The sequence below is a fragment of the Leopardus geoffroyi genome, chromosome D4, assembly GCF_018350155.1.
Source record: "Leopardus geoffroyi isolate Oge1 chromosome D4, O.geoffroyi_Oge1_pat1.0, whole genome shotgun sequence".
Lineage (NCBI taxonomy): Eukaryota > Metazoa > Chordata > Mammalia > Carnivora > Felidae > Leopardus > Leopardus geoffroyi.
The window spans coordinates 23,434,003-23,578,181 of NC_059342.1; positions in this window are offsets into that span (position 1 = coordinate 23,434,003).

Here is a 144,179-nt window from a genome sequence, read left to right on the forward strand (position 1 = left end):
CAGGAAATTGAGTATTTTGGGAACCAGTTCATCTCAAAGGAGTGTCAGAGGAGAAACACGTATGCCAGCTTAGTGGCTTCTACACTGGGGGATGTGGATTTTGAGGGTGAGGAGCTATGGATAAAATCCAAGGTTTGTACACTTCCTAAGTATTGGATAAGTAATATGTTTCTACATGGATGTTTCATTCTTTGTTTTTGAATGCATATATGTGGTTATTCTGAAGAATATACAAATTTGCTTAAGACTATTGCTGAATTCTTAATTTCTTTTTGCTAGTTTATGTTTTCCCAATCAATGGTTGCTAAAAGTATACCTATTACATGCAATTTTTAAGTAAAATTAGGACCCTCTTGTTTGAAATGTTGGGGAGCTCCTATTTTAGAGTGTAAAAAGTGGAGATAATTATGTTTAGAAAAGCCATCAGTAAATCAGGAGAAAAGATGAAGATTAATGAAATGAAACAGGAGAATTAGAGAATGAGGTTAGTGAAATAGGAATAACCAAAATAGGCTGATAAATTGATTACTTATGAGTTTTAGTTATCTACTACTATGTATCAAATTACCCTGATACTTGGTGGCTTTAAGCAACACCATCTCCTCTCATTCTATGGTTTGATTGGGCTGAGCCTGGCCCTTCAGCTTTGTACGATGTTGCCTGGGGCTATACTGAGCACTTAACTGAGCTGAATGTCTAAGATTCTCACATGTCTGACACTTTGGCAGGGATAGCTAAACTACTGGTCCTGTTTTGTTCTTTGTGTTTTTTTTTTTTTTTTTTCTCAGATTTTCTCCCTCTATATGTGGTCTCTCCAGCAGGCTAACTAGATTTCTTACTTGGTGGCTCAGGGCTCCCTAAATTTAGAAGTGGAAGCTTCCAGATAATCCCCAGCTTTAGGTCTAGAACTGGCACAGCATTACTTCCTCTACATTCTGTTGGTTAAAGCAAGTCATGGATTAAAACAGATTCATTGTGGGAGGAGATGGTATAAGGGGGGCAAGGTAAAATCTGGAGGCTAAGTTAATTGGGAGCCATTTTGGACACTATAGATACCACACTCTGTTATGGTTATAGCAAAAGAACAGTATGGTTAGGATGTTTTTTGCTAGCCCTGCAGCCACTAGATTATCACATGTTTAGTACTGACTAGATTCTTAACCTTAATTTGATGGTATAAGTACTCTGCCACTGCTAGTAATGTCTTTTAACAACCAGTACATTTTTTCATCATTTCTTCAAGGAGCATCTGATTGAGCCACTAGACAGGCCTGTGCATTAGCTGTCCAGGAGAAGGGAGAGGGATTTTGGATCCCTCTTCATGGTTTCTGTCGTAGAAGTCAGAGATTGCCTTTTATAAGACTTGAGTAACTGTATGTCCTGGCTTGCCTTGAACAATCTGGTTTCTGTTGATTGTTACAGTATGATTATACCAGTGCCCTGTTAACTCTTAATAGCTTTTCAATGTGGATGATAAATTATCTGGTCACCTGAATGCCCACATCCATAGAATAAGGGATTCTCTAAAATTAGGAAGGGGATTCAGATTATAGGTGACCAAAAAATGAAAAATTCCCACTCCTATCCTCTGTTGGCTGTTCAATATGTAAATAAATTTTTCTTCCTGTACTTATGCTCTAAAAAGACAAATGCATCCATCTAACAATCATATAACTCTTTGTAGAACTGATAATGTAGCCTATCCTCAAATATGTGGCCCAGAATCTTAGTTGCCTAATTTTGCTCCAAACTTAGACTATCTAGGGGTTGTCCATGCTTCTTCCAGTTCTGTTGTGATCCTCCTTCCATTTTCCACAATCTAAGGCATAAGTTGTAAAATTAACTATTTCCAACACAGTCCATATCCAAAAGTTAGGGAAAAGTGAGAAGAAAGGAAAAGGAAACGAGTTGCAATGTATTAAGTATAAATGTGACATAACAAAGAGGGAGGAAGATATATTAGAGGCTACACTTCCCATATCTGCATCCAGTACCTTACCCTGGATATTCATTCATGAGTTATGAATACTTTCTCACCTTTCATATTCACCTCTTTCCCTTGAGATTCAAAGTATGAGGCAAGATTTGTGGAGCCCATACAATGAGCAAATGCCCAAACTGCCACAGAGAGTGGAATATATGCCTGTCTTTCTCTGCAATTTTAGGGGATATAGCATAGAATCAGTATATACCTCTCCTTCAGTTTGATAAATGTCTATCTGATCCAGGCTCAGGGCAAAGTAGGAGAATTGGCAGGAGCCAAAAATAAAAAGGAGGGGAGTGCCCTGGGTGGCTCCATCGATTAAGCATCCAGCTCTCTCTTTTTTTTTTTTTTGAGAGCACAAGAGGGGCAGAGAAAGGGAGAGAGAGAATCCCAAGCAGGCTCCATGCTGTCAACTCATATAGAACCTGACATGGGGCTTGATCCCAAGAACCATAAGATCATGACCTTAGCCAAGATCAGGAGTTGGATGCTTAACTGACTGAGCCATCCAGGTGTCCCAAGCATCTGACTCTTGATCTCAGCTCAGGTCTTCATCTAAGGGTTGTGAGTTCAAGCACTGTGTTGGGCTTCCATGCTGGGTATGAAGCCTATTTTAAAGACAGAGAGAGAGACAGAGAGAGAGAGAGAGAGAGAGAAAGGAGGAAACATGGGTCAAACTCTCTTAATGAGTTAAAAAATGATCTCAACACTTAGTAGAAGTCACTTGTGTTGAATCATGAAATCTGAGTCCTAGTCTAAGCCTGCCTCGGGTTGGATACATTACCATAGATAATGTATATTTCATAATTCATAAACTAAGGGATTTAGATCAGATCAATGAATTCTAACATGGAGTCTCCAAATTCCAAGAAACCCTCAATGAAGAACTGGTAGTGGTGGTGGTATTTAGGTAGATAAATCATCATTATCCATAATATGGATTCATGGGTTAACTAAAAGTTTAATTCCGATAGAAAAACATTAAATTTCAATGTGATGAGGAATGGTAAAGGGGAAGCATAGAGTGCCATGTAAAAATACTGTGGGAGACTCAACCTATTCTAGGGGTCTGGGAAGGTTTCTTAGAGAAAGTGGTACTTAAGTGAAAGGTAAAAACCAAAACTGAGCACGCCCAGGTGTGTCAGGAAAAATTCAATTGTGGAGAATGACAAAGATCAACATACAGAGAATGGATATTTCTCTATAAATGTCCTAACTCTGAGGAAGCAAGGTTGTTCAGAGAGGTTTCTCTGGTGAAGAAATGCTGCACAAACCATGCAGTAACTTGGGTATCTCATGTGACCTGGTAATTTTCTCCAGCTCCTGTCTCCTTTAATGAACCATAGTCTCTACTTATGAATACAGCACTTCAGCCCTGAGGTGCTCCTAGAACTCCATATAGAAATGTACCTTGATTTGGACTTTGAAGTCATTACAAAATAATTGTTGAGATGCTTTAAATAGATCTCATTAAGGCTGGTGTATGACTCTGTGCCTTTCTGTCATGCCTGTGGTAGTGAAAGATGGTTTTAGATGTATAATTAAAGTTATTCCAGAAAGCATGATGAATCAGTCACCAATTTTATTAGAATTTCAACTTGGGCATAGACCTTTCTTCCTTCTTCCTACTGCCACTCCAATGAAATTTATTTTTTCTTGAATATTTTGTTGTTGAAACTTGAAGATTCTACCTACATTTTGTCTGTTTCAGGTACTGTTATAACAAGGTTGCCATGGAAAAATGCCCCCCTGTTTAGAGTAATTATTGTTTGGCTTTTGCCATGGGCTTGGGACAGATGATTCAATAATTATTAATCCTTTTCTCCCATGTGGACATCTTCCGTATAAATTTAGTTATTCCTGAATAAAATCTTGCACAACGAGTCAAAGAAAATACTGTGTTTCTTACAAAAATTAAAAGTCCAAAGTGTCAAAGGAAAATATTTCATGTTTCCAGGAAATGCAGACTACTTTTGGTTTTGTGCCCCTGAATTTTTATAATACTGAACACCCATTATCTTTTCTCTTCTGTTCAAATTTCCTTCCTTGCCTTATCTATGCATTTTGAACACTCCGGATCAGCTGTGACCAGTATTTCCCATTTCGTGTGTCAGGGTGGTAATAAGTGCTTGTATCACACTCCTCCACCCAAACTGTGGACTTTCTGCTCAGAGGGACAAGCAAGCATAATGATATCCATCTGGGAGGGAGCTTAAAATAGTGCCCATGTGTCATTTTGCAGTTAGGAATCTGGATATGGCTAATGGGGTGTTATCAATCAGAAGATAAAATTAAAATCCTACATTAGGAACTGCTCCTGCCAGAAAGAGTAGATTTTGTAACAGCTGTTTTCTATTAGATGCTATTGTGTTCTTTAACAGCAAATTACATAGATCAGAAATGTATGGTTAACAGTTTCCCCAAGTGAGGTTGTAAATGTGCCTGTTGTCCTCTGAACAAAGATATTGCAGAAAGGAGAGGAAGCTCTGAGCAAAGTCTTGGTGGATTTAATGGGGCAGTTTTCTGCTCCCCCTTGTTGGCTAAATAGCTGTTTCAGAAGGGAATAAATATATTTTTGTGATCCTAGTATAGAGAAGTGGCCTTTTGAACTCTGAAAGAGATGATATTAAAGCTTTTACCTGGCTTGCATCTCTTAACGACTTGCATTTGATTGGTTCCAGAATTCATTAAATCTTAAGGGGAAAAATTAGCTGGGGGTGGCGTAGGGGGAGAGAGAGGAAGCACTGTGCCCAGCAAGCACCAAGTGTCTTACCTCCAAATGAAGATAAGTTGTTTGAAATGAACAGCTAAGAGACCGTTGGTACATTCTCCTGCTTATTGTAGCTCAGTAAATTAAACCTAGTATGCTCAAAGGCTGGCTCCATACTGATGTTCTTGCCTTATGGAAAATAATGTGCTTTCACCCCCACCAGCCGCCCCCCCCACTTTTTCCCTCTCTATAACAGATGACAGTAATAATGAGAACTAAAATCACTCAAGTCAGCATATGAAAGGGAACTGTCTATTTAAAAAAATAAAAAGACATTTCTCGGTGCCATCTGCTAAGGTACAATAATGTTTTGTAACAGGTTTTGGAAAGCACATTAAAAGGCTTCATCTGTGCTTGTCCTTTCCAGTTAGTCAAGATATAGTTGTGTCTCTTCTGTCTGATGTGGATTCTTGAATCATGTAATTATTTCTAATTTATCTCTAAAATTAAGCATCTCAAATACAATTTTAATTGGGATTTCATTAGGTACTTATTATACCATGTGTCAAATGATAGTTGATTATTCTGAACATGGATATAGAATCTGAAAAAGATAGTGGGAGAATGATGGGTACCTCTGAAAGCTGATGGTGCTCAATAAATATGTCTTAAAAATAATCAGTTGATATATAATTAACGTAAGTAATTACTGCAATTAAACTCTATTTATGGAACCCTGCTGTGTTGTTTCTCATCCTAAGCTTAAACATGATTGTTGTTCTTTTGCCCAAATAAAATTAATGTGATGAGAGAAAAACAGAATAAATGTAGGCCTAGATAACAGAGAGGGAAATGTTTTCCCATTATTAGAGAAGGATGGCATGAAGGGAAAAATTTACTTTCATAAGGAAAAGGTATATGAGGCTTTAAAAGTATTCTCTTTACCTAAATGAATTAGGCAAATTCAATGTACAGTGAGAAGTAATACGACTAATAGGTGGATGAAAGTTATGTGGATCTGGATGAGGGAAGAACAGAGAGATTGCTACACTGAAAGACTAGATACTGAGAAACCAGGCTACAGTAGACCCCCTTACCATGTAGTTCCTATTTTAGTTTGTTTCTGTATCCTCAGCACTCGGCAGTGGCTGACTGCAGTAAATACTTAAATAAATACAATGTTTTATGATTAAGACTGGGTCAGGCTTGTCGTGAGTTATAGTGAACATGTATGGAAGGGGGAAAAATCAACAGACTCAGTTAAATGTGCTCTTGAGATTAAAATAAGCATTCCTAACGTCTGCCTTTGGGAAAGATGGGACAACAGGTACTGGACTTACTCTCCTGGATTGAAAAACTAAGAGACAAAATGTATGGAATAATGGTTTCAAGACATTGAATGGCAAGCAATAAAGGACAATTTCCTGAGAGATGAGAAGCAGATGAGGATGGCCATATGATTGTCCCAGTTTTCTGTCTGGAGAGAGTTTCCAGGTTATGGCACGTGAAGGAGAACTCGGGTATATCTGGGTAGTCTCCTTGAAATAAGGAGACAGAGCTGGGAATCTGGGGAGACCACAATAGCTAGAGTTTTCAGGACAAGGAACCTGAGAGGAGAGATGTATATGAGAACTTCAGAGATCTGCAAGTCTCCCTTGAAGCTTCAGCTAGATAATTACGAGAATATGCTATTGAGGAAACTTCCCAAGGCCATGGAAAGCACCACCTGAAGAAATTAGACGGAATAATCACCAAGACACACATGGGCAGGAAGTAGTTCCTGTTTTTATCAGCTAGAATGGTTCCTGTTTTACTCACTCTAGAAAAGGTGAAGATATAAGGCCATCAAGTAAAGTATTCAGGAGAGTTTTACTCAGTAATGTGGCAAAATTAGTTTTAGACTGAACACTGCTCTGTTCCTACCTAATAAGGCTTAAAAGAAAGACTCAATCATGTCTTGGTTCAGACTGCTATAACAAAAATACCAATAGACTAGGTGCTTTAGCGACATTTATTTTCACAGTTCTGGAGACTAGGAAGTTTAAGATCAAGGTGCTGGAAGATTTTGTGTTTGGTGAGAGCCATCTTTCTGGCTCATTATGGCCATCTTCTCTCTGTGTCCTCAAATGGCAGAGTGAGAGGCCCCTCTGTGGTCTCTTTTATAAGGGCACTAGTCCCATTCATAGGGCTCCACTGACCTAACCACTTACCAAAGGCTTCACCTCCTAATACTATCATGTTAGGGGTTAGAATTCAAAATAGGAATTTTGAGGAGCACAAACATTCAGTCCATAACATCAAACTGTTTCCAACCAACTTAACTGTGTCCTAACAAAGCTCAAGGGTATGTGAAATTCACAATGTATGGCATCCAATTAAAAATTACTACATATGCAAAGAAGCTGGAAAATATGACCCATAATACACAGAAAAATCCATTGAGAAGCCCTAACTTCCTTTATTGCAGAGTGAGGAGGGAGGCAAGTCCATGCCCTGAAAACAACTGTAAAACTGGACAGTATTGTCGAAGGCAAACATCTCACGGTCCTTGAAATCAACCAAGGCAAAAAACAAATTGAGAAGCATTTATTCATGCAAAACCACTGAACTTTGACTAAAAACACTGAGAATCAGTTGAGTTCTTGCCTAGAACTGCTTCCACATTTCCCGACTTGGTTGGTATGGTAGCCAGGAAAGCCAGCAGCTTTGCTGCCAGCAGGAACTCACCTAATTTTATATGGAAGGTGAAAAACCCACTCCCAACAACATTCTCAGTAAAAGTAGTGATCCTGGAAGCAGGAAAATGAGGAAGGCCAAAAACTGCACATTTGAAATGTAGTTCTATTTGGAAAAGGCAATATACCAATAGACCATTCAGAAATCAAACAGAGAGATCCTAGATGTGAGACAGCCATATAGGGGATTAATAATATCACTATACCTCTTGGCTGAATGCACATGCAAGGCCAAAGGGAGTCCAAGCTATTCAAATATTCATGGCTAATTGAGAGACTACACACTTGTGCAGAGTAGATGCAAGAGAACCTATCAGAAAATAAATGCTGGGATAGGACAGAAAGTCCTTGAACTTTGAATGAACCCATACATGGATCCAATAATAAATAGTAGAAGGCTTATTGGCTTCAAGTAAAATTCAAGTAAAACCTCTGATGAATCATTGGCTGACTATTGAACTATGCAGACACAGGGATGGTCTTAAGAAAGCCAGGCTTAAAAATAAAACAAGAATTAAAAAAAAAATTACTGAGTAGAGACATCAGAGGTTGCACATGGTGGGGAAAGTCAACTCTACAATTTACAGTAGCTAAGTTTGTAAAACAAACACGCAAAACATTGCAACAACTCTCAGGGAAAATACCAGAATCTAGAATAACTATAATATATTATCTCAGATGTCCAGTTTTCAACAAAAAGAATGAAACATTTAAAGAAACAGTAAAGGGTGACCCATACTTGGATAAAAAGCAGTCAACAGGACCTGAGTGGGTCTAGACATTAGATGGGGAAAGGTAGTGGAGAAAGGTTTCAAAGCAACTAGTATAAATATGTTCAAAGAAGTAAAGGAAGCCATGCTTAAAAAAATCAAAGGAATGGGGTCCTTGGGTGGCTCAGTTGGTTGAGCGTCCAACTTTGACTCAGGTCATGATATCACAGTTTGGGGTTGGAGCCCTACATTGGGCTCTGTGCTGACAGCTCAGAGCCTGGAGCCTCCTTCGGATTCTGTGTGTGTGTGTCTCTCTGCCCCTCCCCCATTCATGCTCTGTCTTTCAAAAATAAATAAATGTTTTTTTAAAAAAGTTTAAAAAACTAAAGGACAGTATGATGACAATAACTTAATAATTAGATAATATAAGTAAAGAGCTACACTGTGTTAGAAAGGACTACATGGAAATTTTGGAGTTGAAAATTATAGTTGAAGAAAAAGTTCACTAGAGAGGTTCAGCAGATTTGAGAAGAATCAGCAAGCTACAAGTAGATCAGTAGAAATTATCTCATCTGAAGAACCAAAAGAAGAAAGATTGAAGAAAAATGATCAGAGCTTCAGAGACCTGTGGGTCAATGATAAGTTTTCCAACATTAGTATAATGTGACTTCTAGAAGGAGAAGAAAGAGAGAAGAGAGTAGAAGGCATATTTTTAGCAATAGTGGCAGAAAACTTCAAAAACTGATGACAGACATGACTCCAGAGATGCAAGAAGCACCACAAATCCCAAAGAGTATAACCACAAAGAGATGAATTGATACGTAATCACATCATAATCAAACTGGAGAGACAAAGACAGAGGAACTCTTGAAATCAAGATCAAAAAGTAAAAGTACAAGGGAACCTCAATAAGATTAACAACTGACTTCTCATCAGAAATAATAAAGGCCAGAAGGCAGTGAAATAATATATTCAAAGTGCTGAAAGAAAAAAATAAACCTGCCAACCAAGAATTCTATTATTTATGAAAACGTTCCAAGAATTCTATACCTATGAAACTATTTCAGAAATGAAATTTTAAAAAAAGACATTCTCACATAAATAAAGGCTGAGAGAATGTGCCTTACAAGAAATACTAAAGAAGGCACTTGGAATGAAAGCAATGGTATTAGATAGTAACTGAAATCCACAAGAATAAAGAGCACTAAGAATGGTTAAATATGTGACTGCATACATTTTTTTCTTCTTTAAATTAAAATTTTTTTTTAATATTTATTTATTTTTGAGAGACGGAGACAGAGTATGACCAGGGGAGGGGCAGAGAGAGAGGGAGACACAGAATTCAAAGTAGGCTCCAGGCTCTGAGCTGTCAGCATAGAGCCGGACATGGGGCTCCAACCCACAAACTTTGAGATCGCAACCTGAACCTAAGTTGGATGCTTAACTGACTGAGCCACCCAGGTGCCCCATCTTCTTTACAAATTTTTAAGAGACATCGGAGTTTATGAAACCAAAGTTATAACTGCATTGTTGGGTTTATAACATACATAGATGTAATATATAAAAATGCAGGATGCAGCAAAGTTACTATATTTTACCAGAAATAAATTAGTATTAGTTTGAAGTAGATTCTGATGAGTTAAGATGTGCCCTACAATCCCTAGATCACTAAGAAAAGAACTAAAAATATATAGTAAAAAAATCAACTAAGAGATTAATGCTTCTGCAAAAGATAATGGAGAAACAGGTACCAGATTTACCCTGTCACCTGAAGTAACCAAGAAAAAAAAAAACACCCAGGCAAAATGTGTGAAACACTAGTTTTCAAGACACTGAACATAAGGGAGGAGGAATTACAAAGAAGTTCTATGAGGAAACTTTTGAGGGTAATAGATATGTTTATTATCCTGATTGTGGTGATGGTTTCACTTGCGTGTGCATATTCTAAATCTTATCAAACTGTACACTTTAAATGTATTTAGTATATGGCAATAATATAAATAAAAACTGTTAACAGCATTTCCACAAATCTGGAATCCATAAACTTAAAATACATATATACAAACATGCACAATACACACACAACTTTTTTGGGGGAGGGTTTGTAAAAGTAACTCATGTTAACTTGGAATTTTCCTTACAGATCACTTTTCCATAGTTTGGAAGTAATTTTGAAAGTATTTGGAAAATACTTTCCAAATTTGAAACATGCAGAAAAGTAGATACAGTTTATACTGTGATGTGTTTGGCCTTTAAATCTAGGGATATATTGAGAAAAAAAAAGTCCAAAATATAATTTGAAAACGATACACTATATAATAAAGCCAGTGGAGTTATTATTATACTGGCTTTATGAAAAACACACTCAACTCGCCTAATTTCCTTTTACAACAGATTAATAAGTGGAAGAACAGGGAAGGGCTGGCTTGTTGCAGTATTTTCCAGGGTAAGAGTCAGTACTGGTTTTGGTTATTGAGGTCAGGGACTAGATTAAAGAGGGATTTAAAGAAAAAAAATTTCTGTGGCGTAGTAACTAATTATAGTTCTAGGGGTTAAGGAAAAGGAGGCAAAAGGTTTCTGAGGTCTCCTGTCTTGGATGATTGGGTAGGTGTGTTGTCAGGAGGTGAAAGAGGAATTATCAGAGCAGTGGGAGGTTTGAGGGAAGAAATAGATAATGATTTTGGTCTTAAGCATAACGTAGGGGTTTTATTTTGCATTACATGTTTAAACAATATATAGGTACCAGTTTCTCAGATCTAGCCCCTGAGGATGTTTATTCATTTAAGAAAGACTTTATGCATAAAGGAGTGTTTTGCCAGATCCTGAAAATGGTGGTTTTCTTCTATAGCAATAATGGAGATTGATCTCTGGGATGAACTTTCTGGGGGTTTTAGTAATTAATCAGCAGATATTTATTGAGACCTTCTCCATGCCAGAAAGAGTGGCTGGCTCAGAAAAATGAGCAAGATAGACAATGTTGCTACCTTCCTGAGCCTTTTTTCCTGGGGACTTGGAAATTGTAGAGGCATTATCCTGAAAGTCAAATGGAACATTTCAGCCCTTGTTTTTACAGTCACCATTAGGGATGGAGACAAGTGGTTTGAGGGTAAGATCCAGGAATATAGACTTGAGATGCTTCATGTGGTCAGGGATCTAACTCACTGGGGCATATGACAGTTCTGATATTGCTTCACTCAGCCTCAGGCTTTGCTTCATTAAACTCAGGAAAATGCCTAGAATTTCCTAATTGCAAAAGGCAGAGCAGAGTATGTGGGAATTCTGGGTACATTGAGCCTTTTCTTTAGAATGAAATTATGGCATAAGTGCTACCACAAAACCAGGGTATAGTTACAGCAATTACAGTGACAGTTCTTTGAAAGGCAGAATGAATGTGGCGCTCTCTGGTTCTCTGCAATAAGATATCCCTCCATGTTACTTACTTGATATCTGTGTGATATGAATGGTACCAGTGTTAAACTTGTGCTAGAAAAACAATTTGAATTTGTGAGGTACTCAGTTCTAAAGTGGCTTTTTCCTGAGACCTTCTTGAATTTCATTTGTTAAACGTTCACTCATGCTCCTTATTCTGGGAAAGAAAGGTGGTGTCATTATTTTAAATAATGTAACACCCATTGCTCCCTTGGTAGATTTAATAGCACTGGGGCAATTATGACAGCATTACTTTTGCACATTTTTGACTCAGTAATTTGAAGAGTAAACTATTAAATTGCTTTAAATGGGTTTCATCTAACATTCATATTAGATAGGGCAGGTTTTGTTTATTTATTAAGTGTGAACTAATTATTTCAAACATATTTTGGTTGCTTTAAGGATGGCATATGATTACCAAAAATCAGTCAACCCACACTGAATATTGAAAACAATGTATTAGCTTTGAATTTATTAATGCTTTTCATAGCTATCCTGAATTTAAAGGCATTTAAATAAATGAGATTTTGTGACAAATTTTGAATACTTCAAAAATCCAGTGATATTTGGCAGTTGTGTGAGGGTCACATAGATCTATAACTGAGATTTGATTTAGCATAAGCTTTGAGGTTTAGGTCACAGATTCAGGCCAAGGTCAACTTCATAATAACCAATGTTTATTACCATCAGAGAGCTACTTGGCACTTGAAACGATTGGTTGGTTTTGAGGTAACTATTCTCTTTCTTACCATGTTTTTAGTAAAATGTTCTGTCTGAAGATTTTAAAGAGTGACTTAATTTTTTTCATGGTTTAAAGATCACAACTGTAACTTTGAGAAAGATGGAATAAATAAGAATTGTTTACTTGTTCTTACTTAAGAAAGAATTTTAAATACTGTAAGTATTTAGGCCCAACTTTTAAAGTTTTTGGACTTTATTTTCTTGTCTTTTAGTTAGAGGTTAATTATGTCAATAAAGTCTATTTGAGAGATGAGAAATACACCCAGAATTACTTCAGAAAATGTTATAATTTTATTTCAGTGTCTTTGGAATCTAGAGGTGTGAGGGTGCATGAGTATGGCCTGGAATGCAGCTGCTTGGTCTTTTAAAAGCACTACCCATTATTTAAACCAGAGTTGGCACTTGAGTAGTTTGGAACTTGACTCTTTGTTGACAGGAAAAAAAAATATGTATGCATATCTACTCTAAGCAGGGTGGCCATTTATGGCTGCATAGGTTGTTCATTGAACAACTCCAAATGAGCTATCCACACAGACTGGGAGTGGCACCCCTCAGAGTTGTTCACTGCTATCCAGTGTTTGGCCTCTACAAAGTCTATCCAGTGGCTTCAACAGGGTTTTCGTCTTATATGTTATTTCACTTCTATCTGTTTAGTTTTTTTAATAAATTTTTTTAATGTTTATTTTTATGAGAGAGAGAGTGTGTGAGCATGGCATGGGCAGGGAGGGGGGTGGACAGAGGCTCCACACTGACAGCAGCAAGCCCAATGCGGGGCTCAAACCCATGAACCATGAGATCATGACTTGAGCAGAAATTGAACGCCCAACCAACTGAGCCACCCAGGCACCCCTCTATCTGTTTAGCTTTTTATGCCTTAATTTGTTCAGAGACCCATAATCCTCTTACTTGGTAACATACTAGCTAGTTATTTGTATTCCCACTGCTTCATTAGGTATGAAAGATCTGATTTCAGTTTTTCACATGATGCAGGTAGTAAAAATACCATTTGCCTTCCAACACACACACACACACACACACACACACACACACACACACACACACAAAGTATACCAGAGGCAGTGTTAGTGTGTCTGGAACAAACATTAACATTTAAAGCAGTGCCTCACTGGGGCATCTGGGTGGTTCAGCTGGTTACGCGTCTGACTTCGGCTCAGGTCATGATCTCACTGGTTTGTGAGTTCGAGCCCCACATAAGGCAAGGCTCTGTGCTGACAGCTCAGAACCTGGAGCCTTCTTCTGATTCTGTGTCTCCCTCTCTCTCTGTCCTCCCTCGTGCTCTGTTTCTGTCTCAAAAATGAATAAACACTAAAAAAAAAGCAGTGCTTCATTTTCATGGAATTGTTTTGTTTTCTTCTATTATTTTTCTCTTTCCTGGTGTCTTAGAAGCTTATGCTACACAATAGTTAAATATTGATTTGAAATCACTATGTGTTATTATGTAAATAAAATCATAGGAAACAGAATTTAAGAAATGTTAACCTACTCCTAACCTTTTTTTTTGTCCCCAATGTGCTTACATTCCTAATGTTTAAAGTCACAGCTCCCCAAATTAGCATATACCATTTTATCTTGAGTTTCTCTTAAAACTGATGGTTTCTGAAGATTCTCCCATATTAAAACATCTTTAGGGGCACCTGGGTGGCTCAGTGGGTTGAGCATCTGACTTCGGCTCATGGTTTGTGAGTTCGAGCCCTGCATGGGCTTGCTACTGTCAGTGTAGAGCCTGCTTTGGATCCTCTGCCCCTCTCCCTGGTCGTGCTCTCTCTCTTTCAAAAATAAACCCACATCTTTATAGGTATGTAATTTGTTTGCTTCCAAGTTAGGATATTTTGTCTTCACATTGGTGATTAATTGTTAATATGTGCAGTTGTGAGACATAACAGACTTATAAGAAAAGCACGTGGAACCTTTTGTTGTCAATCTTAGTCAATTCTCACTACTTGAAGCCTAGTCAAAGTATCTATCTTTTTGCACGTTTGCAGTGTCAATTTTCTGTATAATCTCCTTCCTTAAACTATAACTTTAGTTGTTCTCATAATGATTGGTTTAGTTTTAAATGCTGTAATTTCTGTTATTTTTCCCCCCTGTTTGTCTAGGGTTGTAGGTAGTACTTTGCTTCTTGGTTTTCTTGGCTGTAAGTTACAAATTTACCTGTTGAGACTCAGGAGAAATCACACTTGTGTTCTTTTTCAATCTTCTTTAAATACATCCACACTGCTTTGGTGTTTTATGAGTCATTCACCATTGCTTCCAGTTGATATTAATCCAATTCAGCAAAAGCATTCTCTTAGCCTTGCTACATCTTTGGATTGATGTTTTTATCAACTGGGAGAGAAGCTGAGCAAGTCAATTGTGAATGTAGTGCTTGATCTCTATGGAATTTCATCAAGCCATCTAGAGAGTGCAGTTTTTAGAAATTGTGTGTGGGTGTGTGGTTCATTGAGGCAAATCAATAATATCACAACTAAGACATAAAGTGCAGCATGAGATCTGAGAAGACATTATTATTGCAATGCAGGTCAGCTATCATATTTACTATATCATTACTGTGAAACTTACTGGTATGGAATGTATTTGAGAGAAAGTCACAGGCCTGTAGTGTATGTCCCAATAACACAACAAGGGAAGAATTTGAGTAAGTTAAGGGAGGATAATCATATTAGAGCAGAGGTCTGGCTTGCCGTCCTAGCTCCCGTTATACGAGTACTTTCTCTTTAATTCTTTATTCTTCTCTCTTGTGAATATTCCTGTTGGGAGAAAACTGTTGTTGGGGGTAGTTTGGGCTATGGCAACTGGACTAGCTTAAGTGGCAGCAACAGGCTAATTTAGGGGAAGTCGAAGGCTGTACTTTTGAAAACCATGATCTCTCACAAAACTCTTTATCTAATACTAACATTTCTTTCTTACTCCTGTATCTTTAGCTGCTTCCTAGGTTCCTCTGCATAGATAAATGCCATCTCAGATTAGACATATTGAAAATAAGTCACTGTGTTCTTCCCCCAATCAACTTTTCTCTGACTTTCCTGTTTCTATAAACAATATAATTGTTTCCACGCATTGAGGATTAAAACTTGTCACATGTAAGTCCTCTCTCTTTTTCAATTAGTATTTCCAATGTATTGAAAGTCCTACAGATTCATTTAGAACATTCCTTACATTGCATGCTTCGTGTTTCATCTGCCAGCCCTTTATTTCAAGTCCTTAATACTTTTCAATAAATCCTTTCAATAGTTAGATAAGGAGGAACACCTGGGTGGCTCAGTCCCTTGAGTGTCTAACTTCGGCTCAGGTCATGATCTCATGGTTTGTGAATTCGAGCCCCATATAGGGCTCTCTGCTGTCAGTGCAGAGCCCATTTCAGATCTTCTTTCCCCCTCTCTCTCTTTACCTCCCCTGCTCACACACACACACTCTCTCTCAAGTATAAATAAACATTAAAAAAAATATCAACCCTCACTTGCCTATTTCCCTTCCAATTTATAACATACAAACAGGCAGATTAATTTTCTTTAGTAAAACATGGCTATTATTATATCACCTCCTTGTTCAGTAATATTCCATGACTCACAATTGCCTACCAGATCAACCATTAGTTCTCTAGTCTTGCATTTTAACCTCCAAAATAATACTGCAACTTACCATTTTAGTTATAGCTTATCTTTCTTCCCTATATCAGTCCTGTATTTCAGCTAAAACAGACATTTTGGAGTAGTTAGAAGGTTGATTATGTAGGAACAGGAAGGAGATGGATGGTGAGGAAATGGAGACAGTGGCTAAAGTTACAGTATAATGAGGTCATATATATATTAGATGCACACATTTTTATTTATCATCTAAATATAAGACACTATTTGCTAGTAGATACTATGTGATAAGAGAATATAAAGGATATAAGATGGATTCTGTGTGCATGAAAAATGTATGTTTTAATCATATAAGATTGCATGAAATGTTAAATAATAATAAAATACTTATATTGACAACAAAAAGAAGTGTCATAATACAAAACATAATTATTTTCATGATGAATTTTATAATTTCTATACATTTTAAAAGATATAGAGATCAGTTTAGGCTGAATGAGCTTTATGGAACAGATGGGATTTAAATGTTTCAGAAGCAGGATATTTTGATTTGAGTGGAGGGTGAGAGTAAGGGATTGGTAAAATAAAGCAGGAGAGGCAGGTAGGGATTCTCAGAATAACCGAATAGTTACATGGTCATAGGTGGGGTGGGGGGGGGGTGTGTCCAAGGTGGGGACCAGCTCCTGCCCTGTGGAGGAGGACCCAGGTGGGCTCCTGGAGGTGATTTGCTGACTACGTATAATTAGGAGCTTACCTGGGAAAATTTAAAGTAGACAGGTTAGAGGAAAGAACTGAAATCAGCACCTTGACATTTGCCGTTAAATTTTGTTTTTAATGTTTATTTATTTTTGAGAGAGAGTGCGAGCAGGGGAGGGGCAGAGAGAGAGGGAGACAGAATCCAAAGCAGGCTCCAGGCTCTGAGCTGTCAGCACAGAGCCTGATGCGGGGCTGGAACTCATAAACCGTGAGATCATGACCTGAGCTGAACTCAGATGCTTAACTGACTGAGCACCACCCAGGCACCCCCTTGTTATTAAAAAGATTTTTTGACACGTGCCATTAAATACCACAGTGAGTCCTTCACCAAATCCTATCATATTTTTCTTCAAAATATGTCCCCCCCCCCTTTTTTTTTTTTTTTTTTTTACCATCTGGCCCAAGCCAACATCCTTTCCTGTTTCAATAGACCCCATCTGGCCTCTTTCCCTTTATTCTTATGCCCCTCCCCATTCCCATCAAGCCATAGCATGTTAATAACACAGTACACTCAGTTTACTTTCAAAAAATGAGATTATTTTATTCCAGAACCCTCCAGGTAGTTCAGCATCTCACTAAGGATAAGAGTACCAACTTTTACCTTGCTCTATAGAGCACTACCTGATCTGGTCCCCAGCTGCTTTCTTACTTAATTTCCTCATTCATTCTCTGCCTGCCATGCTCACTTCTTTGTTTCTTGATCACACCAATTCTGTTCCTCCTCAGGACTTATGCATGTGACATTCTCTCTGCCTGGTGTACTCTTCTCCAGTAGCTATGTGGCTCTATTTTTCAAAGCTTCAGGTCATCTCCCCAGAAAGATATTCCTTGGTCCCCCACCAGACATTCATGTCAACCATCCCATCACTTTCTGTTCCGTTACCTGCTTTGTTTTTTTTCCTGTGGCATTTAAATTCCCTGTATGGTATATACTTACTTATTTGCTTATCATCCACCCCTTTCCACTGAAATGTCATAACTCCATATGGACAGAGATTCTTTTCCCTTTGCCGTAACCCAAGCACCTAGAACAGTGCCAGATGCATACTAGGTACTCAATAAATATTAAATAAACTGGGGTTAATACCGATGAAACAAAGAAACAGAGGAAATAACAGTCATGATACCTCTCAAAGGGGTAAAAAGTCAAATTCTAGATAGTGGGAATACAATGTCCTGTTCTCATTCTCTTGGAAAAGCACAGACAATAAGCTTAAAAAAATGTGATGAGTTTAGATGGATAAGCCTCATGAAGAAAATCTTAACGACTGCAAAACAATAGAAAGTGATAAAGAGTGGAGTGTGGGGCATTAGATAGGGACACCTCTGAGATGATAGTTGAGCTGAAACCTGAATGATAAAGTTCCAGCCAAGCGACTATTTAGGAGATGACAGTTCTCTCTAGTAAGAGCAAGTGAAGGGTCCTACAGTTCCCTTGTGGTGCTATCTCAGGGCCGTATTACTTGCCATAAATGACCTTGCCCATTCACAAGTATGCTAGGGAGAAGGGGCGAGGGGAGTAGGGACTTCAGGGACTTCATCCTGCCCTGGTGGGAGTAGTGGCTGTGCCTATTCAGATTTATGAATTGTCTTTGACTATGTTTTCTTGGGATTTACTGAAGAGTCTCTTCAGTGAACCTAGAAAAATACCCAACTGCATGGAGGAAAAAGTTAGTGTTACTGGTAATTTGCCAAATCAGTCTAGCACACAATTTAAATTGGGCAGGAGAGGGGCCCACACTGACAAATAAAACATTTCACTTGCTCTTTTATCAACCACCTGTTAGGAGACGTCAGGTATTCTTAGCTCCTCCCAATTATGGGGTCTTCAGGGTCTCAGATGTGCTCAAGAATAAAGCTTATTGTTTGGTATGTCTTCTTTTCTCCATTTGTTCAAGACTCTTAGTGGCATTATAAAGTTTTTTTCACATAGATTGTGCATTTTTGTCTTCATTCTTAGATATTTTATCTTTTTTGTTATTATAAATAGGATCTTTTATTTTTATATATTTTATCTGCTTGTATAAATGTAGACTGATATCTGTATATCAATTCTATTACTAGCCATTTTGCAAATTCACTCTCATTGTATACAATGTCTCATTGTATACAATGTTTTTTCTGTGTTTTCTTTAAAATATTAGTCATCACTTTGGAACACCTGGGTGATTCAGTCAGTTAAGTGTCCCACTCTTGATTTGGGCTCAGGTCATGATCTCATCGTTTGTGAGTTCCAGCCCTGAGTTGGGCTCCATGATGACAGTGGGGAGCCTGCTTGGGATCCTCTCTCTCCCTCTCTCTCTGCCTCTCTCTCTCTCAAAAAATAATAAATAAACTTAAAAAGATAAAATATTAGTCATTTCAATATGGATTCATAGAAGTGTTAATAGACAATTCTTATTTATTCATGCACAAATATTTATTGAATGTCCACTGTATGTCAGAATCTTCAAAGCCCTGGATATCAGGGCCATCATTAGCCTGGAAGGTTATCTTTATGAGAATTAGCTTCCTTGTGAGGTTTTAGTTGAATCTTTCTGGAAATTGTCATAATATCCTGATTTTATTGAGAAAAGGTGCTATACTGCCTTTGCTGCATAAGTTTGGTAGTAAACCTGTAAATCTGTGTCTACAAATTTAATCGAATCCTCTTGGATACAGTGCCATTGGGCAGTGCCTTATCTGCTTGTGCAAATACAGCAGCCATGGAAACAGCAGTAAATAAGATAGTCAAGGATTCTGCTCTCATGGGGCTTATCTTCTGCCTGGGGGAGAGAGTTGTTGCCAGCACAATGAACTTGTAGGGCTCATAGAGTGTATTCTGAAAATCATCTTCATTTTTGTCTCCTGCTGTCTCTTTAAATCTACTTAGTAGAAGTCATTCTTTTCCTGACTTCACTTCTGCATGAACACTTTGACAGTCCTATGACCTTTCCTGTTACTCTAATGTTACTCTAAAATAATAAAATATTTTGGTCATTGAAGCTGAAAGCACTATCTCGATTTGGCTTACATCTTCTCCCCTTCCCTAGGTGAAAGCCTACAGTCTGAGAAAGAGTGTAGCTGGTTTTTTCTGTGTTTTCATCATTGACCTTCCTTTCTACTCACTAGCTGCTGTTCCGACTCCTCTGACTTTTGGATCATTGAGATGGAGGAAAGGAAGTGGGGTCAGAAAATACTTACTTGACTGATGCCGTTGTGAGGCAGCTGATTTTCTTGCCCATTTTTCACACACCTTTTTTGGTGACAAACTCTGGGAGTTTGGGCTGATCCTAACATAGTTATTTCTGCCATCAGAGCAGCCAGGAGCCAGGCCTTTAATCTGTTAGGCTTCGCAGATGAGAGACACTCAGTTCACTCTCCACTCAAAATCTAAGAGTCACATACAAACTCTAAGAGGTCTGCTTGAAGTCTTTTGTAGTAGGCTTGGGTTTGGGAGGCATCATTCCCCTATATATGCATCTCTTCCATGTGGGAGTTCAGGAGAAGGAGGGATCACAGCTCAGCTCTCAGAACCTACCTCACAGAAACCCTCTCTCTCCATTCTTTCATCTCTTTTATTTAGTTGTTACAAATCTGTCTTTGTATCCCTTGCTACTCAAAATATGGTCCGTGGGGGAGCAGTATCAGTATTGCCTAGGAGCTTGTTAGAAATGCAGAATCTTGTGCCCACCACAGATCTGCTGCATCAGAATTTGCATTTTAACAAAATCACTAGGTGATTTATATGCACATTCAAGTTTGAGAAGCACCGATCTAATCTATTCTTAGCTTCTTATTTTAATGTTTCTGCTGGTAATCTTCCTTATACTTTATTGATATCTAATATCTATCATATCTTGGTACCTCAGTGGAAACTTACAGTTTAGCATCTTGTTACGTAAACAGTGAACAAAATTTTTCTTTTCTAAAAATCAGATCGGGATACCTTTTATTAAGAAAATGTAATTGTTATGGATTGAATTGTGCCCATCCCACCCCAATTCATATGTTGAAGTCCTTTCCCCACTACCTCAGAATGTAATCTTATTTGGAAATAGGGTCATTGCGGATGTAATTAGGTAAGTTACAATGAGCTCATACTGGAGTAGGGTGGGCCCCCAATCCAATATGACTGGTGTCCTTATAAAAGGGGGAAGATTTGGACACAGACATGCACATAGCGAGTATGTCATGTGAAGACAAAAGCAGAGATTGAGGTGATTCTTCTACAAGCCAAGGAATGCCAAAGATTGACAATAAACTCCCAGATGCTAGGAGAACAGCATCGAACAGATTTTTTCTCACAGCCCCCAGAAGGAACCAACCCTGCTTACACCTTGGTCTTGGACTTCTAGCCTCCTAAACTGTGAGACAATATATTTCTGTTGTTTAAGCTACCAGGTTTGTGATAGTTTGTTATGGCAGACCTAGTGTATCATGTGACTAGGAACTCAGTAAGTTAGAGCTGGAAGGGAACACAGGAGATTATTACAGTTTGCAGAAGAAGGTCAAGAAATATGGTGGAGTTAAATCAGGGGCCATTCAGAAGAGCAGGAGACCCAAGAGTAGAACCCACTTCTTTTAATCCCTAATTGCATATAGTTTCTGCTGGTCCTGCTGCATTCTCCTCCAGAACCTTTGTGGGCAGTGAATACATATTTGTTGATGTGACAACATCAAAACAGTGTCTTGCTTGGAAAATGTAAAGTGAGGGGAAAAAGGCAGTTTCTGGTAAATGGAAGTAATTCTTGGCAGACTGAATTCTTACCCAGTTAGCGCTAAGGAATTTTGTTCATGTAGTGAGAATGAAAACATATTGAAACAAATAACCCAAGTTTTCCGTTGCAGTTCCAGAAGATGAGGATTTGGCTCATTATTAATATTCTCCGCTTGATTGCTCCTTTCTGTTGCACTGGAGATGAAAGTGCCCTGTGGTCCTACTCAAGCAGCTGTTCATTAATCTGCAGAGAGGGCTGGAGGAACACCTGATGCGGTGCATAGCCTAGTGGGCTGGGGACACATGGGCCATTGGTGGAAAGCCCAGGAACATGCCAGGAAAAGCATGAGGCAGGCAAAGTTCCCTTGCCGTGCCCTCTTTGTTCCCTTTTCTGCAAATACCTCATTCTTTTAAGGAGAAAATTTGTTTTTAATAATTGCCCTGCATATTCACATTGAATTTCCACAACACAACTTGAAGTTAGTATTTTTATCTCTAGTTTTCTAAATAAGCCCTTGTGGCTCAGAGGTTAAGTCACTTACTTATACGACATGATAAATAAACATAGTTTGTTGAAGATGCGGATTATTTGAACCAGGCTGCCTAAGGTTCAAATTCCAGCTTCACCCCTTATAAGCTGTGAGACCTTGGGCAATTAAACTTTTTTGTTATCACAGTTTTCCCATCTGTAAAATGGAGTAAATAGTTCTTATCTCCTAGATTTGTTGAGAGGAATAAATGGGTCACTATATGTAGTATTTGGAACATCACTGGACATTTGAGGATGATGTAGGAGGAGAATGAACGCTGGTCTGTATGACTCCAAGACCAGTAATCTTTCCACTGTGCACAAGCTACTTCTCTTTGTTCCCAGCTGCCTTCGTGACACTTGACAATTCTTAAGACTGTTCTCTTCTTTTTTTCCCACCACAACTTACCTCCTCTGAGCTCCAATTCTTAGGAACTGTCAGGTATTTGGATTACTTAACCTGGTAAATCTCTGTAGGCTTAGATATTAATGAGTGTTCCCAGCTTGATGGTGTGCTTTTTTAGTATGGTGGAAGTTTGAGTGGCCCAGACTTGGAATGGGCTATCTTAGAAAGTAAAGGTTGGATAGTCACTGGTAGAGGAACATGAGCTGGGGAAGGGTCAGCTCCAGTTTTCTATGCGAAGGGAAGACAAATGCGGGAAATGCAGCCATTACTTTGGACTCTGGAAGGTAGACCTTTGTGCATCAGGCCTTTGCTTTCCTTGCAAATTTCACCATTTGTTAGAGATATTTTTTTCCCTTGCACATAGGCCAGCAAGTCACCTGAATAAAAGTCACTGTAGAATCTTTGTAGAAACTGAATTACTGTTTCCATGGTCTCTTGTTGTTTAAACATTTAAGGTTTCTTTCCATTCATGGAATAACATTTTTGGGGGTGGTTTTAACTCAAGCCAAATGGATTGCTTGTTTTAAATTTATTTTAAAATTTATCTTAATCTATTCCTCAAGAGTAGATGCTTGAATTATGTTGCTAAGGAAACAATTCCTTGTTCAAATGGTTGTTTCTGCCTAAAACTTATCAGGCTACAGGAGGTTTGAATGCACACCCAGTCTGGCCTCCTAATAGTGCAAAGAGAGTATGCTGGAAAGAAAAAAAATTTGGCAGGAGTCAGAAGAGAAACAAACTGACTTAGTAACATCTTCTGCTGTTACAAACTGAACTAAAGAGGGGAGCTAGCTAAAGGGCCACTGATCTTTTGAGGAAACAAAGCATGTTTGTGTGTGTGTGTGTGTGTGTGTGTGTGTGTGTGTGTGTGCGCGCGTGTGTGTGCGTGCGCACAAACACAGCCTTTATTTCTGTTGACAGATGGGCCTTAGCTTCCAAACTTGGAAGAAATTTAGGCAGTAAATCAGTTTTCCCATTTCATGACAGACTTTATCATGAAAGATGATTCTAAATGTAAACACAGTGGGTAAAATGCCACTTAGAGGGAATTTAATAAACATACTAATTTAGACCTCAGCAAGAGAGCACCTAAATATCAAACATAATGATATGCCACAAATCAAATATTTCAGGATATCTATTTTAATCTGAGAGGAAACAGAACTCTTTATTCTAATCTTGCTATAAAGCCTTTGGCTTCCTAAAGTATGTGATCTTGTTAAATTAAAGGATTAAAGTGAATGCATCCTTACTTTGGTATGTACTTACAACTAAATAAATAACATGCTTGTTATGACTGCAAACAAAATGAATTAAGTGAAACAAGACAGACAGCATGGACTTGCTGATGTCTTTGTTTTTGACAGCCTCTAATCCTGGAAACAGGAAGATATTGAGATGAATAAACATTCCTTGCCTATGTGAGCTCCCAAGTGGTTAACACTATGCCCAGATTTGTGCTAAGAAGTTCAGAAACTGAAGCATCTGGAGACCTTGCATATGCATAAAGGAAATCTCTCCCTTCCATTGTCTTCTCTGTTTCCTGCTTATTTGAAAACCCATTAATGCTTTAGCATTTGAGGCCTTCAAATAAAGTAAGGGTGGAGGGAGTAGAAAAGAAAAATTCCTCATTAGATAGTCTGGAAAAATTGTCCCCCTTGAACAGCTGTCCGGGTTTAGTTCCCATCAGTTGTCACCGAACCTTCCAAAGAAAAAAAGACCTGGTGCTTTCAATGAAACCATATTCCCAACAACATTTAACCCAGGGGCCACAGATGTGTCCCCTTTCTTCATGGAATGCTGTCCTGAACCAAATATGCTAGCAGTTAAACAGCCCACGAACACACCACAAATATTTGTTTATTGGGAATCAAAATGTGGAGCGGGCTACAGAACTGGGGGCTGGATTATTAAGAACAGATTGAAGAGTGCTGTGGTAGTGCTTGGGTAAATATCACCAGTGGGACAATATTGAAAAGATTGGGAAGTCATCAACCAGCCCTTCAGAACTGAAACACATGATTTAACCACAAGCTGTACTTTATGAAATCTTAAACTGTAACACGAAGAGTGACCTAATTTAATCCATGTGGGCTACATGTTTGATGTCAACAGACTTTTCTTTTTAAACCATTCAGGGAATGCAACAGGGTCTTTTAGTCTTTAATAAAATACGGGCTGTTTCCTGCTAAGTCACTCATCTTGAGGGATTAATTATTTTTACATTATGATTGATATTCCATGGATTCTATGGGTTTTCCTGTACCTTTTTGTGCATATCTTTTTTGCAAGGGACAATTAACCATGAGTCTTAAAACATTAGTCTCCCGCAGGTGTAATGGATGTGGAAGTAGATCCTGAGGCAGACAGTGCTTCTCTTTCCCTGAGGGGCTTGTAAGAGACAGAATGAAGACAATAGTTGCTGTTGTAAGTCATATACTGATACTTGCTTCACACGAGGCTGCTTGTGGACTTAACATGACAGGTGTGCACATATTATAGAAAAGTGCCTCTGAAAAAGCTCTTCTGAAAAGAGTTTGAGACATGATCTGGGGGCTGGAGCTTCTCCGTAGTTTTAGCTCCACAACATGTGTTTTTCACTGGAATGAGATTGTCTCGATGTGATTATAGTTGCTTTTTTCTACCAGAAGGAAAACCAGTTAACCTCACCCCTACCCCTGATTTTTTTTTTTTTTTAATGTTGTGACCATTAAGTGAAAATACCAGATGGGCACATTTTACAAGTGTGTCTTTTTAAAGGCTCAGTGTGACTAAAATTTCTGAGAGGGCAGTCTCAGGCCAGACTGAAATACTTGAAAGTGATCCAGTGTCCACTCTCAGGTAGCCCTGAGGACTGCTAGGTTGATAAAAGCAGGGTTAATATAATTAGATTTTTTTCAATTTTTTTTAATGTATATTTATTTTTGAGACAGGGAGAGACAGCATGAACAGGGGAGGGTCAGAGAGAGAGGGAGACACAGAATCTGAAACAGGCTCCAGGCTCTGAGCGGTCAGCACAGAGCCTGACGTGGGGCTCGAACTCACGGACCGCGTGATCATGACCTGAGCCGAAGTCGGATGCTTAACCGACTGAGCCACCCAGGTGCCCCTAATTAGATTTTTTTAAAGGTAAGCAAGGAAGAACTCAGACGTCTCTCCCATCCCTACCTATGCTCAAGTCTTTATAGCTACCTTATTCAATGTGATGGTCCACAGAACACAGCATCAACATCACTTGAGGTTTTGTTATAAATGCAGACAGACTCAAGGGCCCTTACCCAGACCTACTGAATATGCATTTTAACAAGAACCCTAGGCGATTGATAGGCACATTTAGTTTTGAAACACACTGCTGTAGAGAGCTTTGGGGCAAGGCTATAGGAGGCCTTAATTAGCTGAGCTAATCCTTTAAAAAGTACCCCATAGAAGGAAAATTTCTTTTGTTGGTTATAACCCTGACCAATAAATTAGTGTATAAGTTGTGTATATGTATACACATACAGCCCCCATATATCTATCTATATCTATATATCTATATATATATAGATATATATATCTATATCTATCTATCTACCTATCAATCCATATTTCTAAGTAGTGTAGGATGGTGTCAGGTACCAAACATAAATAAAAAGAGCCATTTATTCATCCTTGTATAAAAGCCTGAGGCCAAATAGAGTAAGAAAGGAAGTAGGCTAGGGGCATTCTTGTCTTGGTTTTATAACAATTTTAAACCTGAACTGTGGTCTTCAACTTTGAATTTGAACATTCAACTACTCCGGACCAAAAGGGTCCTCGTGATTTTAAGGTCTTCTCTAAAAGCAAATCGACAGGCAAGGACCTTTTACTTGATGCCAGGTTTTTGATACCTTAAAAATACTTTGGCTCACAGTATGTAAGAAACACACATTCTACATATTGATGAAATTTAATATTCAATCCATGTTATAAAATACTATTATTTATACTAACTTTGACATTGTTTTGTATAATACATTGTTTTTTACGAAGTAAAAAATTCAACCTGTAGAGGTATAAAGTTAAAAGAAGAAAAATAAAAACAAAAAAGGAAGTCTCCCTACTTCTTTAGACTCTTCTTGTAATAGTGGACAGATAAGTATGGTTAACAGTTTGTTTTCAGTATTCTTTCAGAGAAGTTATTTTATTTTTTATTTATTTCCTTCCTCCATCCCTCCCTCCTTCCTTCTTTCCCCCTTCTTTCTCCTCTGATTTTAATGATTTTTAAATTTATATAATAGAATTATATCTTTTCAATTTTATAGTACTTTGCTTATTTCATATAATTTGTTCTGCACAACTTTTTGTGGCATCACCTAAGATATACCTCATTAGAAACTTTTTATTTGGAAATAATTTCAGATTCACATAAAAGTTGCAAAATAAGAATAGCACAGTCATAGCACAATAAGAATAGTCAACATTCTACCTCATTTGACTTCTAATTTGAGCTCTCTGTCTTCTCTCTGCCTTTGTGTGTGTGTGTGTGTGTGTGTGTGTGTGTGTGTCTGTGTGTGTGAGAGAGAGAGACTATGTATGTATTTTCTGAACCATTTGAGAGTCAGTTGCCTACATCAGGACCCTTTATCCCTAAATATTTCAGTGTATATTTCCTAATAATAGGGAATTTTCTTAAATAACTACCATATTGTTATCAATTTCAGTGAATTCAGTGAAAATATTAATATAATATTTTCATCTAATACCCCATCTGTTTCAATTTTATCAGTTGACCTAGTAATGCCTTTTTTTAGCATTTGTTTTCCTCCATTATGGGATCAAGCATAGGATCAAGTATTACATTTCACTGTCTTGTCTTTTTAGTTTCCTTTAATCTGGAACATTGCCACAGCCTTTCTTTCTTCAGATTGACATTTGATATAATACAGCTACCCCTTCCCCCATACTCCAACTTCTAAATAGAAAATAGAAAATTCCTCCTTATGAATTTGTCTTGTCTGTCCTCCAGATTTGATTTAGACTCTGTACTCCTGGCATGTGTGCTATATAAGCAACACTGCGTCCTTTTCAGGATATTGCGTCTGCAGACACACAATCTTTTCATGTTAATTTTGATCACCAATCAAGGGGTGATCTGATTTCTGTATAGTAGAGTTACTATTATTTCTTTTGCAATTAATAAACAGTTTGTGAGGAGACATTTAAGATCATTCAGTCCTGTTGTTCATCAAAATTTCTCCCTAAGGTTATAGCATTCATTGGGCATTCTTGCTTGAAATAATCTTTACTATGTATTTACCTGCATCAGCTCCTGGCTAAGCCCCTGACTTCTGGTCTTCTCTGGCCTGAGAGTCTGAAGCACATTCATGAGGACATCATGTGTTTATTGTTGAGTTTGATTTGATAACTTTGTTGAGGGATTTTCCATCCATGTTTATTAAAGATATTGATGTGGAGTTTTCTTTTGATAGCTTTATTTTGTTATTAGTGTAATGTTTGCCTCATAAATGAGTTGGGAAGTGTTCCTAACTTTTCTATTTTTTGGAAGAGATTGTGTAGAATTAGTATTATTTATTTATTAAATGTTTGCTATAGTTCACCAGTGAAACCATGTGAGTCTGGAGTTTTCTTTTTTGGAAGATTTAGATTATGAATATAATTTATTTAATAGCTATACAACTATTGAAATCATCTGTATTATTGAGTGAATTTTTTGTTGTGTCTGATTAATGCTCTGTATTTTTTTCTTTAACCTCATTGATTTCTACCCTATCTGTATAATTTTCTCCCCGTATCATGTTTTGGGTTTACTTTGCTCTTCTTTATGTAGTTCTTAAAATGGAATTTTAGATTACTGATTTGAGAAATTTTTTTAATGTAAGAATTTAATGCTATAAAACTTCCTCTAAGTATTGTATTTGCTACATCCCACAAATTTTGACATATTAAATTTTTATTTCATACAGTTTAACATATTCTTTCAAGTTGCTTTGATAGTTCCTTTTTGATCCAAGGGTTATTTATAAATGTGCTATTTAATTTTCAAATAATTGAGGCTTTTCCGCATATCTTTCTGTTAGGTATTTCTAGTTTAATTTTTAGCAATTACCTTAGAGTTTACAATATATATCTATAATTAATCAGAATCTACCTTTAAGGTATTTTTAAAGTATTTCATATATTGTACCTTACAACAGTATATTTTCAATTCCTCCTTCTTATTCTTTGTGGTACTATTGTGCTAAATTTTAATTTTATATATGCTATAAACACAATTCATTACTATTACTTTTTTTCTCTTTTCAGTTATGTTTTAGGCCAATTAAAAGAGGAAAAAATGAATTGTAATTTACCTGCATTTGTTCTGTTTTAAGCACTATTTGTTTCTCTGTATATATACAAGTTTCTATCTTGTGTCATTCCTTCTTCTTTAATATTACTTCCCCCCTCCCCCATCATTATTAAGATCTAATTGATGGATACAATTGTATAAGTACAAATTGTTCAATGTAATGATTTGATACACATATGTATTGCAAACTCATAACCATCATAAGGTTAGTTAAGACATCCATCACCTTACATAAATACAGTTTTTTTCTTTAGTAAGCACATGAAACATTTACCCTTTAAGCAACATTGAAATATATATTGCAGTGTTGCTAACTATAATCACCGTGCTGTATATTAGATCTCCAGAAAAGTTCGTACCCTTTAACCAATATCTCCTCATTAGCTTATATATATGTGTTTATATACACATATACGCATGTATATATATACACATATACATACATAAATATATAAGCTAATGTGTATATATACACACATACACATATATATGGAATACATACATATATGTGGAATATATGTATGTGGAATGTATAGCTATAGATGTCACATAGATATATATGTCACATTTTCTTTATCCATTTATTTGTCAGTGGGCACTTAGTTTGTTTCTATACCCTGGCTATTGTGAATAATGTTGCAATAAACATGGGGGTACAGAGATCTCTTTGAGATTTGTTTTCATTTCCTTTGAATATATTCCCTGAAATAAATTGCTAGATCGTACAGTAGTTCTATTTTTAATTTTTTGAGGGATATCTATACCATTTTCTATAGGCTGTACCAAATTACGTTCCCACCAGTAGTGCACAGGAGTTCCCTTTTCTCGACATCCTTGTTAACACTTATATCTTGTGTTTTGATATACCTCACTGTGATTTTGATTTGCATTTCTCTGATGGCTAGTGGTGTTGAGCATCTTTTTATGTACCTGTTGGCCATTTGCAAGTTTTCTAGTTAGATCCTCTACCCGTTAAAAAAAATCAGATGATTAGTCTTTTTGCTATTGAGTTACATGAGTTCCATATGTATTTTGATACATTACATACATTAACCTCTTATCTGATATATGATTTGCCAGTATTTTCTCCCATTGCCTATGCTGCCTCTTCAGTTTCTTCATTGTTTCTTTTGCTGTGAAAAAGCTTTTTGGTTTGATATAGTTATACTTGCTGATTTTTGTTTTTGTTTCTTGTGCTTTTGATGTCACATCCAAAAACTTCTTGCGAAGACCAATGTCAAAGAGATTTTTCATGAGGCACCTGGGTGGCTCAGTCAGTTAAGCATCTGACTTCAACTCAGGTCATGATCTCGTGATTCATGAGTTCGAGCCCTGCATAGGGCTCTGTACTGACAGCTCAAAGCCTGGAACCTGCTTCTGATTCTGTGTCTCCCTCTCTCTCGGCCCCTCCCCCACCCACACTCTGTCTCCCTCTCTCAAAACTAAATAAACATTAAAAAATATATTAAAAAAAGAATTTCTCTGGTTTATTCTAGGAATTTTATAGTTTCAGTTCATAGATTTAAGTCTTTAATCCACTTCAAGTTAATATTTTGTGAGTGGAATAAGATAAGGGAATAATTTCATTCTTTTGCATATGGATATGCAGTTTTCCCAACACTATTAGAAAAGTCTACACTTTTCCCATTGAGTTTTCATGGCCGTATGTCAAATATTAGTTAACCATATATGCATGGGTTTATTTTTGGGTGTTTGATTCTTTTTCAGTGGTCTGTGTGTCTGTTTTTATTACAGAATCATACTGTTTTGGTTTCTGTAGCTTTGTACTATAGTTTGAAATCAGGAACTATGATACCTCCAGCTCTGTTTTCCTTTCTCAAGATTGCTTTGGCTCTTTGAGGTCTTTTGTGGTTCCATAAAAGTTTTAGGATTGGTTTTTCTTTTTTTTCGAAACATGCCATCAGAATGTGGATAGGGATTGCATTGAGTCCATCATGACTTTAAGTAATATGAACATTTTAACAGCATTAATTCTTCCATTCCATGAACATGAGGTATCGTTACATTTATTTATCTTTTAAAATTCCTTTAATCAACTTCTTATAGTTTCCAGTGTACATGTTATTGTTCATGTCTTTCCCCTTTTTGGCTAAATTTATTCCTTGGTATATTATAAATATTATAAATGGATAATTTCTTAATATATTTTGCATATAGTTTGTTGTTAGTGTATACAAATGCAACTGAATTTTGTGTGTTGATTGTGTATCCTTCAGTTTTACTGAATTCATTATTCTTTCTATCAGTTTTTTGGTGGAGTGTAGGATTTTCTGTATGTGAGATCATGACATCTGTAGGGTGCCTGGGTGGCTCAGCTGGTTGGCTCTTGATTTTGGCTCAGGTCATAATCTCATAGCTCATGAGATCGAGCCCCACATTGGGCTCTGTCTGCACTGATAGGGCAGACCTTACTTGGGATTCTCTCTCTCCTCTCTGCCCCTTTCTGCTTGTGCGTGCGCGTGCTCTCTGTTTCTTGAAATAAATAAATAAACATTAAAAAAAAGATCATGACATTGCAAACAAAGACAATTTTACTTTTTTTTCTGATTTGGTTGCCTTTGTTTTTCTTACATAATTGCTCTAGGTACGACTTAGAGTACTATGTTGAATAAGAGGGCCAAGGGTGGACATCCTTGTCTTGTTCCTGATTTTAGAGGAAAAGCTTTCTGTTTTTTATTGTTTCCATTTTATTGTAATGTATGGCCTTTATTATGTTGAGCTATATTCTTTCTCTGCCCAATTTGTTGAGAATTTTTACCATGATAGGGTGTTGAATTTTGTCAAACACATTTTTTGCATCTATTGAGATGATCATACGGTTTTTATCTTTCATTCTATTAATGTGGTGTATCACATTGATTGGTTTGTATATGTTAAGCCATCCTTGCATCTCAGTGATAAATCCCATGTTATCATGGTATATCATCTTTTTAATGTGCTGTTATATTTGAGTCACTAGTAATTTGTTGAGAACTTATACATCTATGTTCATCAGGGATAGTGACCTGTAGTTTTCTTTTCTTGTAATGTCCTTATCTGACTTTGGTATCAGGATAATGATAGCCTTGTAAATGAATTTGGGAGTGTTTCCTACTCTTCTGTTTTTTGGAACAATTTGAGAATAATTGGTATTCTTTAGATGTTTGGTAGAATTTATTGAAGAAACCATCTGGTCTTGGACTTTCCTTTGTTGAGGGGTTTAAGATTACTGATTCAATCTCCTTAGTTGTTACTGGTCTGTTTTAATTTTTGATTTCTTCATGACTCATTCTTGGAAGGGTGTATGTTTCCAGGAATTTATCCATTTCCCCTAAGGAATCCAATATGTTGATGTGTAATTGTTCATAGTAGCCTATTAGGAGTCTTTGTATTTATGTGGTTATCAGTTATAATACTTCCTCTTTCATTTATAATTTTGCTCATTTGACTTCTCTCTTTTTTCTTGGTGACTCCAGCCAATGGTTTGTCAATTTTGTTCTGTCTTTTCAACCAGTTCTTTGTTTCTCTGAGTTTTTTCTGTTGTCTTTATTTCTGCTTGAATCTTTACTATTTTCTTTCTTCTGGTAAATTTGGCCATATATTTTTCTTCTTTTTTAATTCTTTAAAGTCTAAAGCTAAGTTGTTTGTTTGAGATCTTTCTTTTCTCTTAATGTGGGCATTTATTACTCTATTTCCCTCTTAGAACTGCTCTTGCTACATCTTATAATTTTTAGTACATTTTATTTTTGTTTTCATTTGTTTCAAGATTCTTTATAATTTCCTTTTAGATTTCTTCTTTGACCCATTGATTGTTCAGGAGTACGTTGTTTAATTTAAACATATTTGTGAATTTTTCCATTTTCCTATAATTATTGATTTTTAGTTCCATACCATTGGGTTCAGAAAAGATATTTGATATGTTTACAATCTTATTAAATTTGTTAAGTCTTTCTTTTGTGCTTCAGAATACGTTCTGTCCTGGAGGATGTTCTTTGTGTGCTTTAGAAGATGTGTATTTTGGTGCTGTAGGTTTTCTATATGTCTGTTAGGTCTCTTTGGTCTACAGTGTTATTAGGTCCACTGTTTCCTTATTAGTTTTATGTCTGGATGATTTACCCAGTGTTGAAAGTGAGACATTAAAGTATTCTACTATTCATTGTTGTCTAGTTCTCTCTTGAGTTCTGTTAATATTTTCTTTAAATATTTAGGTGCTCCAATGTTGATTGCACGTATATTTACAATTATTGTATCCTCTTGTTGAATTGACCCTTTTATTGGTATATAATGACCTTCCTTGTCTGTTATGACTCATTTTGACTGAAAATCTATATTATCTGATAAAAGTATAGATATTCCTGCTTCTTTTGGTTACCCTTTATATGAAATGTCTTTTTCCATCCCTTCACTTTCAGCCTGTGTATGTCCTTAAGCTAAAGTTAGTCTTTTATAGGAAAGATGTTTTTGGATATTGTTTTTTTTTTTTTCCATCCATTAAGCCACTGTGTATTTTGATTGGAGAATGAGATCAATTATTGCTTAAAGGAATTATTGGTAAGGACTTACTGTTGCCATTTTATTAACTGATTTCTGTTTTTTTAATTCCTTCATTCCTTTCTTCCTCTCTTGCTGTCTTCAATTGTGATTTATTTATTTATTTACTTATTTTTTTTGTAATAGTATGTTTTAATTCCTTTCTTTTTATTTCTTGTGTATCTACTGTAGATTTTTCCTTTGTGGTTATTATGAGATTTATATAAGACATGTTGTAGATATAACAGTCTATTTAAATTGATAACAGCTTACCTTCAAACCCATACAAAAGCTCTATCCTTTTACTCCAACTCCCCTCATATTTTATGCTGTTGATATCACAACAGCATATCTTTTTATATTGTGCAGCCATTAATAAATTATTGTAGTTATAGTTATTTTTAATGTTACTGTTTTTTAACTTTCATACTACAGATAAAATTATTTTACATGTAACTATTACTGTATTAGGGTATTCTGTATTAGTAAAAGTATTATATATACTTTTATTAATGATTTTTATACTCCTATATATTTTTGTTCTATAATGTTATTTTTTATTTATTAATTTAAAAATTTTTAATGTTTATTTTTAAGAGAGAGAGAGGGAAAGAGAGAACGGGTGGGGGAAGGGCAGAGAGAGAGGGAGACCCAGGATCCAAAGCAGACTCCAGGCTCCAAGCTGTCAGCACAGAGTCTGCTGACAAGGGGCTCACACCCATGAGCTGTGAGATCATGACCTGAGCCAGAGTGGGATGCTTTACTGACTGAGCCACCCAGGTGCCCCTATAATCATTTGTTATTTTTATATTGCTATATAATCATTTCAACTGAGTTTCTCTAAGAATAGTATTTTGAATTCTTTGTTAGGGAAATCATAAACATTCATTTCTTTGGAGTCAGTTAATAGATCTTTAGTAGTTACCTTTGGTGTTATATTTAACTGATTCTTCAGTATCCATGTAGCCTTGCATTGGTGTCTGTGTATTTGAAGGAGTAAACACCTCTTCCAGTCTTTATATCCTGGTTTTTATAGTTAAACACCCTCTCCTGTTGGTTCCTGGAGCTGATGGCATTACCTCCAGAATTACAATTGTGCTGGGTTGGAACTGGTTATGAGGCTGTCACTGGGTTTTCAGTGGTCCTGTGGTTGGTGGGCTTGTTACCAGGGGCTTGGGTGAGTGTGGATCCTGCCTTTTTCTTGGGTGGATTAGACTGGCTTCTGTACTTTTGTTAAGTAGGGTAGTGCTGTGACAGTGGTCTCCTTGAGGGTCCACAGTTTGATTCTTAGTCAATGGGCCTATTAGCAGGTGCATGGACAGGTATGGATCCTGCCAGATTCCTGGGTGGGCTCCTGCCTTGTCATTGGATGGATTCCTGGGTGGGCAGGTCTGGCCCTGAACTATGGCTGAGAGGCACTGAAAGTAAGTCCCAGGGCTCTTTCAGGTTACACAGCCAAGATTGAGGTCTTTAGACCTGGCTCTGGAGCCATGGGTGACTGTGTCTCCTCATCAGGTTCTTGAGTAGAACTGACTGCTCTCTGATCATGGCTAAAGGGCCTGGATCCAAGAATGGGGCCATTTCTGGATGTCCTGAGGTGTGGCCCTCAGAGTCTCCCCTGGGTTCCTGTGCTGGCAGGACTGCTTGTGGACTGTGACTGGAGCTGTCACAGGACTGCTTGTGGACTGTGACTGGGACTGTGAGAGGGGCTGGAAATGAATATAGGGCCCTTCTAGGATCTCTGAGGGCATAGATGAGAGTATCTCTTGCTGATGTCTTGGGACCTCAGGACTTCTGGAAGACTGTGGCTGACAAGGGGCTGGAACCAAGGGCCCTTTAAGGATTTCTGGGGGCACAGATGGGACTGTTTCCTGCCAGGTTGCCATGTCAGCAGGACTGTTTGCAGGTTGTGGTTGGGATGAACTGGAGCCCAATTACAGAGGTCTTTCAGAATCTACAGTTTGACCAACTGTAGTGGACTTTCTTCTAGGGCTTCTGGACTGAAACCTAGAGGGGCTAGAGCCAGTTCACAGGCTACTTCCAGGTCTACTGCTGGAATCAAATTCTATATTCATATTACCCAGTGCAAAGGGGCGTGTGACTCCTCCTAGGTACCTTGATGTATGATGCTTGTGAGCTGTAGCTGAGTCCTCAGAGGTACAGATATTTTTCTGTGTCTGTAGCTGGGTCCGTGATCAGCTTGTCAGCTATCAGTGTGAGTCTGCCTTCTCAAAATGTGTTTCCTCAGTCTTGGACTGAACTGAGGTTTCACAGATTTCTGCTGGGATCCCACCTCTCCCACAAAGGCATTTTTACCACTGGGTGGATGCCAAACTGTTCAGAGGGGATACAGGAGAGGGACATCTTATTTGGCCATTTTACTAATGTCAGTCCCAGTATTTCTTTTTTTTTTTCCTTGATTAAAATGTTGTATTTATTTTGATGATCAAAATTCAAATGGTATGAAATAGTATGCAGTCTGCATCCAACCCCTCTTCCCCAGACATCATTGTTGCTCTCTAGAGGCAATCAGTGTTACCTTTCCCATGTGTCCTTAGAGACATTTCATACATACAGAAGTATAAGTATGTATTTTCCTCTCCCACTTTTGTTGGTGCAGATGACAACATTGTATGTCATATATCATCCTGAACTTTGCTTTTTTTCCCACTTTAACATGATATCACTAGCAGCTTAAAAGCTGCCCTAAAAACTACCCATCCCAATGTCTTGTTTTTTTTTTTTTTTTGCAAATCTATACTACTTTATTTTTTATTTATTTATTTTTTTTAATATATGAAATTTATTGTCAAATTGGTTTCCATACAACACCCAGTGCTCATCCCCAAAGGTGCCCTCCTCAATACCCATCACCCACCCTCCCCTCCCTCCCACCCCCCATCAACCCTCAGTTTGTTCTCAGCTTTTAACAGTCTCTTATGCTTTGGCTCTCTCCCACTCTAACCTCTTTTTTTTTTTTTCCTTCCCCTCCCCCATGGGTTTCTGTTAAGTTTCTCAGGATCCACATAAGAGTGAAACCATATGGTATCTGTCTTTCTCTGCATGGCTTATTTCACTTAGCATCACACTCTCCAGTTCCATCCACGTTGCTACAAAAGGCCATATTTCATTCTTTCTCATTGCCACGTAGTATTCCATTGTGTATATAAACCACAATTTCTTTATCCATTCATCAATTGATGGACATTTAGGCTCTTTCCATAATTTGGCTATTGTTGAGAGTGCTGCTATAAACATTGGGGTACAAGTGCCCCTATGCATCAGTACTCCTGTATCCCTTGGATAAATTCCTAGCAGTGCTATTGCTGGGTCATAGGGTAGGTCTATTTTTAATTTTCTGAGGAACCTCCACACTGCTTTCCAGAGCGGCTGCACCAATTTGCATTCCCACCAACAGTGCAAGAGGGTTCCCGTTTCTCCACATCCTCGCCAGCATCTATAGTCTCCTGATTTGTTCATTTTGGCTACTCTGACTGGCGTGAGGTGATATCTGAGTGTGGTTTTGATTTGTATTTCCCTGATAAGGAGCGACGTTGAACATCTTTTCATGTGCCTGTTGGCCATCCGGATGTCTTCTTTAGAGAAGTGTCTATTCATGTTTTCTGCCCATTTCTTCACTGGGTTATTTGTTTTTCGGGTGTGGAGTTTGGTGAGCTCTTTATAGATTTTGGATACTAGCCCTTTGTCCGATATGTCATTTGCAAATATCTTTTCCCATTCCGTTGGTTGCCTTTTAGTTTTGTTGGTTGTTTCCATTGCTGTGCAGAAGCCTTTTACCGTCATAAGGTCCCAGTAATTCACTTTTGCTTTTAATTCCTTTGCCTTTGGGGATGTGTCGAGTAAGAGATTGCTACGGCTGAGGTCAGAGAGGTCTTTTCCTGCTTTCTCCTCTAAGGTTTTGATGGTTTCCTGTCTCACATTCAGGTCCTTTATCCGTTTTGAGTTTATTTTTGTGAATGGTGTGAGAAAGTGGTCTAGTTTCAACCTTCTGCATGTTGCTGTCCATTTCTCCCAGCACCATTTATTAAAGAGACTGTCTTTTTTCCATTGGATGTTCTTTCCTGCTTTGTCAAAGATGAGTTGGCCATACGTTTGTGGGTCTAGTTCTGGGGTTTCTATTCTATTCCATTGGCCTATGTGTCTGTTTTTGTGCCAATACCATGCTGTCTTGATGATGACAGCTTTGTACTAGAGGCTAAAGTCTGGGATTCTGATGCCTCCTGCTTTGGTCTTCTTCTTCAGAATTACTTTGGCTATTCGGGGCCTTTTGTGGTTCCATATGAATTTTAGGATTGCTTGTTCTAGTTTCAAGAAGAATGCTGGTGCAGTTTTGATTGGGATTGCATTGAATGTGTAGATAGCTTTGGGTAGTATTGACATTTTGACAATATTTATTCTTCCAATCCATGAGCAGGGAATGTCTTTCCATTTCTTTAAATCTTCTTCAATTACCTTCATAAGCTTTCTATAGTTTTCAGCATACAGATCTTTTACATCTTTGGTTAGATTTATTCCTAGGTATTTTATGCTTCTTGGTGCAATTGTGAATGGGATCAGTTTCTTAATTTGTCTTTCTGTTGCTTCATTGTTAGTGTATAAGAATGCAACTGATTTCTGTACATTGATTTTGTATCCTGCAACTTTGCTGAATTCATGTATCCGTTCTAGCAGACTTTTGGTGGAGTCTATCGGATTTTCCATGTATAATATCATGTCATCTGCAAAAAGTGAAAGCTTGACTTCATCTTTGCCAATTTTGATGCCTTTGATTTCCTTTTGTTGTCTGATTGCTGATGCTAGAACTTCCAGCACTATGTTAAACAACAGCGGTGAGAGTGGGCATCCCTGTCGTGTTCCTGATCTCAGGGAAAAAGCTCTCAGTTTTTCCCCGTTGAGGATGATGTTAGCTGTGGGCTTTTCATAAATGGCTTTTATGATCTTTAAGTATCTTCCTTCTATCCCGACTTTCTCAAGGGTTTTTATTAAGAAAGGGTGCTGGATTTTGTCAAAGGCCTTTTCTGCATCGATTGACAGGATCATATGGTTCTTCTCTTTTTTTTTTGTTAATGTGATGTATCACGTTGATTGATTTGCGAATGTTGAACCAGCCCTGCATCCCAGGAATGAATCCCACTTGATCATGGTAAATAATTCTTTTTATATGCTGTTGAATTCGATTTGCTAGTATCTTAGTGAGAATTTTTGCATGCATATTCATCAGGGATATTGGCCGGTAGTTCTCTTTTTTTACTGGGTCTCTGTCTGGTTTAGGAATCAAAGTAATACTGGCTTCATAGAATGAGTCTGGAAGTTTTCCTTCCCTTTCTATTTCTTGGAATAGCTTGAGAAGGATAGGTATTATCTCTGCTTTAAACGTCTGGTAGAACTCCCCTGGGAAGCCATCTGGTCCTGGACTCTTATTTGTTGGGAGATTTTTGAAAACCGATTCAATTTCTTCGCTGGTTATGGGTCTGTTCAAGCTTTCTATTTCCTTCTGATTGAGTTTTGGAAGAGTGTGGGTGTTTAGGAATTTGTCCATTTCTTCCAGGTTGTTCAATTTGTTGGCATATAATTTTTCATAGTAATCCCTGATAATTGTTTGTATCTCTGAGGGATTGGTTGTAATAATTCCATTTTCATTCATGATTTTATCTATTTGGGTCATCTCCCTTTTCTTTTTGAGAAGCCTGGCTAGAGGTTTGTCAATTTTGTTTATTTTTTCAAAAAACCAACTCATGGTTTCGTTGATCTGCTCTACAGTTTTTTTAGATTCTATATTGTTTATTTCTGCTTTGTACTTTATTTCTCTTCTTCTGCTGGGTTTAGGCTGCCTTTGCTGTTCTGCTTCTATTTCCTTTAGGTGTGCTGTTAGATTTTGTATTTGGGATTTTTCTTGTTTCTTGAGATAGGCCTGGATTGCAATGTATTTTCCTCTCAGGACTGCCTTTGCCGCGTCCCAAAGCGTTTGGATTGTTGTATTTTCATTTTCGTTTGTTTCCATATATTTTTTAATTTCTTCTCTAATTGCCTGGTTGACCCACTCATTTGTTAGTAGGGTGTTCTTTAACCTCCATGCTTTTGGAAGTTTTCCAGACTTTTTCCTGTGGTTGATTTCAAGCTTCATAGCATTGTGGTCTGAAAGTATGCATGGTATAATTTCAATTCTTGTAAACTTATGAAGGGCTGTTTTGTGACCCAGTATATGATCTCTTGGAGAATGTTCCATGTGCACTCGAGAAGAAAGTATATTCTGTTGCTTTGGGATGCAGAGTTCTAAATATATCTGTCAAGTCCATCTGATCCAATGTATCATTCAGGGCCCTTGTTTCTTTATTGACCGTGTGTCTAGATGATCTTTCCATTTCTGTAAGTGGGGTGTTAAAGTCCCCTGCAATTACCACATTCTTATCAATAAGGTTGCTTATGTTTATGAGTAATTGTTTTATATATTTGGGGGCTCCGGTATTCGGCGCATAGACATTTATAATTGTTAGCTCTTCCTGATGGATAGACCCTGTAATTATTATATAATGCCCTTCTTCATCTCTTGTTACAGCCTTTAATTTAAAGTCTAGTTTGTCTGATATAAGTATGGCTACTCCAGCTTTCTTTTGGCTTCCAGTAGCATGATAAATAGTTCTCCATCCCCTCACTCTCAATCTAAAGGTGTCCTCAGGTCTAAAATGAGTCTCTTGTAGACAGCAAATAGATGGGTCTTGTTTTTTTATCCATTCTGATACCCTGTGTCTTTTGGTTGGCGCATTTAATCCATTTACATTCAGTGTTATTATAGAAAGATATGGGTTTAGAGTCATTGTGATGTCTGTATGTTTTATGCTTGTAGTGATGTCCCTGGTACTTTGTCTCACAGGATCCCCCTTAGGATCTCTTGTAGGGCTGGTTTAGTGGTGACAAATTCCTTCAGTTTTTGTTTGTTTGGGAAGACCTTTATCTCTCCTTCTATTCTAAATGACAGACTTGCTGGATAAAGGATTCTCGGCTGCATATTTTTGCTGTCTAGCACACTGAAAATCTCGTGCCAATTCTTTCTGGCCTGCCAAGTTTCAAAAGAGAGATCAGTCACGAGTCTTTTAGGTCTCCCTTTATATGTGAGGGCACGTTTACCCCTTGCTGCTTTCAGAATTTTCTCTTTATCCTTGTATTTTGCCAGTTTCACTATGATATGTCATGCAGAGGATCGATTCAAGTTACGTCTGAAGGGAGTTCTCTGTGCCTGTTGGATTTCAATGCCTTTTTCCTTCCCCAGATCAGGGAAGTTCTCAGCTATTATTTCTTCAAGTACCCCTTCAGCACCTTTCCCTCTCTCTTCCTCCTCTGGGATACCAATTATGTGTATATTATTTCTTTTTAGTGTATCACTTAGTTCTCTAATTTTCCCCTCATAGTCCTGGATTTTTTTATCTCTCTTTTTCTCAGCTTCCTCTTTTTCCATAACTTTATCTTCTAGTTCACCTATTCTCTCCTCTGCCTCTTCAATCCGAGCCGTGGTGGTTTCCATTTTGTTTTGCATTTTGTTTAAAGCGTTTTTCAGCTCCTCGTGACTGTTCCTTAGTCCCTTGATCTCTGTAGCAAGAGATTCTCTGCTGTCCTCTATACTGTTTTCAAGCCCAGCGATTAATTTTATGACTATTATTCTAAATTCACTTTCTGTTATATTATTTAAATCCTTTTTGATCAGTTCATTAGCTGTTGTTATTTCCTGGAGATTCTTCTGAGGGGAATTCTTCCGTTTGGTCATTTTGGATAGTCCCTGGAGTGGTGCGGACCTGCAGGGCACATCCCCTGTGCTGTGGTGTATAATTGGAGTTGGTGGGAGGGGCCGCAGTCACACCTGATGTCTGCCCCCAGCCCACCACTGGGGCCACAGTCAGACTGGTGTGTATCTTCTCTTCCCCTCTCCTAGGGGTGGGATTCACTGTGGGGTGGTGTGGCCCGTCTGGGCTACTTGCACACTGCCAAGCTTGTGATGCTGGGGATCTGGCGTATTAGCTGGGGTGGGTAGGCAAGGTGCACGGGGGCAGGAGGGGCAGGCTTAGCTCGCTTCTCCTTAGGTGATCCACTTCAGGAGGGGCCCTGTGGCAGCGGGAGGGAGTCAGATGCGCTGCCGGAGGTTTGGCTCCACAGAAGCACAGAGTTGGGTGTTTGCGCGGAGCGAGGAAGTTCCCTGGCAGGAACTGGTTCCCTTTAGAATTTTGGCTGGGGGATGGGCGGGGAAATGGCGCTGGCGAGCGCCTTTGTTCCCCACCAAACTGAGCTCTGTCGTCCGGGGCTCAGCAGCTCTCCCTCCCTTTGTCCTCCAGCCTTCCCGCTTTCTGAGCAGAGCTGTTAACTTATGACCTCCCAGACGCTAAGTCGCGCTTGCTGTCGGAACACAGTCCGTCTGGCCCCTCCACTTTTGCCAGCCAGACTCGGGGCTCTGCTTGGCCGGCGGGCCGCCCCTCCGCCCCGGCTCCCTCCCGCCAGTCCGTGGAGCGCGCACCGCCTCGCTGCCCTTCCTACCCTCTTCCGTGGGCCTCTCATCTGTGCTTGGCTCCGGAGACTCCGTTCTGCTAATCCTCTGGCGGTTTTCTGGATTATTTAGGCAGGTGTAGGTGGAATCTAAGTGATCAGCAGGATGCGCGGTGAGCCCAGCGTCCTCCTACGCCGCCATCTTCCTCTCCCCCCAGTCCCAGTATTTCTTATAGAGAAGATAGACTGGCAATAAATTCTGTCGGTTTGTTTGTGTGTGTAAAAATTTTTATGTCTCCTTCATTTTTGAAAGTAATTTTTGCTGAAGATTTAATTTGAGGTTCACAATTTCATCTTTTAGTATTTTGAAGATAATACTCTATTATCTTTAGCTTGCATAGTTTCTGAAGAGACTGCCATTGTTTTCATCTTTTTTCTTTGCATGTAATGTATCTTTTTCCTTATGTTGCCTTTAAAGTTTACTCTTTGTGTTTTTCTTTTAGTGATTTAGATGAGATTTGCATATGTGTCTTTTTTTTTTTTTTTTTTTCCCCTTCTCCTGTGTTTCTTGGATCTGTGGTTTGGTGTCTATCATGTTAATCTTAAAAAATTCTTGGTTGTTATTTTTCATATATTTCCTCTGTCCTTTTCTATCTCTCTTTTCCATTTGGGATTCCAACTACATGTGTGTTATACATGTGTGTTTTTCTCTCTTTTTGTCTCTGTGTATGTCAGTTTTGATAATTTCTTTTGACATATTTTCTAGTCCATTGATGCTTTAGTCACCTTTAGTGTTGACTCTACTTAAAAGCTCATTGAAGGCATTCTTCTTCTCTGTTACTATGGTTTTGATTTCTAGCATTTCCATCTCATTCTTTCTTACACTTTCCATCTATGTACTGGATTATCCATCTCATCTTTGGTGTTGTCTAGCTATTCCATGTGATCCCTTCATATATTAATCATAGTTATTTTAAATTTTATGTCAGACATTTAACATCTTTGTCCTATCTGACTCTGGTTATGATCACTTTGTCCTTTGGGAGTATGTTCCTTCATGACTTTTTATATGCCTTATCCTTTTCTGTTGAAAGCTGAATATCTTGTGTAGGACATTAGAGATTTGACATAAATAATTTTTGTCCTTGGAAATGGGCATACATTTCCTTCAGTCAAGCCTTTAGTGCCAGGATTTCTTGTTAATCCAATTAAGAGTTAGGCTAGATTTGAGGTTTATTGTTGCCATGATTACCTTGATTACATTATGCACTTTAAATTCCTGTAGGGATATTTTTTGTTTAGGGTAGGGGTTCATTTGAGAGAAGAATTATCTTTGAATGATTGCTCTTCCTCAGCTTTAAGTCTTTGCTTTGTGCTGTGCCTCAGAGAGGTTTGTCTCTTGCGTTGTGACTTGTGACTCAGTGTTTATTAGCCTGGCTGTAGGGAGCAGGAGTGGGGTGGGCATTTTCCTTTGTTTTATTTAAGCCTCAGTCTTAGATAGTCACTGTGTCCCTGCATCTTGGGGATGTGGCATTGTCAGACATCATGCCCCTCCCCGAGTGATGTTCTGAACTTTGCACATATACCTGCTTCTCCCTCAGGGGTACAGGTTTATTTCTTGTTCTTTTTCCCAAGATGCAGTGGAATTTTACTAATGTCCTAAGTGAAATGGTGTTTACTCCCTTTTCCCACAGATCAAAGCTTGATTTTTTTTTTTTTTTTTTTTTTTTTTTTTTTTTTTGTAGGTAAGAAGGGAGAGAAAGGTCTGGGCAAATTTCTTGCCCTTCTTATGGTGACCACTGTTTCCATTTCTACTTCTGCACTAGAAGGGAGACTTCAGGATTCTCCCAGTCATTTCAGTGACTATCCTATGGGTTTGTGAAAGAAAAAGAAAAGCCTTGCTTGTGAAAGAAAAAGAAAATACTTGTTTCCACTTAAGGCTTTACCCTCTTACCAGTGTACTGTTGGCCTCCAGAAATGTGTCTGTCTTCCTAGCTGAACTTTTCTTATTGATGTTTGCTTTTTAGATATCTACTTTAATCTAATCAAATTAGATCAACTTCTTACTGACATTTGACCTAGGCAAGTTACTGCTTATACCCTGTCTCTCCCGATAGGTGCCTATTTCGCCCTAGATTCTGGGCCAGTTGGTGGCCCCTATGATATTAGCACAGTTCTAGGCTCAAGAAAAGTCATGATGTTTGTTCAGCTTTTTTTTTTTTCCCTACCAAAACATTAGGAGTGATAATGCTCTTTCCAGGTTTCCACATCTCCAAAAAGAGACTGGATATCCACTATTGTTTAAAAGTTATAGTCATGGATACATATTTTTATAAAGAAGCAAAATATGACAAAGTGTATATTCCAAAAGCAACTTTTTCACTGTCAGTAGGAGCTGACAGTAGAGAATGAAGGAAGCAGATAATGAGTATAGTACAGTACCATTCATGTAGGATCACAAAGGTTGGATTGTGTGTTCTAAAGTATCAAGAAAAAATATAGATACAGCACTAATTCTTCCTTTGAGAACTATCTGTAAAATTTCTTAGAAGTTAGTGTTTTACAACCCTGTAGACAGAAAGGAAGCAAAACCTCATTACTGGCTTCCCAGTCTACATCATTTATGATTCAATACTTTCCTGCTTTATTTTTTGATCTCTAAATTATCATTAAACTCTAAATAATAACTTCTATTTACCTTTGTTCAATAAATAATTTGTCTTTTAAAGTCATATGTTGACTCTCTAACAAAATGTTACCATAATACAGCATAATATTAATGAAGAGCAGAAGAGCCAAGGCCACAGAGACAGTAGGAAGAGGGAAGGACGATTCATTCAGAAATACATATTTTTTTTAACAAAAAGAATACTTCTCAAACACTGAGTCAGTATGAACTATTTGTAACTAAGAACTGATGGATTGGTGGCCAGTGCAGAAAGGACGGGCCTAGAACCAGGAAACTGGAGTTTCCTTCTCTGTGTAACTTTAAGCCAAGTTAGTTATTATTTCTAGATCTCCGTTATCCCAAATATCAAATGAGGGGTAGGTTGGATTAAAAGGTGTTTACCTCCTTATATACTGATGATTGTTGGAGTATAGGTTGTGTTTCCTGATATCTTTGCAAAGCATGCCTGGATACCCTTAATACATTACCTACCCATTATCTACAATTCATTGTATGGCTCAACCAGATCCCTGGGCTCTCCCACGTTGCAGGTGTCTATCTACCTCATGACTCAGCTAGTAGCACATAAAGTATTTGTAACTCCTGGATTTATGCCCATGTTCTTGGGTGATGCAGGAAGGCTTCTCCTACAGTTAGATTCTCTCTATTTGGAACCCAGCTGAAGCTGAATTCTTTACATTTAAAAAAAATTTTTTTAAATATTTATTTATTTTTGAGAGAGAGAGAAAGAGGCAGAGCGTGAACAGGAGTGGGGCAGAGAGAGAGGAAGACAGAATATGAAGCAAGCTCCAGGCTCTGAGCTGTTAGCACAGAATCTGTTGTGGGGCTCTAACTCATGAACCACGAGATCATGACGTGTGCTGAAGTTGGACGCTTACCTGACTAAGACATCCAGGGACCCCTGAATTCTTTACAGTTTTGAAGAGTTTTCTTCTTTTTCTTTTTTTAAGTTTTATTTATTTATTTTGAGAGAGAGAGAGAAAGAAAGAGAGCATGAGCAGGGGAGGGAGAGAGAGGAATCCCAAACAGTCTCTGTGCTGTCAGCACAGAGCCCAACGTGGGGCTCAAACTCACAAACTGAGAGATCATGAACTGAGTCAAAATCAAGACCCTTAATCAACTGAGCCACCCAGGAGCCCCTGAAGAGCCTTCTTCTAATGGGATTGAAAATGCATTAGACTTACTTCACTACCTTGTCTTTAGGATAAAAAGACTGTTGGAGTGCTCATACTCACATGACATCGGACTTTCTAGGTTCCCAAATCAATCATATTGAATTTTACAAAGAAACCCTATTTAAATGCTTTCAAAGGAAAATAAGTCTTTTTCCATGTCCTGAATCAAAGTAACATAATCTGAATTACAGAAACACAAGGACCAGATCATATTGTCTGTGGACCGAAAGGAAAATATTAGAGACTATATAAATTAAATAGGTGCAAACTGTTTGCTAAACTTGAGAGAAGTGAATGCTCTTAGTAGGAAGAGGCAAGGGGAGCAAGCATCTCTGTGGAGAGAGAGGAATTAGTTTTTCTGCAGATACTCATAGTAAAATCAGGAGCAGTTACAGGGCAGCAGAAAAGTAGCATCCTGGGCACCTGGGTGGCTCAGTTCGTTAAGCATCCAACTTTGGCTCAGGTAATGAGTTTACTGTTGGTAAAATCAAACCCACATTGGGGTCAGTGCTGAGAGTGCAGAAGAAAGAAGAAAATATGGTTAAGTGGCAACATTGTAGTCAGTCTTGTGAAAGGTATTATTCCATGTGCCTTATTTGGTTTGGGCTGCTGGAGGATGTTGAACAGGTTTAGGAGGCTCTGCTGGGCTCCCTCTGAAGATGTTATGATTGATTACTAATGTGCGCCACGAGCCTAGGATGGGAGCTTTGATTCCTAGGCCACTGAATATCTCTGTGATTAGTGTTGCATTTCATTATTGAAGATAAGCTTGGTACATTGGTTATAAACCAGATAGTCATGAAAAATCTATTTCACCTGCACCCTTGCATTCTTCCGTGGTTTGTTTTACCTCCCTGCTGTCTAATAGAACTTTTAAAATAAGTCCTGTTCTCACTACCACACAATTTTAAAATGTACTTTCCTTTCTTGCTCTTCTATAGACTTGAATACAGAAAGCTTTATAAAATACACATTCGATAATAGCCTTCTCTTACTATTTTAGCTGCTCTATTAATTTGACTGTGGGCTCTTTATTCACCTGGGTAATTTAAAGCTCTGTATCCACAGAGAAAAAGGTGATAACTAGATTCAGCAGAAAATAGCAGAGAAAACAATAGGATGTTTGCCTGGGATGGCCTAGAATGTCCATCAAGCCAGAAAATAGTGCCAGGGCCATACCTGTTTTGTTGCTGTTGTTTTTATTTTATTTTATTTTATTTTATTTTATTTTATTTTATTTTATTTTATTTTATTTTAGAGGGAGAGAAAGTGAGCACACGAGGAGTGGAGAGGGGCAGAGGGAAAGAGAGAGAGAGAGAGAGCATGGGGGGGGCAGGGAGTGGCAGAGGAGGAAAAAGAGAGAATCCCAAGGAAGCTCCATGCTCAGCAAGGAGCCCAGTGCAGGGCTCCATCCCATGACCCTGGGATCTTGACCTGAGCCAAAATCCAGAGTCAGATGTTCAACCCACTGAACCATTCAGGTGCTCCACACCTGTTGTTTTGAAGATAAGAGGGAGACTATTGTTTTAACTGTTTAGAAGATTTGCCTGAGTGATGTTCAACGGTTAGGGATAACCTCAGATTATGAGAAAATGATGTTGGCATCTCAAATATATTTTCACTGCTACAAGAGCCAGCTGTAGAGCACCTCACCGCGATTCCCCCCGACATCTCAATCTATCTTCTTTCAGAGGTTCCATTGTCATTCTTTCATTCTGCCCCCTGCTTGCCCCTGCCAATTTTGCCCATTTGATTTTTCATTTGCCTCGTAATTCCCAGTGTCTATTTGACTTATTTTCCTTTCTTTGGGCATTACATTTCCCCTCATGGATGTTTACAGTCCATTGATTGCATTTGCCCAGTTGACCTGACAGTATATTATATTTTTTGTAATGTTTATCCAGCTGCCTATCACAACCTGGCCTGTCAGTTTCCTTCCCTAAATTGATTACTTTATTGCCATTATTCTTGACCTTCAGTGTACAGAAAAATTCGCCAAAGATGTTTATTAAAATACAGGTTTCCAGATCTTTTCCCTCAGAGTTTCTAATTTACTAGGCCTGATGGAGAGTTCAGGAATCTGTCTTTAACAAATCACACAGGTATTTCTGATGCAAGTAGACCAGAACGCCAACATTAGACATTGAGAAATACTGCTCTTTGATGGCTAAATTATTTTGGAAAACTTATATTTTACTTTGTTTTTCTGTTTAGCCCAAATAAAGTAATTACAACCACTTTAGTTCAGTGTAAAAGCTCAAAGTACCAAACTTTGACTACGCTCCAGCTCTCCCATCCCATTCACCTTGCTGCGTCCAGAACCCCCAGTATGCCTTCTCCTGTCCCTGCCAACATTATGCACTCTGTATTATGATCCTATATCGTTGCTGTGAATGGTTAAGTCAATTTCGGCTCTGTAGTTTTCTTGAAATTACTTTCTTGCTCTGTGGAATAGTACTTTGGGATCTGATTTCAAATACATTGCTTCTAAAACCATTCAGTGTTAGTAAATTACAAGGAAAAAAAGAGAATGTTTTCTCAGAAACTGCCCTCCTTGTCCTCCCAAAATATTTGTTATCCTTATGAAAGTCCTAAAGGTGCGAAAGGCCTAATTCAGAAAGCAAGGCAGTGTGAGGGTGTGGCAAGAACTGCAGAGTTCAGTGTAAAGAGTCCCTGAGGTAAGTTCCCCTACTGCTGTGTTCTCTCACCATGGCAGAAAGGTAAAGTGAAGAAAAGCAGGTCATTGGTCAGGGAAGAGTCTAATGGGCAGAATTCCAAATCAATGATCAAATCGTAGCTTTGTCCCTGCAATTCTGATTCATATTTTGAAAAAAATTTACGTTCTTGGTTTCCCCTTCTGGTTCACAAACAGAGCAGAGAGTAACTCTGGGTAGAGACATGACTCTCTAGGAATTTGATATTTCATAGAAAGGTATAGGATAGTAATAATGATAGCAGTAAAAATAGTCATTAGTTTCATTAGAAAATAAATTATCAACCCTGCTTCTCAGTTTTGAAACTATTATCTGCAATTGTCTTTTAAAATTATATTTTAGCTTAAAACTATGTCATACACAGATTAATTTTGATTGTTTACAGGGCAGCATAGCATAAAGTTAAAAACTTGAGAGCTATGTTTCTCCTAAGTCCCTTAGAAGTAAGTTTATTATGACAATAGCAATGAGCTCTTGATTGTAAAATGTGTTAAACTCAGTACTTACTGAATCAACAATAATTAATCTGTTCGACAGTAAATATTGGCAGTGTGCTCATGTGCCCCAAATATCAGTTTGGGGCAGCACTGTTTTAGACCTGATCCTGGAGATAAAATAAGAGAGTGCTGTAAGGAATGCCTGGGTGGCTCAGTTGGTTAAGCATCTGACTCTTGATTTCGGCTCAGGTCACGATCTCCTGGTTCATGAGATCCAGCCCTGCTTTGAGCCCTGTGCTAACAGCATGGAGCCTGCTTGGGATTCTGTCTCTGCCCCTCCCTGCTCATGCACACACACTCTTTCTCACAATAAATAAGTAAACTTAAAAAAAGGGGCACTGTAAGAAATTGGGGTATAACTTAAAATGAGTAAACGAGTGTAAATTAATAAAACAAGTTAAAGATGACGTTAGGTGTTTTATTATGTAATGGCAATGCTAATCCTTGGTTGTACTGTGTGGCACTCCATCTTATCCCCATGGCACTTACCTCAAGAAGATTATAATTGTTTGTTTAAACGCCTGCCACTCTCATTACATAGCAAGTTTTCTGAAGGCAGGCACCATGACCTCTAAGCGACGACGATATGCATAGCATATAGTAGACTGCCAAAAAGTCTTTATTGGTAGATACATGGATCTATGGGCACATTGAGGAGTGCATAAAAATTAAGTTTAGGAAATAAGGTGTGAAGGGAAAAAGATTGACAACAAGAACATTCTCAAAATCAAAAGAAATAAAGAATTTAAAAAATCCTGTATTTTATAATGAGTAGGTAAAGGGTATGAAATTTCCAGTAACAGCAAAGTGTTGTACAAGAGAGAGAGGTTTTTAGTGTGATATGATTACTTGTCTGTTATATCATTACATGATAATTTTGCTGCTGGGAGATTTTAATCTGAAAATAATTTTTCCTCAGAATTATGTTATTATGCCATATGTTATTTTGGATGAAAAGTCTGATGCCAATCTGATTCTCATTCCTCTGTATGTTACGTTTTCTCTCTGGAAATCTTAAAGTTCTTCTCATTCTTCTTAAGTTTGGACATGTCATAGTGATGTTTCCAGATGGACATCTTTGGTTGTACTGGCCACTATTGTGAGGCCTTGAGTCCTTGATTTCTGGAATTTCCTTGAATTCTGGAAAGCATCTTCATTGAGTTCTTGATTTTCCCACTTTAATTTTCTCTGTACTGTCATTCTGTGACTCCTACCATTTGAACTTTAGACTCTTGGACTATAAACTCTAATGTGTTCAGGTTGTCTCTAATATTTTTAGTCTTTTGGATCTATATCCTGAGTGAGTGATTTATTCTACTAATATTTTTGGCAATCATATTCTTTATTTTTAAGAGTTCTTTCTTCTTTTATGATTGTTTTATTGATGCATTTTTTCAAAAATCTCTGAGGATGCTAATTCAATTTCTTTAAAACAACAACAACAACAAAACACAAAACTATCCTTAGTTCCCTGAGTTGTCTGTTTTTGGTCCACCCCCCACACCTTCTAACACACCCAGTGAAATTTCACAAGTGAGGTAACAAAAGATTATCAGCAGATTTGAGTTCATTGGTAAGAATATCAACTGGAAAACTTCTCTTTGGAGTGAATGGTCTGGTAGAAGATTGATTCTCTATATGAATGAATGTGGAGATCTCTTCTGGAGTCATCCAATATCTTCATTGGCCTCCACCTTGTGATACTGAACACTGTTTAGAAAAACAACACATTTCAGTGTATCTTCTCTACTCTAAATAACGTAATACAACACTACTTGACTTCTGACACCAGAGGTTTGGGTTTTCCACACATTAATCAAGTAATTCTGCCACATCAAGCTAGGTGTTCTATAACTTAACTCAATTCTGACACCCTCTACTTGGAGGTAGCATCAGATCCCACAGATTAAAGGTTCAGTCCCACAAAACTCCTCCCAACCCACTTCAGATGAAAATCACAGGTCCAAGTGGTTACCTGTACTTTTGGTCCACCGGCTGTACTATGTAAATCACAGGTTCCTATGATTCCCTCCTCGGGTTCAATTAATTTGTTAGAGCAGCTCCCAGAACTCAGGAAAACAGTTTACTTACCAGATTACTGGGTTATTATAAAAACTATTAAAGGATACAAATGAACAGCCAGACACAGAGATACCTAAGATGAGGTCCAGAGGGTCCTAAGCAGAGGAGCATCTTTCTGTCACCATGCAGCTTGAGGTGTGCTACTCTCCCAGCACATGGATGAATCCTTGTTCATCAATCTGGAAGCTCTCCAAACACCGTGGTTTTAGGATTTTTATGGAGTCTTCATTATGTAGGCATGCTTTATTAAATCATTGACCGCTGGTGCTTGATTTAAACTCTAGTCTCTTCCCTTCCCTGGAGGTTGGGGAGGAGGAGTGCAAGGGGGTTAGGGATGGAGCTGAAGTTTCATATGGTTAGTTTCTCTGGCAACCAGACTCTGTTCTTAGGTTACCCAGGGGCTTTCTAAAAGTCATCTCTTGGGGCGCCTGGGTGGCTTGGTCAGTTAAGCATCCGACTTCGGGACTTCGGCTCAGGTCATGATCTCACAGTCCGTGAGTTCAAGCCCCGCGTCGGGCTCTGTGCTGACCGCTCAGAGCCTGCAGCCTGTTTCTGATTCTGTGTCTCCCTCTGTCTCTGCCCCTCCCCTGTTCATGCTCTGTCTCTCTCTGTCTCAAAAATAAATAAACATTGAAAAAAAATTAAAAAAAAAATAAAAGTCATCTCTTTAACATATACTTAGGTGTGGCTGAAAGAGGCTTGTTATAAACAGCATAAGACTCCTTTATGGCTGCTCTAATCACTTAGGAAATTCCAAGTGTTTTTAGGAGCTCTGTGCCTGAAACACACTTGAAGACCAAATATGTATTTCTCATTATAAATCACATATCATGAACCCCAATTTATGTTGTATGTGGGAATGAGAAGATGGGGCTATTGATTATTTCGTATAGAAACTTCCAATTAATCTTCTGTTTTCATCTCTATATCTCCCTTCTAAGCTTGCTCTTTCCTCTTCCACAACATGGTATGTATATTTTTGAGACCAGAGTCTCTCTGCAGTTCTCTTTGACATGGACAGAATTCACTGAATTGTTCTTCATACATTGTTTGGCTTGTGGCTTCCTCTATCCTCTTCCTGTATTTCTGCAGCTGCTTTGATTATGTTCCGCAAATTTGTTGGGAACTCTTATTAGCTATTGGCCTTTCTATTTTCTTTGCATTGATGGTTTAACCTTACTTTTTTTTTTCTTTTATAGTAATTTACATGAACTCTCAGGATGGAGAGGAGATAAATATTTGTTGCCTATTCATCATCTTTAACTGGAATGACAGAGTTTCTAGATAAATATGCTTGATAAAATTTGGAAGTGCTATGTGCTGTGGACTGTTCTTCTTTGGGATATTTATAAAGTATATTAGCATATCAGTAGGGAGGAGATATACTGCCAGAAATAAACATGTATAGCCATGACCATCTCAGTGTTTTTCAGACTTATTTTTACCATGGAATGCTTTTGTGAATAAAACCTAGAAATTATTAAAACTTTGCTGAACACAGCTTTCCATAAATAACAATTTAAGAGTAACTAAATTGATTACTGATAAGAGAAATATAATTTAAATAATTAGGAAAAATAATGTTACAGCTAGAAGGGATTATAGAAAACACCCCATCCACCATTCTTCTTTCTAACAGATGAGAAAACTAAATTTTATGAAGTATAGTGACTTGCCCAGTACAATGACTTACTTTATTCCATCACTTATGAGTCTCTCTCCTCTCTCTGAACAAGATCAGAGCTCTCCAAATGTTGCTTTGAATATTTGATAGCAATGATTCATAAGCTATAGCACACCATGACGTAGAGCCAATTAATACCCGTACACTGCCATGTGAGGTGTAATCATTCTGCTCTTCACCTGAATGTGGGATCCTTCACTCAAACTATCTCAGAGCCCCAGAGCTGGTTTAGCATGAGCTTAGTTGGCAGTGGGGCAGGCAGCAAGAGGTTCTATTCCTGGCTTTCTTCCTAGCCCCTGCAGGGCCATCAAATAACTGTTTAGGGTGGGTTCAGAGAAGAGTATTTCTATCTGTCATCAGTTGTCCTCATCTTCTTCCTCTACTTCTCCTTTTTATTTTCTCTTCCTTTCCCCTCAATCTTCCCCTCCTCCTCTCCCTTCTCCTTTTCCCCTTCTCTTCCTCACCCACCTCCTCCTTCCTCGTGTCCTCCTTTCTCTCTCCTCCTTATTTGGGACACTGATAGAAAAATTTCTTCACAGTCTTTTATAGAAACTTATAAAGCATTCAAGTAAGATTTTTGAGGGAATAAGGTGCTATTTGATGGAGGGTTTGCATGTATCACATGTAGCCTTTTTCTTGGAAGGGACACAAAGATCTTGGCATACTTTGCTTAAGAACAATAGTCATTATCTATTAATTCTGTGTGTTTTTCTTAAGAAGGAAAATCATTATGTGGACATATTGGGCTTTTATATAAAAGGAGATTTTCCTGAGGCTCTCCATATTTACATCAGTGTCATAAAAATATGTTTGAATCCCAGTCAGGATGTTCACCCATTTCCTAAATCTTAGTCCAATTTTCATTCTCTGCTTTATAATGCTTTTTATATTTATTAACTTCCTAGTAAATTAGGTCATATTTTGCCAAAATCATCTAAGTAATATGTCTTCTTTGTTTTAACTTAGATTGAGTATTAGGATAAGTCTACTGCTTTGATCTTCTTGAGAATCTATATTTTTCAACAATAGATATTAATTGTCATTCATTATTACTTTATTAAAAATATTTATCAAGAAGGCTCTTTTCTAGGTGTTGGTATTATAGTAATGAACAAAACAAAGAATAATCTCTTCTAAAGAGTTCATATTCTGAGAAGAGAATGATAGAGATACAATGAAAAAATATACAGACTAATATGTAGTATAATGTCATGAATTGATATGTTTTATGAAGGAAAATAAGTCAGGATAAGGGAATGAATATTAATGGATATTCTGGAGGGCTGATTAGACTTGTTTAGTACCTGTATGGTACTGCTGAATGTGGCTGTTACTGGATAAGGTGGATAGCAAAGGTCTTTTTAATGAAATGAAATATAAGCAGAGACTTGAGTGAGGAGAATGAACCATGCAGATATCTGGAGAAGGAAGGTTCTGGGTAAAAAGGATTACAGTGCTAAGGCCCTGAGGTAGCAATGTGCTTTGTTATGTTTGACTAATAGCAAAGAACCTGGTGTGACTGTAATGGAATGTACAAAAGAGAAGGTGGTAGGAGATTGGCCTAGGAGAAAGAAGGTATAAGCTCGTATTGGGCCTTGAAGGGTGAATGAAGTCTTCAGAGTCTTTTCCCCCACTCTAAGGGAAGTGAGAAGCCATTGGAAGGTTTGAGCATAGCAATGCTGTGATCAAATTTACTTTTTAGAGTATCCCTCCCTGGTGCTTCTGGGTGCTCAGTCAGTTAAGCGTCTGACTTTGGCTCAGGTCATGATCTCACAGTTTGTGAGTTTGAGCCCTGCATCGGGCTCTGTGCTGACAGCTTGGAGCCTGGAGCCTGCTTTGTATTCTGTGTCTCCTTCTCTCTCTGCCCCTCCCCAACTTGTGCTCTGTCTCTCTATGTCTCTCAAAAAATAAATAAATGTAAAAAAATAAATAAATAAAGTATCCCTCCCGCTCCTATGAGAAGACCAGAATGAAGAGGAGCAGAAATGAAAGCGAGCCAATTAGGAGGTTTACAATAATCTGGGTGACGGATGATGGTGGCTTGGTCAGCCACTCTTCTATGAAGGAAGAGTTCCATATATAGGACACGTTTTAAAGGTAGAGCCAATAGCATTTGCTAATATTTTGGATATGGGTTGTTAGGGAAAGAGAGGAATCAAGAATAGCTGCAGAATGTTTTTTGTAAGCAACTAGATGAATGTATTCACATTAGTAAAATAAAAAGTCAGTTCTTAACTGACTAAGATGGCTGTTGGCCCCTCAAGTGGAGATATTTAGAAAGCATTTGGACACAGAATTCTGGAGTTCAGAATGGCAAAAGGCCAGTGGTAGAAATACATATTTGGAAGTATTTAGAGTATTGATGATGTGTAAAAGTCATGAAAGTGAATGAGATCATCTAGAGAATGAGTTTGGACCGGGTGGAGAAGCTGTGTAATTACTGGGCTGGGGCACTACAACATTTTAAGGTCAAGCAGAGTCGAAGAAGGAATGATCAATGACATAAAAAGAAAACCAGTAGAGGGGTCATCTCCCAGCAGTCAAGTGAACTATATGGGCTTGTATATTTTCTCTGAGTGACCTTTGGCACAACTGATGTAAATAACTTTGATGTAAATAACACCTTGTGTTTAATTGTTAATTTAAGTGGCCCCTTAATTAACAATGTCCCCTGGCAGTTAAGACCCTGTAGTCCTCTCCCACATAGACTTTGGGATTGGCTAATCTGAAATAGGCAAGTGTCATGCAAGCTTATAAACACTTTTACATTGAAGTTTGTCCTTTTGGAACACTTGCTTGGGAATCTAAATTTGAGCCAGCCAAGGCACTACACAAATAAGTGAAGCCATTTTGGCTGTTTCAGCTCTAGTTGCCATTTGACTGGCACTGCATAAAAGACCCCAGCAAGATCTGCTGAAGAATCTCCCAGCTGAGCCCCAGTTATCCCACAAAATTGTCAGCTATTACAATGATTGTTTTTTTTTTTATGCCACTAACTTGTGGATTTTTTGATATGCAGCAATAGGTAGAAACAGTATGTGGATATATGTCAATTTAGGATTTGCAGCAACCTTGATATATATGAACATGATTGTATATGTTCTTGATCTTTTCTTTCTTCCTCCCTCTTTCTTTCTTTCTTTCTTTCTTTCTTTCTTTCTTTCTTTCGAGAGTGTGAGCAGGGGAGAGGGGCAGAGGGAGAAAGAGAGAAGATCTTAAGCAGGCTCCATGCTCATTGTTGAGCCAGATGTGGGGTGTGATCCCATGACCTTGGGATCATGACCTGAGCCGAAATCAAAGTCCTACGCTCAACCGACAGAGCCACCCAGGCTCCCCTGATCTTGTATTTCTTAAAGCTTTATGTGTTGAGAGGTTGGGCCATTTATGTTTTTAACTGCCTTATTTACCATGTACCCTTGTGTCATCTATATAAATATGCATTAAGATATAAGGTTTAGGGTGATTTGACTCTAGAAAGAATCTGGGTGTTGGTTAGATGTTTTCTGCTGAAATGATAGGATTTCTTCCCCCGCTGCCCCTCACTGATTCCCTTCTCCTAATCCCTTTGCCACTAGAGCCCTACCTTCCTATCCTGGCTCTCTCACCGAAGAACTCTGTCATCTTAGAGGTCATTTCATCCTGGTTTTGGTTTCATTGTACAAAGAACAAGAATTTTTAAAAAACCTGTTTCACTTATCTGGGATCTATATTCTCAAATTAAAATGAGGGACGCCTGGGTGGCTCCGTCAGTTAAGTGTCTGACTTTGGCTCAGGTAATGATCTCATAGCCCGTGAGTTCTAGCCCCACATCAGGCTCTGTCTGTGCTGACAGCTCAGGGCCTGGAGCCTGCTTCAGATTCTGTGTCTCCTCTCTCTGTCCCTCACCTGCTCACACTCTGTCTCTCTCTGTCTCTCAAAAATAAACATTAAGGGGCACCTGGGTGGCTTGGTCGGTTAAGCGTCCGACTTCGGCTCAGGTCATGATCTCACGGTCGGTGAGTTCGAGCCCCGCGTCGGGCTCTGTGCTGACGGCTTAGAGCCTGGAGCCTGTTTCCGATTCTGTGTCTCCCTCTCTCTCTGCCCCTCCCCTGTTCATGCTCTGTCTCTCTCTGTCTCAAAAATAAATAAACGTTAAAAAAAAATTAAAAAAAAAATAAACATTAAAAAAAAAGAAATATGGGCAGATTGCAAACAACTTACTTTTTTTCGCCTTTCTTTTCAAAATTTATTTATTTAAATTCAAGTTAGTTAACATACAGTGTAGTATTGGTTTCAGGAATAGAACCCAGTGATTCATCACTTACATATAACACCCAGTGGTTATCCCAACAAAGGCCCTCTGTAATGCCCATCATCCATTTAGCCCATCTTCTCACCCACCTCCCCTCCAGCAACTCTCAGTTGTTCTCTGTATTTAAGAGTCTCTTATGATTTGCCTCCCTCTCTGTTTTTATCTTATTTTTCTTTCCTTTCCCCTATGTTCATTTGTTGTGTTTCTTAAATTCCACATGACTATAAACATATGATATTTGTCTTTCTCTGACTTATTTCACTTAGCATAATATACTCTAGTTCCACCCACACAAACAACTTACTTTTTAAAAGTGAATGTGTAAGTCAGTTTTTGAAAACCTAGAATTTTTCTTTCTTATAGAAACAATGTCATATGTTATGACGTTATAATTTTCATGTGTACTGTTTAAAATTTATTTACTATTCCCATCAGTGATTATCTTGACCATTCATTCATTCACTCACTTAACACACTTTGAGACTTTCTACTTTCTTGGTGCTGTGCTAAGTACTGGTAAAGCAGAGGTGAACAAGAGAGATATGGTCCCTGCCCTTGTGGAATCTTAGAGCAGCAGACATCAACCAGCCAACTAATTATAGAATAAGTTACTTGACAACAATGTACTGTGAAAGGGGAGCTCAGAATGCTGTGAACTTGCATAGTGGTGGACCTGACCTGCTCTGGGGGTCAGAGTTGCCCTCCCAGGATGTTGTAGCTGAGATTTAAAGAATGAATGGGGCAAGAACATTCAGAGTTATAAGTTTCAAGAGAGTGAGGCTCTGGACCCCTGTGGGGATATAAGACAATGAGAGCAGAGAGGTAGGACTTTATTTATTTATTTATTTATTTATTTATCTATCTATCTATTATTTTTTAATGTTTATTTATTTATTTTTTAGAGAGAGAGTGTACAAGTCAGGGAAGGGCAGAGAGAGAGAGGGGGACATAGAATCCAAAGCAGGCTTCAGGCTCTCAGCTGTCAGTGGAGAGCCCAAAGCAGGGCTTGAACTCGTGAACTATGAGATCATGACCTGAGCCAAAGTCAGATGCTTGACTGACTGAGCCAGCTAGGTGCCCCAGGCAGGAGTATTTTAAACAGTACCGTATAATTGTCCAAGATTTGATAGTCTTCCATATTTACCTAAAGATGAAAATAAGATTAGAATTACTTTTTAATTGTTTGTTGCTTCCTTGGATGTGAATCCTTTCCTTTTTTAGGCCACCCAAGTCCTCGACCAACATTAGAACTTATGCATAATAAGGTTACCTAGAATGGTCTATGAGAAATGGTAAGTGGTATTACTTCTCATTTGTGGGATGTAAGGCTGAGATTTGGCCACTCTGACTGGCGTGAGGTGATATCTGAGTGTGGTTTTGATTTGTATTTCTCTGATAAGGAGCGACATTGAGCATCTTTTCATGTGCCTGTTGGCCATCCGGATGTCTTCTTTAGAGAAGTGTCTATTCATGTTTTCTGCCCATTTCTTCACTGGGTTATTTGTTTTTCGGGTGTGGAGTTTGGTGAGCTCTTTATAGATTTTGGATACTAGCCCTTTGTCGGATATGTCATTTGCAAATATCTTTTCCCATTCCGTTGGTTGCCTTTTAGTTTTGTTGGTTGTTTCCTTTGCTGTGCAGAAGCTTTTTATCTTCATAAGGTCCCAGTAATTCACTTTTGCTTTTAATTCCCTTGCCTTTGGGGATGTGTCGAGTAAGAGATTGCTACGGCTGAGGTCAGAGAGGTCTTTTCCTGCTTTCTCCTCTAGGGTTTTGATGGTTTCCTGTCTCACATTCAGGTCCTTTATCCATTTTGAGTTTATTTTTGTGAATGGTGTGAGAAAGTGGTCTAGTTTCAACCTTCTGCATGTTGCTGTCCAGTTCTCCCAGCACCATTTGTTAAAGAGGCTGTCTTTTTTCCATTGGATGTTCTTTCCTGCTTTGTCAAAGATGAGTTGGCCATATGTTTGTGGGTCTAGTTCTGGGGTTTCTATTCTATTCCATTGGTCTATGTGTCTGTTTTTGTGCCAATACCATGTTGTCTTGATGATGACAGCTTTGTAGTAGAGGCTAAAGTCTGGGATTCTGATGCCTCCTGCTTTGGTCTTCTTCAAAATTACTTTGGCTATTCGGGGCCTTTTGTGGTTCCATATGAATTTTAGAATTGCTTATTCTAGTTTCGAGAAGAATGCTGGTGCAATTTTGATTGGGATTGCATTGAATGTGTAGATAGCTTTGGGTAGTATTGACATTTGGTGCAGGCATTTTTAAAGTGGTTATTTCAATGCAGACATGTGTATTTTCTTCAGTTTGATTGCATATATACATAGCTGTAGCTACATTGGGGGAGTTATAACATAATTTTAACTAAATTTTAAGCTTATTGTGAATAAGAACCTTGTTTCAGTCATCCATATATAGTGGCAGTTTGTCCCAAAGTAGTCATTCCTAAAATATTAACTTAGAAATTAGATTGAACAAATGAAAAATCTGTGAGGAATTATATCATCTGAGATAATATGGAAAAAGAGATGTTTTTTTAACGAACTTTTAGAGGGGGATTACAGGTTGGTTCTTTACAGAAGCATGGTCTAAAAAGGACCTTGATTCTGATATCTATTAAGTTCGAAAGTGTCTAATTTAGGTGGAATTTCACTCAAATAATCCGGGTTCAACACCTGTCTCCTTACATACTACATTATAATACATAAGGGATAGAAAAATGTACCAAAATTTTATTGTTTGCTCTACATTTCTGTGAAAAATACAACATGAGATTGCTCTAGTTTTTACAGAACATTAGCCCATATTCTCCAAACCAGACTGACATAAATCCGTGTAGAGAGAGAATATTTGTAATATGATTTTACTTGTGGATCTGAGGCTAGGAAGGAGAACTTCTCAGCCAGCCAGAGAAGTTACACTCTAGAGTGCTAAAGAGGGATAGAGAAGGATACTGGTAGTTGTTAAATTTGACTTATTTGGAACTCACTCTGAAAATGTCCTGTGACTTTGCTTGGCCATCAACAATAGAAATCTCTGACTCTATTTGAGCATTTGTTCATTCCATCCTGGTGGTGTTTATACTGAAACAGAACTTGAGAGACGTGGGAAGGACGCTTTTCTTCTGTTTTTGGTTGTAGAGAGGTCTGTTATACACTCTGCAGGGACTGCAAAGGAAATCATACAGATTTCAAACAAGAGGAACTTCAAATGCAGTGAGAAAAAGAGAAATGGAAGAGAAAGAGCTAGTATTAATGAGCCATATCTGAAAAGGTCCCCTACTAGTTGACTGAGCATGATATCTATGTCTAGATAATAAAAGAAGATGAAATAATATAGTAGCATTAACACTTTTACATTTAAAATTTTAAAGAGGTCATTATTTTTTAATTACAGAGGTCATACCTGCTCAAGGTAAAAAAAAATTCAACTGTTAGATGAATTTAAAGTAAAAATAAAAAATTCTGACTCTAGGTTCATATTCTAGGTAACAGTCTAGAATTTCTTGTGTTATGTTCAATGCAAATGTATCTATATACATAGTAAAAGATTCTTTATCTGGGAGTCTTTGAGAAATATTCAACAATGAAATTGATAATGGGCTTAAATTAAAAAAAACATCTACCCATTTAATAATAGAAGAATGTTAACCTCTTGTTAATATTACCTTATAAAATAGTGATATACTGGATCTAGATGATCTATTAGGAGTCCCGGAGACCCCAAACTATGAGATGCAGGTCACGTGGAATGCATCACAGGAGAAATACAGCTATTCTAGCAATCTTGCTTGTAATGCATGAGTTGCCACACTTTTCAGTCATTTATATATTTGTTGGTAGGTTAAGTCAAACTGCAGTTCAGTCCATATATATAAGTAGGGTTGCAATCTCTCTTCCACATTCTTAGGTCTAATACTATAGTTAGGAATTTTTGCGACTTTAAAAAGGTAATGCAGTATACACATTTTATATTTTGCAACAACCACAGAGGAGTCAGGCAGTATCATATAATCAAATACATTAATATTTCTTTGGTTCAGTGTAGGAATAGTCAGGTTCTGCTGCCAAATAAAGTATGAAAAACTTTCAAGTGTCAGAAACTTTCAGATTTCAGAATCGTGGACTGGTAGGATACCCTTTTCTTTAATCTTGATGATGAAAAGAAGAATCAAGAGAACACATCCAGAAGATGTTGGCCTGAACTTGAATTTTTTTTCCAAATAGTGTTCTCTTTTGGAGTTAAGAAATGCGAACTCCAGAAACATCATTATCTAGCATATGTTAGTCACTCAGGTAAATAACTGTATGAATATACCAAAAGAAAAGATAAACATAAATGCATTCATAAATGCATTCATAAATGCATAGAAGAGGGTCTTTTAAATTTTTACTTATTGATTGATTGATTGATTAAAGGTTTTATTTTTAAGTAATCTCTATACTCAACAAGGGACCTGAGCCTATAACCCCAAGATCAAGGGTCACATGCTCCACCGACTGAGCCAGCCAGGCGATCCAGGAGGCTGTTTTTTTGTTCTTTATTTTATTTTTGTTTTTTTAATGTTTTATTTATTTTTGAGAGAGAGAGACAAAGAGACAGAGTATGGGTAGGGGAGGGGCACAGAGAGGGAGACAAGGAATCTGAAGCAGGCTCCAGGCTCTGAGCTGTCAGCACAGAGCCTGCTCTGAGCTGTCAGCACAGAGCCTGACCACAAGACTTGAACTCGTGAACAGTGAGATCATGACCTGAGCTTAAGTTAGACATTTAACTGACTGAACCACCCAGGAGACCCCGAGGGTGTTTTTTAAACAGCAGAATCTAGTTATGATGGAGTAGCTTGAAGTGTTATTTGGAAATTAAAGAAGTTCCTTCTACAAGGATTTTGACTAAGAACATTGAAATTCTTAATGAAGAATTTTCTTAACTCATGCTTTTATGGCTTAAAACAGGGGTGGCACAGGCAGTATTTAAATGAAATATCTCCTATAAAACTGTAGCTTGCTTTTACATTTCAAGTAGCTATTTAGATACCTGGTCTCTATTGTGTGATCCTCTGATTTGAACATAGTTTGTCTTTCATTTCCATCTAGTTTCCATGGCTAAAACCCTTATGTTAGGCCAGAATGTGGTAATAGAGGCAATTATGCTATTGAGTATGGGGCCCAGCTCTCAGATTAAGGTTTTGCACCTGGGTATCATTATTCTTTCCCATATTAATTTATTACTTAAGGGCTTATTATTTGAAAGCCCTTATAGCGCATAAGCAATTAGAGTAGCTGAGTGTCTTTCTGTTAAATGTATTTATTTTGCTTTCCTAGCTTTTTATGCTAGAATAATTAAATTCTCTTCTGATGTGTCAGTAGCAAGCTGTTTTGAAATTGACAGTGCTCTTTCCTCTCCACTTCAATAAGAAGAAAACCAGAGACCTATAGATAAATAATAAGCTTTAGAAAAGAAAAAAGAAAAGAGAGAAAACCTATCAAGAGTATATTGCCCCCACCAAAAATCAGCAACTTTTACTGAGTATATCTGATTTATTGTTATTATTATTATTATTATTATTATTATTTTGTCTAAACAGAGTTTACAAATGCTACTGTTTTGTTGACTGTATAAGAAACAACTTACTCGTTGGAAATGAATATTCCATGTAGCAAATTCGTCTAACATAGTGTGTGAGTAACAAAGACATTATACTGAGCATCTAAAATGAAGTGACCTATTGCAGAGGACACTTTTGGGAGAAGAAAATGGATTGGCTTGACCTCACGGGAATATTCATTTGCATATGCTTTGGATGCAATGAACACTTTGCAAGTTTTGCATTTTACCATGTGGCTGTTGTAGCAGAATAGCTGGTCTCTTTTGTAAAGAGTATATTTGCATATGATAGTTTAACAGCTTTTCCCTTTTGTTCCTAGAAGATTAAGTCTCAGTCCTAGGAGAAAATAAATTAAAGGTGGTTCCTTACAATTTGAAAAAAGTATAATTTGAAGATAAGAGCCAACTCTGGAAAGCAGCTTTCACTTCCAAAAGCTCAGGATAAGAAGTACTGTTTTTCTGTGTATGTGCTAGCAAGGCTGTCCCTGATTCTTGGTGGCAGATGTGTCACCAGAAGCCCTGTGAGGTTGAAATACCTCATCAAAATCTCCTACATCTATTGTTTGTCTACCTAGTGAAATGCACGCTTCGGCATTGCACTCCTTCAAGTTTGGACCCTTTCTTTAAAATTCAAAGTTTCTTGCTTGGTGGATGGAGGGAGCACAGAGATGAGTGCTTTCTGAACAACAGTGATTACTTCAGATGGAAAAAAGGCTCTGGGGCTTAAAACAAAGATTAGAAAGCTGCAAAGCCCATACCTTTGGAGGGTCACAGTACATATTAGCATATTAAAAGATCGTACTGGGTGAAAGAAAGTCCTTTCAATTTTTTTTCAGGTGTTTCAAACATTTGACCTTAGGATTTACCCCTCTTCCATCCCCAGTAATACCTATTAGAGTCCCAGGAATTAGTATCCCCTGGAATACAATGGGGATATTATGCAATTTCCTGGGTAGTAAATTGGAATTGTTTATGGATTGCTCAAGGATATTCATTTTATCTTCACAAGAATGTGATTTCCTTGGGATTCTTCATATTCCCAGCTCCCATTAGACTGTAGCCAGCCTGGGACCATGGAATTCTCTGTCTCACTGCAAGGTGACAAACAGATGGGACATGAAGGCCTGATTTGCTTCTTGAAGAGCCTTAGGGTCAGTAATCAGGAAGCTGGCTGGCTGACACTGCTAGTTAGTTTTTCTTAAACTTTGACCAATGTTGTATAGAAAACCTTTGCTAAGCTTTTGTCAGAATCTATATTCCAGGGGATTGATTTGAGATAATCACTGCCAGTGCTTTGGGGTGACATTGTTCTTTACCAAACTTTGTCTCCTTAAATATTCTGAGGGACAAAATGAGTTTTCAAAATAGCATGTAGAAACTGGAGGGCTAGATTTTTTAAATCTCCGTTAGGTTTTCTTATGTAGATATTTGTGAATATTCTTCTATTAAAGCTGACTCAGTTGTTTATTCTTCTGTTAAAATTTTTTTGTTTCCTTTTAAACAAAGAAGGTACATAACACTGAAGCAATTTTCAGATTAAAGTAAAAGGGACCCCATGAAGTTCATCTGTATTTTGTACCCTGATTGCAAAGTTACATCTAAAAATAATAATTTCTTTTTCCAACTGTTGCTAAAATAGGTCTGTACTGGTTGCAGAGTCCTTCTGTAAAGCAGATTAAACAATATTGCACTTGTGAATGAAATTAAGACATTGAAGACTTGAATTGGCAACATAACAAAAATCTGTTGTCTCTGAGGAAATGTGTGCTATTGACTGTAACCAAAAATAAAAATAGTACACTTGGGTATACTAGAAGAATAGTTCAAAAAGCCATTGTGGTGGTGGTGGTGGTGGTGGTATAGATTTACTCATGATATAAAATAATAGAGTATAATACTTTGAAAACACCTGTGATCCTTTTGTAAATATTTTAGTTGAAAACCATCTTTGACAAGTCTGTTGTTCTCTGAATAAATTATTTATTGTATTATTAAAATATAATACACTTTGTGGCATGCTCTTGAAGAGCCCATTCCAAAAAACACCAAATTATACAGAGAGTTTTTTTCTGACATATTTCTGGGAATTAACTTCTATACTTCTTTAATTGGTAAAATAAGATTAAGTCATATAGGTCAAATGACACATAGAATCAAATGAGTTGAATATTTAAATAGTGATATCCTCTACCCTTCACTTCCAAATGAATGTCTAAAGCATTTCAGAAAAGAATAATGTTGATCACATAAGCAGTGTTTCCTTTAGATCCAGAAAATGTTTATAGGATGCCAGGCATCTATGAAAATTTAAAATGTGTTCATGTAGCTAGATATTCGAAATCATTAGCCCCATTAGGACAGATATAAAGTCCGACTTTGCTCACCATTTTATTCCCAGCATGCAGCAATGTGCCTGGCAGTTAGCACTTAGTAAATGTTTATGGGACGGGTTGGTAAATGAATAAATGAGTGACATATTTGAGCATCTTTAGTTTTTAACCTGGTATTTCATGTTGTGTAAACACAATAAGGGTAGGCCTTCAAACTGATTGGTTGGTAGGATGGGGTGCCTGCTGACCGAAGATACAACCCTCCTGACTAAAGAGGTCTTTTTCATTTGGCAAAAGTAAAACAAACAAACAAAAAACCCCCAAACCCCAAAAAAACAAACAAAAACCCACAAAAAACTAAAAGCGTTCCAAATACAATGTAGTACATACTTCTACTCAAACATTCATTGCTGATCTAAAATTCAAATTTAACTAAGCATCCTGTTTTTATTTGCTAATTATAGCAATTGTGCATACAAAGAATAATGTTGTTAGTGTCTAAAGTTGGTTTCTGTAGAAATCTCTGTTGGGGTTTCATTCAGATCCTCTTGAATCACTGTGTAAATCATCCCTCATCTTTTCCAAATTTTGCTACTAACTGCTAGCACCTTACACTTGGCCAAGTTTGCTGTTGGGCACTGGAGTCTCCTTACTCTTTAGAATGAACTCTACCTCCTAGATCAGGGTGAGTGTCAGACTTGATTAGAAAGGAAATCCCAACCTTGATTGGCTTCTTTCTCTTTCTGTCTTGCTTCTTCTACTTCCTTACTACCTTCTTCTAGGAGCTTCTGCCTTGAGGAATCAACTGATAGTGTGTCTGTGAGTGCTGTTTCCAGAAGAATCAACAGAATCAGTAGACTGAGTAAAGAAGATAACCCTCACCAATGCAGGTGGACATTGTCCAATCTTTCAAGGGTCCAAATATAACAAAAAGTAGAGGAAGTGTGAATTCTCTCACTCTTCTTGAACTAAAGGTCAGGAGACCTGATCTTAGACACTTTACCGCTATGTAGAAAGAAGGCCTGCTACCAAAACCAGACAGTTTTTTTTTTTAAATTTTCCTCTTGGAAATATTTCATTTTCACTAAGCTTTAAATAATAAGCAAGTACTCTTTTTATAGCATGTAGTCCTACAGAGTAGTAGCAGAACTTCTCTCACTTTGGTAAGGACACAGTGGCCTACAAAAACTGTCATGGCAAACTCAAAGTTATAGCCAAAATGGAACTGGGCTAACTTAAAAGGGTTGTAATATGGGCCTTCCAACGAAGACAAGAAATACAGTGCAATAGGTATGATATTTTTACAAACATCCACTTTAGTCTTACATTTTTTTGTCTGGAGTTGGGGGCCTCTCATAGAGCTGTTCACCCCATGACCCCCAAAGTGAGTGATCTGAGAGAAAGAGAGAGAGAGAGAGAGAGAGAGAGCAAGAGAGAGCATACACACTGGCATCCAAGATGGAAGCTGCAGTCTTTTATGACCTAGTCTGAGAAGTGGCATACTATTCCTACTTCCATAATCTATTCATTAGAAATTAATTGCTAAATTCAGCTCATACTCAAAGGGAGTACTTTTTGAAAGCACGAGTATCAAAGAATGTGTGGATACATATTTAAAACCACCAACCACATGAGCTATTCCCCAGAGTAACATTACTTGAATGGATTCTTTTCATTCAACACATATTTAAAGAATACATATTATTTACCAGTCTAAGAAACTGAAATAAAAAGATGACTAAGACAAAACCTCTACCGTTAAGTTATTCATGGCCCACTGGAAGAGTGAGCCATGTGTCAACATATTGCTGCAGTAGAAACACACTTTAGAGAAGAGATTCTCTACCCCGGCTACAAAGGAGAGTCCTGTTAAGATCATTTTAAATATACTGATATTTGGCCCCACCCAGACCACTGAATCAAAATCTTTATGGGTAGGACCCAAACATTAATATTAATTTTTGGGGGGGGGTAATTATAATATGGAGCAAGTTAAAAATTATTTTTAAAAGTTAAATTTAAAATTTGCCCAAACACTAATTACAGTGCGACTTAGTTTGAGTTCTTCCAAAAGCTGACCTTATGAGAAGGATTTTAGTGCAGGTAATTATTGGGAAGTGATTCTAGAAAGCCTTGACAAAGGAATAGAAAAGTGAGATAGGCAAAGTGAGGAAGCCAATATAGGTACATTAGTGAACAGATTACCACTATTGTAGAGAACTCTGGAGAGAGTATAGATCACTCTTAAGCATCTAGCCCACCTTTTCTACACCAGGGGCATGAGGCACAAAGGGTATCTGACACATACCTCAATCTTTAAATCTGTAGACTATGTTTACTGATACCTCCTTTGTGAGCTCATGAGGTAATTAACCTGTGCAAAGAACCTAGCACAGTGGCTAGGGCACAATAAAATTCCAGTGTTGGAGTATTGAATGAGCCTTTCTGTGCTACTTAGAAGTTTTATGAACACACAGACATGAGAATGAATTAGAACACCTAAGTAAAGTACTATTCCTGTATAATCTAAGGTAGGTCAGGAATTAATTGAATTTGAGCACTCATAAATGGCAAATAACAGAGTTATAGAGTTATGTTTGGGACAGAATTTTGGCTTAAGGTATAGGCAGATCTGGGTTCAAAACTTGGCACCACTGTTTATTAGCAATTTGGACCTGGAAAGTCACTAATCTTTCTGAGCCTTATTTGTAAATTGGGAATAATACTAATAGCTACCCTAGAGATATGCTGTTGGAAAGATATGAAATGAAATCTGTAAAGGGTATAGCACAGTGCTTGGTATATTATTAATATTTAGTGTCCCAGGGATCCCTATCCTGTGCTTTGAGTCTTATCAATACCACTTTCTTATTAACTCCCAAGTTCTCACTCATGTAGAAAATGCAGCAACTTGCAGTGTTCTATTGTCAAAGTATTTCTAGGAATCCCCAGAATAGCAATTTATATGTGCCCATTAGTAGTCTCATTATTGTTATGGCCAGGTAAGCAAGGACTCTCAGACATTGTCCTTGATTTACCGATAAAAGTCTGTTCCTGTGTCACATCACTAGGATTAAATTCTGCTGTCACTTCCTGGTAATGGTGGAATTGTGCCCTTGCATAATAACATTTATTGAGTATTGGCTGTGTTTTCATCACTCTTCTAAGTGTTTTGGTAAGTTTCATCTAACCCTCAGAAGAAACAATGTTACTATATCTAATTTACAGATAAGAATGCTAAAGCACATAAAGTTGAACAATTTTATTGTTTCTTTGTTTGTTTCCCTCCCTTCTATTCCCCTACCCTCCTGTTTGGTGTTCTCTGAGATTGGATCTGTGATTTTGTATCTGTCATTTCTTTTGGAAAATTATTGATTATATCTTCAAATATTTTTTCTGCCTTTTTTTGCTCTCTCTCTTCTTTTTGGGATTTTAATTATATTTATGTAGAACAGTTTGATATGGTCCTGCAGGTCTTGGATCCTCTGAATTTTTTTCCTACTGTTGTCTCTGTGTGTTTCAGTTTGGGTAATTTCCATTGGCTTATTTTCCAATACACTGATTCTTTTCCCCCATGGCTATGTCAAATCTACTGACGAAATGCATTCTTCATCTTTGTGTTTTTCATTTCTAGCATTTGCATTTGATTTTTTTCTGATGGTTTCCATTTCTCTGTTGAAATTACTTATCTGATCTTGCATTTTGTCCATCTTTTCTGTTAGAGCCCTTAACAAATTAATTATAGTTATCCTAAATTTCTTGTCTGATAGTCCTAATATCTCTTTATATCTGTATCTGATTCGGTTAATTGCTTTGTCTTTTGATAGTGTGTGTGTGTTTTTTTTAATGTTTATTTATTTATTTTGAGAGAGTGAGAGAGAGAGCAAAAGCAAGAGAGAGAGAGAGAGAGAGAGAGAGAGAGAGAGAACGGGGGAGGGACAGAGAAGGAGAAAGGGAGAGAGAATCCCAAGCAGGCTCCGTGTTGTCAGCACAGCCTGATGTGGGGCAATAGTTTGTTGTTTTTATTCTTGCTTTTTTAATGCCTTATAATTTTTGTTGTTGTTGAAAGCCAAAAATCTTATGTAAAACCGTAGAAACAGGTAGTTTTTATGCTTAGAAATGGAAATATCTTTTATTCCCTTTTAGTGTGGGGATATGAGTTAATCTTGTCAGGAATTGAGCTAGGTTGAGGATTTGTTCTTGTTCTGATTACTTTTGGTGTGCTGCTGACTACAGATTTCTCTGTCATTACCTTGTACTTAGGGTAGAGACTCGTTTGCTAGAAGCCTTTCTCAGTATTTTCTGTCCTTAGTTTTAGGTGTGCCCTTTGTGCTGTGTCTCAGAGGTCTTCTCTTCATGTTCCTGCCCCTCTTCCATGTTCTTGCACCAGGGTTACTTGTTATTTAATGCCTGGTTCTAGGGGAGGGTTAGAGAAGGGCATTATCTGTGTTTGTGATTAAGCCCAGTGGTACTGGATTGCTGAGTCTAAGAGGCATGGCTTTTTTAGGAGTCCTGCCCTGGTCCCAGCCAGAGGTGTGAGCCCAGCATGTATTCTCGTCCCTTCCCTATGGGTAAAGCCTGGGTTTTGTTTGTTTGTTTGTTTGTTTTCCTTCACCTAGATGAAATGTGTTTTCACCAGGGTCCTCAAGGTGAAGGCTTTGGTTCTGTAGAGGAGACCAGAAAAGGGGAAAATAATCTGGGTGACTGCTGTTGCTTTACCCCACTATGCACCTTGAGGAATTCTTTCTCCAGACTCTCTCCAGTCTCTTAATTGGGTATGTGGGAAAGAATCTATAAAAATTCCCTTATATCTGTAGTGCCTAGGGGTCTGTATTCTCTCCTGAGCCCACATTTGGCCTTTACCAATTTGTTAAGAGTTTTTGTTAAATTCTTCTCAGTGTCTGGCTGCATGTGCCTTAGGTAAGGAAGTGTTAGTGTCCTGGCTCTTATTGAAGGTACCGGTCTTTCCTTAAATGCCTAGTTAGTTTATTGCCCAGAAGTCTCAGCTCTCTGATGAGTTCAAGAAAAGCTGCACATTTTCAGATTGTCTGATATTTTTTGTTTTTGTTTTGTAAGGGTGGGAATATGTTTTTCCCAGTTTCCTACATCCCAAACAGAAGCCGGAAGTCCCATATGTCAACTTTTTACCTTGTTAATAAGACGTAGAGCCAGGATAAAAGTCAGATAGTTGATTCCAGGCTTCATATTCTTGACCACTAAGCAACTGAGTTGCTTTATCTTAGTGACAGTGAAGCTTCACAGGCACTTTGCTGCTGGCCAATGATGCTTTTTAGTCTGTACTGTCTAGTGCAGTAGACACTACCAACATGTGATTATTTAAATTTATATTTACGTTAATTAAAATTAAATAAAATTAAAAATTCATTTCCTCTGTCACGCTAGCCATATTTCAAATGCTAATTAGCCACATGTTCTAGTGGCAGCCCTCTTGGACAGCACAGATGAGAACATTTTCATCACTACTTGAAAGTCCTATGGAACAGCTCTGCTATAGACCCTCATGACAACATGACAGTCCCCTAAAATGAGAGGAAAAACCCACTTTCCCTACTTCCGGGCTATAGTTGGGCCCAAATGTGTAGCAGAATTTATACTCTTAAATCTACTTATCCCTTGTAACAGTAGGCCGCTTTGGCACATGGTGGTTTTTCTGCCCTCAGCATGATTTCTTTCTCGGGGGCCCCATCACACTTGACTGAAATTTGGCTTTCTGTGGTCAGACCCGTGGATATACACATCTGTGTCTCGTATATGCACAAGAAACACATCTCTATTGGTCTGTATTGCATGTGTGCTCTGAACTCAATTTCCCAACAGCCTCCATAGCACACATGCAGATCAGTGGACCAAGACAGAACATGAGGGTCTGCCACATAACCCCACCCACGTACCAGAACTAGTACTGTCTTTAGATGCTATCTGTCTAAAATGTGGCACAGGCTTTCTAGCCTAAGATTTTATTTAGGGGTCTTACAACACATATACCTGTAATTTTACCACTGAAAGTTAAAAAGCAATACAAAATGTGGAATTTCCATCAAATGCTTTTATCACTAAGTCCAACTGATCTAAAAATTTTGTTTAGTTTTCTTTCATTTTGTGTTTATCTGCTTTAGGCATTTTTATTTTTCCCAAAGCCTTCATATTTGGGGGGCAAAATAATAATAGCAATAACAATCACAATAATAATAATAATAATAATAATAAATGTGTGGATGGTGTTTGGCATATGCAAGGCACATACCCATTTATTCATCACTAAAATCCTATGAGAGAGATACAATTAATATCATCCCTGTTCACAGATTAGGAAAACTGAGGCACTGAGAGGTTTGAGGTTCCCATTGCTAATATGGTAGAACAGTGATCTAAGTCAAGACAGTCTGGTTTCAGAGGCCAGGCATTTAACCTAAATGTTAATTATCTAGACTATGTGCTTAACATTTCCCTATTTTTCTTGAGAATTCTTTGGACACCTTTCTTAAGATAAGTACTGGTCATGATTTCCAATCTAGGGTGTTCCTAGCTTATTAGTCAATTACCCCACTTTTACTCTGACCACTTAGTTTTCACATATTGCCTAGATATCCCATTGCCTAAATTCACCCTCTGACTCTTCTTTCTGACTGCCCTGACCCAGATGTGTTTGGGGTTTTCTTTTTTGTGTTTGTTTAAAGAAACCAATTCCCATTATCTCTAGTGCACGCTCGCTCTGTTGCTTGCTTGCTTGCTTTCAAGTTTGTTTTTTATTTTTGAGAGAGAGAGAAAGTGCAAGTGGGGGAGAAGCAGGGAGAGAGAGAGAGAATCCCAAGCAAGCTCCACACTGTCAGTGCATAGCCCAGTGTGAACCTTGAACCCATGAGCCATGAGATCATGACCTGAGCTGAAGTCTGACACTTAACCGACTGACCTACCCAGGTGCCCCTTGCTATTTTTCTTACTACCTTAAACACTCAAGCTAAATAGAATTTAGATAGAAAATACTATGGTGGGTTTTTCAAAGTAGGGTAAGTATTGTTTTTTTTTTTTTCATATATATATATATAAAGGTAAAGCTGTAACCATGTAATTAAAGTCATATTATTTTTTATAACTTGGCTAGAAAACTTGAATGCCATGATTGAGGGAAAATTATTAGACCGTGTCATTCATTCATTTCTCTCAATTCTGAGACCCATGATACGATTCTTTTTTCTGCCCATCATTATCCATCTCTCCCTTCCACCACCTCCAGTTTTTCTACATCACACAGCTAGGTTGCATCAGCCTTTAGAGGTTATTTTTAATGAAAATGTTTAAGTGCAATATTTATCATGTTAACAATATAACGTATAATAATTATGTGACCTAATGAAGAGAAATAGTGCAAGTAAGCTGTATTCACATATTGCCTTCTGAAACGAATAAATGCTAAGAGAATTGAAGTCCTAAGCATGCTCGGTTTCTATGTACTGAGTATGTGCACTAGGTAACGTTGCCTTCTAATACATATTAAGGCTAGATTAGTCACTCTGCTGTGTCGTTTGTCTAAACACGATTTGTGACCTTACATTTCCCGTTTGTTCTCATCCAAGCTCACCTTAAGAGCCAAATTTAATATGTTTTTTCCCTAGTACTAGTGCTTACAGAAACCTATATTCCCTGACATTTAGAAAACAGTGTTGCCCGCAAAAGCCATTAACATCTAAAGAAATTAAATTAAAATTCATTTAAAGGCCTCACACGTCCCCTGAACATTCTTATTCTTATTTTAAAATTTCAGTGTAAGCTGATCTTTTCCCAAATTCCTGCTAAGTCTTTATCTTATAAGAGTAAAACTCATCTAAACTCAGTGTCTCTCCTTCTTTTCTTGATTCTAATAGATGCTGAAATAACAGTCTAATTGAGAAATTTGACTAATTGTACAGAGAGCCATCCTAATAAGTAAATACTCTTATTTGTCTAAATATAGCTGAGTAGCTAGTTTCTTTTATTTTCTCTTCTCTTCTAATGTTCTTGGCTGGGGGGAGGTAAGACACGGAGCTCAGAGCCATAATATCCTAACTACTAATCTACTTACTTAATTTTTTATGCCGAATTTGTTATATATTCACACATGCCAAATATTTCTTTTATTATTTGCCTAGGCTATTACAATGTCAAAAGAAATACAAACCACCAAAACAGGAGATCAAGTTAATTATTTATATTGCCCTTATTAATATAGCAGTTGGCCTAAGAGCATATCTGAAGAATGTAATAATTACATCAACTAAAACTAATAGGGGTTGGAAGAAGAAATTTAGATGAGACCAGATAGAGATATCATTTAGGTGAGATTTGTAAGGTGACCTTATATCATAGGATCAGAATGGGAATGTTATGTGCAATAAACAATCTGGCTAGAAATGCGAAGTTTCTGCTGCAAACGTATAAATACCTCTCTTGCTCTGAGGGTCAGAGAGTTGGAATGAGAAAATAATGCTTTTTTTACTAAAGGGCATCTAGTTGTAATTCAGAAGATTTTAAAATTAAAATACAGGCTCTGTAATCAGACCTGAATTTAAATTCCATCTCTCTAATTGTGTGACACTGAACAAATTCTTTGTAACTTCAGTTTCATAATCTCTGAAATTGGGATAAAAATAGTAGCCACTTCATATGGCTGTATTTAGAGTGCTTCACATACTGCCTAGTACATGGCAACACAACATAATGGTCATTGCTGCAATAATAACATTAATAATAATAGCAATTATAATAGTGGTAATATATATAATTATTAAAATCCTAGGGTGGAAGAATTGTTCCTTTTCTTTTTTAAAGTGTGCCAGGTTGCTTTCTTCATCCTCTAAGTTTGCAGAATTCTGATTAACTGGTTTCCTTTGCAGAGCTGGGATAGTTCTACCATAATTAACCATGATTCAGTTGAATGAGGGTTCCCCTTGAGATATGACTGCACTGAACCATCATCAACTCCTAAATTGGTACTCTGTAATACCATTTCTGGCATTGAATGAATACTATTCGGGCTCAGTTTGAATGCCTCCATTTTGGGGAATTTTAATTTTCTTTAATTATCTTTTTTTTTTTAAATAAAGGAACCAAAGTGATCCAAAGGCAGGATCTCTGTTTCTTGTTCTCTTATCTTGAAATGTCCTTTCCTACTTTGTTCTCCTGCAATTTGCCCATCTGGTTAACCCCCTTCTATCTCTACATCTTAGTTGAAGAAGTAATTTTAAGAAGCTTTTCTTAGTCTACATAGTTGGATTACCTGTGTCTCCTCTGTTTGCCTATATCATTGCATTTATCACACTAGATTTTAACCATTTATTTATTTGTATACCTCTCTCTTTATATTCTGAATTATTTGAGGGCAGAGCATTTAATATCTTTATCTTGGGTAAATGGCAAAATCTCAGTAATGATAGAATTAAGAAATTTTATAGGAAAAATAGATGTCAGAGCAGAAATTAAAATTGCCCATAAGCATATTAAAAAGTGCTCAATATGATTTCTCATCAGAGAAATGCAAATTCAAATCCCAACAAGATACCCCGCACACTATCAGAACGGCTAAAATGAAAAAGACTGATCATACCAAATTTTAGATAAGATGTAGAGCAGCAGAAGCCTTTATTCACTATTAATTATAAATTGGTTTGGCCACTGGGCCAACTGTTTGGCAGTACCTATGAAAGCTAAATATATATCTACCTAATGATCCAGCAGTTCTAGAAGTGAAACTGCTAGGTATATACCCAAGAGGAATGAATGCATGTGCCCACCAAAAGACAGTACAGGAATGTTTGTAGCATCTTTATTCATAACAGTCCCCAAATGGAAGCACCACAAATGTTCATCAGTAGAAGGATGGATAAGCAAACAATGGTATATTCTAACAGTAATAGAAAAGAGTGAACTCCTTACATAGGAGTTCAACAATATGGATCACTCCTAAAAAGTTATGTTGAGTAAAAGAAGCCAGATACAAAAGCGTAGTTACTAATAAGATTTTATTTATTTAAAATTCAAGAATAGGTCAAGGTAACCTATGGTGATAATTGTGATAAAGTCACAATAATGATTATCTCTAGAGGAAGAGTATAGCTGGAAAGAGGTTGGAGGAAATTTTTGGGAGATGGATGTTATATATCTTGATTTAAGTGATGCTTATGTAGCTATATACATATACAAAAATCCATCAAGCTGTACACTAAGATTTGAACATTCTATTATACATAAATTATGTCTTTAAAAAAATTAAAATATCTTCCAGAATTCTAAATCCCTAATAAATAAACTTAATTTTCCCATATTCTTTTACAGTTCTTGTTCATTTACTAAGTTATATATATTTCAATAACTCTCTTAAATATATTTCACTCCAATATGGTTAAATTTGGAAAACCAACCACTAATAAAAACACTTTGGCGTGATATCAGCAGGAATAGCAGGAAGGACCTAAAAATTTTTTTCTCCTCTATAAAGCCAAAATAACACTGGGGAAAAAAAAGTCACAATCAACTTGTTCCAAACTCTGGAAATGAACCAAAGGCTTGTAACCATCTGAGGAGTATTTATTTAAGATAATTGGCTGAATCTTAGTAAAAACAGTGAGCACTGTAGCATTTTAATTTGCTTTAGACCTATCCCCTTCTCCATAGCCATGTAGTAGCCTTCAAAACCAATACTCTTGTAATTATGCCAAAACCCCTCAGCCTAGCAGCCTCTGGAGAAAGAGGTCGAACTCTAGAGAAGGGGATTAGAGCTCTTCCAAAGCCTGGTTCCCATGTAACTGTCATTATTTGACTTGTTAGGCAGTTCCCCAAATAATTCCCACTTTTAGAACTTGCCTTTATTTGGCCTAACTCAGACCTCAGCCCATGCCAACAGCATTTTCTACAGCACTTATCAAAAACAGTCAGTTCCAATTGTATAATATCACAGCTGCCTGAGGTGGTAATAACAGTTGGGGCAAACCACAAGTTGACCAAAAATCTTAAAAGGAAAACTTGTGAATAAGATGTCACAGAGAGTTTTATAAGACCTGACATATCCCTGGTGATCTGGAATGCTATGTACATCTGAAGGGCTATGAGCATGTCCAGAAAAGACCAAAGAGGTCTGTAAGCTCTAACCTCTAGCTGACCTTGAGATCCATGCAAGTAGGAAGTGAAGGCTAAGGCAAAGTAGTAAACTGTGTGCCTGTGTATCAAAGGAATGCCCCAACATACATACAGAGCTACTCATCGAGGCTATGGACTTTAAATAATTTAGGGAAATATCTGTCTAATCATTAACCACTAAGCTAACCAAACAAAGACTTCAGTGGCCACCCATGTCAAATATCGAACTTAAGAATTAGTTCAGGAAAGACACTAAATAAGCTAAAAGCAGTAGCAACAACAAATAACTACAAGAAACCCCAGAGAGAGAGAGGACTCTGATTTCCACAGTTGCCACATTATATTATTTAGAATATCTAGTTACAAAAAAAAAAAAAAAAGAAAAGAAAAAGAGAAAAGAAAAAAAAAGAGAGAGAGAGACATGCAAAGAAACAAAAAGTATGGCCCATATACAGGGAAAAAAAACAGTTTAAATTTTTTTTCTGAGGGCCCCAGACATTGGAGATATTAGACAGAGACTTTAATTCAGTTATTTAAAATATATTCAAAGAACGAATGGAATACTTGTCTAAAAATTTTAAAGAATACATGAGAGTGACAGAGACTATGAATTAAGAGAAATTATGCAAAAGAACTCAATAGAAATTTTGACATATAGTCACTGAAATAAAAAATTCATTATAGCAGATTAACAGTTGATTTGAGCAGGTAGAAGAAAGAATCCATGAACTTAAAGATAGCAATTATCTGTCTGATGGAACAGAAAGAAACAGGATGAAGAAAAATGAGCACATTCTCACATACCTTTGAGACATCATTAAGTATATCTACTTATGCATATAGGAGTCACAGAAGAAGAGAGAAAGGAGCAAAATAATACACATTTGAAGGAATATTTGTTGAAATATTCCTAAATTTGATATAAAAAAAGATTTAGTACATTGACAACAAACCCCCAGTAGGATAAGCTCAAAAAAATCTATACCTAGGTACAATATAATTAAACTAGAAATACAAAGACAATGAGGAAATCTTGAAAGCAGCAAAGGGGATATGGCCCATTATTTAAAAGGATTTCCAGTAAGATTGACAGCTGATTTCCCAACAAACCTTGGAGGCCTGAAAGGAGTGAGATACCATATTCAAAGTACTCCAAAAAACCCCCCAAAATATACAAAGCCCCTATTAATCAAGAATTCTGTATCTTGCAAAACTGTCCTTCAAAATAAATGAGAAATTAAAACATTCCCAGATAAACAAAAACAGAGAGAATTAGTTATTAGCAGACCTTTAGTACATGAAGTACTAAAAAAAGACTTTCATGTGTCAATGAAAGGACAATACACAGTAACTCAAATCCACGTGAAGAAATAAAGAGTACCAATAAATGTAACTACATAGATAGACCTAAAAGACAATACAAATGTGCTTTTTGGTTGTAACTCTTTTCTTCTCCCATGTGATTTTTTTAAATAACTGTATAAAACAATATTTATAAATTAGTGTTGATGGGCGTATGATGTGTAACAATGTAATTCTTACAATAATAACACAAAGGAGGGAGAGGGAATGGATTGATATAGGATCAAAGTATTAGTGAACTATTGATATTAAGTTGGTATTAATTTCCAGGCCGACCATTAAGAAAATAATTCAAAATATATATAAAATAAATGACAAGGGAATACACTATAAGGGACATACTTTATAGATTCAAGGACACAAATAGGTTGAAAATAAATGGATGGAACAAGATATACCATGCAAACAGTAACCAAAAAAGAGCTAAAGTGGATCTACTAATATCAGATGGAATTGACTTTAAGACAAAAATTGTTACTAGAAGCCAAGAGAGATCTTTTACAATGATGAAAGTGTCTATCATCAACAAGATATCAAATTATAAAGATTTATGCATCTGACAAGAAACCCCCATGTAAATGAACAAAAACTAATAGAATTAAAGGAAAAAATAATCAGTTCAACAATGGTAGTTGGGGACTTCATTATACCACTTTCAAAAATGGCAAAAACAGAGGATCAATGAGGTGTTAAGGACTTGAATAATACTGTAAACCAACTTGAATAATACTATGACTTACCAGACATCTGCAGAACTCTCACCTATCAATAGCAAGTACACATGGAACATTCTTTAAGAGAGATCATATCATAGGTGATAAACAAGTTTCAATAAATTTAAAAAGATTGAAATTATATATAATATGTTCTCCAGCCACAATGGAATGAAAAAAGTAATCAGTAACAGAAGAAAATTTATAAATATGTGGGAATTAAATTACACACTTCTAAATAACCAAAGGCCAGAGAAGAAATCACAAGGAAAATTGGAAAATTCTTTGAAATTAATGAGAATGAAAAAATAATATACTACAATTTAGAGAATACAGGGAAAGCAATGCTTAGAAAGAAACGTGCAGTTTAGTTACAAGTATTTACATTAAAGAAGTGAAAGATCTCGAAGCAATTCAGCTAAGAAACTAGAGAAAGGACATCAAAATACCCCTAAAACAAGCCGAGGAAGGGAAAACTAAAGATTAAGGCAGAAGTAAATGAAATAGATAATAGAAAAACAATACAGAAAATGTAACTGAAAATTGATTCTTTTGTAAAGATTTTTAAAATTGACAAGACTTTGGCTATACTGACCAAGAAAAAGAGAAAAAGCTCAAATTACTAAAATAAGGAATAAAAGAAAAAAATTATAAGGGAATACTATGAATAAATGTATGCCAACAAACAAGATAATTTAGAACAAATGAGCAGATTTTTACAATGACAAAACTACCAAAACTGACTCAAGTAGAAATAGAAAAACTATGAACAGACCTGTAACAAGTAAATTAAAGCAAAGTGGTAGTTAAAGCAAAGCAAAACAAAAACCTTCCCACAGGGGAAGGCCCTCACTCAGATGACTTCACTGGCAATTTCTATCAAACGTTTAAAGAAGTAAGACCAGTTCTTATAAACTCATCCAAAGAATAGAAAAGGAGGTGAATAGTTTCTATTTATTCTGTGAGCCACCATTATTCTTATACTAAAATCAGAAAAGAAAAAAAACCCAAGACAAAATAAAACAAAAAACTTTCTAAGAAAACTAAAGACCAGTATCTCTTAGTAATAGAGTTATAAAACATCCTCAAAGAAATACTAGCTAGGGAATCCAACAGCATGTTTAAAAAGTTACATATAATGTAGTGATAGATATCCCAGGAATGCAGAGTTGGTTCAATTTATGGAAAACACTATAGTACACAATATTAATAGGATAAAGGGCAAAATCCTTTGATCATCTCAATAGATATACTAAAAGCATTAGACAAAATTCAGCATTCTTTCATGATAAAAAAATTTAAAAACTAGGACTAGAAGGGATCTTCCTTAACTAATAAAGGACATCTATAAAAAAATCCAAAGCTAATATTATACTTAATGGTGAAAGACTGAAAGTTTTCCCCCTAATGTCAGGAACAGAACAAGGATATTTATTTGTACTAGTTTTATGCAACGTTTGATCTGAGTTTCTAGCCAGGAAAATTAGATAAGGAAAAGTAAAACTCATTTTGATTAGATAAGAAATGAACTATCTTTGTTCACAGATGACATATGTTAACACCTAGAAGATCTTAAGAAAACTATTAGAGCTAATAAATGCTTACAGGAAAGCTGTAGGATGTGAGTATACAAAAATTATTTATATTTTCATATGCTGGCTGTGAATGATCTGAAAATAAAATGACAAAAACAATTCCACTTATAATAACATCAAAAAGAATAAAATACTTAGTAATAAATTTCACTTAAAAAAGGATAAAACTTGTATATCAAAAACCTGTAAAACATCATTTTAAGAAATTAAAGAAGACATAAATAAATGAAATCCATTTTCCTGAATTGGAAGACTTAATACTTCTAAGATGGAAATAGTCCTGAAATTAATCAATAGATTTAATGCAATCCCTGTCAAAATCCTAACTGCCAATTTTCTTTATGGAAATTGACAAGCAGAACTTAAATTTTATATGAAAATACAAGTGACTAAGTATAGCTAACACAATCTTGAGAAAGAAGAGCAAAGTGGAAGGGCTCACACTTTTTTTTTTTTTTAACATTTATTCACTTTTTGAGAGACAGAGACAGAGTGTGAGCAGGGCAGGGGCAGGGAGAGAGGGAGACACAGAATCTGAAGCAGGCTCCAGACTCTTACTGTCAGCACAGAGCCTGACGCAGGGCTTGAACTGAGGAACATGAGGTCATGACCTGAGCCAGAGTTGGATGTTTAACTGACTGTGCCACCCAGGCGCCCCATCACACTTCTTGATTTCAAAACTCACTAGAAAGCTACAGTAATGAAGAATAGGTAGTACTGGTTTAAGGGTAGACATATGGGATTGTATTGACATTTTAACAATATTTATTCTTCCAATCCATGAGCACAGAATGTTTTTCCATTTCTTTGTATCTTCTTCAATTTCTTTCATAAGCTTTCTATAGTTTTCAACCTACAGATCTTTTACATCTTCAGTTAGGTTTATTCCTAGGTATTTTATGATTCTTGGTGCAGTTGTGAATGGGATCAGTTTCTTTATTTGTCTTTCTGTTGCTTCATTATTAGTGTATAAGAATGCAACTAAATTCTGTACATTAATTTTGTATCCTGCGACTTTGCTGAATTCATGAATCAGTTCTAGCAGACTTTTGGTGGAGTCTGTTGGGTTTTCCATGTATAATATCATGTCATCTGCAAAAAGTGAAAGCTTGACTTCATCTTTGCCAATTTTGATGCCTTGATTTCCTTTTGTTGTCTGATTGCTGATGCTAGCACTTCCAACACTATGTTAAACAACAGCGGTGAGAGTGGACATCCCTGTCGTGTTCCTGATCTCAGGGGGAAAACTCTCAGTTTTTCCCCATTGAGGATGATATTAGCTGTGGGCTTTTCATAAATGGCTTTTATGATGTTTAAGTATCTTCCTTCTATCCCAACTTTCTTGAGGGTTTTTATTAAGAAAGGATGCTGAATTTTGTCAGATACATTTTCTGCATCGATTGACAGGCTCATATGGTTCTTATCTTTTCTTTTATTAATGTGATGTATCACATTGATTGATTTGCGAATATTGAACCAGCCCTGCAACCCAGGAATGAATCCCACTTGATCCTGGTGAATAATTCTTTTTATATGCTCTTGAATTTGATTTTCTTGTTGAGAACTTTTGCTTCCATATTCATCAGGAATATTGGCCTGTAGTTCTCTTTTTTTGCCGGGTCTCTGTCTGGTTTAGGAACCAAAGTAATGCTGGCTTCATAGAATGAGTCTGGAAGTTTTCCTTCCCTTTCTATTTTTTGGAACAGCTTGAGAAGGATAGGTATTATCTCTGCTTTAAATGTCTGGTAGAATTCCCCAGGGAAGCCATCTGGTCCTGGACTCTTATTTGCACCAGCATTCTTCTCAAAGCTAGAACAAGCAATCCTAAAATTTGTATGGAACCACAAAAGACCCCAAATAGCCAAAGTAATATTGAAGAAGAAGACCAAAGTGGGAGGCATCATAATCCCAGACTTTAGCCTCTACTACAAAGCTGTAATCATCAAGACAGCATGGTATGGGCACAAAAACAGGCACATAGACCAATGGAATAGAATACAGACTCCAGAATTGGACCCACAAAAGTATGGCCAACTAATCTTTGACAAAGCAGGAAAGAATATCCAAAGGAAAAAAGACAGTCTCTTTAACAAATGGTGCTGGGAGAACTGGACAGCAACATGCAGAAGGATGAAACTAGACCACTTTCTTACACCATTCACAAAAACAAACTCAAAGTAGATAAAGGACCTAAATGTGAGACATGAAACCATCAAAACCCTAGAGGAGAAAGCAGGAAAAGACCTCTCTGACCTCAGCCATAGCAATTTCTTACTTGACACATCCCCAAAGGCCAGGGAATTAAAAGCAAAAATGAACTATTGGGACCTCATGAAGATAAAAATCTTCTGCACTGCAAAGGAAACAATCAACAAAACTAAAAGGCAACCAACTGAATGGGAAAAGGTATTTGCAAATGACATGTCGGACAAAGGGCTAGTATCCAAGATCTATAAAGAACTCACCAAACTCCACACCCAAAAAACAAATAACCCAGTGAAGAAGTGGGCAGAAAACATGAACAGACACTTCTCTAAAGAAGATATCCAGATGACCAACAGGCACATGAAAAGATGCTCAACGTCACTCCTCCTCAGGGAAATACAAATCAAAACCACACTGAGATACCACCTCATGCCAGTCAGAATGGCTAAAACGAACAAATCAGGAGACTATAGATCCTGGCGAGGATGTGGAGAAACGGGAACCCTCTAGCACTGTTGGTGGGATTGCAAACTGGTGCAAATGCTCTGGAAAAAAGTGTGGAGGTTTCTCAAAAAATTAAAAATAATTCTACCCTATGACCCAGTAATAGCATTGCTAGGAATTTACCCAAGGGATACAGAAGTGCTGATGCATAGGGGCACTTGTACCCCAATGTTTATAGCAGCACTTTCAACAATAGCCAAATTATGGAAAGAGCCTAAATGTCCATCAACTGATGAATGGATAAAGAAATTGTGGTTTATGTACATAATGGAATACTACTTGGCAATGAGAAAGAATGAAATATGTCCTTTTGTAGCAATGTGGATGGAGTGTTATGCTAAGTGAAATAAGTCATACAGAGAAAGACAGATACCACATGTTTTCACTCTTATGTGGATCCTGAGAAACTTAACAGAAGACCCTGGGGGAGGAGAAAGAAAAAAAAAAAGTTAGAGAAGGAGACAGCCAAACCACAAGAGACTTTTAAAAACTTAGAATAAACTGAGGGTTGATGGGGAGTGGAAGGGAGGGGAGGGTGGGTGATGGGTATTGAGGAGGGCACCTGTTGGGATAAGCACTGGGTGTTGTATGGAAACCAATTTGACAATAAATTTCATATTAAAAAATTTTTAAAAAAGGATAGACATATGGATGAATGGAGTACAATTGATAGTTCAGCAATAAACTCTTACATGTATGGTCAATTGATTTTTGACAAGGGTGACATGACTATTCTATGGAAAAAAGAGTTCTTTTCAATGAATGATACTGAAAAAAACTATGAAGTTAGATCCCTATCTTATACCATACACAATAATAATTCCAAAATAGGGCAAAGACCTAAGTATAAGAGTTAAAACTGTAAGACTTTAGAGTAAAACATAGACATAAATATCTGTTAATTTGGATTAGATAATGGTTTCTTAGATTTGACACCAAATATACAAGCAATAAAAGAAAATTTAGATCAATTAGATTTATCCAAATTAAAAGTTTTGTGCTTCAATGGACATTATTCAAGAAAGTAAAAAGATAGCCACAGAATGGTAGAAAATATTTTCTGGGGCGCCTGGGTGGCGCAGTCGGTTAAGCGTCCGACTTCAGCCAGGTCACGATCTCGCGGTCCGTGAGTTCGAGCCCCGCGTCAGGCTCTGGGCTGATGGCTCAGAGCCTGGAGCCTGTTTCCGATTCTGTGTCTCCCTCTCTCTCTGCCCCTCCCCCGTTCATGCTCTGTCTCTCTCTGTCCCAAAAATAAATAAACGTTGAAAAAAAAAAAAAATTAAAAAAAAAAAAAAAAAAAAAAAAGAAAATATTTTCTAATTTTTTTAAATGTTTATTTATTTTTGAGAGACAAAGAGAGAGACAGAGTGTGAACGAGGTAGGGGCAGAGAAGGAGGAAGACACAGAATCTGAAGCAGGCTCCAGGCTCTGAGCTGTCAGCACAGAGCCCTACCCAGGGCTCAAACTCATGAACCACAAGATCATGACCTGAGCCAAAGTTGGATGCTTAAGTGACTGAACGACCCAGGAGCCCCAGGAGAAAATATTTTCAAATCATGTATCTGATAAGGAAGTTGTATCCAGAATATGTAAAGAATTCTTACAACTCAAGAATAAAAAGATAAATAACCCAGTTAAAACATGGTCAAAGTAACTGAATAGACATATTTTTAATGGAGATATAAAAATGACCAGTAATCACATGAAAAGATACTGTTAGTAATCAGGGAAATGCAAATCGAAACCACAACATGGTATCATTTCGCAGCCACTGGGATGGTTGTAATAAAAAAGATAATAAGTGTTGGCAAGGATATGGAGAAATTAAAGCCCTTGTATGTTGCTAGTAAGAATGTAAAATGGTACACCAGTTTTGGAAAATAGTCTGATAATTCATGAATATGTTAAACATAAAGTTACTATCTGACCCAGCAATTCCACTTTAGGAATATACTCATATTAGTTGAAAATATGTCTACACAAAAACTGATACATAGATGTTTATAGCATTATTATTCATAGTTACCCCAATGTGGAAATGATCCAGTTGTCCATCACCTGAAGAACAGATAAATAAATTATGGTTTATCCATACAATGGAATATTATTCAGCCATGAAAACAAATGAAATATTAAAACATGGGAAAGCATGGATGGATCTTAAAACATACTCCTTGAAGCCAGTCACAAAAGACAAAAGACAAAAATAAATTTATATGAAATGTATAGAATAGAAAAATCTATACAGACAGAAAATAGATTGGTAGTTGCATGGAATTTGAGATTTAGGACAAATGTGAAGTAACTGCCTTTTGGGGTAATGTGAATTTTCCAAAGCTGATGTGGGCAATCTGTGAATATATTAAAAACCAGTGAATTTTATATTTGAATGCGTGCATTGTATGGTGTGTGAATTATATCTCAATAAAGCAGTTATATAGAACAAATGGGCAAAGCATTTGAATAGAATAGATATTTCTTCAAAGAAGGTATACAGTGGCCAATAAGCACATGAAAAGGTACTAAACATCATTTGTCATTGGGAAAATGCAAATAAATCCACAATGTAATAGGACTTTGTACACACTAGGTTGGCTATAATCAAATAGATGAGTGATAACAAGTGTTGGTAAGGATAAGGAGATGGGGAGCCCTCCTGTACTGCTGGTGGGGATGTGAAATGATGTAGCCACTTTGGAAAACAGTTGGCAGTTTTCAAAAATATTGAACATAGAGTTACCTTATATGTTCCAGTAATTCCAGCATAGGTATATACCCAGGTTACTGGAAAACCTATACCTATGTAAAATCTTGTACCTGAATATTCATGGCAGCATTGTTATAATAGTTAATAAGCGCAAAGAACTTTTGCACTTTTGCAAAGAAATTTTCCATTAACTGAAGAACAGATAAATAAATGTGATTTATTCATACACTATAGTACTGTTTAACTATTAAAAGAAATGAAGTACTGATACTTGCTACAGAATGGATTAATCTTGAAAATATTATGCTAAGTGAAACAAGCCGGGCACAAAGGCCACATATATAATTCCTTTTACAATACATGTCCAAGAAACACACATTCATAGAGACAGAAAGTAAATCTATGGTTTTCAGGGCTGGGAGGGGAGAAGAGTAAAGACTGCTAATGCTTACAGAAGTTTCTTTTTGGAGTAATGAAAATGTTCTTGAATTAGATATTAGTGATGACTGCACAACTTTATAAATATACTAAAACCCACTGAATTGTGCACTTTAACAGGGTGAATTTTATGGTAAATGAATTCTATTTTAACAATAACAACCCAAACAAAATCACTTTTTTTTTTGATCTTTAACTGCTTTATTTTTTTTCAATATATGAAATTTATTGTCATATTGGTTTCCATACAACACCCAGGGCTCATCCCAAAAGGTGCCCTCCTCAATACCCATCACCCACCCTCCCTCCCTCCCACCCCCCATCAACCCTCAGTTTGTTCTCAGTTTTTAAGAGTCTCTTATGCTTTGGCTCTCTCCCACTCTAACCTCTTTTTTTTTTTTCCATCCCCTCCCCCATGGGTTTCTGTTAACTTTCTCAGGATCCACATAAGAGTGAAAACATATGGTATCTGTCTTTCTCTGTATGGCTTATTGCACTTAGCATCACACTCTCCAGTTCCATCCACGTTGCTACAAAGGGCCATATTTCGTTCTTTCTCATTGCCATGTAGTACTCCATTGTGTATATAATGTCCATCAACAAAATCACTTTAAACACACAACTTTCAACTTGCTGCTGACATAGTTTGAAGCCATCACGTTATACCTGTCTGTGTAAAAATCTGGATTCCAGTCTGTGTGAAGAGTTCTCATTGTAATTGACTGCAGTGAAACAGTGCACTAATAATACTCTTTTGGGTGGCAGTGTGCCCTAAGTGTCCAGCACAGTTGAGAGGTAGCCTTTCAGTAGGTTGTCAGAATAGAGTACAAGGGCACTGCCTATTATGGTTGAAGGTTTTTGTTTTTCTTTTTTAGGGTGTTGAAACTGGTGAAGGACAGTCATGGCATTTCTAAAATCTCCTGTTTAAAGATGTGGCATAAAAAATGATTGAAAGTTTGCCCAGTGAATACCTTTCCAAGTCATTCCTGTCTCTAACCGTTTGAGAATTTTCTACTGAAAGCAAAGCAAGGCAGGTGGGAAATCACACAGAACACAGTTTGAGGTGCTTAAATTTTGATACGCATTTTGTTAAAGATTTTGTTAAAAAACAAAATTCAACTGAGTAAGTTTGAAGATCTAATTGGCTTTATTAACTGATTCATGAATTGGGTAGCATCCCATCCAGAAAGTACAATGATGCTTAGAGGAGTTACACAAAATGAAGTTTTTATGAAAGGAGGGTGGGCAAGAACTTATCACCAAAATTAAAGAAAGGATTGTTTCAGGCAATACCACTTTCCCTTAGGGGGAAGAGCAGAGGGTCTTATCATGAAGATTATCTTACCTACCTTTGGGAGATAGAGAAGGCCCACAGAACAGGTACCTCATTGGTGCTGACCAGAAAATTCCTAACATTTCTGGGGGAGGTTGAAACTACGATTAATCTAAGTATTAAGCCCCAGTTTGGACCTGTGGTTTTCCTTTTGACAGTCTGTCACATTATAAACTGTTGAAACATATTTGCTTTTAGCTTTATTTAGAGAATTATGGGTTTTCCTCAAGAGCTAATCAACAGAACCGCCAGGTACCCAATAAACAAGATTCTGAAGGGAGCACATGTAGCATCAGAAATGGAACTCATGGTCTGGGTCTGCTAACTCACTTGCCTATTTTGAAAGAATATCTGTTAAACCCTCTACCAAAAAGTAATTATATTTATAATGGGGAATTCTTTTTCATGCATTGCAGGGGCCACTCTAAAAGAAAAAAAAAATCCAGTAGAAATATCACTTACATTCAATGTTAAATAAATTACATAATACCTAGCAATTATAGGATGGGTGGTCCTAATGGTAAATTTGATATATAGGACATCCTTATCTGTTTGTCATTATTGCATTTGTTGATGTTTCCAAATCCTAGATTTTATGCAATTTGAGAAGTAGTGTAGTATCCAATTATTGTCAGTTTTTTAAATCATTTAAAAAAAAACCTAACAGTTGAGGGGCGCCTGGGTGGCTCAGTTGGTTAAGTGTCCGACTTCAGCTCAGATCACAATCTCGCCGTCCGTGAGTTCGAGCCCCGTGTCGGGCTCTGGGCTGATGGCTCAGAGCCTAGAGCCTGCTTCCGATTCTGTGTTTCCCTCTCTCTCTGTCCCTCCCCTGTTCATGCCCTGTCTCTCTCTGTCTCAAAAATAAATAAACGTTAAAAAAAAATTGAAAAAAAAAAAAAACCTAACAGTTGAATTTCATTTGTAAATATAAAACTAAGGGAAGTGCTAGTATAGGATTTCAGATATTGAAACCAGAGGCTGAACAAATAAATAGGGATAGCCTTAATGGATGATTTCTGGTCAGGAATCTCCATCATTTCTTGGGAAATTCAAGACAACAAATGCCAGTTTCCCTTAATGCAACTCATTCATTTCAGACTACAAAGCCCCCGTGATAATGTCAGTCTTTTTATCCTTAGAATAAAAAAATGTTTCCCCAAAGGAAGGAAAAAAAATGTGGCTGTAAATGCATTCCAAATATCCATTCAGACTGTTGCATGTAGTGTCTTTCAGCTTATCATTTTACTTAATTTTTTTCACAAAATGACAGTTTTGGGTAATAGCTTAAACTCACCTGATTTTATCAGTGCTATGGGAAGCTGTGGAATCAGAAAAAACATCTATGAATCTAAGGATTTGAGGGAGGGGGTATATATTCCAATGATGATTTAAAGGTTGACCAAAAAAAAATAGGAAAATTTTGGGTTTTCTCTTTGAAGAATTATCTCAAATGAATTCAATTTATGATCCTTTGATTTTTTTTTTTTTCTGAAAACCATCTGAAAGCCTAAAATAGCTTTTGGTAACCATTATCATCCAAACTTGGATGGAAATATCCATCAACATGCAAGGAAATTACTATTCCTGACTCTCTTTATGCTATGGGAAATTAGATATCTGTAGTTAGTTGCATTATCAAGTTAAATATTTATTTCTTATTATGTCACATGCTAAAGGACTTGAATATAATGCAGTGAGGGACTAATAAAGCAAGAAATCAGAAATTTCAAATACACAGCCAAAGCAATGAAAGTCAGAGTGAGGCAAACCAGGTTGTTGCGAAACAAAATAAAAATCATAATGGGAAAAAGAGGCTTTTGCCACAAATCACCTAACAGCCTTTCTGACATATATTTGCTATTTTTTCTAAAATTGTATTTCTATTATTTGTTTCTAGATTTTCCCATCATGTAAATACTCATCTTTGCTTAAATTGCTGTGCCATTGGAAATATTTTTCAATGTTGAGAAAAATTTTTCTTTAATTTTTAGATTATTGTATTGTTTTCATCAATACAAATGCCAGGACCAAATCAGAATGGATCAATTTTGGGATGTCCAAACAGATGATAGCTTTGGCATATTCTTCCAAGGAGGACAGATAGCAAAACCAGGAGCTTCTTTTTTACCCTGGTGTTCTCACCTCACTAACTTTATTCTTTTTTTATGATTCTTTTGGTGAGGATTTTTCTTTCACACTGGAACATTTCCCATAGAAATTTACCTTTTCCTACATGCTCCTATCTATTAAAATCATTTCAATGTTGTGTTCTTATCAACACTGTGTGGTAGGTATTATCTTCATTTTACAGATTGGAAAACTGAGATCTAAAACGTTAATTGAATTGCTCAGGGTCACACAGTAAATATCAACTTAGGGATTTAATTCTTCAGACATGATATTGACTTACCTGGAAAGTTGCCTGTACTATGGATCTTTGCAATTTTCAAGCAGCAGTATAACCTCTTTCTTCCTTTGTTAGTTTTTCTCTTTCTTGTCCAATTTCTTTGAACTCTCAGCTTTCACCCATGTTCAGAAAACTGTCATATTTTTATTTATTGCTTCTTCTGCTCCTGTCATTAAACAAATTATTTCTACTATTCCTAAAATTACTCTGCCCTAGCAGTTTGACTTCCATAATTTCTACAGAATTTTAACTAAGCCTCAGAGTTTGAGTCCGGTCAAATACACTCCTTTTTATTTTCATCCTTTCTGAAATTCTCATTGATTATCTACTGAGGTTCCTCAAAATCCAGTTACTTTTTGTTTTTGTACCATGGAGGTAGCTTCCACTCCTGGCACATCAAGTAGGTGACTTCCCCTATGAAAAGGATGCACTTTTCATGATTTTGCCGTTGGCCTGTGCAGAGGCCACACTGCTTACAACACGTCTCTCCCCATTCCTCTTTACTTAAGAAACTTTACTATGTAATAAGGCAACCTTTGTTTTCCAAACATCTCCTTTTACCTCCCTGCTAATGGTCTTTCTCCTCTTGTATCCTCATACCTCTGTCCCTCTCCTTAGCTCCTATAAGCATTATGTTGCCTCATTGTCTTTGGAATTTCCATGTCTGTATGGATTCCCCATAAGTAGGCTATTAAATTGATTATTTCCTGTTAATCTGTCTCTTTTTAATTTGATCCTTAGTCCAGCTAGAAGGACTTTGAATGGTAGAGAAAATTGTTCCTCCCCAACACCCTCCTTTGACATCTCTCCAATTTACCCTAGTCTTTCACTTTCTATTTCTGTCAGAGAGATGGCATTCTGAGACATTTTTTTACTACCCTCCTTACTTCCTGGATTTCATATAGATAACTTTCCATATTCTGTAGTATATCTTTTCATGATGATGTACTTTGATACTTTTTACAATAATTGTTCTGGGCTTTCAGTGGACCTGTGTGATTTGAAATGCATATCCTTCACTTCTTAGAATTTTTCCTTTATATTATTTGATAGTTACCAGCCCTTATTTTCCCTTTTATCTCTTTTTGGAACTCTTCTCAATGAGAAGGTAAAGCTCCTGAATTTAATTCTCCAATTTTTGTTATTTTTCTCACTTTTCCTAGCTCTATTATTCTATATTTTTATTTTACTGAGAGATTTTTCTCAACTTTGTCTTCTAACACTTATAATGTTAACATGTTTATTTTGGTTAGCATATTTTAATTACTCTTCTTGTTCTTTTGTGTTTCTGCTTTTCTATTTCACATAGCATGGAGTTATTGTTTTATAGACATAACATTTCCTTTTATTACTCTGAATATTTGAAAATTTTTACAAGTATCTCTCTCTTCTTTCTTTTGTAAAAATCTTACATTTATGTTGGAACTTTTTCTCAAATGACTGGTGACTTATAGGTATCAGTGAATAGGGGCATCAGAAAATAAAATTGAGGGACACCTGGGTGGCTCAGTCAGTTAAGTGTCCAACTTTGGCTCAGGTCATGATCTTGTGGTTCGTGAGTTTGAGCTCTACATCAGGCTCTGTGCTGACAGCTCAGAGCCTGGAGCCTGCCTCAGATTCTGTGTTTCCCTCTTTCTCTGCCCCTCCCCCACTTGTACTCTGTCTCCCTCTCTCTCAAAAATAAACATTAAAAAATTGATAGGCTACTATATTTGTCAGAACTTTTTCATTAATTACTTATAGAGACTCAATTTAAACTAGCTTAAGAATAAAGGGCAATCCCTTGTCATACACAAACATAAAGCACAAAGAAATCTTCAGATATGGCTGGATTCAGGAGCCGATACAGTGTTGTCACTGTGATCTGTCTTTATCTTGTGATGTGGTTAACTCTTGTACCACATGAAATAAGTGAAAGAAAAGAGGGAAAAAGGAGTTCTGTTACTAAAAGATAGTTGTAAGGGAAAGGAACACTTGAAAGAGAAAAACCATAGCTGTTCCCTAAATCCTCTTAGAATGGCAGCATGTGAGACTGAGGATCCTAAAATATTACTTTATTTCATAGTTGAGTTATTATTGCTCTTAATAACAAAGCAAAATCTATACCCTTCTAGGATTGTGGTCTATGATTCTCCCACACACCTACCTCTCTCCCCTACCCAAATGTGTTTGAGATGTGTCCTTCTGAAAGACAGCATAGTCTTGACCCAGAAATTCTTTTTATTCCCAAGAAATTCAACTATTTATTTATTTATTTATTCTTCTTCCAAGTTTTTATTTAAATTCAAGTTAGTTGACATATAGCATACTATTGGTTTCAGAAGCAAAATTTAGTGATTCACCCTTACATATAACACCCAGTGCTCATCACAATAAATGCCCTCCTTAATATCCATCATCCATTTAGTCTATAACTTGACCAGCCTCCCCTCCAGCAACCCTCAATTTGTTCTTTATAGTTAAGAGTCTCTTGTGTTTTGCTTCCTTTCTCTTTTTTCTCATGTTCATCTGTTGTATTTCTTAAATTCCACATGAAATCATATGGTATTTGTCTTTCTCTGATGGACTTATTTTACTTAGCATAATGCACTGTAGTTCCATCCACATTGTTGCTAATAGGAAGATTTCATTCTTTGTGATGGCTGGGTAATATTCCATTACATATATACAGAGAAAGTGGTATATATATATATATATATATATATATATATATATATATATATACACACACACACACACATACATACACACACACACATACATACATATATCAGTTGATGGACATTTGGGCTCTTTCCATAATTTGGCTGTTGTTGATAGTGCCGCTATAAACATTGGAGTACATATGCCAGAAATTCTTTAAGACAATGCTTCTCAATCTTTAACAAGTATACAAATTCTTGGGGTTCTTGTTCAAATCTAGGTGCTGATTCAGCAGGTTCTTGGTGAGGTGTGAAATTCTGTTTTGTTTTTTTTGTTGTTGTTTTTTTAAAGATCCTAGGTAACATTGATGCTGCTGGTTCTTGGAATGGCAAAGCTTTAAGCATTTGGCTTAGCTTCTCAAGTTGCTATTGGTTAGAAACTTTTACAGAAAACTGGAAACCTAACCTTGACTATAGGGTCTTGATTTCACAAACTTCAGGATCAAACCAAGTCCTTTCGTGGCTTAGTAAGGAGGCTAATGTTTCCTGGATGAGTAACTTCTAATGGCTGGAGTGAAAAAGCAAATGATGAAAAAAAAAGACTTTCTGGGAGGGATTTACATTTTCTGAATCTCCAGTACCTCAGGTTCTCTCTGCTTCTGTGTGAGTACAGACCTTGGAGGAAGTCTCTAGTCTATAAATGTGACTACAAATGGATGTGAGATCGGCCAAAATCAATCCCCTGCCTAACAGATGCTAACTGGTTATTTTTACACAATATGAAATCCATGAAGTAATTAGGAAAGCAGATAAGAATTAAATCATAGGCTCAATAACTGGTAAGTGAATTGTCCCACCATGAAGGCATGTGTGTTCACAAATAGTAGGAAAAAAATGTCATCCTGTAGCAGTGGTCCCCAATTGATATGCTCCTTTTGTTATTTAATAGTAGTACCTCAGTTCCACAGTATTATTACTCCCAAATTTAGCTATGCATGTTTCTTTATGATAAGAATAGAAACTTGAATAATGGCAGCACATATTTTTCACTGAAGTCCCCTGAGTCTTTTCCATATCCTTTTATATCTCTTAGAACTCATATTTAATCATTCCTCACATCCCTGAAATCTTTAAATAATAAAAAATGAAAGCACTGCTGAGCATAATCTGGCACCAGGAACAATCCTGGCTTTGACTGAGAGGTGTGGAGTGAGCACAGGCTTAGGGACAGGGGGACCCCTGTGTGTTCAGCCTGGCTCTGACATTACCTCCTTTGCGAACCTGGGGCAAGTGCTTAGCTCAGTTGCTCCAACTGAAATGGGCAGGGGGCTGATAACATTTAATCTTCCTTTCCTAGACAAAATAGCACATATGTGTTCTGTGAGAATGTGTTCACTGGACTTCATCAACTACAAAATTGGTTTGCAAGTTTCTGTCCAATTAATAATTTCTAAAATCTAAAAGAGCAGGTGACACATTATATTAGGATCACCATAATAAGTATGTTTATATTTTGCATACATATTTATATAAACTAGAGGGTTATTGCGAACACCTGTAATATCCTTTCACAATTCATAGATTTATAGATGGAAACAACCTGAAAAGTTGACTAAATGAGTCCATCCATTTTGTAGGAAAAGAAGTGGAAGCACAAGGGGATTGACCTTGCCAGAGTCAGAGTGTGACTTCTTTTATGCTAGAGGCAGGAGAGAAAAAGAAGAAAAAAACATTTGTTGAGGGTCTCCTAGATGCCAGATACCCTCCTAGGGGTATAGCATTCACATAAATGAATCAATTTAGTGCTCAGACCTTTAGGATGTTACCTATACAGGTTTTCTTTGTCTAATTCAAAGTCAGCATGATTAGCAAAAATAAGTGTGGTGTATGTCTTAGTTGTTGAAAGAGCATGTTTGCTTCTTTGTCTCATTATACCTAACTACCTCTCTAGTACAAGATTGCCAGTGGTTGAAGAATCCAGGCTAGTGAGGCAGGAGGCCTGTGGAATCTGGACCCAGTCTTTCTAAATATGTTCTGGCATCTTGAATAGAGAGTTCCTTTCCCCATAACAGGTCCCATGTTCTCCATTCCAGAAGTGACACTAGTTCTAGTCTCCAGGTGCAGTTTTGCAGGGTCCCAATGCTCCCATTATTACCTATAATTCCTTACCTTGTCTGCCCTTCATCTATTAACTTCTTCCCAATGCTTTTGAAACTTCCCAAAATATATCTTTGAACTTCTCTTCATCTTGGACTGTTCTGAATCTTTCCTCAGGTTTTAGAGACTCTCCTCCCCCAGAATACTTTAGTTTATTATTTTAATTAGTAAAGAGTAACTATCACATATTATAGGATTATTCATGAGCCAAATACTCTACAGATGAGAGAACAAAAGACTTATAATGATATTCTGTTTTCCACAAACCATGTTGCAGTGTACTCTATAGCCTAGCAACAAACACATCTATGAAAACATGATATCAGAAAATTCAACCCAAATGCAAAGGTTTCCCTACTTGAACACTCATAATCCATAATGTCACATTTCACTAATTCTAACTGGTATCCTTTAAATCTTGCTGTAGACCCTTGTCAATTGTAGGAAATCAGTTTTCCATGTAAGAGTCATTGCTTATCTTTGCATGCTTAGAAAATTTTAACTTGCCTCCGAGTCTCATCCAAGGAAATTTCATATGCAAAGTATATGTGCTCCATAGTTTTCTTGGCTATATATATTTCAAGACTTAGTATTAAGGAAATTTATAAAATTATGTGATCAGTATTCATGAAGTTGGATTTTTTTGTTGTCTCCTAAGGCAGACGTATTGGCAATACTAAGCTTATTTTTTTAAAATTTTTTTTCAACGTTTTATTTTATTTTTGGGACAGAGAGAGACAGAGCATGAACGGGGGAGGGGCAGAGAGAGAGGGAGACACAGAATCAGAAACAGGCTCCAGGCCCTGAGCCATCAGCCCAGAGCCCGACGCGGGGCTCGAACTCACGGACCGCGAGATCGTGACCTGGCTGAAGTCGGACGCTCAACCGACTGCGCCACCCAGGCGCCCCAATACTAAGCTTATTAAGAACACAACACAGTCTTGAGAATGACATCAAAAAAATCTAGAATCCAGGACTTTCGTAAACTTGGAACATGATATGTATTAATCCAATGATTCATGCATTAATCACTTAACATGACAATTTGTTAAATAAAACTCCACTTGGATTTGGTATTTGTAAGCCAAGGGAAAGTAGTTTGTGGGAATCTCAGGGTAGTGTCTTTACAAAACTAGGGGCGCCTAGGTGGCTCAGTCAGTTGGGTGTCCGACTTCAGCTCAGGTCACGATCTCACGGTCTGTGAGTTCGAGCCCCGTGTCAGGCTCTGTGCTAACAGCTCAGAGCCTGGAGCCTATTTCAGATTCTGTGTCTCCCTCTCTCTCTTACCTTCCCCCATTCATGCTCTGTCTCTCCCTGTCTCAAAAATGAATAAAAATGTTTAAAAAAATTTACAAAACTAGCTATTTCTATTAGTTTCTCTATGAATTATCATCATGGAGACTTTTTAATGAAGGGAACTGAAGGTTTATTATTAATTACTTGGTGAATCTGAGCTGTTCTTATAGCAATTCTGAATATTCAGAGAAATATCAGAATAGTGCAGTTGAATATTAGGAAAATCTAGAAGTTTAGAATTATCTGAATGGACTGTTAAGAAAGCCACATATTCACAAGTAAAATATATAGCGCATTTATTTCTTGCTTTGGTTACACTGACGGAGAAAATATGTTTGAGAATGATTATTTGGGGTTTTTATACTTCTAGGTTATTATATTATTTACCTCTGGCTGTGCACCAGACTAGCCCAAAATAATGGTTCAAAACAACCACTTCTTGGTTTATGATTCTGTGGGGTGGCAACTAGGGCTGGGTCCAGCTGAGATGGCTTGGCTCTGCAACACCAGATGTTGCACTAGACTCAATCTTATATTTGTGCCATGGTTGGAACAGCTCAGGCTACTGTCTGCATGCTCTCTCCTTCTCTAGGAGGTTTGCCCAACCTTTTACATGTAGTTCTAGAAGACTAAGCAGACAAGATGAGTCCCAGCACACAAGCATTTGTCTAGCTTTTACTTGCATCTTATTTGCTGATATCTCATTGGCCAAACAAGTCACATGGCTCAGCAAAGCCATTGTGGGAGAGGACTACTCAGGGAATAGATACAGAGAGGAATGATTCTCTGTAATCATATGGAAAGGAGTAACAACCATAATTACTAACACAAAGATCCATGGAGTCCTTTCATCTTTTAGAAAATGAATATTAGATCAGATCAGGTGTGGGCAAACTATGGCCTATGGGAAAAATTCAGCCTGCCACCTGTTTTTGTAAATAAAATTTTATGGAAATACAACCATGCCCATTCATTTATATATTGTCTATGGGTCTGTTGCACCACGGTGGCAGAGTTGAGCAATTGCTACAGAGACCCTAAGGCCCACAAAGCCTAAAATATTTATTCTCTGGACCTTTACAGAAAATGTTTGTCAATCATGAATTGGATAATTGACTTTTTTAAAATTAAAGAAAAAATTTTATATCTCTATTTGGTAAAGCAATGGCATACATTTTAATAACTGAGTTCTAGAGGTTGAAATTGAAGTGTCTTTTGGGGAATCAAAAACTAGGGTGAGAAAGGCTATATTCCCAACCAATACCTGAAACAGTGGGCTTTTCCCTATAAATAAAGGATATGTAAAAAGATTCTACCAAGACAGGCTGTGGGTAATTTGGAGATTAAGATTAAGTTACTAATCCTCTTCCTGTGTGTATATGGGTGTATGTGTGTATATTTTAAATCTTATTGATTAGCACAGCCCAAGTCAGTTCATGACAGCATCAATCCTTTTCCCTGACACCCCATTTTGAAGAGTCTTCCAATGCTCACTAACTCACACAGGGCGTAATTGAAGCTACTAGATATTGCCAAGTAATCTCACTATATTCTATTTGACAAGGTCAGAGAGCTGATAGAGGTGAGACATATATATGCATACAGGTGTTTGAATAATTAGATTTTATTGTTTTCTATATTCTTAGTTCTAATTAGACATTTCACATGCAAGAGAAATAATTTTACATGTACATACACCAAGTATAATAATTTAATATATACAATATGTGATATATGATATAGCACATAGAATAGTATGAATAATACATACCTAGGTGGACAGATCAATAGATCAATCTATCGATCAATAGTTAGATAATAGATAGGTAGATAATATAGTAATATCACAATCTTACCTGGCCATGAACATTTCCCCAGCCCTTTGTTTTCTTTACTACCATCATTGCAAATATATTGACGATAGTTTGTGACAAAAAAAATCTGGTGTTTTAATGCATCCTCTTTGTATGTTTTGAAATTTTCCATTGATTGTCACTTCAAATATCTCTGATTCAACCTAATTTCTATCAAACTCTGAGTCTTGGGCATCTCCAACTTGTATGACACTATGTATATATAGGTTAATATTCTATGCTGGGCTAATGCCAACTTTAGGCTGAAGTACTGTTTAATAATTAAGGGTCAACATAAATCAGAAAAGCAGAAATATATACTTTAAGTGTGACCTTCAACATATTACTGTTTTGTTAATCTCAAAAACATAATGGTTACCAATTTAAAAATTTCAGTGATTTGATGTTGATATTGTCAAGACTAAATTTGTTAGCCTATATAGTTTATAAGAGTGTCAGGTACATAGTGTTTGCTGTAATTGTTACTGTCAGTTCATGTTGAATTTATTGAATACTACTATGCTCATATTCATATATTTGTTGAGTTTAATATGTGTATACAAAAATGCATGCATACCCCATCCTATAGAAATATAAAAAAGAGAAGTAAGGCTAAGAGTTAAGTGAAAAAGACAAAATGAGGCCAAAAAATGGAGAAACAAAGCATGGTTGGCATCTGGGGGAACTATCAAGCAGGCTGGAACATATACAAGGAACTAATGTTGAATATTTGTAGATATCCCAATTCATCCCATATTGTGAGTGCTCTCTGGGAATGGACATGGTGGCTTAAAAGCATATTTGGTAAAATTAAGCAAGGAGTTTTTCTATCAGTTTTTAAAGAAGATTTTATTTTTTTAGAGTAGTTTTATGTTTATAGAAAAATTGCTTGTAAAGTATAGAGAGTTACCATATACCCCTCCTACTTCCTCCTATTCCACAGTTCCTCCTATTATTAACATGTTGCATTAGTGTGGTGCTTCTGTTATAACTGATCAACCAAACTGATACATTATTATTACCTTAAGCCTATGATTTACATTAAAGTTCACTTTTGCTATTGTACATTTTATAGGTTTTCTCACATCTATAATGTCATATATCCACCATTACAGTATCCTACTGAATAGTTTCTCTGCCCTAAAAATGCCCTGTACTCCACCAATGTATCCCTCCCCCTTTCCTCTGACCCCCTTGGCACCTACTGATCATTTTACTGTCTCCCATAGTTTTGCCTTTTCTGGAACATCATGTAGTTGGAACCACCAGATTGGCTTCTTTTACTTAGTAATATTCATTTAAGTTTCCTCCTTTTTTTCATAGCTTGATAGTTCATCTGATTTTAGCATAATATTCTGTTGTATGGATATACCACAGTTTGTATCCATCCACCTTTTGAAGGACATCTAGTTGTTTGAAAGTTTTGGCAATTATGAATGAAGCTGATATAAACATTAGGTGCAGGTTGTTGTGGGGACATAAGTTTTCAATTCATGTTGGTAAACACCTAGGAGTGTGATTTCTGGAGCTTTTGGTAAGCCTATGTTTAGCTTTGTAGGAAACACCACACTGTCTAAGGTGGTTGAACCATTTTGCGTTATCACCATCAGTGAATGAGAGTCCCTGTTGTTTGATATCATCACCAGCATTTGGTGTTGTCAGTGTTTTGGATTTTGGCCATTCTAATGGGTTTAATTTGCAATTCACAAATGAATATGATGTTGAATTTCTTTCTATATGCTTATTCACCATCTGTAGATCCTCTTTGGTCAGGTGTCTGTTTAGATCTTTTTCCGATTTTTTAAATTGGGTTGTTATTTTCCTACTGTTGAATTCTAAGAGTTCTTGGTATATTTTGGACAAGTCGTTTATCTGATACGTGTTTTGCAAATATTTTCTTCTAGTCTCTGGCTTTCACTCTGTTAATAGTTTCTTTCACAGAGCAGAAGTTTTTAAACGTGTCCAACTTAATCATTTTTTATTCTTTTTCAAATCATGCTTTTGATGTTGTATCAGAAATGACATTGCCAAACTGGTCACCAAGATTTACTTCTGTGTTTTCTCCTAGAAGTGTCCTACCAGTTTTTTAGGGAAATTATCCTTGCAGTGCAAAACTTTGTTTCCCTTAAAGCTTTCCTTTCATGACATAATGCCTCTCCCTACCCTTGTCTTTACTTATCTAGAGAAATCCTAACCATTCTTCAAAGAGTTAGTTCAAGACTTGCATCCCTAAAACTTGCCCTGACTACATCAGACCACTTTGGTCTCATTTTTCTTTGAACTCCTAAAGCTATGGTAATCCACACTACATTGTTCTGTACTGTATTATACTCTATTTAGTGCCATTTTAAAAATTATTTCCACGTGGTAATCATATCTTGCAGGCAAGAGCAGTTAGAAATTATACATCCTTTATAGCTACAAGCAAACTTAATGGGAGTTGGATTCAGAGCAGATTCTCAAAAAAATGCCTGGACTCAGGAAGCTGCAAAGTGAAATTGTTAAGGGTTGGAGTTTTGAAGTCAAATTGGCAAGGTTTTTATTTCACCTATGCAAGTGATGCCTGAATGATCTTTGGCAAAGAAGTTACTGAGAGAGAAGTTACTCTCTCACTTGAGTATGGTTATCTATAAACAGCAGGATAAAAATAATACCTACCTGATACGGTTGATGTAGGTATCAACAGGCAATAAATACATGTAAGGATCTTAGTATACATTCTGGCTCATGGCATGTGCTCTGTATTATTTTTATTGTTATTAAATTATTTTTTCTATAAATAAAGTAGCCCAGGGAATTAATGGATTAGGTTAGTTATAATGAAGATGCAAATATGAAAATACTTTGTGACCTCTATATGTCATTATTATTATTAATATTATTATGCTTAAAAGTACACATTGTATAGAAGACTAGTAAACTTAACTAAGAATCCCAGAACACCATATTTCAAATCCTAATTTTGCTTTTGTGCTTCCAGATTGGACCCAGGTTTTTTTTTTAAATTTTTTTTTTCAACGTTTATTTATTTTTGGGACAGAGAGAGACACAGCATGAATGGGGGAAGGGCAGAGAGAGAGGGAGACACAGAATTGGAAACAGGCTCCAGGCTCTGAGCCATCAGCCCAGAGCCCGACGCGGGGCTCGAACTCACGGACCGCGAGATCGTGACCTGGCTGAAGTCGGACGCTTAACCGACTGCGCCACCCAGGCGCCCCTGGACCCAGTTTTCATAAGTGATACTGACTGTTCAATTTAGTGATCACATGTGTTATCTCTATAATCCCAAGAAAGCTGTGCTCCTGCTTCTATTTTCCCCTTAATACCTCAGTTTTCTCTTGTTAAAAACCTATTAAAAACTATCTCAGAATTGTTATAAGGGTTAAAAGATTATTATGTGAAAGTAGCACAGTGCTCACATTTTGAGATTAGTCAATAAATATTACATTTTGATTTCCTCACAGTGAGTATCCTTTAAAATTCTTCACGAAATTCTGCTTTAAACTCCATCTTCCACACAACTGCCAGAATAGACTACCAGGAGTGCCAAACAGGCTGGGCTCTTTCTCTGTACTTCAATGGCTTCCTGCCATTGGGTGAGAGAGTCAAAACTCCTTAGCACACCTTTGGAGGCTTTAGATCTTCTCTTCCATTGTGGACTCAATTTTTACTTTTCTGTCTCATTTCAGTAGTATGAAGTGTTGATAATTTCTGCTTTCTGTTCTTCCTACTTTTATAGTTGGCTTTCTTTGAGACTAAGTTGAATGATCTCACCCAGGAAGATTCTGAGCACATCCTTCCTACCACCAGACTGGTGGAAATCTGTTTTTCTAGAGATCCATTCTCTTATTTGTAGGTCTTCTTCTCAGGTCTGTGAGCTCCTTGAAATCTACAATGGTGTCGTTAGTATCTAGCACATAGTAGGTACTGATTAACAAAAGAATAGTTTTTCATTGAAGTCTATTAGTGATCAACAAGTAAATACCCAAGGAAGAGTGATGATGAAGTTTTACCTGAGGACAGAAATCAAATGACTTCTCGAGTTTTTCACAACTCTGTTTTTATATAAAAGATCCACATAATACCAGTATAGTAGCAACTTTATCATTAAACACAAGACAAATAATAAACAGATGCAATAGTTCTATGGTTATAGATAGTAACTTCTCTTTAATAAAATCTTTACAATGAATAACTTTTTAGAATTAGCAATGTGTTTTATGTTAATAAAATTATCTTTTTGGGGAGCCCAGGTGGCTTGGTAGATTAAGTGTCTGACTCTTGGTTTCAGCTCAGATCATGATCTCACTGTTTGTGGGATCGAGCCCCGTGTTGGGCCTGGTGCTGACAGCATGGAGCCTGCTTGGGATTCTCTCTTTCTGCCCTACCCTGCTCGCGCATGTTCTGTCTCTCTCAAAATAAATAGACTTTAAAAATATTATCTTTTTATGTGTCCACTCAGTTGTGAAGAACCCTGGTGTTACATAAACATTTATATCACCTACTGTGTACTGTTACTTGATTAGTTCCTTCCTCTATTTCACATAGCTCAGATTTTTATATCACCTACTGTGTACTGTTACTTGATTAGTTCCTTCCTCCTTTCACATAGCTCAGATTTTGTTAAGGTGTCCACTCCCTAATAGCTCTTGTCATTCAGGGGTCACTAATGTTATCGCCAGCTCCAGATGAGTTTAAACCAGTCAGTATATACTCTACACTCTTCACTATGGATTGGCCCTGGAGACCAAGCATAACACAATCAGTATATGATATTCCCCTTGGGACTATTTGTAATGAGCACATGACCCCATGACCTCAGTCATGCTGGAAACAGGTCCTTTTTCTGCTTGGTTGAGAAGACATTCTCTCTCTCTTGCTTGCTGGATAGAAATGAGAAGGAACAGAGCCTTGTTTGATCTTAGAACAACTGATCAGGGAACCAGTGCCATAGCTAGTGGGACAAAGAGGTGAAAAGCTCACATAGGTGACATTACTGTCTGCATAGGCGAGATAATTTTCTTAGTGTTTAAAATAATTTAGAGACAGATTGGCTATTATTTGCAACTGAAAGTAGCCTAACTAGTACCTGTGTATAATGTTTCTGTGCTTCATATAAGCTAAGATATAAAATAGCCTCTTCCTGACTCAGCAGTAAAATGAGAATAAAATCCTATAACCATCTCCCTAGGAAATGAGGGCTGAACTTGCAGGTATATGCATGAGATTTAATCATAGAACATCACTATGTCTCCTCTAAGTGTGAACTGTTGTTAAATCAGCGGTCCCTGGACTTGAGGGAAGTAGAGTAAAGAGGAGGCTCTGCATGTGAAGGTGATAAGAGAAATCACTAGCAGAGAGTAGAGAGCAATGCATCTTTTTTGGTAGCCAAAAAAAATCTGAATGTAGTCTGCCTTGAGGTCATTTCAGTTTTTTCCTCTGGATTGTCTAATGGTAGCTGAGAGCAAAATGTCTCCCTTAGGATGTAACTTCCCATAAGCTAAGGAGTCAAGCATTAACATGAGGGAGAGAGCAGGAAAAGAAGACTGTGTGCTTTCCTGGAGCTGTTAATAATATACTGGACAAGGGCAATAAATAATTGATAGTTGTCACCTTTCTGCTTCTTGGTTATTCATGGACTTCAAGATGGTCCTTTATCTTAGTGCCATCTAATCGTGTTACATCACATGCACTCCTCATCGCCAACATTAATATGTCTGCCAGTGACATGTGCTGCACACTGGCTTTTCAGAACTATCACAAACTGCTGGTCTGTGCCAGTCAAGAGCAATGTAATTGTCACCAGCAGACAGAAATATTACCACCAGACAGAATAGTGTAAATAATACAAAAAATAACCTCCAATGCCAACGACAAATCTCCATAATTAGGGAGAGGTTTCTTTCATCACATCCGCTGTACAACTCCCCTGAATGAGAATTGTGGTAGTCTGGAGGGAAGAGGGCTCAATTCAGTCAGGCTGAGCACCTGCACTCTTTTGATGATGTACATTGCAGAGACAGAGTAAGTATGGATTCTGGAGCAAAGCAATGGGAGTCTGTGAGTATTTCAGATTTTTGTTCCTGATACCTTTACATACACCTGCAGAGGTACCACAACAACCTAGAGGCGATTGCTTTCCATGGTAATGTGGCTGCATTAACCCACATACAGTAATTCCTAAATTTTGATTATAGGCAGAATGAGAGTCCCAACAGAAGGAATAAATTCAGAAAGGAAGAGAAGGCAAAATATGTGCTCTAACTGGCAGCTGAAACTACATAGACATTGCACAGCTCATTTTATTCTCAAAAGTGTTCAGAGAGCATTACCTAATGAATTCTTTTTATCAAATGCTGCAAGATCCCCTATGCACCTGTGGCAAACACTATCCATTCCTCCTCTTTCTTGCCAACAGAATTCCAATTTTGAACAGGATGGCAGAATGCCTGGCTAAATAATAGCTTCCTCGGGCTTTCTCCTAGCTGGGTAGGGTCTGAGAGTCTGGGCAAGGTGGGGGAAGTGGCAGAGTTCTGGCCAATGAGACATGGATGGAGTACTGTTGGGCGTTTGTGGGGAATGTTCTTTTTTTTTCCCTAAGAAAAGGGGAAGACGTTGCCGGAGTCACTCTTCTCCCTTCTACTTTCTCCCCGTCTTGAATGTCTGGAGCTAAAGTAGCTCCAAGTACAGATCAAGAGATGGCCAGTTGCAGACTCAGACGTCAGGGAACCACTGAATCAGTGTCAGTAGTCACCTGCCTTTGGGTTTCTTCTTATTTGACAAAAAAGAACTCTCTATTTTTTTTTAAGTCATTACAGGTCATGTTTTGTTTCATTGCTTGCTGATATTTATTGCTTGCTGTTTTATTGCTTGATGAGCACATTCCTAACTATAGCATCCAGTCTAAAAAGCCCTTGCTATAGCCCCACCATTAAAACAAAACGAAAAATTTTAAAAATCCTTTTAAAAGTCATGTGGGAAAGTGTCAATGAGGAGTACAATAAAAAACAAACAAACTAGCATTTATTGAGAATGTGCTCTGTGCTAAGCACTTCTGTAGGAACTTAACATACACCAACTCATTCAGTTCTCATAGCAAGCTTATGAAGTAGGTTCTGTTGTATACCCATTGTATAAGTAGGACAGATGCATAGTGAGGTCAAGCAACTTGCCTGACAGCCCTCAGCTAGGAGTGGATGGAGCCAGGATTCCAGGTTCCAGAGGCTAGGCTTTTAAATACTATATTTTCTGATTTACATTTTCCGTATCATAAAAGGAGAAGACTAAGTCAAAATTTTAATTGACAAATCCATAGGTATATGAGGCTCTTTTTGATGTGTCTTGAGTATTACCAGGAAAAGATTCTTTTGAGAGATACGATTTCAAGCAATTTTTGCTTTGTGTCATATTTTTGTTTTCAGAAGCTCAAAACAAAAATTTAATCTATCCATCCATCCATCATATGGAGATTACCATGGCAACTATCTTCACCGCATCTAACATATTTGCATTGATATATATTGAACTTGCTGAGTTCTTGAGCTATGGCATTTAGAACAACACATTCTTTAAATTTGGATCACCCTAAAGTGGATTTGAAATCCAGTTGTATTGCTCTACTTTTTTTCTTACTAAACAAATAGTGCATCTATTTGTTTATTTACTGATAATCATTGAAAATGATGCATGTTAAATTGTTTTGGAACCTTTCAAATAAAAAAATCCATATTAATATAAATTATCATTATTTTTTAGAGGGCTTTTGATATGATAGAACAAGAATTAGGAAACCCAAATTTTTCTGGCTGTGTCTCAGAATTACTGTATGACACCAGTCAGGTCAGGTATACTTTCTGAGCATTGTTGACATAATTTTATCTCTCTTGACAAATAACTCCCTTGCTGCATGAATCTACCAGTTAAAAAAAATTAGCTGAGAACATTAGTCTTATGTTTGGTAAACCTCAGTTCTTCCTTGTTTGTTTCCAGGTTGCTTTTATTTGATCTTCTCTAACTGCAGGTCCAGATGTGACTCTGAGTTTAATCTCTGTTTTCAAAATTGACTAATAATAACAGTTTATATTTATTGAGTACTCAGTCTGTGTCAGGTACAATGAGCAATGCTTTGCTTATACCATCTCATTTAACATATACTACAACTAGGGTGTTCACCTATAGGTGGTGGTATGTGGCTGGACTGAATTTTTACCTCTGGTTCTGATTGGTTGGCGGCTGTGCTCTAGTCATTACTAATATTTTCATACCATTCCTGACCACAGCTTTAAGAAGGCAAGTGCGACTGTTATTTCCATCTTAGAGATTAGGAGACACATTAATATTTGGGATTCCTGGTATTTAGGGCTTTTTTTTTTTTTTTTTTTTTTTTTTTTTTTTTTTTTTTTTTTGAGCCAAACAAGCAGCTTTATTTTCAGGCTTCTGAGAGTCATGGGGAGGATCTACCCCAGAAACTCTCCTATCACTTGGCCCCTCAGGCTTCCATATGTGGTATTTTGGCTAAGATTTTTTTTTTTTTTTTTTTTTGATGTTAATATTCTTTTTTTTTTTTTTTTTTACAATCATCGCCATTTTTTTTTTTTTTATAATATATGAAATTTATTGTCCAAATTGGTTTCCATAAAACACCCAGTGCTCATCCCAAAAGGTGCCCTCCTCAATACCCATCACCCACCCTCTCCTCCCTCCCACCCCCCATCAACCCTCAGTTTGTTCTCAGTTTTTAACAGTCTCTTATGCTTTGGCTCTCTCCCACTCTAACCTCTTTTTTTTTTTTTTTTTTTTCCTTTTTTCCTCCCCCTCCCCCATGGGTTCCTGTTACGTTTCTCAGGGTCCACATAAGAGTGAAACCATATGGTATCTGTCTTTCTCTGTATGGCTTATTTCACTTAGCATCACACTCTCCAGTTCCATCCACGTTGCTACAAAAGGCCATATTTCATTTTTTCTCATTGCCACATAGTATTCCATTGTGTATATAAACCACAATTTCTTTATCCATTCATCAGTTGATGGACATTTAGGCTCTTTCCATAATTTGGCTATTATTGAGAGTGCTGCTATGAACATTGGGGTACAAGTGCCCCTATGCATCAGTACTCCTGTATCCCTTGGATAAATTCCCAGCAGTGCTATTGCTGGGTCATAGGGTAGGTCTATTTTTAATTTTCTGAGGAACCTCCACACTGTTTTCCAGAGCGGCTGCACCAATTTGCATTCCCACCAACAGTGCAAGAGGGTTCCCGTTTCTCCACAGCCTCGCCAGCATCTATAGTCTCCTGATTTGTTCATTTTGGCCACTCTGACTGGCGTGAGGTGATACCTGAGTGTGGTTTTGATTTGTATTTCCCTGATAAGGAGCGACGCTGAACATCTTTTCATGTGCCTGTTGGCCATCCGGATGTCTTCTTTAGAGAAGTGTCTATTCATGTTTTCTGCCCATTTCTTCACTGGGTTATTTGTTTTTCGGGTGTGGAGTTTGGTGAGCTCTTTATAGATTCTGGATACTAGCCCTTTGTCCGATATGTCATTTGCAAATATCTTTTCCCATTCCGTTGGTTGCCTTTTAGTTTTGTTGGTTGTTTCCTTTGCTGTGCAGAAGCTTTTTATCTTCATAAGGTCCCAGTAATTCACTTTTGCTTTTAATTCCTTTGCCTTTGGGGATGTGTCGAGTAAGAGATTGCTACGGCTGAGGTCAGAGAGGTCTTTTCCTGCTTTCTCCTCTAAGGTTTTGATGGTTTCCTGTCTCACATTCAGGTCCTTTATCCATTTTGAGTTTATTTTTGTGAATGGTGTGAGAAAGTGGTCTAGTTTCAACCTTCTGCATGTTGCTGTCCAGTTCTCCCAGCACCATTTGTTAAAGAGGCTGTCTTTTTTCCATTGGATGTTCTTTCCTGCTTTGTCAATAGGGCTTTTTAAAAAAATTATTTCTAATGGATTCTCACTTGGTTTATTCCAGTTACCCCTGGTGGCTATTGTCAGTTTTGTAGTAACTGCCTACCCATGTCAGCCCCTGCCCCTGTCCCAAAGAGTCCATTCCCACTTTAGGCAGTTTGTCTGGTGCCATGCCCCATGGTTCATCTACCCACTTGCTTGGATACATGGGTAAATGACTGAATGAGTTTGGTCTCAATCTTTGGGTTTTAGATTCTTAGTATAGAATAAAATATTTTCCCTTTTTAGTTGACAGTTCTGACTCCTCCTGTTCTGCCCTCACTACCATCCTCAATTCAGATACATTCTGTGAAGGAGAGGAAGTGGGGAGTATGTGTGCATCCTGTGTCTGTATCTGTATTATATAAAGAGATAAAAAAACATAGCCATAGATCTATCTCCCCTATATATATATTTTTTATTTTTAATGTTTATTTCTAAAAATTGTTTTTAGTGTTTTTATTTATTTTTGAAGGAGAGAAAGAGAGACAGAGCATGAGTGGAGGAGGAGCAGAGAGAGAGGGAGACACAGAATTTGAAGCAGGCTCCAGGCTCTAAGCTGCCAGCACAGAGCCTGATGCAGGGCTCAAACTCAAACTGTGAGATCACACCCTGAGCCAAAGTCAGACGCTTAACCGACGGAGCCACCCAGGCACCCCTTTAATGTTTAGTTCTGAGAGAGAGACACAGAGCGTTGAACGGGGGAGGGGCAGAGAGAGAGGGTGACACAGAATCCGAAGCAGGCTCAGGCTCTGAGCTGTCACCACGGAGCCTGACGCGGGGCTCAAACCCAGGAACCATGAGATCATGACCTGAGCCAAAGTCTGTTGCTTAACCAACTGAGCCATGCAGGCGCCCCCTATCTTCCCTTTATTTTCTAAAGTTTATTCTCCTTTGCTTGTGGTAGAAAATTAAAGTTCACTTGGAGATTTAAAAAATACTGAATTAAAAAATACTTTAGGACTTTAGTTTTGGAAAGATATGGTCTAAACCAATATAACCATACTGCCACTGCAAACTCTTAGACACAGTAAGAAAAACATAAAAATTTCTTCAAAAATTCATGCAAGAAAGGAAAGTAACCAAGTACTGGTCTATGAACAAATGCCACAACAGTCCTGGAGTAGACGAGGTTAAGAAAAAGATACTTGGAAATAGCTAACTACCAAAGTTTTAAGATTCTACTCAATGACACAGAAAAATAACAAAGAAACTTTCCTTTGTTTAGAAACTGAAGTTCCATTTAGAGTCTGATTTTGTGGTTTTGGTGTGGTGAGAAAACCCCAATTGAAAAGTGAACATAAACATTGGTCCTATGTTAGCCCCAGAGTACCTGACATAGGCAAACAAAGGGTCATCTTGGAGGAACATTTTCCAAACCAGAGTCTGTAGAATTCACAGAAAAACTTAGGCTACCTATGAACTTAAAAAAGCTATGAAATATATAAGCTTCCAATTATGATTGAGATTCAGTAAATATAATTTATATCAGGCCTCACCAGAATGTTTGGAATGAACACTCTTAATTAGATACTATAACACTAAACTCTTATGAATTATTAATAAGATACTATATAAGCACAGTATATTTGCAAAAGATCAGATATATAACTTTTAAGAATATGAAATGTAATCATTGAAATTGAGATAAATTAAAGCTAGATGGACAGACTAAACATAAGTTTAGGCATAACTAAAGAGAAATTAGACTGGAAGATCAATTTTAAGAAATTAAATGGATTACATTTCAGATGAGAAAGTTGGAAAATATGAAAGAGAGATTTATAAATATTATGGATGGAATAAGAAACCAACATGTAAATAGTTTCATAATCATGGATGCTAATATTCAAAGAGTATTGGGTTAAAATTTTTTAGAACTGAGGAAAAATATCACAACACCATTTCAAGAAACAAAAGTTCTAGCAGTGTAAATAAATCCATTCCTGGTAGTATCATAGAAAAATTGTAGCACACGAAAAATGAAGAAATAATTTTAACAGCTACTATAAAGAAAACACAGATTGTCTACAAAATAAACAGTATTTAGAATGAAAGGATACATAACCACTATTATAACGTACAAAAAAATGGAATAATGTATTCAAGTGTTAGTTTAGAGTTAGTTGTTTTTTTTTTTTAACGTTTATTTATTTATTTTTGAGACAGAGAGAGACAGAGCATGAATGGGGGAGGGTCAGAGAGAGGGAGACACAGAATCGGAAACAGGCTCCAGGCTCTGAGCTGTCAGCACAGAGCCTGACGCGGGGCTCGAACTCATGGACCGTGAGATCATGACCTGAGCCGAAGTCGGCCGCTCAACCGACTGAGCCACCCAGGTGCCCCAAGAGTTAGTTGTTTTAAATTCTTGGTCTGATACTTCCACCGTCTCTGAGTCTAGTTTTTGTTTGTTTGTTTTTCTTTTTTTTAAGTAACCTCTACACCCAACATGGGGCTTGAATTCACAACCCCAAGATCAAGAGTCAAATACTGTACCGACTGAGCAGGCCAGACATTCCAAGTTCTGATGTCTTTTCAAATTGTGTTTTTATCTTTTAGCATGCCTTGTAATTTTTTTGTTGTAAACAGGACATGTAGGACATGCAGGAGTAGATAAAAGCAACTGAGGTAATAAAACATTTGGGGAGGTTTTATATGTATTGGGTTAGGCTGTGTTTAGTTTACAGTAGCTGCAGGTGTCAGAAGCTAAAATTTCCTGTGGTACCCTTGTTTTTGTTTGTTTGTTTTTTGTCTCCCCTGTTGTTTGGGGATTTCTCCAGAGACTTTTTCTTGAGTAATGGCTGGGATGCATGGTTCTTCCACTTATATTCTCTTGTTATCATTATAGGAACCCTCTTGATATGGTAATAAGATATAGGGGACAGGAAAGCATTCTGTCATCCATTTGATTTCTGTCTGTTAGTGAGCCTGTTTTCCTGGGCTGTGACCTTCACAAGTGCTTCTTAGCTTTATTTTATTTTATTTTTTACTTTGTAGGTGGGACAGGAACTTTTGAGAGGCTAGAGTTAGACTTTTCTCTTTCCCAAGGTTGGTAAATCTTTGGTAAAACCCCATTTGATTAGGTTCTGGTGAAAAAGTTCTCTTGAAGACAGGCCTTGCTAAGAAAATAAGAATGCTCTGGGCATATTTCAAAGTGACTGTTTTTTTCCTCCTACTGGAAAGACAACGGGATTTTTCTTTACTGTAAGAGAAACCTGATAGAGCTTCTAGAGATAAACTCATGAAAGTGTGGAGGCCCCCCCTAAGACTGGACCCCCCACTATGTTTCTAACTCTTAAGTTTGTCCACCTTGAACCTCCAGCAATTCATTAATTACTCTTTAGGTTTACTTACCCTGGTACTAATTCCTGCAGAGGTTTCTGATTGGTAAATTGTGATTCTCTGGATTTCTGTACTTGACTGTTAAATGTGGGGGGCAGTAGTTTGCTCCATGACCTAAGTTCTCTTATGGATCGAGGAAGAGTTGTTGATTTGTGTTTTTTTTAGCTTTGTTTTTGGTTATGTTGATGAGAGTGACAAATTACAACTTCTTAAATGCGGGGGCTGGAAACTAGAAGAGCCCACAGTTTAGAATATATCTGATAAAAGTATTATTCAAGAATAAGACAAAAGAGGTGCCTGATGGCTCAGTAGGTTAAGTGTCTGACTCTTGATTTTGGCTCAGATCATGATCTCACTAAGGTTGAGATCAAGGCCCATGTCCAGCTCAGTGCTTCGGCTCAGAACTGCTTGGGATTCTCTCTCTTTCCTCATTCTCTGCCCCTCCCCCCAGTCGTGCGTGCATATGCTCTCTCTCTGCCTCTCTCTCTCTCTCCCTCAAAATAAATAAACATTTAAAAGAAAAAAAGAAAAAGAGAAAATAAAGTTTTACATTGGCCCTCTAGGAAGAAAAGACAAAAACAAAATATCACCACCAAAACAGCAAAAAAACAAAACAAAACAAAACAAAAAACCCACACACAAAGTTTCAAAGTCCCCAAAAGGCTGTTAAAATTATCTACTAGCAATTCCTTTTTTTTAAGTTTATTTATTTACTTTGGGAGAGAGAAAGAGAGATGATGCATGCCCACATGAGTGGGGGAAAGAGCAGAGAGAGAGAAGGGAGAAATAACAAGCAGGCTCCTTGCTGTGAGCATAGAGTCCTAGGCGGGGCTCCATGTTGTGAACCATGAGATGTTGACCAGAGCCAAAATCAAGAGTTAGACACTTAACTAACTAAGCCACCCAGGTGCCCCCTCACCACTCTTAATGAAAGAACTAAAGAGTATATTTTTAAAAGAAGGAAGGAATAGGATATTTATTAAACAATAGAATAAAAACAATAAAAATAAACCTTTAAGCTTATTCTGATGCCTCTTGATTTAAAATACAACAGATTTTCCTAATTTTTGGAACAATAAAAACTTTAACCTCTATGATTTTGGATTAGTCCTGCTTTACCTATTCAAACATATTTTCATGATTCTCCAATTTAAACTCCTTTTCGCATCACACAGAACTCTTCTCCTTCCTCTCACTATTGCCCTCTGCGTGCCTATTCCCCCCCAGCTCGTGCTGTTCCCTTACATTGAATAACTTATTTTCACCTGAGTTAGTTTTCTATACTCATACTTCAAGGTCAGGGTCATATTCTCCCTCCTCTGTTTGGCACTGAATAATTTCTAAATAATTCCCCATAAGTTGTTTTCATTCCTGCAGATGGAGTGGAAGCTCCTTGAGTTCAGGAGTCATGATGTGTGTGTATATATATATACTGTACATATATATATATATATACTGTACATATATATATATACTGTGTGTGTATATATATATATACATATATATATATATATATATATATATATATATAATACCTGTCACTATCATAAATTGGGAGTAGTTGTCTAATTTACTTCTATGACTAGAGTCAAACATAAAGACCTCAACCAAATGAGTCATGGTATATATCTTACCCTTCAGACACTTGTCTGCCTCAGCATTTGGTCAATTTGATTTTAAGTTAGTTGAAATTTAAAACACTATAGTGACTTAAAAAATGTAGTGTCAGCTAATGTATGACTTGTCAAACACACTCATGCGACTACAAACATTTGTATTAATGTGTGTGAGTATAAGTTGCTTTACTTTGAATTTTTTTTTCAACGTTTATTTATTTTTGGGACAGAGAGAGACAGAGCATGAACGGGGGAGGGGCAGAGAGAGAGGGAGACACAGAATCGGAAACAGGCTCCAGGCTCTGAGCCATCAGCCCAGAGCCCGACGCGGGGCTCGAACTCACGGACCGCGAGATCGTGACCTGAGCTGAAGTCGGATGCCCAACCGACTGAGCCACCCAGGCGCCCCTAAGTTGCTTTACTTTGAATGGGCAGTTGGAAAGGGTTTAAAACTTCTTCCAGAGAATGACTCTGTTCCTCTTCAGTTGAAGCATTTGAACTGCTCTCAGAACTAAAGGAATACCCACCTGTGACCACATGAAAAGAATACAGATATTTAAAATGCACATATGTGGAGTACTTTTTAGACTTGAAATCTTACACTAAGCCACATTTATACACATGCACACAATTAAGTTTATATTTGTAATCACTTAATATTATCTATATATTTAGATGACTTGATAATTTGATATCTTTTTAAAATTTTTTAAAAGTTTTTTATTATTTATTTATTGGGAAAGAGAGAGAGAGTAGAGAACACTTGCATGTGCAGTCATGGGGGTGAAGGGAAGAGAAAGAACAGGAAAATCCCAAGCAGGCTCCACACTGCCAGCACAAGGCCTGACATGGGTCCCAATCCCATGAACCACAAGATCATGACCTGAGCTGAAATCAAGAGTTGGATACTCAACTGACTGAGCCACCCAGGCACCTGTAATGTCTTTGTTTTAATTAAAAAACATGCAGAGTGAATATCAACCACATAAGTGAAAACTGAAGTATCTCTTTCATCCCTACTTCTCAGAAGTAGATAAGATCCCCAGCTGTCCCTCACTAGCTTTGATGATTGTAGTGAGTAATCCATTAGATTATTGGGCTATCATTGGATGCGATGTAGCTGGTAGGTAGGATGCCAGTGTGATCACTATGGTAATGTTGAAATTACTTATTGGCATGATGTCACTGCATAAGTGCTGACCTCACCACGCTGGCATTAATGTTTATCCTCTTAAAATGACTTTTCTATTGCAACTGTGACATCTACCTTGTTATTAGTGTAGTTTTAACTGAGAAGTTTTGGAGTCATGGACCTTGTATGCATTAGTGTCTGGAGTCTTTCATTCAGTGTCTCTTTACATATTTTAGAAAGACTTCATTTTTCCCAAACATCTTCAATAGCAGCCTCCTTTCCCTCACATGCAGTGTTATAAAGCCATAGATTCTCATCAAGAAAATAAGTTTCTGCTTATTCCCTGCTTTGCTCCATTAAAGATGTTATCATTCTGAAAGGATGCTTTGATTTACAAAGAAGGTTTACTACTGTACTTCCAGGTTTAAGGTTTATTTGCTACTTGATCAATCACTCAAAAAGGAGGTAAAACACCTTTGAAGGTTGGGTCAATGGGAAAACAAAAAAAAGCAAAGTTAGTTAATATGTGGTTTCACGTATTTTGAATCGACCTATAACTCTTTCAGGAGAATATCTGTTAAACAAATTAAGATATACCTCTGTTCAGAATAATGTCCTTTGATTTAGTTTAGCAAGAAAGTGACTTTCTAACTTACCAACATTTTCTGTTTCGGTCTAGAAATTTACATTCTCTCTCCCTCTCTCCCCCTTGTTTCCCATTTGTAATCTCTAATTATGCATATGAAGATTTTATTTCAGTAAGTGAAAATTTTAAAAAGCCCTTGAGAATAAAATGTCAGTGAGAACTCAGGAATTTAAATTCTACCTACGATAGTTTGGGTCAGGTCTGTTAGAAGTCATTATGCAAAATGTAGGCACAAGTTTAAACGATCTCTTATCTGACAATTATTGTTTAGAAATTTTGAAAGTACTTTCCTTTACCCTGATTAAATAAGAGTTAAAACCTCAATAATTCAAGCCCTGCATCAGACTCTGTGCTGACAGCTCAGAGCCTCCTTCGGATTTGGTGTCTCCCTCTCTCTGCCCCTCCCCTGGTCACACTCTGTCTCTGTCTCTCTCTCTCCCTGAAAAATAAGTATACATTAAAAAAAACTCTATTAAAAAATAATTAGAACCTCAATAATAATTAAGGGGCCAATTCATAGCACTCAGTACTTTGTGGTAAGTCTGGAATGGCAGAGGCAAAATGTCTCTGAGTTAGCCTATGAAGCCAGATCTCATGGATTCAAATCTCAATATTACCATTTATAAGCTATATAAATTGGGCAAGCTATGTAAGTTCTTTGTGCCTCAGTTTCCTATTTGTCAAATACAGTAGATGATAAGGTACTTACCCCAGAGGACTGTTCTGAGGACTCATGAATTAATATCTATAAATTACTTAGATCATTGCTGGGCACGTAGTAAATACTCAGTGAGCGTTAGCTCAAAAAAACAGACATACAAACAAACAAAAACAAAAACCAAAAAACCCCACCCAAATCATAGATCTATACACTTTTGAAGACTTTTTGTTTTTCCTACAGTACAGTTAGTAACTGCAAATCTTTAAAATATATTTAGACTTTGCTGGCTGACAATTTCTATAACAATACATCATATCAGTATAAATTGTGATCCTATACTGTGAAATATAGAAGGCACATAAAAGCTTAAAATTTATAAGGCTATCTCAGGTACCTATCAGTAATACTATAGACAGAGCAGTACATTAAAGTGACAGCAAGTTTCACTATCTCTATAGTAACCATGGAATTCAAAGTTATCTAAAAAATGTCAAATCAACTAGTTCTTCAGGACTGTATATGTGGTATGGTCGTGGGTCATTTTAATAGAATAAAAGGTCTTTATAAGGGGCGTTCATGGATTAAAAAGGCAAAAATGACTCTGATATGTATTAGTTGAAAATGCATTTTCTGAAAGAAGCAGTTTGATGTACTTGAGAATTTGAGTCTTAAGATCGGAAACCCAAGTTTGCTTTCTGGGTCTACCAGTAACCATTAACCTATGTAGACCTTGATTTTTCTCATTTGTACAATGATGATAATAATAAATGGTGTTCTGAGACTCAGATTAGGTAATGTAGGTAAAAGCACTGTTTATTGTATAGTGTTTACACTGATTTTAGTGTTTCTAAAACAATGAATTTTTAATGGAAGTTGTGTAGTTTGGGAAATGCCATGTATTTGTAGCAGCTCCTTGGGCTCTGCACGTATTCCCAGGCCTTTCCATTTCTATGCTGGGCCTGACTTCCCGGCCTTCGCGGCATTAGAAGTGCCAGAATTCATACATTTTGGAGTTAACCTCTTCCAGTAACTGACGGCAGGTGGTGTATGCATACAGAGCTCTTCCACCTCTCAGGTGTGAGAGATAAACAACATAGGTTCTACTGTGGAATTATGCTCCACTTGCCCTCAGTCAACTGTCTTGATAACACATTCTTGATTTGCTGATTTCTCTTCATTTTTCACTTTTCTATTCACTACCCTTATTTTCTGCAACCCACCACCCCATCCCTGCCAATGCCACTAGCATTCAAATCCTCTTCTGGGGTCTGCTTCTGGGGGATTCCAAACTAAGACCACAGAATACCTACCTTTGTGGAAATTCACAATTACTCCTGCACATTAAAGACTCCGAAAAGCCCAGAAAGGCTGACCAATCTTTGGCAGTATCTTAGTCTTTCCAGCCTTCTTAAACCATTTGTCGAGGGAAGAGTTTGAATCAGGTCAGTGGTTTTCAATCATTATTAGCATTATAAACTCTTTAAAGACTGAATCCTTATATGGAATTTCAAATTACAAAAAAAAAGTCTTATATGTATAACATTACTTTATGCTTGCCTACTTGTTACAAAGAAATCAATGAGAATATCTTGGCTATTTGGACTAACACCTAAATTTGAAAATTGAGGGTTTGAATGGCAATCAAAGTCTTTTATCAGACTCATCATCCAATTTACTTCTGTATTTTGTTTGGTTCCACAGCATTGGAGTCATACAATTAAATACTTAAAAGTAGTAACAGTGTTTAAATGGTTTGCTTTGCAATTTCAGAGGCATTTTCAATTGAACTGAACCAGAACTTAAAAGAGGTTGTGGTAGAAACTTTTAGCACAAAGTTAAATCAATGGCCAATGTATAAAAACTGCTCTTGTATCATTATTGGTAAGCATTCAGTTAAGAGGAAGTTCTTACTCATGTGCCTCAATATTCACTTTTTATAGGGAAATACCTTTTGAATACTCTTTTAAAGCATTACAGCATGCTTAAAATTGTAATTTAATACATTTTAGACACTTTGTGCCTGCCTTTGTCAGAAATTCCCAGATTTTCAACAAATCAAATTTACGAGTTTATTTTACTTAGCATGTTAAGTTTAAAGATTTAATTTATTTCACTACTGACAGCATACCTGTAGTTGTGAATACACTGAGACACTGTAACCGTGGCACCAAACTGAATCTCTTCCACTCATTAAAGCTATCAGGTAGCAAAATTATATTATGTTTGAAATATATTTAATGATGTTTATTTTATAAACAACTTAACAAACATGTATTTCCATTTGACATATTCACACAATTACTATTCTTGTTTTGGTTTGGAAAAGCCAATGAAGTTTAGTATGAAAGGGAAACTGATACTCTCCGTCACTATTCATTACAAATGATTTCCAAACCAGGAACTATTAAGAGCATGTATTAATTTGTGTGGCTTGTCCAACTCTGTTTTGAAATACCCTGGCATTGTTTCAGTATCAGCTCCTCTACACAACACATATTTGAACATATGTTAACAACCATTTTAGTAGAAGCCAGATCTCCTGTGTGTTCTGTTCATGCCATGCCTTTTGTACTCTCTGTACAGACGTCTCATTATTTAAAAGTCCATGCTATGGCAAAAATGGGTCTAAATGCTTAGAATATTCTTTTCCTATGGTGTCTGTATGCAGCATTTTTACAAGATAACAAATCCTTCTTTTGTTGTCTTCTGTGAATTTATTAAAAAATGAGCAAGAAGAGCTCTGCAATATCTTTATCCTTGGCCAGTAGATTTGTAAAGAGATACATTAATGGGGACTTCAAATTAAGTCTTCACATACTTGTGTATTTTGAATTTTTATCTGGATAGGATTTTTCATATAAGGATGCTATTTTTATTATTCAGCTCTGTGACCCCAACATAATATGCATTGGAGTGTCAACAGAATAGGCTTTAATAAACTCCACCTGGATCACTTCAATGTACGTGTCTTCATGTGCAGTGTGATTTCTTACTCTGAATGATTCTTTAAGTGCATTTTCATTATCAGATTTTAATTCTGCTTATGTGCCTATAAAAAGCATGTCTACAAAACCCACCAGGAGGCCCTTGTTTCCACAGGAACATTTTAAGATCTTTTCCTTTTAAGGAATTATAAATGGAGTTGAAAGTCAGGATTTTCTGAGTGCTCACCTTCACCCTTATTCAGGAACTACATTTATTTTTTAGGACCAGAAATAGAAGGTTTTGCCTCAGGCTTGTCATCCATGAAATGGAATTAATGGTGCTCTCAAATCACATATTGAGAGTAACAAATAAATGCCTTAAAATGCCCATTGAAGAAGACTCAAAGACACCAATTATTATGTTCGTAAACTAGGAAGACAGAGATGGCTAGACTGGAGAATCAGCAAAAAAATTATTCAGTATCAATTTAGGTAAACAGAGCTTTGAAATAAAATTCATTTATTTATGTGTATTTCAGCAGATATTTATTTTTTATGCCATGCTCTGTTTAGGCTCTGAAAATACAGTTGAGAAGAAGATAGTGACAATTCCTTCCCTCTCAGATCTCACAATCCTAAGTATTATAAGGAAGTACAAAGTGCTATGGGAGCATATAAGAGGAGAGACTAACATGGTCTGGCTGGTCATGGTGACAGCAGAGATTATTTCAAGCAGATTAGGATATGTATATATTGATATTTCATCCATGTTAGAAGTGATATTCTCAGGTTGTAAGGAAAAGAATCATTGTAGGTCATGCGTTTTGATGTCACTACTGTATCTGGGTTCATTTATGTCATTAACTCAAAACTTAGTTCTACATTAAGGTCTGATGATATCAGCGGCTCTTGGACAGGACTTAGATCACTATTTAAAATGTAGATCTCAGCTCACCAAACTCCACACCCGAAAAACAAATAACCCAGTGAAGAAATGGGCAGAAAACATGAATAGACACTTCTCTAAAGAAGACATCCGGATGGCCAACAGGCACATGAAAAGATGTTCAACGTCGCTCCTTATCAGGGAAATACAAATCAAAACCACACTCAGATATCACCTCACGCCAGTCAGAGTGGCCAAAATGAACAAATCAGGAGACTATAGATGCTGGCGAGGATGTGGAGAAACGGGAACCCTCTTGCACTGTTGGTGGGAATGCAAATTGGTGCAGCCGCTCTGGAAAGCAGTGTGGAGGTTCCTCAGAAAATTAAAAATAGACCTACCCTATGACCCAGCAATAGCACTGCTAGGAATTTATCCAAGGGATACAGGAGTACTGATGCATAGGGGCACTTGTACCCCAATGTTTATAGCAGCACTCTCAACAATAGCCAAATTATGGAAAGAGCCTAAATGTCCATCAACTGATGAATGGATAAAGAAATTGTGGTTTATATACACAATGGAATACTATGTGGCAATGAGAAAGAATGAAATATGGCCTTTTGTAGCAACGTGGATGGAACTGGAGAGTGTGATGCTAAGTGAAATAAGCCATACAGAGAAAGACAGATACCATATGGTTTCACTCTTATGTGGATCCTGAGAAACTTAACAGAAACCCATGGGGGAGGGGAAGGAAAAAAAAAAAAGAGGTTAGAGTGGGAGAGAGCCAAAGCATAAGAGACTGTTAAAAACTGAGAACAAACTGAGGGTTGATGGGGGGTGGGAGGGAGGGGAGGGTGGGTGATGGGTATTGAGGACGGCACCTTTTGGGATGAGCACTGGGTGTTGTATGGAAACCAATTTGACAATAAATTTCATATATTAAAATAAATAAATAAAATGTAGATCTCAATCATTATCTACTTTGCATACAATCTATAATAGTGATTATGAAATTAACTGTGATCATACCACAACAGTCACCACACTGATACAGAGCTACTGAATAATAGTTTTTAGTACATATATATCTTTACTTCTTCTATCCGAAGACAAATAGGCTTTCCTAGAATGAGTTGTTTCAAGTTCAGGATAGTAGGAACATTATGAATGAGAAACCTGGTTTTAGAAAGAAGTCTTAAGTAGATATTAAATCTGCCCAATGCTGATGGTACTGATAGTAACTTCTCTCGAATTATTAATGAAGATTTAAATATGTAATAAAATGTCTTACCTCATTCCTTTCAATTTCTAATCTTATAATTTTAGACCTAACTCTTGTAGCTTCCTGATTGTCATTAATCAGGTTTTTTTAAGTCCCAAACTACATTCTATATACAAAGAGATCATCATATCCTTTAGGTCAGCCCTGAGTATGAGTTCTCTAATGGACTGCTTTCGGTTGTTGGGGTGAGCATCAGGACAGAGGTGCTTTGTAGTGGTGTTCCAGGGACAGAAGAGGAGCAGAAAAAGTAAGTTGTGGATACTTGAGAGACTCATTTTCATTTCCTCTCAGTTTTTCCTGGGCTCAAACTTGGATTGGGATATTTTTTAGCTCAACTTGCAGAGCTTATTTCATTATTGCTTTAATAATGTGCATATGCCCAAATTAGGAAAGGAAGAACAAAGAGGAATAGCAGATGAAAAACCTGGTCTGTGCATAGACACTTTTGAGCATTTCTGAGATCCACTTCCTACATTTTATAGACAAGAAAATGGATGCCAACAAAGTAGACATGTGTTTATTATTGAAATCAGAAATGAAAATAAAAAATATGTTCATTTTTATCTTGAATCACCAGTTGACTTTTCCTTCTCCCACCCCCCCCCCCTTTTCTGAAAACTTTAGAAAAGTCATCTGTTGAATTAATCTAACCTTGGGTAAATAGCTCTGAATCTCCCATGGTGTGTGGTCTCTAGGAGTCTTACCATTTCTAGGTCTCTGAGTCATGCAGTGAGAGACTATTTGTATGTCTGTGTGTGAGGGTGGGGTAGCAGAGTGCTAGTGGTGATAGCCACACACATGTGTTTAGAAAATCCAAAATGCATTTGGCCCTAAGCAGTTCCCTCCTCACCTAGTTTCTAAACCCATGTGTATTTTAAGAGAATCTTAATCCATATGTTCCTGATTTACTTTTACTAAGTCATCTGCTTGTTGTTGGTAAGAGTCCTTTGATGTCTAAGAAGACTTATGAACAATTTTTATGGCTTCTCTGAGCCTTTGTTCTTTCAAGAGGCAAGATGTGCTTTGCCTACATGGATGGCACTCTCATTGTAACAATCTACAATTTTCCTAAAATTTGGAAAGGAGACAGAATGTATCCTAACCTTGACCAAGAGCCCATTCTTTTTCCCAATGCCAAAATCATGGAAAAAAAGGTCTGGTCCAACTCAAAAAGGTAATATGCTGTCAACATTCCAGCCTCCCTTTCTTTTGTGCTTTTATCCTTCTGTGTTTGGGCAAATCGATTCCTCTTGTTTTGAAGGAACATTTATTAAAATATTAATTTGTTCTTGCTATCCTTTCATTTATTTTTCTTTCCTCATTTTACACAGGATTCAGACCCTTAATAATTTCCTGCTTCAAGAATTTTTGTTTTGTTAGGACTGGGAGCAGAATCCTAAACTTATTAAAGCCATTATGTAGGTACCCCATTAAAGTTATTATTAGGTGCCCCGAGAGTAAGAGAGGGAGATGTCGGGGCGCCTGGGTGGCGCAGTCGGTTAAGCGTCCGACTTCAGCCAGGTCACGATCTTGCGGTCCGTGAGTTCGAGCCCCGCGTCGGGCTCTGGGCTGATGGCTCAGAGCCTGGAGCCTGTTTCCGATTCTGTGTCTCCCTCTCTCTATGCCCCTCCCCCGTTCATGCTCTGTCTCTCTCTATCCCAAAAATAAATAAACGTTGAAAAAAAAAATTAAAAAAAAAAAAAAAAAAGAGAGGGAGATGTCTCCCAAGGCAGGGTGTTCAGGGAGGTTATCCCTTGGACTAAGATGGGGAAAGAGAATGATTAGGACCTTCTTGCCTCATGTCTTTCTCCTAGCAAAGTCCTAGGGAGATGACAAGATCTCAGAAATCATGGCCAAGTAAAGCACTGGGAACTGAACCCTGAGTTCAGGAGTTCCAAACCTAGTCCAATTGCCTACATCCCATGCAAGCCAGAGAAGCAGCTAAGCTTGCTATGACCTACAAAATGTCCCTGGGCATCTATCTCCGTAGTGATCAGTGTGAGAACTGCCTGATGTTCTGATGCTAAACAAGGCCCTGGGACTCTTCTTCCCAGGATAGCTAATCATGACTAGCACTGAATTTCCTTCAATATAGTAGGATGGAGCTGTAGTCACATTTGAAATAACTTAAAGAAAACGTGGGCATGTGACAATTCTGGAATACCTGAGTTTGTATATTAAGCTTCATTTCCGCTATGCTCACTTATTTTTATTTTAGTGCACTATGAGCATCAATCCACAAGCATCCCATCGGTGATGCTATTCTGTGTCAGGTTCTAGAATGGGGGAAGTGGTCCGTGATAGAATAGAAGTTTCAACCTCTGTCTTCAAGTTGCTTACAACTCAGTTGTAAGCAGAGGCAAAGGCTATTATACTGGTTTTTAGTAATGTTTATAAAATGTCTTAATGAGTTTCAAGCACTGTACTAATTGCTTTTGGCAGATTGTCTCTTTTATTCTTTGCAATAGTTCTACAAGGCAGAAACTTTAATTATTTCCATTTTACAGATAAGGAAGCTGAAGTTTAGAAACTTTCCCAATACCATACACTTAGTAAATGTTCAAGTCAGGACCTTATCCAGGTGTATTTGATTCCAGTTTCCATGCTCTAAATTTCAATTCTATACTGCGTTCAGTAAGCTATAAAATAGTTTGTATAATTAAATGTGAAAAAAAAAAGAAAGAAAAAGAGGGACTGATTAAGTTCAGAAAGGAGGCTGTGAAGGCTGGAGTAATCAGAGATGAGCTTATGAAGAGGTGGGATTTAAAATGAGTCATAGAATAGTAAGGTTCTAATGTAACTCAGCATCAGTTAATCTCTCCCATGCCCTTTGCAGCTCTCACACATGGACTGAATTCAGAAAAGCAGAGGGTAGAGGCAGAGCAACATGATTGAAGACACGGATGTGGGAGTGATCATAGCATAGTCATTTTTACAGTAAGAAACGAAGCCAGAGGACAACAGAAAGCAGTTTGGAGAGAGAGGCAAATTACAATGGATATCAAGTCACTGTAGGATACAGAAATTGTTGAGATCCATGAATTCCAGGCTATAGCTCTGAATTTTATCTCAAAGTGCATTTCCTATCATAATATCTTGAATGTTTGTTTAAAAGACTTATCTCTAGATACCATGCCATATCTAAATCAGAAATTTTATCTTGATAAGATCTGGGCTTATCCCCACCCCAGCATTGTAGTGATTGAGATATTAGCTAAAGTTTGAGGACTATTTCTGTGGACAGTAGGGATCAGTTGCATGACAGACACTGGAGATTTCAGAACAGAGAAGAGGCCCTTGAGGATTTATTAGGTTGTAGAACATGAATTGGAGACCAGAGAGATCAGCCTAGATTTGGATGTCAGTTACAGTGCAGCACAGGGCTTATCATCTTGGAAAGAGCCTGTAGTGGTTGTACAAACAAAGAGGAACAGCTGAATAAGGCTTAATTTGAAAGAAGATTTGGGGACCAGCTAATCACAGTCCTGTCTTTCCATCTCATAAATAGTTCTCAACCACTTCCATCTTTCTTCAGTCTCACACCTCATGTTGTTACTGCCACTGCCTTCTTACTGGTTTCCCTGACTCACTTCTTGTCCCCCACTCATCCATTCTCCGTTCCCCACCTGTGAGAGTATCCCTGGTGGCCAAACTCACCATGTCATTGTTCTGCTGGAACCTGTTTAATAGCTACCTATTGCTCTCAGAATAGCTTAAATTTATTTATAGAACATTCAGGGTCTTTCATGGTCTGGGCTCTATTGCTTTAAATTCCTTTCTTACCATTCCCTGCACCTCTTGGTCTCAGATGGATCATAGCTTCCTTAAAGTTCTGAATCTTTGCATGTGCTCTGCTTTCTCTCTCTAGAATAGTTGCTTCCCTCTTGTCTGGTGAGCTTAGGTTTCATGACCTCCAGGAAGTCTTCCTTGACCACCACTATCCTGCCCACTGGATTAGGACTTCTTCTGCATTTTCACTGTATTCTGAGTTTAATGTGCAAGATCCTTGAGGGAAGGCCATATCTGATTTACACAGCCCAGCATCTGACATAGTGCCTAGCCCATGGTAGGTCTTCCTGACATGCTTGTTGAATAAAGGAGCAAAATGGGTGATCTAAAAAGAGGAAAGAGACAAGGATGTCACCAAGGTTTCATGCCTGATTATATGAAGGTAATGTCAGAGCTCTCACTTATCTCTTCAGCAGCTTCCACCTTGACCTTAAGGAGACACAAAGGGCCTTGTCTTTGTCAGGACAAAAACAATAAGGATAAAAACTCCAAGACTTAATCTATTTTAACTGAATCCATCTCCTTGACACTTAGAGGTTGACAGCCTTTCCAGTCAGAGGAATAATGATCAGATTGTGTATAACAAGACTGAATCTAGTATCTATCAACTCTGTATTGGATAAAGCACATTAGGACAGAGGGCTATGTAGTCGTTCATTAAATGGCGGGTTTTGCCATTTAAAAGGAACCTCTCCTCCTCTGGGAGAGGCAGAGGCAAGGAACAGGGTGTCTTGGTCCTGGGGAGAAGCAGCAACCTACTTTGTGTGTTGACTTTCTGTTTGTGAGATATATAGTCAGCATTTCTAATGAATCTGCTGGAAGCGGCTGGAATATTATGATTTATAGCACCTTCCCACTCTCTATCATAGCATTTTATTAGATGGATGGGAAGCTGGTAGTAATGAGGTTAGGAATGAGAAAACATCCATCAAGCCCTGCTACATCTTCTCAGGAAAGACAACACACTATCTCATATGTCACAGGCAGTGATCTAGGTCACGATGATATAAAATGCGTGATTAAAACCAAGCATTTGACACTAGATAATAGGCATCTAGTTAAAAAATAGCTCTAGTGTTCCCGACTTTTAATTAAACCCAACTCGTAAATATGCACTGTGGTAAATATACTGCAGAATGGGGCTTGTTTATATTCCACCACATAACAATTACCTCCAGAATGGGTGCTTTATTTCACTACATGGTGTTATTAGTCAGGCGATGGACTGAAATACAAATGTTAAGCCAGTGATGTCAGACAGGCATGCCACAGCAGTGCCACCACTAGGCTCCTGTTTTCCCCTCCCACCTTCCCTGGTTTTCCTGCCTTCCTCCTTCTCCAGTATTCTCTCACCCTTCTGACCAGAGTTATCAATCTAAAATCAAACACATTTAATCATTTCCAGCAATCTCTCACAGTACCTTTGATTGCAGCAGTAATGACTGGAAGAGAGAAGATCTTTTAAATACATAACCTTGATGTTCAGTAAATCTGTCCTGTTAACGGGTTTATACTTTGACAGGGCATTCATTTATGAGAAAGTTGTATTTTTTTTTTTTAAATATCGAGTCCAGTACTAGAATATTAATATAAAATTGAATGGGGGAGGAGTCGGGAAACAGTAATTGAGCAGTTTTTTTTTTTTTCATTTTGTTGGGTATTTGGAAATTCTTGGTTGATAGTGTAGATTATGGACAGAACAGTGTTCCAGGATCTAGATTTTATCTCTAACATTAATTGGTCATCTGACATTTATTGCCTCTTAGCCATGCAACTTCAGTGAATTTTTGAATTTGAAAAATGATATTAGACCTTTTCCAAGATCTCTTCCCTCTGGTATCCTGTGAATTTGTTAAATCAATGCATCTAGAACTTTAATGCCATATTTTAAAATGCAGATTCTGATTCAACAAGTGTGGGCGGGGCCTGAGGTGCTGCATTTTTGACAAATTCCTGGTGAATGCTGATTGTGCTGCTTTGTAGACCAAACTTTGAGTAGCAAGATGTTAGAATACAAGGATCATTTCTCACCATTGAAAAATTTAAAGCTCTGGGGCTTTTCTCCCTTCCTCTCTCCCTCTCTCTCTCTCCCAGAAAAATTACATATACATGTAGTGCCCATCAGTAGAACATCTACATCCTCTAAGCAGTATATTGTTAAAACTGCTTTCTTTTGGCTAACAGTTTTAAATTAAGATGTTTTCTGAATATACGACTACCCTCATAAAGTTCAGTTCAGTAGTATTTCTCTAGTGTCAAAGTCTAATTTAGTAACCCATTCCAGTGCTTAGACAACTCCCTGTCAGAGTGATTCTTAGTCCCTTTAGATTCTACATGTTCATGGTTAAGCTTTTCTTTCTTTCTCTGATCTCAAAGGAGATGAGGAACAGCTGATCACCTGCGGAAGTAATTTATCCTAAATTGGCATGGACAGACCATGTGCCTCAGAGAAGGAAAATTCTGTTAATAAATAGGAAGCCAAACAGCCAAGCCTGTCCCCCAAGACTTGTATCTCCCCAGGGCTGGAGAGCAAAAGGTTTTGTATCTAAGACAGTCAGGTGGTTAACCAGCCACAAACAGCTGTGAATGGGCTGGTCTGAGCTGCCTGTGTGCATTTGGAATAAGGAGAGTTTCCTCCTGCATGAGATTTAACTTATTATTTTATTTCTTTTTAATATGAAGATTAGACCTCTATTCTCTTTCCCTTTATTTTCATTCAGTTTTGATGTGATTGCCGTAATTATGTGTCAGCTATTACCAAGCACATTCTAATTACTCCATTTATTGCTAGAATTGCTGTTACTACATAGTGCTTTGTTCATTAGTGAACTCTGAGGGGACTTTTCTTGCACATGTCAGACTTTAGTGACAGTCTGATTTTACATGATGCGTGATACTCAAAATCATTATTATTTTGAACAAATTCACAAAATTAATGTGTGCCTTTCAGTTGGATTTTCTTGACTAATGCAGTTCAGCATTTTCCATTTCTGAATGTGTTGTTGCTAGGAAAAGTAACAATTTGACAGGAGTACAAAAAAAAAAGGGGAAATGTTATGAATCAATATTTTGCTTTCAGCTCTTAAAAATAGCACCATGGTGTTTGAATTTTCAAATTACTAAATTCCTTTATTGATTTTCAGTTTTAACTGCGTGGATTGGTAGGCTTTGTGATTCTGAACCTGACTTCTCTATTGAGTTATGGTGTCTTGAGCAACTGGCTAGTTGAGCCTCCCTTTATCCATCTGTAGTTTGAATAGAGCTTTCTCTCAATGTCCTAATGAGGTTGTGAATTTAACATGTTGGTTTTATATATAAGACACTGTCAGTATCCCCAAATCTTGGTAAGGCAAAAACTATTAAACTTAATATTTTTTTCCTGATTTTGCATAATATAAGCTCATTGAAAATCAGTTCTGTACCTCTTCCCTCCATGAAAATATGTAAGTTAAGCCTAATATAACACAAAATTTACATGCTTTTTATATATGCAATTATTTCAGTTTTTATTTTTTTATTTTTTTATTCTAAAATTCTTAGTAAGATATTATCCTTATCTTTCTCTCTCATCACCCAAACTCCCAAATATATTGACCAGAGAAAAATAAACTACATCTAGAAACTGGGGATAAGTGTTTATAGAAAGGATTTTTAGCTTAGGAGCAGTAAAAAATGACATCCTGAATGCAAAGGAAGAGAATACAACTTAAAAATATTGCCTACAGATGTAATTGTAGACACTTGCTTTGCACTTGCAATAAATTTAATATCTTTAATATTAAATATTAAAGGTAAGAGAGATTACATATTAGCATGAAGAATTGGGAAGAAGAGATAGAATTAAATAGGAGCTAGTAAGATTAATTTTAGAAAAGTAAGAAAATAACGTATAATACTAGAATTAATATGTGCAGAAAATAAACGGAGCAGTTTGGAAAACAAACTTGGTAAGTTCAACTAGAGTACAGAAGGACAGGTTAAGAGGCAAACATATCTATAGAGATGGTGACAGATATATGGAGATTAGAGTAAGTGTAACAGACAAAACCTATAAAAGATGAAAATGATTCTGACAAATGAATGCCTCTACTGAAACAAAAGGACTCATTATTTCTTTATTCTAAAGAAATTATATTTAAACATAAAGAGATCTTGGAAGCATCTAATCAAAAATAATAGAAAAAAGAACTATCAGATGTGTTTCAGACTTTTCCTCTCTAACAGTGTTAATGATATGACACCATGAAATAAATGTTTCCTGGGGAAAAGGCCTTAATCCAATAATTTCACAACAAATTGCCATTCATAGGGGAAAAAACAAAAAGGCAATGACTGAAAGAGTAGTTCAGTTATGTATATTTCCTGAGAGGAAAAAATAACCAAAGACTAATTAGCAGTCAGCTAAGAGATGAATTGAAAACAAACAACCTAAATAGAGTTAGTTCACACTTTGAAGAAGATGGGTGGTAAATTCAAAACCAAGTAAATTTACCATAAAGTAAAATTATTTGTCATAAGTAAATGCAAATGAGAATATGAATATCATACATAATTATTGAAAGAGAATATTTAAGATGTACAAAAATAAATTTGGTCTAGAGGGTAAATTATATAGATTAAAACAGAAAATGGTTGGAAACAAAAAGGATTAATTTCCCTATTTCATATAAGGGAGTCAACAGATATTGATAATCAGAGAATATTTGACTATGCTTAGAAAAATCTTTGACTTGAAAAAAGATAGTTAACATACGTTATTAAAGAAAAAAAGATTTTAGAAATGTCAAAAATACAAAGAACCAAAATGTAAAATAATAAAAAACCATTTATTTATTATTCAAGAAAATAGATAAAACCAGGTAAAATATAGGTACTAAAAAATAACTGGGATTTTTTTTAAGTTCTTCTTCTGCTAGCTTTAGGCTTTGTTTGCTGTTCCCTTTCTAGCTTCTTTAGGTGTAAGGTTAGGTTGTGTATTTGAGACTTTTCTTGTTTCTTGAAATAGGCTGTATTGCTGTATACTTCCCCCTATAACTGCTTTTGCTGCATCCCAAAGGTTTTAGACTGTCATGTTTTCATTTTCATTTGCTTCCATGTATTTTTTTATTTCTTCTTTAATTTCTTCATTAACCTATTCATTTTTTAATAGGATGTTCTTTAACTTCCATGTATTTGTAGTCCTTCCAAATTTTTTATTGTGGTTGACTTTCAGTTTCATACCATTGTGATCTGAAAATATGCATGGTATGATCTCAATCTTTCTGTACTTTTTGAGGTATGTGATCTGTTTTGGAGAGTGTTGCATGTGCACTCGAAAAGAATGCGTATTCTGCCGCTTTAGGATAGAATATTCTGAATGTATCTGTTAAGTCCATCGGTCCAGTGTGTCATTCAAAGCCATTGTTTCCTTGTTGTTTTTCTGCTTAGATTATCTGTCCATTGTTCTAAGTGGGGTGTTAAAGTCCTCTATTATTGTATTGTTATCAATGAGTTTCTTTATGTTTGTTATTAATTGATTTATATGTTTGGAGTCTTTCAAGATGGGGGCATAATATTTATAATTGTTAGATCTTCTTATTGGATAGACCCCTTAATTATGATATAGTACCCTTCTTCATCAGTTATAATCTTTGTTTTAAAATTTAGTTTGTCTGTTATAAGTATGGCTACTCTGGCTTTCTTTTAACATCCATTAGCATGATAAATGGTTTTCCATCCTCTCACTTTCAATCTGCAGGTGTCTTTAGGTCTAAAATGAGACTATTATAGGCATTGCATTTTGATACCCTACATCTTTCGATTGGAGCATTTAGTCCATTTACATTAAGAGGGAATATTAACAAATGTTGGCAAGAATGCAGAGAAAGGGGAACCCTCTTACACTGTTGGTGGGAGTGCAAACTGGTGTAGCCACTCTGGAAAACAGTATGGAGGTTACTCAAAAAGTTAAAAATATAGCTAGCCTATAACCCAGGAATTGCACTACTAGGTAGTTACCTGAAGGATACAAAAATACTGATTCAGAGGGGTACATGCACCCCAATATTTATAGCAGCATTATCAACAATAGCCAAATAATATATATAATAGAATATTGCTCAGCCATCAAAAAGAGTGAAATCTTGCCATTTACAATGGTGTGGATGGAACTAGAGTGTATTATGCTAACCAAACTAAGTCAGAGAAAGGCAAATACCATATGATTTCATTAATATGTGGAACATAAGAAGCAAAACAGATGAACATAAGGGAAGGGGAGAAAAAAAGAGAAAGGGAGGGAAACCATAAGACACTCTTAACTATAGAGAACAAACTGAGGGTTGATGGAGATGGATAGGCTAAATGGGTGATGGGTATTAAGGAGGGCACTTGTGATGAGTACTGGGTGTTATATGTAAGTGGTCAATCACTAAATTCTACTTCTGAAACCAATATTACACCATGTTTAACTAACTAGAATTTAAATAAAAACTTTTAAAAAGTAAATAAAAAATAGTTTAAAAAAGCTCTATGCTTTATATAAAAATGTTACCTAAAATAAAATTATGGAGAATAATTAAAGAGTAATGGCTATGTAAAGTTAATAGACAAAAGCCAGGGAATAAAGTACTTGATATTAAATTAACATTAGTGTAGATTTCAAGCCATTATTTGAGTATAAATGCAAGGCAAATAACCATTAAGCCTTATTACTTTACATTGCAACAATGTTAGAAACTGCAATGAAGTATGGATGTCATGAACTTTATTTGATGAATAAACATATAGCTTAAGATATAAATAAAAACTATTAGAAATACAAAGGACATATAATCATGATGATAGTACAAATGTTACTATATAAAATCTGTAAGTTTTGACAGATGAAATAGGAAAAATAAACCAAGAAAGTAGAAGATAATAAAACAATAATATTGGTTTAATGGAAACCTATCTAACTCAACAACTTACATAAACAAAATATATTTTCTCTTGGGTTGGCCTAAATGTTTTTTATAAAACTTATCATGTGTTATACAACAGAGTCTCAATAAATTCCCCAAATCATAAATTTTGTAAGGTTGTATTACTTGGCCAAACGGCAACAAAAATGTTAACAATATCAATAATAAAGAATATCAACAACAAAAAAAGGAAATTTAGATAAGACACTCTCTTACTATGTTATTGTCAGGAAGTAAAACATGAAATTACACACTAGTTAAAAAATAATGATAGCAAAAACGTTCACACAATGTTTTCTGGTAAATGGAGAATATTATCATCCAGAAGTAAATTGTTTCTTTAAACCATTTAGTTATTAAACAAATTAAGTCCACAAATGAAAAAATTCAATGCATGGAGTAGATAAAAACAAAACAGTGACAGAAGGAATTACTGAGAATAAATCTAAGAAAAAAAGCAGTGAAAATAAGCTCAAGAATTGATTCTTTAAGAAAAAACATTGATAGCCTCTAACTAGCATGAAATGAAGGAAAAACACTCAAAAGGCACAATTGACGGCTGAAGTTTCCTTCCTCAAAGCATTCTTCATTTGGCTTTTATTATGCTCCGCTGCACTGGATTTCCTTATAGTTCCTTGGACACCCTTTGTTTCCTTTGAAAGTTGCTTTTCCTCTGTGAACTCCAAATATTGGAGCTCCTCACTGCTGGTCCTTAGCCCTCTTCTCCCTTGGATTTGAACAGCACTCACTCATCTGTGATTTCCAACCTTACATTCCCACTCCAAGTCCATTCCTTGAAATGTGTATATTTAGCTCTTTATTTGGTACTTTTTCTTCGAGGTAAACCAGGTATTTCACTTTTGATATATGTGCAGTTGAACTCTTGATTGCCTGCTTTCCCTCAAACATGTTCCTCAACTCGTCTTCACTATCTCAATAGAAGATATAACAAAGAAGTTATCTCTTAGTTTTACAGCTCAGAAATCTCAGTCTTTATTGTTTTACCTTTTCCTTTTTTAAGCAAGTCCTTCCATATTATATAACCCAATGAATTCTCTTCTCATCTCTTCAGCCCCACCCTGGTCCACGCTGTGAGTCTCTCTTGCCTGGATTATTGCAGTAGCCTCCTTACTAGCCTCATTTTCACACATGCCTTCTCTACACTATTCTAAACACAGCAGTGACAGAGGGTTGTCTTTTTAATGAATATATATTCAAAATTCATTGCTGGATTGCCAGTGCTGGTAAAATAATGTCTAGCCCGTAAACTAATCTGCACAAAAATATTTATAGCAGCTTTATTCTTAACTGCCCAAACTTGGAAGCAATCAGCATGTCCTTCAAGAGGTGAATGGATGAACAAACTGTCATACATTCAGACAGTGGAATTTACTTCAGCGATAAATAGAAATGAGCTATCAAACCATGGAGACACATGACAAAACTTTAATTGCGTATTGCTAAATCAAAGTATCCAGTCTGAAAAGGCTACATATTGAATGATTTCAACTATATGGCATTCTGGAAAAGGCAAAATTATGGAGACAGTAAAAAAATCAGTGGTTGCCAGTGGTGGGAGGGAGAAAGGGATGAATGGATAGGTAGAGCACGGGAGTTTTAGGGTGATGAAATTATTCTGTATGACACCGTAATGATGTATACATGACATTAAACATTTGCCAAAACCTGTAGAAAGTACAACACTAAGAGTGAACCCTAAAGTAAATTATGGATATAAATAACAATTCATTATGATTTATTCATAATTGCCCAAACTGTCATCATTTGTAACAAACGTACCACACTAATGTAAGATGTTAATAATAGGGAAAGTTGGGTGGGAGGTTATGTGAGGTGGTGACGTGGGGGAGCAAATGAGGGTGGGAGAGAAAGGGGTTATCTGGGAACTTTCTTTACTTTCTGCTTAACTTTTATTGATAAACCAAACCTGTTTTTTTATATTTAAATATATATTATTATATTTATAAACCAAACCTGTTTTATTTATAAACCAACTTTTATAAACCAAAACCTGTTAAAATGCAAAGTCTAGTAATTAAAAAAATTATCTAAACTCTTTACTGTGATTTACAAAATGCTTATGATACATAATCTCATTCTTAGATATGGATGACTGAATTATTCTGCATTGTACAGAAAGAACTATGTACAGTCATTTACAATGTTTCCTTCTGAACTGATTGTTGCCAGTACCCAATCTCCTTTATAGGAATTCTCCAGTAGCTGTTGAAAGACCTGCATGCTTCATTTACCTGCCTGACTCTCCAACGTCCTCGCAAGGCCCTCTCCACATCACCTGGGTTTTAGTCACCTTGCACTTCTTTCAATACCTCAAATACAGGGGGGTCTGTCCTGCCTTGGAATATTTTGGGATTTTTTTTCTTACTTTCCTTCACAGAACTTGTTCTTCCTAGTCTTCTAGGTCTGGATTTAAATATCACACCATAGTGAGGTCTTCCCATACTTCTCCATCTAATTTTGAATTTCTCTTAGCCCTGTAATCCTACCCCAGTTGTTTTCTCTTACTGTAGGTTGTTACCTTCGTAGTACTTATAACAATTTGTAATTACTTGTGTGCTTATGTGTTTGGTTGTTCTTACCCACTAGACTGTAAGATCCTACAGGGCCTGAAACCGTATATGTTTTGTTCATCCGTGCTCTGACCAGTGTCAGGCAGAGAGTAGCTGGTCAACAGGGGGGCAATTGATGCAAAAAATGATTCTAAGATCAGATATGGAGTGACTGTGATGAGCAACTTTTATTCTTATTAATTTGAGACAATTTGCTAGGAAAATGTGAATGTTTAAGAATAATTCAATAGGCAATAGAAAATCTGAATATTCATGGAATAATTTGAGAAGATTGTTAAAGGCTAACTCTGAAGACAATACCAGGCTAATATTTGAGGGTGTTTTCCCCCAATCCTATAATTCCTATATTATTTAAAATGTTATTGAACTTTGAAAAATATGAATTGATTCCCAATTCATTTTGTGAATTACAAAATATAGCTAGTTCACATAAGAATGAAAATTCAAAAACCCTAAATAAATAATGGCAACTCAAATACAGACTGTATTAAAATAATAATATGCTATGAACATTTTATTAAGTTTAGAAAAAGATGGATTGATCCCCAATTCATTTTATGAATGTGAAAATAGCTAACTCACTTAAGAATAAAGATCCAGAAACCCTAAATAAATAATAGCAACTCAAATACTGCATTCTATTAAAATACTAATACACTATGAACATGTTGGCCTTATCACAGACATGCAAAGAAATTTTAAAAGCAGAAAATTTATGAAAACAATTCATCATATCAAGAGATCAAAGAAAGTGGAAAATCATGTGATCATTGCAAATAATGCTAAAAAGGCATTTGATAAATTCAACTTCAATGTATAAAGAACACTTTTACACAGTAGGAATAGAAGGATATATACTTAGCATGATAAAAACTCTTCTAAACCTGAAGCACATGTTTGAACTAAATGTCAAAAATTAAGGAAAGTATAGAGTAATATTTGAGAGCACATTTTACATCTATAAGTCTCAGTTTCCACATCTGTAAAATGGAGGTAAATAATAGAATTTTCTTATGGGGTTGCTATTATTATATGATAATTTGTAAATAGCTTTACACAGTACCTAAAAGATAGTAATAGAAATTAAATTTGTGTCTGTTTTCCTTCTACATAATTAAAATATTATGGGTAGTTTCATTGTGAATAAATATATAGAAACTTAAGGCAACTTACAAGGAAAGGAGTTCATCAAGACAGCCCAGGAAAGAGAGTGATACTAGATTTTTCATTGCAAGAGTGCAGAGAGCAAAGCTAATGAGGAGCCTTGGATCTAGATGTTCACATTCCTAAGCCTTAGCACTGAATGGCCTCATAGTAAATCCACAGCCTTGGGGAAGCTGATGCCAGTGGACTGGAAGAAAAAAAAAATATATCATGAAGGTTACTTGGAGAGAGTCAAGGAATTGACTCTGGTTTGCCTGACCGCATCATACACCATGAGACTTCATCTGGCACCTTGAAGATATTGCCTGAGTGCCATTCAGTTATGGTTTGAGGTAATTTTGTGCTATTTTGGTGCTTTAAAATCTCATGCTCCAATTGATTCATTTCTCTAGGGACGATGTTTCTGTGATACATCCCAAGATGCTGGTGAACTCAAAGAGGACTCCTACTTGCTACTTATCTAGCAAGGTAAGGAATGGAATAGTTTCTATTCTAAGATTTTTAGGTTCAAGGCTAGATGAGAGCATATTGGGCTGGGGATGATGGAGAGTTGACATCCTTGTGACAAATATTATGTGCCTGTTAATAATACAAGTAAGCATATGCATTATTGCTGTTTAATTTTGCCTTGGAATTTCCATCCAAGGAAATAATATAAGAAAAAGAAACTATAAAAATATTGAAAATACAATTATTTTTAAATGGCAGTGTTAGTTACCTAGAAAAATCTAAAAGAATTGACTGGAAAGCCCTGAGGACTAGTAATAGAAACGGAGTTCAATAAAGGTACTTCTCACAAAATATATAATACATAAATTCACGTAGTTCTTATAGATTGACAATAACCATTTAGAAAATATAACAGGAAAAATGCCATTCAGAATAGCAACATAAATTTAAGCCTAAAACAAAATCTGGAAGACCCACATAAAAAATTCTACAAAACATTTACTGAGACACTTAAGAAGGATTAAACAATTGAAAAGACCTACCCTGTTCTCAGATAGGAAGAATAAAGGTTTTAAAGATACCAGAGTTCCCCAAGTTTATCATAAATTATGTAATGCAAATAGTACAGTGCATTTTTGGCTATATCTGATGAAATGACTTTGAAATTATGGAATACAACCAGCTATATAACAAGGAAGGAAACATTGATCTAGAAAGAATAATGTGTTTAATATTTGCACTACCAAATCTTTTATTTTTAATTTTTTTTTTAATTTTTTTTTCAACGTTTATTTATTTTTGGGACAGAGAGAGACAGAGCATGAACGGGGGAGGGGCAGAGAGAGAGGGAGACACAGAATCAGAAACAGGCTCCAGGCTCTGAGCCATCAGCCCAGAGCCGACGCGGGGCTCGAACTCCCGGAACGCGAGATCGTGACCTGGCTGAAGTCGGACGCTTAACCGACTGCGCCACCCAGGCGCCCCTGCACTACCAAATCTTAAAATGATCGATAAAGCTACAGTACATCAAAATTAACCCATGGAACAAAATAAAAATCTAAAATTAGACCTAAGTGTATGTTAAAAATGGTACAGTAAGCAGAGATTACATGAAAAGTAGTGCTAGAAATGTTGGCTAATTAGTAATGAAAACAAAAAAATCATACCTTAAAAAATGAAATAAGATTTAGATTTTATATGGTTTATATATTTAAATATAAAAATTGGGTTCTAGATTAATATTTCTCTGAATCAATTATGTGGAAGTCTTTTCTAAACTTAAAACAAGTCTTTTTAGAACCATGAAAAAGATTGATAGTTTAGATTCTATAACTATTTGAAGTTTTCTATGTCAAAATTTACTATAAACAAGGTGTTTATAGTGGAGCTGGGGAAAACCTCTCCCCCTGAGAGACATTGAGCTGGTCAAAATGAGCAAAGACAATTATGTAAAGTCTCTGGAGATGGATCAAAGGGCTTATGACACATTAAGGGACATTTATTCAGCAGAGGTTACAGAATCTTGCATGAGAACATGGCATTTGTGCTCGGGACTTCACCTATTGCCTCACAGCTACACGTTCCAGAAAAGCGGTTCCAGCAGGCTGGGCAGTGGAGTGGCAGGTCTCAGCTCTCCTACATTTCTTGAGTGGGAGAACTATTCCAGTGGATTGGTAGCCAGTAGACATTGGCAGATCCCCTTTCCCCAGCTGCATGCTGCAGAAGGCCTCTGTTGAGTAGGTGGTGGCAGTGGCCATTACCCTACTCCCAATTCTTGCCAGGTAGGTGGTACCTGGTTGGGAAAGCTGGAGACAAATGTAGTCATCCAGTTCTGCACAGTTCTGTATTGCCAAGCTCCAGGAGGCTTGGCAGCAAAATGTCAGGTTCCATCTTCTCCGACCTCCTAGGACAGAACAGCTATTTGGATTAGATTTGACTACTGGTAAAGTTTGGCATCTTCCATGCTCTGTGACCCTGGGCTGCAGAAGACATGAAGAAAATTCTCAAAAGAGATACTTGAAATGGCCACTAAATACATACAAGGCATTCAAACCTTTTTGGTGCAAGTTAAAACAACAGTGAGATTCTATTTTTCATCTGTGAAACTGGGAAAGATCAAAAATTTATAATACTCATTAATGGGGAATGGGATATGTGGTCTTCCATTGCAAACACTTGATAAATTTAAAGGCTTATATAATAGCATTCCTAGTACTCACATAATTATTTTCTGGGGGTGTTGTTTTTTCTTCTTTTCTTTTTAAGTGACCAAAAAGGATTTGTTGTCCTCCTATGTTATTATTAAAACAATAGCAACGAAGAAGTGAAATCATCAGTAAGCATTTTAGATGTTGTCAGTTGCCTTTTTTTAAAAAGACCTATACGATTACTTTTCCATATGTATCTTAGATCATAGTAATACCTGTAAGTGACATTTAGCCACTGAATGAGTTAGAACAATCGTTGCCTTTATGCTTGTCTTTATTTAGATGTGAACAATCCTGTAACAAAGGTTATTAGCTGTTTTCATTGATAACTTAGCTGTTCTTACAAATGTGATACAAATGTGCCACTAGTAGCACTAAATAAAAATTCCTCCTTATTATGAAGAGCAAAAAAATGGTGAAGAAGAGAAATGAATTATTGGGGGCAGGGAATACCCCCAGGTCTTATTTTGTGAGTTGTTGGAAATATAAATTATTTTGTAATGTAAACACTTATGTCCAGGTTAAGCAGTGTCGTCTTTTCACTGCATTCTCTTACTCTTTCAGTCAACCAGCCACTCGACCCTCCTCAGTATCTCTTAGCAAATCAACATAGGATGTGTTTCTTAAATGGCTCCCCAGCACACACTCACTGGTGGCTGTGGAAGATGAAAACTGATAGTAGGGAGACATGAACAACCCTCATCTTGATCATGGATCTTGTGCTCTGGCTTTCAAAGTTGTCACTCAGTAGCTCTACTTAGAGGAGTGAGGGAAATTTAGAGTTTTTTAGACTAAATTCTTTTTTTTTTAATTTTTAATATTTATTTATCTTTAAGAGAGAGAGGGAGAGAGAGAGAGAGAGGGATGGAGGGAGAGAGGGTGAGAGAGATGGAGACACAGAATCCGAAGCAGGCTCCAGGCTCTGAGCTGTCAGCACACAGCCTGACACAGGGCTCTAACTCACGAACTGCGAGATCATGACCTGAATTGAAGTCAGAGACTTAACCAACTGAGCAACCAGGTGCCCCAGACTAGTTAAATTCTTAACAAAAGTCTCAGTTTGATTTTTGAATTCAGTAATTATCCAACAGAATATATAATTCTATTTAATTAAAAACCTTTGTATCTCATAAGAAAAGTATGATACAGAAAAGATTAATAACCTACTCAGGTATATTTACCAGTTTAAGAATATATATTACCCAGTTTAAGAAACATATTATTACTAATACTATTAAAGGTCCGTGTATTTCATAGTACACATATCCTTCTACAACAGTTCTTTTTTTCTAACATTATATTTGTGTGATTCATTCATATTAATATATGCTGCTACTTGATTTTCACTGCTATGTAGTATTCCATTGTATACATCTACAAGAATATAGTGATCCATTCACTATTGATGAACATTTAGATTGTGTACCCATACAGTTGGCTACACACAAATATTAGTGGCCTAAAATAAAACATTCATTTTATACTGATATGCATTTTACTCATAGCTCACATTCATCTTGGATAGGACCCAGACTGACAGGACCTCACCCATCTGCAATATTATATCACTGTGGTAGGAAAAATTACTGAGGTGAATCATATACAGTCTCTTAAAAGCTTTCACCAAGAATTGACCCATGTTCCTTCTGTTCAAATTTTATTGGCCATAGAAAGTCACATTGACATATTTAATTTGAAGTAGGTTAGAGCTATGTAATCCTGCCATGTACCTCCACAGAGGGTAATAATAATGTGTGATATATAATCATATATATATACACACGTACATATATATGATATATATGTAAAATCATATATATGTAAAATAATACCCAACATCTCTATGATAACTATAAGTTGTCTTGATGTTTGGCACTGAGTGTAGATTCTTTATTTTCATTCAACCAGTGGTAAGAAGATGTACTCTAGCCCAGGTACTTTTCTACATATTAGAAATACAAAATTGGAACAAAATCCCCTTTTCTATAGGAACTTAGAGAATCTTTTTAGAGAGTTTCCTGTTGAACAGATCAATTACAATACAAATATTAATACTATAAGATATGTAAGTAGTGAGTGTTCTAGACACATTCTTTCTGTATGAAGTAAGAGAGAAGCAGATTTTTTTTAATTTACATCATAAAATTCCAAATATATTTCCAAGAAAAATTAGTCTTCTCTGTAAAATCAAGGGTTGGATTTGGGTATGTTGAAGTTGGACCTGGGTCATAATTAAGGTATATCTGATCTAGAGGTAAAGAGGATTTTTTTTACGAAACGGGTTTTACATTGTATAAATTCTGTTTGGCACAAAGATCCCATTTTGCTGATCTTTTGTTGACATTTTTTGGTTTTAGGTCTAGAATCTTGCATCCTTCATCATGGTAAGCTCACTGTGCACACTCGTGAGAAGTGGTTATGTCTGTGCCTGATTTGTATTAGGCCTACAGAATTAACGAATTTATATGAAAGGATAACATCCTGATAACTCAAAGTTTCATTTGGATTAGTGTAGCTAGAGTTGCTGCCTAAGACACTAACAGAATGGTAGATTACATCAATAACATTATAATGTCTCAACTAAAGGAGGTGATGGTCCTAGTCAACCTCTTTGTATAGGTACACCTAGAGTCTTGGGTCCATTTCTATGGTCTATCTTTTAAGAGGAACAAAAGTGAATTGTTATGATAGATATATATTCATAAATCAATGATATTATTGATGAATGTGAAAGAATTAGGGATTGTTTTGACTGGAGTGGTGGGGTGGCGGTGGAGATGGCTATCTTTAGAAATGTATCAGAAGAGGAATGGACCATGCCTTGAAGAAATTCCTTCTCCCTAGCAATGTTCAAATATGGATCCACCAGCTGACGTGCTAGTTATATAGAAGGATTCAATTCCATGGTGTTTGTCAAGATAACATCTATGGTCACATAAATTTCTTGAGATATTGTATCTTTTTTTGGACACATTACATCTAATTTTTAAAAATTAATGTTCACTTGATGCATAAATGATACTGTCTTATATTTTGGAAGTCTTGATGGATGTTTTTTCATTTTTTCCCTGCATTGTCAACAATAGAGAACATAGTTAAATGTCCCCCAACTTCACAGAAATTCGGCTGTAACCTTAGTCCAACCTATTAATTTCATCATCTTTGTCATACATTGATCACCAGTACTCTCCAGCCAACCTGTTCAGCTGCAAAAAGTGGAATGGGTTATATGATTGCAATTTGACTGTGTTACTCAGCTTATTTTGCTATAAATAATAGTTGTAGAGACACAGAAGAGCAGTGAAGATAGGGAGTGAAATCCTTGGATTAGGGACCACATCTTATTTGCCCTTCTATTTATATCTGTTACTTAGCATATTGCCTGGAAAAATGGAAGTACACAATTAATACTAGTTTAATTTAAAGAACTATGTTTTCTCAATAAATCATAGAAAATGTCCATGTCATCAGTGGTAAGGAAGAGTCTAGATTCATATTCACATGTTTATTCTCTGTGTACAAAATTTCATGCCGTCAACATTTATTGTGAACTATAAGAGAGGAGGAAGGAGTATTAGGTGCTGGGAGAAAATAGATTTGGAAGTCAGCAGTTTAGTTTTGAGCACACGATAAACACATTATAACTACTTTACAATTCAACAAAACAACACTCATTTGTTTTCCAGAGTGCAGAAGCATTCATGAAATACAGCAAAAAAAAAAAAAAAAAAAAAAAAAAAAAGAACGATTTGACTCATTGTGTTAAAAGCCTTTAATTTCTGATTTTTGCCAGCCAATTCCTTCCCAATCCAAAGGATAATATCAGTAATTTATATTTTGAACTACATATTATTTGAAATAACTTTCGAGTTAATTATTAAGGTCTGTTTTGATGGCTTTGAAAACCAAGTTTTACCACCCTTGCCACACTTGGGAATTGTGGTTTTAAAAGGAATTTGGACAGAAATTACTCTTTTTTGGAGTTCACTGGCAAATGTCACATATGAAGGCAGGTATTCATCCCAGGCACTTAGATAAGTATTCTTATTTCATTATGAGGCAAGACTAGTTCTGTGGAAAGAAAAAAAAAAATTCCTAATGTGAGTGCAAGTTGCTTTCTTGATGCCACCATGATCCTCATAGCAAGAATGATTTATTATATTGGATTATATTGTCCAACTCTTTTTTCAAAGGAATAAATCACATGCTTCTATTACTATGATAATATGCAAGCAACTATGACCACTGTTGAATGCTCTTGCAGCCACATCTTTTATACTGTGCCAATTAAGCAGAAGGTGTGGAATGTTGGCAGGGGGATTTAAATGTCTCATCTAAAGGTCAACACCTAACAACAGGACAGCATTTATCCTGAACTGGACTGTAGAGTCAGCACTGGGTTTGAGCCCAGTTGCTGTTGGGGGACTTAAATATATAGTCCTCCAAATGAGAGCAGATGGTGTCAAAGGAGCTATACTGGTGTTCAAGATATATCCTAAAATAGCTTTAAGCTTCTCCATGACCTCATTCTGCCATGCTGGCTTGCTTACGAGTGTGTTTTTGGGTGGTGTTAATGTTCTAGCGTTAGCCATTATAATTTATGGACTGACATAGTATCGTTAACACTGAGCATGGATTGTACTCAGTAGCCAAAGCATAACTTTTTTTCCCTCTATGTTTCCTGCAGCTGGCCAGTGTTTTGTAACCAGGGCACCAACTCTGGAGCCAGTTGGTAACTTTAGCTGTTTGATTGGGTGTGCAATTGGCATTACAGACATGGTTAACCAAGGATAATATTAGAGTATGCGTGACAGTTTCAAGATTTCATATGGTGAGACAGAACTAGTTTTAGCACAAGATGAAACCAGATAGCTGTATTTATAGTAAGACTTTATTTAATAAAAATGTTTTAGCCAAGGTGAAAGTGACTGTGACTATTTAGCCTTTGAATAGGTGAATGAACTAGTAATTTGTAAAATTTATTTTTTTATCAAAGTAAGCCATGTATATAGTGTGTTTGTAAAGATTAATAACGATTAAGACTAATAATGAAAAGTAGATCTTTCCCTTGACCTCTTCTTCTCCACCTGAAATCCTGCTTCCCAGGGCAACTACTTTACATTCTTTTTGACATTTCTCCTGGTATTTGCCACCATATTTCTGAGACAATTATAATTGTAGTTTCTGATTCCTCAGTTTTAGAAATTACAGGTCAAGATTTGAGTTTCTATTGTGAAAGGTGAATATTTTAACTCTCTTAAACTCCTTTGCCCCCAACACACCTTCTCCTCCTCCCATCCTCTTTGTCACAGTTTTTGGTGAAATCAGATGGTTTTCAATGGGTGAAGGAACAGTCATTCTTAAAGACTCTTCATTAAGAGATTACAGTATCTTAGGTTAAGAAGCATGATGCCCTGATACTACTGTAGAGACAGAATGATACACACAACATAAAGAAACAAGCTGCTTCCTAGACTTGATCAGAACATAGCAATTGTGTAGAGACGTGCCAACAAAAGGAAATCAGAGGTAGATGCTCTGCTGGAGGTCTATAGTCCCTGACCTAGGTGACCCCAACCACTTTTGTTTTAGTTTTATAACATCTGCTGAATGTAAAGCTTTCTGCTCAGAGTGGTCCCTGGCCATTTATTTATGACTCAGTCTGAGCCCATGAGGCAGTTTCTCCTCCAATTACAGCAAGTGGGGAGGAGTGGTGAAGTGAGCTATTGATTGCACTTCAGGCAGCAGGTGAAGACTAGCAATGGCTGGAGCCATTGCAACCTTGGACAACATTTTATTCTTGTTAACTAGGGAGAGACTGAAGAGTTGAAACTGAGTATTATAAATGCTTACAAGGTTACAATAATCCAGGGCCGAGGTCAAGGTGGATATGTCATCCCATGCCTTCCAAATGGCAAAAAATCCCTACGGTTTTAAGGTGTATCTTATAGGTATATCGAAAAAGTCCTTGAAACAGCCTTATGCAGTCTTATAGTACCCTCATTAGCACCTAACATGATACCCACACATGCTAAGAAATAAAGAAGAGTGGTTTGTTCAAGTCTCAGCTGTTTGGGTACAACTGTGTAAGGTACAATTTAACTTACTGTAGAAAAGCAGGTATTACCTATGCTCAATCCTCTTAGGAGGGCTGTTGCTTACCAGGTATACCCCCTCGAGCTGCTAGACTCTTGATGATAATTGCCCTTTCCTTCATCTGAGCAAGCTAACGATACCATGAGGGCTCTTTTACTTGGGACATTACAGAATAGTGACAATAGAAATAGTTGAGAATGAGTGAACATACCCAAGACTGAATTATATATAACTCATGAAATACTTGGTTTTAGCAAATATGTACTCTACAAGAAACTACAAATAATATACAGTGATTTGAGTATTTAATTCATCCCTACTCTTAAGAGAATTGGTGTAACATTTAGTTAGATTACATGAAGAGAAATGCCTTTCATTGATCTGTTTAGATCCTTTCTTCATTCTTTATCCTTTTCTTATATGGTTTGTTATTTTTTGTTAATGCTCCATACTTGTCTACAGCCTACATTTGTTTGTCATTATAAAAGTTTAGATATAAAGCACTCAATCATTATAATCTACCTATGTCTTTAGGTGAGTATTTTATTTAGCAACTTAAAAAAATTAAATGTTTAATTGAAACACTAGAAAACAAAGAAGAGCCAGATGATCAAACAAAAAAAACCATAACCTTTCTTCCCTGGAAAAAGTTCTTTTAACACACTGATGTAGGTACTTTCCTTTCTGTGCATGTGCAGGTATTTGTATGTGTAGATTAAAAGCTGAAATCATACTATTTTATAGCTTGCTTTCTTTTACCTAGAATTTTCCCATATCAAAACTCTTCTTTAACAATATTACTGGTAATGGTTACATTATGATTGTTTGTATGAATATGCAACAGTTTAAAATAATAAGTCCATACGACTGAGACTTTAGTATGTTTCCAATTATTTTTGGTCATTACATCTATAGATTTTGCTATCTTTGTTCCCCTGTATAATTGCACAGCCTTGGGCAAAGCTGGAAATGAAGAGGTTTACCATCCCCTAATGTACAGACTGCAAAATAGGCTATGATTTCCAGGTACCCTGGCATTCACTACCCCCACTCCTTTCCCTTTTATTTATCTTGGTCGTGCTCTCTCTCCTACCATAAGGTGGTAGGAGGGCTATAAAAACTCCCAGGATTCACTCGGAAAGAATAAAACTTCCTGCTTGGGTTTAGCTAACAGGTCTTCCTTTGCACAGCTATTGTTAGCTTTTGAATCATAATAATTCAAGGTACTCATTTGGGATTTGGTGATGTAATCATTTCAAGCCAAGTCAATATATTGTTTAGATACTTACAAAACTAGCCTCCATGAGCTACATGCAACCTCTCCTTGTGAGCAGTGGATTATAGTGAATGAAAGTGCAAGATGAAGCCTGCAAGGTGCGTGGGCTGGGGGATGCTGTGGAAGCAGGCT